At 48.1% G+C, this 141,684-nt stretch overlaps 3 protein-coding genes across 8 annotated transcripts; 1 reads left to right on the top strand and 2 right to left on the bottom strand.

The window, feature by feature from the left end:
• Window positions 1-36,393: 36,393 nt before the first annotated feature.
• On the bottom strand, window positions 36,394-42,883 carry IRF1 (interferon regulatory factor 1). Of its 2 annotated transcripts, none has more exons than XM_004586393.2 (10): window positions 42,687-42,883; window positions 41,713-41,804; window positions 40,583-40,682; window positions 39,904-40,080; window positions 39,753-39,802; window positions 39,531-39,663; window positions 39,277-39,387; window positions 38,759-38,808; window positions 37,871-38,006; window positions 36,394-37,291 (listed from the first exon to the last, which is right to left on the bottom strand). In XM_004586393.2, the coding sequence occupies exons 2-10, from the start codon at window positions 41,797-41,799 to the stop codon at window positions 37,167-37,169; spliced, it is 969 nt and encodes a 322-aa protein (XP_004586450.2). In that variant the 5' UTR covers window positions 41,800-41,804; window positions 42,687-42,883; the 3' UTR covers window positions 36,394-37,166. The 2 variants fall into 2 exon arrangements, with proteins under 2 accessions (XP_004586450.2, XP_058533463.1); XM_058677480.1 differs by having other exon boundaries at window positions 39,531-39,666; window positions 42,687-42,876.
• A 13,963-nt stretch (window positions 42,884-56,846) lies between these two features.
• Window positions 56,847-139,360, top strand: RAD50 (RAD50 double strand break repair protein). 5 transcript variants are annotated; one of them, XM_058677477.1, is made up of 26 exons: window positions 56,847-56,965; window positions 85,409-85,558; window positions 86,573-86,656; window positions 97,295-97,446; window positions 100,916-101,101; window positions 101,407-101,611; window positions 107,844-107,972; window positions 108,221-108,386; window positions 109,765-109,958; window positions 110,328-110,534; window positions 111,861-112,043; window positions 112,491-112,648; window positions 113,978-114,153; window positions 114,660-114,897; window positions 116,638-116,827; window positions 118,120-118,246; window positions 118,560-118,753; window positions 119,769-119,879; window positions 120,591-120,683; window positions 120,758-120,871; window positions 123,146-123,273; window positions 124,711-124,935; window positions 135,568-135,653; window positions 136,794-136,936; window positions 137,943-138,076; window positions 139,087-139,360. In XM_058677477.1, the coding sequence occupies exons 2-26, from the start codon at window positions 85,430-85,432 to the stop codon at window positions 139,271-139,273; spliced, it is 3,939 nt and encodes a 1,312-aa protein (XP_058533460.1). In that variant the 5' UTR covers window positions 56,847-56,965; window positions 85,409-85,429; the 3' UTR covers window positions 139,274-139,360. The 5 variants fall into 5 exon arrangements, 4 of the variants coding, with proteins under 4 accessions (XP_058533460.1, XP_058533462.1, XP_058533461.1 ...); XR_009247164.1 differs by lacking the exon at window positions 56,847-56,965 and having other exon boundaries at window positions 85,072-85,558; window positions 136,794-136,940; window positions 139,087-139,219; XM_058677476.1 differs by lacking the exon at window positions 56,847-56,965 and having other exon boundaries at window positions 85,073-85,558.
• On the bottom strand, window positions 73,124-75,079 carry IL5 (interleukin 5). Its single transcript, XM_004586617.4, has 4 exons — window positions 74,936-75,079; window positions 74,709-74,741; window positions 73,517-73,645; window positions 73,124-73,428 (listed from the first exon to the last, which is right to left on the bottom strand). The coding sequence occupies exons 1-4, from the start codon at window positions 75,077-75,079 to the stop codon at window positions 73,330-73,332; spliced, it is 405 nt and encodes a 134-aa protein (XP_004586674.4). The 3' UTR covers window positions 73,124-73,329.
• Window positions 139,361-141,684: the final 2,324 nt, after the last annotated feature.

The raw sequence follows: 141,684 nt of genomic DNA, 5'->3' as shown, positions 1-141,684 counted from the left end.
AGGGTGTGTGTAGTCCAGCCTGGCTGAATGAAGTTCCTCCCACCTGCTTGGTGACTCAAAGAGAGAAGAATTTCCCCCTTGGGAGCCAGCTAGACAAACGTCAACACCACTCTTGCCCTGGGGAACAAGGCCTGACTAGAGGGAGTCTAGTAGTTTAGGGGGAACTACTAGACCCAGTTTACCATGAGGCCAGCCAGCCAGCCAGGGTCCCCTTCCCTCCAGAGAGCTGTTACCCAGCCCCTGGCACCATGTCTGATTCAACCTAATATGAGAATATCCTCTCAGAGCTGGCTGGACACTTGGCTCCCAACGGCAATGCCTGGTGATGCTGAGTCAGGCTTCACGTGGCACGCTCAGCTGGACACACTCTCAAGATTACAGGCGGTTCTCTTCCACGCTCACCACCAAGCTTTCTCTTCACTTCTGTGGGTTGTTCCCTGCCCGTAGTTTTTGTTGTTAATGTTGTTTCTGTGTTCACTGGACTTCTTCAGATAGAGATGATTAAATACGATGCAGAAAATACTAGGCACAGATGGAAAGTATCATTTTATTTATATGAGAAAGAGTGTCAGAGTTGAGCCCTCGTCCTGTGGTTCACTCCCCCAAATGCCCCCAAAGGCAAGGGCCTAAGCTGGTACTGAAGCCGGCAGCCAGGAACTCAGTCCAGGTCTCCCACTTGTGTGGCAGGGACCCAATCACTTGAGCCTCCATCCACCACTGCCTTCCAAGGTCTGCATTAGCAGGAAGTCGTTGGATTCAGGATTCAGAGCCAGAATCACACCCAGATACCCTGCACAGGTGTCTTAACTGGCATCATAGTTGCTAAGCTGAATGCCCAGCCCAAGATTTTGTTAATAGGGTAAAAGGGCAAGTTAGCAACTGGGAGAAGATAATCTTAGTACAGTACCTGGCAGAGGACACAGGCATGCATCCACATGTAGAGAGAACTCCTGCAAGTCACTGTTAGAACAAGAAAAATGAGGCAGAACTGTCAACAGAAGCATCTTACAGCTGATATATAAACAGCCTGGAAGCAGTTTGAAATGAGTGAGATTTCAGCATACACCCACAAAAATGACTAGTTTAAAAGACTGGCAATACCAAATTCTGACATATTCTTCTACATTTCTGGTGGAAGTGTGAACTGGTGCACTTTGGAAAACTGCAGTACGATTAAAGCTAAGGTTAAACCCAAGCCACAAACCTTCCTTTGCACGTAAGAGGAATAAGAACAAATATCCACCAAAAGCCACAAAGGAGGGTATCCATGGTGTCTTTATTCACAGGAGCCCCCAAACTAGAAACAGCCGAAGTGCCCAGCAACAGTAGCATGATGTATTAATTATGTTGTATTCATGTAATAGCGTACAATACAGTAATTTTCAAGAAGTACAAACCAGCATAAATCAGCCTCACAATGTTAAGCAAAAGAAGGGAGACATAAAAAAATAACTGTTACACAATTTTCTTTACATGGAATTTAAAACCATATTAAGATGGGGCCAGCCTACTGTTATACCAAGCTAATCCTCCTCTGCCTGTGGTATGAGCATCCCGTACCAGAGTATACCCATCCCATACTGGTTGCTTCACTTCTTTTTCTTTTCTTTTTAAAATTTAATTTATTTTTTTATTGGAAAGTCAGATATACAGAATGGAGGAGAGACATAGAGGAAGATCTCCATCTGTTGATTCACTCCCAAGTGGCCGCAATGGCCACAAGGAGGGAGCTAGATGGGAAGTGTGGCTGACAGGATTAGAACCGGCGCCCATATGGGATCCCGGCACGTGCAAGGCAAGGACTTTATCACTACGCTACTGAGCTGGGACCGCTGCTTCACTTCTGATACAGCTCCCTGACTAGGACCTGGGAAAGCAACAGAGGGTGGCCCAAGCCTTGGGGCCCTGCACCCACAAGAAAGACCCAGAAGAGGCTCCCGGCTCCTAGCTTTGGATCCGCCCAACTCTGATTATGGCAGCTGTTAGGGAAGTGAACCAGCGGGTAGAAGATCTTTCTCTGTTTCTCCCTCTCAGTCTCTGTAATTATGATTATCAAGTAAAAAATAAGTAAATCTTAAAAAAAAAAAAAAAAAGTAAATGAATCTGCTGATAGAAGGCAGAGCAGAGGTTTCTTTTGGGTAGGGACTGTTAGGGAGGGATCTGGGACCTCCTGTGCTTTTGGAAATACTGTCACTGGTGCTTTCCAGCATTTCGGTTGGCAGCTGCCTCACTTCCCACTGGCTTCTGCAGGCTGGGATCCTGCCTTTTGTCTTGGAAGCCAGGTGCCAGGGCTCAGCCTGGCCATTGCCCAGGGAGCAGATCCTCAGTGGGTGTCTGGAAAGATGGCATGTGTGCGTGCAAAACGCTTGGCCTTTGCCCCGAAGGTGCTTATGGTGTGCCATGGGCGTGTGCTGGCGGGAAATCAGTCCAGGGAGGCAGTTAGCAAGTGCTCAAAGTCCAACTGTGGAACCAAAGCATGAACAGGCTCCACACAGAGGGAGAAGCAGAGGGACTCCAATTGGAGGCGGAGCCATCTTTGGGCTTTTTGAAAGAGATGATACTTAACCTGAGCTTTTGAAAGGTCATTGGTTGGGATTACAACCAGCAGAGAATGGCTAAAAGGGCAATCCAGGCTCAGGGAAAGACAGAAAGGTTCCCAAACTTTCATGCCTATCAGTAACACTGGAGGACATCTTAAAGCACAGCTTGCTGGGCCCCACCCAACAGTTCTGACTCAGCAGGTCTAGGGTGGGACCTGATCATTTGCATTGTCTTTATCATTATCCCAGATGCCCCCTTTACCTCCAGACCCAGAGTTTAAAGCCAAAGCCGGCCAGTCCGGGCAGCTGCCTCTCAACCTCAGGCAGGTGCAGTGGGTCAGACCCTGTAGGCCTTTGGCTACTGTCTGAGGAGTTCCTACCTGATTCTGGAGACTTCATTTAGTGGTTGGACATGGAATAAGGAGCTGGTTCTGCAGGAATGCCGTGCTCCAGGGTCTAGGGTATCAGGTACCCCATCCTCAACCCTGAAGTGATAGTGATATCAAATGATAAAGTCCTCCTGAGCCTGGCCTTGTAAAGACATGTCCTGCACTGCCTTACATAGCACACCTGCCAAGCAAAACAGCGCACACCTACAGGCAAAACCTTAAAGTTTTAAATATGCAACTCCAGGACTTCCCATATGCAGTGGGAATGGCCGACGGAAAAGGAGTCAGGGCTTCTGACCATTGAAGTGAAAAGTGCCAGGCTGGGCAACTGAACTGGTTCTTGTTTTCAGGTCAGAAAAGATTCAGAGGTGACAGAGAGGAGCCATAAGCAAGGTAGCCAGGTGGAATGGGTCAGGGTATCCAGCAATATAGATGGGCTCATCTGCAGACAGCATCTGACAGTGCCCAGCCATTCAGATGGGCTGGGGGGAGGGAAAGTAAAGTGCCGTGGTTTGATGAAGCGAGAACACCTGACAGGATGTCTCAGGATAGGCCTAGAGGGCTGAGCACACAAAATTCAATCTAAGGAATGGGTCCCCCCTTCTCCTGGTAGCCTTCTTCCCAAGGTTTTACTACACAAGTATTATCAGAGCGGGAGCCCTTGAAGGAAGACTGCAGGTTTTAGGACCTATTGTTGCCAGGCTGGAAACCCATGTGGTGCTGAGCAGAGAGGACTCTCCTAGCAGCTTTCCTTTAGGGGAGGGTGGAGAGCACCTGCAGCATTATCAGGGTCTGGGCAGGACGTTGTGCTATCAAACAGCGGGCTGCTTCCAAGGCTTTGGTTTCTGCGGAAGGTTTCTTTTGCCTTAGCGCCCTCACCACCCTCCACCCATGCGCATGCGTGTACACACACACACACACACACACACACACACACACAGGGGAAGAGAGAGAGGCAGAGAAGGACAGAGAGAGAAGGAGAGGCTGCTTTCTCACTTCCTACCTGGCACAAGCTCTCAATAAGGAGATCATTGGTGGCTGGTGCTTTTCTTTGTCATAGCCCAGGGCCCTCCCAGTTCCCAGGGGGCAAGGTTGTTCTGACGTGCCATCCATTTCAGTCTCTATGGAAGCACTAAGTGCAGCTGGTTTCTTCCAAATGGTCTGTCTTTGGCTAAGGAGAGGAGGCCCAGGTGCCCCATGGTCTCTGTGCTCACCTGAGGGAAAGGGCATGAGGCCCAGGAGGGCATGACCTGCTACTACCTGACACATGGCTGGGCAGAACTCATCGTGGTGGTGGTGGAGAACCAGCACCCCAAGTCCTACCTGCATGTACAGTGCGACTGCACTGACAGCTTCAACATGGTGTCCACCCGGGGCAGCCTGCGCAGGACAGTGTGCCGCCCCTGCACAGGTCCTCGTGATCCTATACCAGCTGGAAGGCAATGCTGGGTTCTCCATCACCTACCGTCTGGCACACCGGAGGCGGCCCAGGCCTTTCTAGGCCCCTGGATGGCCTGTAAGGGCACCCACAGTCCCCCACTCACACCTGAAGTGGCTGGCCTGCATGGACCCTGGCCCCTGTGACTGACACGCACTTTACGAGGGAAACCCAAAGGACGACGCTTGAATCACAAACTCAGGGCCCTGCCCAGGGAGTGCCAACTCCCGTGGGCCCCCACTCACGCCAGCACCCGCTGTCTGCCCAGCCAGGCCTCCTGGCCAGCAAGCAGAATACCTCGCAATGGGCGGCCTCTGCCAGCCCCAGGGACAGGGTCAGTGACTGTGAGCCCAGCCGGGATGTGGGGGCCCTCGCCAGGCCAGGGTGAGGCCAGGGCTCTGCCCTGGCGAGCTGCACAGTGGAAGAGCCCCCGGAGCCCAGCTCCCTGCTTCCCAACAGGTAGGGGGGATCCCTGGAGGCAGGCAGGCTGTACCTTGCGACACTATGCAATGCCTGGAGTGCACAGGATCCAAGCCATGACGGGCAGTAGGCAATGGGCCAGCCCTGCAGGTTGCTGCACACCACTGGAGCCAGTGTGGATCCTCGGCCTGGGCCCTGGCCCGGAAGGAGCCCCATTGCCGATACCCCTGGGCACAGCTGCTCCCCACTCCCTGGAAGCCCCCGTCGTCCCTCTCTGTCCCCCATGTCCCCCTCTGCAGGGTTCACACCTGTGTCCCCCTGGCGTCCTTTTGCTGTGAATATTTTTAACCCTGTAAATAAGGCCAGCTCTTGTGTCAGAGACTATTTTATTAGCCGTCCCTTGTCCTCGGTGGTTCTAGATGGTTCTCTATGGTGGTTTCTAGACTTAGGCACCAACGGACCAAATAAAAGCATTTGTGGTCAGGACACACTGGACCAAGCAGAACTGGCCCTTCCCTGGTGCCCCAGGCATGCACAATATGTGCCAGCTGTCCTGCTGCCTACTGGCCTGTTAATGCTTCCAGTGTAATCTACGCTTACCCAGTGCTAACTCCCTTCAAAGTAACTGGCTGGGTGTGGTAGAGACATGAGGATGAGTCAACTGTGGAGCTGCCTTCCAGGAAACGTGCAATTTGTCACAAACAGAAAGGACTAGAGCCATATCCGAGCGTTCCAGTCTCTTGTCACCTCCTTCTGTATCCCAGGTTTAGGTCCAGCCGCCCCCTCTCCCTCAATTCTGGTTGTTAGAGCCTGGGGGCTCCCTCCCACTTAGCCTCCACCATACACCAGATGCCACGGGATCCTGGGCTCTCCCAGGTGAGTTCTTCCTCCATAGCCAGGACAGGCCATCTCTGAACAGGTGCCCTGCTGCCACCATCCCCACTGCTGGAGCTGTAACAGGTCTAGGTTAAGGATCCACAAGTACTGTTGCTTAGCTGAGGGTGCACACTCATGAGGGTGTCCTGAAGCCCACATTTCTGTCAGTTACCCAGGTGCTTCTGGGGGCCATAGCAGCTGCAGGCTGGTGGTCTCCATGGAGCTGGGATGGGGCTCGGGGGAATGTGGTACCCTGCTGATTTCTCAGGATCCTACCTTCCCGCTGGAGTTTTATCTGCCTCACTGACCATTCCCCTTTGCAACAGTATCATCTAGAGCAGAGCCCAAACCCCAAAATTACAACTGGGATCCGACCTTGGTCTGTCACTTTCCAGTGTGGGACTTGGGCAAGGCCGCTAATCCTCTTGAGCTTCAGCCTCCTCACTTGTAGAATGGAAATAAGTACCTGGCTTATAGCCAAGTGTTGTTCAGGGGCACAGTGTTGGCACTGTGCAAAGCCGTTGTCCTCAAAGCTCCCGGAAGCCCGGGGGGGCGGGGCAGGATATCAGCCACACAGTGTGACGCTTGCTCTACCAGGCAGATAGATTTCAGGTGCAGTGTTAAGCAAGGTGGAGGCAAACTGATGTTGTTTAGCAGCAAGAGACTGCAAAGTTCCTGCCCATGTTCTGGAGTGTGGGGCACAGGCCAACCCTCTTGGGGTGTTGGGCTCTGTCTTGTGTCACAACAGACACTGTGCTGTTTTATTGAAGCTTTATTCAGTCTTCTAGACAAGACTGTGAGAGATCAGTATCCCCATCTCCATTTACAGACAAGCATACTGAGGCATGATAGGCCTCATGCCTTGGCCCAGTGTGTTTATTGAGCACCTGCCGTATGTGAGTGGTGCAGATCTCCTTGCAAACCGAAACAGACCCCAGCCCCTCCCTCATGGTGCTTCCACTCCGCAGCTGAACACCCTTGCCCAGGGTGAAGTTGGAGAGCAGAAAAGTAGGCCTGCAACCTAGGCTTCCCCCCTCTTACCCCAGAACTCACTGGCTCTGAGGACACTCTTCTCGTAGGGTCATAGGATGTCCCTGAAGACCCCCTGTGGGGAATTTGAGGATTTGGGAGCCACGGCCAAGGCTGGGCCAGCCGGAGGAGAGGGGCTGCTCTTTCTCCGGAACTCTAATTGAGCATTCCCAGGCAGCTGTGCCCCGTTCCCCAGTTGAATGCTGGACCAAGGATGCCCAACTCCCTCTGTGGTGGAGAATGGGAGGAGCTTCTTGGGGAGGGGGAATTTAAAGGGAGGATGGGGATGGACTCTGTGCTGAGGTCAGGGAAGGACAGGCTCTTCCTGGCCAGTTGGGGAATCCCCTGGGATTTCACTGGGTTTGTGGGAGGGGCCTATTGTTTTCCTGCCGCTGAGGCCCCACCTAGGACTGACTCAGCCTCTGGGGTCTGAATGGCTACTCTGTTTTGGGGCACAGCTCCCAATATCCCCGCCCTCAGCTTCCCTTCTCCCCACTGCCCCTTGCTCCAGGACCCCCATGCACTATTAACTGAACAGCTCCACTTTTTGTAGCTCAAGGAGACAGAGATTTACTGCCCTTCTCTAAAAGAACTCTCTGAGACTTATTCTTGTCACCTAAAACATTGTAAGTGTGCAGTGCTTGGGGGTTGCATAACTGAACACAATGTAATACTATGGAGCTCTTAACTTTATCTTACAAGGGGTTTGTGGGTTAAGCTGCCATCTACAGTGCCAGCATCCCATATGGGTGCTAATTCAAGTCGCTGATGCTTCATTTCAGATACAGCTCCCTGTCAGTGTGCCTGGAAAAGCAGCAGAGAATGGCCCACATGCTTGGGCCGCTGCACCCATGTGGGAGACATGGAGGAAAGCCCTGATTTTGCTCTGGCCTAGGTCCCACCCAGCCATTGTAGTTATTTGGGGAAGTGATCCAGCAGGTGGAAAATTTCGCTACCTTTCTCTGTTACTCTGCCTCTCAAAAAAACAAACAAACAAACAATTATCATATGGAAGAAAACAAACAAATTCAGAAGACCTGTAACAAGAGTTGCAGCAGATTCAGTCAGAATAGGTTATAAAACCTAATGTACAGGCCCGGCATGATAATCTAGTGACTAAATCCTCATCTTGCAACTGCTGCAATCCCATATGGCTGCCAGTTCATGTCTCAGCTGCTCCGCTTCCCATCTAGTTTCCTGCTTGTGGCCTGGGAAAGCAGTTGAGGATGTCCCAAAGCCTTTGGACCCTGCACCCACGTGGGAAACCTAGAAGAGGCTCCTGGCTCCTGGCTTTGAATCAGCTCAGCTCTGGCCATTGTGGCTACTTGAGAGTGAACAGCAGATGAAAGTTCTTTCTTTCTGTTTCTTCTTCTCTCTGTAAATCTGCCTTTCAATAAAAATAAGTAAATATATTTTAAAAAAAACCTAATGTACATGATCTTGCTGTTCTAAAATATGCCTTTAGGCACACAGAAAAATACAAGAAAACATGTATATCAAATGTGCACTGGAGTTATCTCTAGGTCATAGAAGTATGACTTTTTTCCTGTTTTATGTACTTTACAAATTCAGTGAAAGTGCATGTCTTTTCTGGTTTTGGAGGAAAGAGCTTCCCATGGTATATACTGGAGAGAGATGAGACATGGTGTGTGTATAGGGGGAGTTTCTTTTGGCCCCAGACTCAGATGGCCCTATGCCCCTGCCTTGTTCCAGAGTTTCAGAGGATAGAAGCTACGGATGGATCAGGGCTACTGCAGGAGGCCCCTTCGCCATACCAGCTGGCCACAGGAGGCCTCTCCACACTCCTTGTCCATCTTTAGCCCTGTCACAGTGTCCTTGGAGCATGCCTGGCTGCCTGCCAGCCCGTTCTGTAGGGACAGGGACTCTGCCCTTCTCCTTGCTCTGACTTCCCTGCAGGAGAAGGGAGGGGCCCACTTTCCATTTTGGCTGAGCTGAGGACTTGCTCAGCATCCCCATCCCCTGGGCATTTATTCTAAGGCTAAAGTTGCTGGTTTCTGGGGCCAAGGAGGAACAAGGCTCAGTCACAGAGAGGATGTGGCCCAGCACTGGCAGCAACAGTTGCTGTTGACAGGGGCTGTGTAAGTGCCAGGTTTATGCTTGCCATTTTATGAATGGGCAAAGTGAAGGTGGAACTGGTTCACCATGTGATCCCTGGTCCCTTTGCTGTACTCCTATTAAGAGCTTGAGTTCCTGTGTCGAACCTGCTCCAACAGGAGCTCAGCCCAGCTGATTCTGCTCTGACTAGGGTCTCGGGACTCCTCAGTGCTGAGTCAGATGCTAATACTCTGACTTCATGTTATGTGACCTGTCACAGTGATTATTCCTTCCTCCTCTTCCTTCCTCCTCCTGGTGGCCTCCTGTTGTGTTCACTAGTCCTTCCTTGAGTCCTCCACTGAGCTGGACAGGGCCCAGGCCTGGGACAGCCTCTCTGTCCACATCTGCCCCCCTGGTATTTCCAGCCTGTGTCCATGGTGGAAGGGTGGCATGCTCAGCACTTACCCTTATCCACCTGCTTATACCTGCTTACACCTGGTGCTGTGACACAGTGGGCTAAGCTGACACCTACAAAGCTGCCACCCATATCAGAGCATCGGTTCAAGTCCTGACTGCTTTATTTCCAGTCCAGCTTCCTGCTGATGTACCTGGAAAAGCAGCGAAAGGGGCACAGGTACCTGGGTCTCTACCACTCACGTGAAAGACCTGCATGGACTTCCTAGCTCTTGGTTTTGGCCTGGCTGATCCTGAGCACTGCTGCCATCTGGGGAGTGAACCAGCTGGAACATCTATTCTTCTCTCTTTCCTTTTCAAATAAACAAAATAATTCTCTAAAGATAAATAAAAGGTATGTTATACTCAACATATCCCAAACCAAGTTCTTTATCTTCACACCAAACATGCTCCATCTATTATAAGAAAAAAAAATTGCGGGTACCTATAACTGAGAAAATGGCAATTCTGTCCTCCTAGTTACTCAGGTCAAAAACCTAGGGTCCTCCTTGACTGCTTTTGTTCCTCCCACTTCCATCCACCCATGAATCCCATTGCCTCCAATTTCTAAAACCCATCTGTGCCAACTTCTCCCCATATCTTGACACTTCTGTTACCCGCAGCTATCATCATCTCTTGCCAGGGTTTCTGCAGTAGCCCAAGAGCTGGTGCTATGGTTTTCTGCCTTGTTTGTTCTCGTTCAGACTAATCCTGCTACAATGTGAGTCACACTATCACTCTTCTGTGTGTGACTCCCTCTCACAGCCAGAGACAACTTCATGCAGTGGCTTCTGTGCTTCAACGCCAGTACTCCCTGGAGCCTCTCTCCACCACCTCTCTCATCCCCGCTTTCCTCTGCTGTTCATATGGTTCTAGCCATATTGCCCTCCTCATGCATGTTTTTTTTAAGAAAGATTTATTTTATTTTGCCAAAAGGCAGAGTGTATGGGGGGTGGAGAGAGAGAGGAAGGAAGGAACAAAGGAAGGAAAGAGGGAAGGAAAGAAAGTAGAAAAGAAAGAATGAGGCAAAGAAGAAAGGAAGGAGGAAGGATGGAAGGAAGAAAAGAAAGAAAAGATGGAAGGAAAGAAGGAAGAAAGAAAAAGGAAGGAAGAAAAAAAAGAAGGAAGGAAGGAAGGGTTGGATCTTAAATCTGCTGGTTCACTCCCCAAATGGCTGCAGCAGGTGAAACTGGGCCAGGCCAGAGCCAGGATCCTGGAACTCCATCTAGGCCTTCCATATGGGTGGTAGTCACCCAAACACTGGGACCATCATCTACTGCTTTCCCAGGCTCACTAAGTGGGAGCTGGATGGGAAGTGGAGCGGCCAGAACTGGCTACTCATCAAGAATGTCAGCACTGGAGGCAGTAGCTTAATATGATGTGCCACCACAGCAGCCCCTCCTCCTCACTGGCCTTTAATGCTACAGGCAGGCTCTTACCTCCAGGCCTTTGCATTTGCTGTGAACTCTGCCTGGGAAACTTCTTCCCCATTAATTCTTCCCTTTCACCCTCCGGTTTTGTCCTCCCGCCATGACTGATCTTCTGGGGTGTCCTGCTTTCCCTGGACACACGTGAAAACTAGCAGCACTCCCCACCTCCTTCCCCAGAGTTGCTGGCCATGCTTTCCTGCTTTCTTTCCTCCATAGCACAAGCCATCTCTGACTGCTGGGTCTGTAATTTACTGGGTCTTTAGACTCAGTGTGTTAGTCTATTTTCTGTTGCTATTACAGGACACTTAAGAATAACTAATTTAGAAAGAAAGGCTTATCTAGGGTCAGCCGACTCCCAGGAGGACAAGAGATTTTGTCTGCTCTGTTTTGATGTATCCCCAGAGCCCAAGGACAATGCCTGGCCCAGAGAAGGTACTCAATGAACAGTTGATAAAAGATTGGTCGTGTCATTGGAATGAAGGAAGGGCCTTGAGCAATGGGTTTCTGCCAGCCACGGAGCATTACCAGGCTGAGTGTGAAGGGTGTCGTCCAAGTGGAGAATTGCTCTGGGTGGAGACCATGGTACCTGTTTCTGTCTTGGGTCAGCACACCACCGACTCACACCGCTCAGCTTCCAGTCAAACTTGCTTTGCTCAAAGACGCTCCGTTCCGTGCTCAGCTCCAATAGTTTCCTCTCATTTTTTCTTCCAGGTGCTAGAGATTGCAACCCACTGAGGAGACCAACATCCATGAGGTAGGAGAACAATGAGCTCGTGTTTAGTTTAAGACTTTTCCAAGCTTTGGAAAGCATTCAGTGAAGACCAGGATGCCAGGAATCTTGGCAGCTGCGTAAGAGGAGGGGCCGGGGAATGTGGGTTGACTTTCTGAGTAGCATGAGTCCTGAGGACGGTAAGGACAGCTTGGTGTCATCAGAGGTAGCTAAGAGGTCTTTAGGCGCAATGTGTTAGTTTTTTTCTGTTGCTATTACAGGACGCTTAAGAATGACTAATTTAGGAAGGGAGGCTCATATAGGGTCACGGTTCTAGAAACTGGGGCAGCCGCACATACTAGGATCTCGTACAGTGTGGTAACATGGTGGAAAGGTGGGAAGGCAGGTGAACATGTGTGTGGAAGAGAAAGCAAAAGTTGCTGGGGGGGCGATAGTCCTTCTTAGTGACCCTTCTGCAGCATCCCCATCCCCATCCCCATCCCATCATTGCCACCGTGGCCATCAAATGTGAGGAAGAGTTCAGGCAGAGACAAATGGCCTTCAAGCTACAGCTCCCAGCACTGCAGTACTTGCCCTGGGAAAGCTTGACAACTCTCCAGCCAGGCGGGACTCACCTGTCACATAGCTTTCCCTGCTCTCTCCAAACCATCCCTTCCTTCGTTATCCTCTCCTGAGGCTCTGCCTGGCCTGTGCAAGTCACAGCAAACACTGCTGGAGTAACTGTAACTTTTACTTTTGGACAGGATAGTTAATTTCTAGATTAAGAGAAATGTGCTAGGATCCTTCCAGCATAGAGTTTTCTAACCCAATGTTAAATCACAGGGCAGGTTTTACAAAATGAATTAGTTCACTAAGTTTGAGTCGTGAAAATTCCATCTTTTGGTTCATTTCCCCCAAATACTAACCGTAGCAGAGAGCTCAGCTAAGAAGCCACAAACCTAGAACTCAATCTGGGTCTCCCACTTAAGTGGACCCAAATATTTGAGCCACCTGCTGCATCCCAGAGTGTGCATTCACAAGAGAACTGAGGCTCAAATGCCCACCTCTATGCCAAGTACCCGCCTCTCTCTCTCCAGATTTTTAAGAAGTGAAAATATCCTGTAAATAATGAATGTGGGGGGATGTGCCAAGGCCAACATGTACTGCTGATGTGGTTGGAAAAAAGATGACTTTAAAAAATGTGTTGAGACTGTGCAAAGGATGTCTATAGGCATCCATATGTAGGCAGTTACATTGTTTATAACAGGAAGCAGAAATTATCTGAGAGCCCAAAACAGGTTTTCGTTATTCAAAATGTGTGCATCCATGTATAACAGCAGAATGACAGAAATGTGCATTTGTTTCTGAGAAAGGGATTCAGATATGTTGTTTTTGGAAAAGGAAACATAGAAACATCTTATTAACCTCCAGAGCAAGTAGCTTGGGACTTAGCCTAGAGAGTTGGCCTGATGTGTTTCAGCAAGAATACAACTTCCCTGAGCCTTTGCTTCCTGCCCGTGTGGTGTGGACATTACGCCCATTGGACAGAGCACCCACCACACACAGCACCTACCATTCATAGCACCCACCGTGTAGGTGATGAGCACAGCACAGCGTGTGGTGCCTAGATGACATGCAAATCAAGAACATCTTTGTGAATGGCCTGGGAATGTTCTGTAAACTCATAGGCCAGCAGTGTGTTTTCTGCTTTTCGTTTTGATTTTTCTGACTGGTAGAATCATGGATGCTTTTCAATATTTTCTTATTTTTTTGCAACAAATACTTATTGCTGCTACAATGGTGGTATGAGTTTTTTAAGAAATGGGTAGTAATTGAAACATTTTATGGAGAGGAAACTTAGTGGCATTGCCCCAGATGGGCAAATGGGTCCTTGAGTGGAGCTTTGGAACACTGCAGGGGAGGCCAGAAACAAAGGGAATGGAAGGGTAATGGGAAAGGAGGTCAGGCCTGCAGGCTGGTGCCCAGGGAGCTGCACTCAGCCCTAACACTCAAAACCCCAGGCCCCTCCTGGGGGAGCCCTGATAGGAGATGAGGTAACTTGAGACCCATTTATCTCAGCTTCAGATGGCAGTGGCTGTGTTCCACCTCCACTGGCTGCTGACATAACCCAACTGTGGCACATCTAGAGAGGGGTCCTGTCACGGCAACTCTGGGCCTGGCTCCTCACTCCACCATCAGTCAATCCAGCATTCTGTCCATCCATGTCTACTTTATGCCCACTTGTGCCTGCTTGTTGAGGCTTCCTGGGCAAGCTCTTCTGCATAAATAAATTTTCAAAAAAAGTTTATGATTAGTGTCATTACATTGCAATTTGTATTATACCCACATGTAATTGATTTATATTTTACTAAATTAATGATCACAATAATGTTTGCTTATGGTTTGAATGTCAGTAGCACTGAGAGGGTCATAAAAATCTCCCAGCATTTCCCACCTTCCTTACAACAGGAGCCTCTTTCAGCCCTGTTTCCCTACACTGTTTCTCTTGCTACTGTTCTATTGACATCTTGCAGTGAATGAGGCCCGAGTCTCCCTACAGAACCACTGCCTTCCCTCACGCGTCCTTTCTGTAGTCCTAGAGCACGGTTTGTGGTTCACTCACAGCAGACGTGGACATACTCCCGACTGCTGTGCTAAGCAGTGCCTTAAGTTCTGGAATGTTGTGTTTAATAACTTTCTCCTGTCTGTTTCACTCACTGGATGATTTGGATGTGTCTCATTTCCTTATAACTTTCCTATTTTCCATCTCTTGACCTTTTGGTCATCTTTCTTGGGATCTTCATTGATTTCATGTTACAATTTTTGTTGATTTAGAATTTTTTTTTTGCTTTCCCAGTTTTAATATTAGAATTGTTGTTCTCCAATTCATTTTTCATTATGTCCTGTTCTTGTTTTATACATATGTTTTCTCCCTCTACTCTCTACGAGGGTTTCTGTTCTTTGTCTTAATATCCTTCTCACTTTATATTCTTTCCTCCTGTCTTCTTTTTGTTTGCTTTCACTTTTTCCTGTTGGAGGCTTTCCTCCATTGGTAGAATGCCATGGCTGCCTGTCCGTATTTATGAATGGAGCAGTATGAAGCTAGGTTACACTTTGTGTGCTTGGGGAGAATTTACCAACTGGGACTTCTCTATTGGGAGGGAGCCAGAATTTTTTCATCAACAGTCCTTGAGACGTCAGCATCTCTTCCCTGGAGCCAGCTCTTTCAGTCTTGGCACTATTGACTGATTTGGGTCAGATCATTGTTTGTTCAGTGTAGAGTAGTCAGCAGTGCACCTGACCCCTACCCTCCAAATGCCAGTGGCAGCTTCCCTCCAAGAGTTGTGATAAGTGAAAACAGCTGGAAGCATCATCAAACGTCCCTTGGGTGTAGTCTCCTTACTGTGAAGTACTTGTTGGGGCTTGGCGTGGTGGCTCAATCAGCTATCCTCCTCTTGCAAGCATCAGGATCCCATATGGGCACCAGTTTGTGTCCTGGATGTTCCACTTCCCATCTAGCTCCCTGCCTATGACCTGGGAAAGCAGTAGAGGATAGCCCAAAGCCTTGGAACCCTATACCCCTGTGGGAGACCTGGAGTCAGAGAAAGCACACAGGTCCATGTCCGGGCCTAGGGTGGGATAACTGGAACAACTGGGGGTGACAGTGCTGGCTGAAGCCGCTTCCAGGATGGTCCTTCACTTGGCAGGGACAGCAGGAAGGCTCAGCCCAGCTGGGACCACTGACTCCGCATGGCCTCTTTAGTGCATGGCTGCTTTAGTATGTGGCCTGGGATTTCAGTGTGAATATTCTGGCCAGCAAGATAGAACCTGTGTGGTCTTTCCTGGCTTGGCCTGGAAAGTCATACTGTGTAGTTTCTGCTGTGGTATATACCTGTCCAGATCCAGGGAAGGCGACATGGACCCACCCTCAGGGGAGAAGTATCACAGAATTCATAGCTATGTTTTAAACTCCCTGATGCCTGCACAGGGTGATGTAAACCCAGAGTGGTGCAGGATGGAGGTGGGGCAGCATGCAGAGTCCCCCTGCTCTGTCTGCAGACCTAATCTTCACCTGTTGTGTTCACACCTGTACTCATGTGCCCTGTCTCTGGTCTGAGTCTCCCCTGATCCATGCTTTGTCTCATGCCATGTAGGGTAGGAGCAACGATGAGGTTTGGGGAAGATTACAGCCAATATTCCCAGGCCCTTACCCCTCCACCACCTAGTTCCTGTCTCTTGTCCCCATCATCCATAATACCTGGGCTTCTCAAGTCTGAGCTTCTCCAAGTTTTGGGGGTTTGCTTCCTGCCTGTGTCCCTTCCTTAGTGTCCTCCCTGCTTTGGCTGTCCTCTGCTAGCTTCCAGGAGCCTGTGCAGTGTCTCAGCCACTTGCAGTCCCTCACCATCCTCAGCCTTTAAAGGTGTATACCACATGGTTTCTATTTTTGAAAATTTATTTGTTTGAAAGTCAGAATTACACATAGAAGGAAGAGAGAGAAAGAGATCTCCCATCCACTGATTCATTCCCCAGGTGGCCACTACAGCCTGCTGGGCCAGGCCAGAGCCAGAAGCCAGAAGCTTCTTCCAGGTGTCTCACATAGATAACAGGCACCCAAGCACTTGGACCAGCCTCTACTGACTTTCCCAGCCAATAGCAAGAAAATAAATGGGAAGTGGAGTACGTGGGACTTGAACACCGTGGTACTCATGATAGGGAGTCTGGCATTGCAGGAAGTAGCATTAACTAACTACAACCAAGCCCTGAAACAGCTCCATATGGTTGTGACTGCATTTATGCTTTTGTGGATAAATTAGAGTTGTCTTTATGAACATATGCGCAAGACCCCACCAGGGACAGTGAGCAGGCTGCATCTGCAGGCTGTGTCCCTGCATGTCTGCCTCACAGCATGGCATCTGCTGAGCCAGAGTGCACAAAGGGAAGGAGCCCAAGGCCTCCTGCATGTCTACGGGCAAAGCACGCTGGGGCCTCAGCTGGGTTCTCTGGGCCCAAGGACACAGAGTGGCGTGGGCTGCGACAGGACAAGTCCAGTTGATAACGCTGTGTCACTCAAGAGCAGTCATGCCTGACAAAAGAAATTCCTCGAAGTTATAGAAGCATGTGTAGAGCAGAAGGAGAGTAAGAGTATCTCCCCACTGCAGCCGCCCGCTTTCTGCTCCTCAGAGCTGAGCCTGCAAGAGGCCCCCAGCCCCCAGGACCACCCCACCTCCCTATCTGTGAAATACCGCAGTGCCAACCCATGCCAGCCAGAGTGACACTGCCCCTTCCTGTTGTCTTCTGTAAGAAGCATTGATGAAATACTTCCTTTTCTGCTTCAGGAAATGGGTGACCAGCAGGAGTTCTTGATTTCATTTCATTTTTTCCCCTAGAGATAGGTGTGCTTTGCAGACAGACTGCCTGCGGATTAGCCAGAGTATGCTGGAGGGTATGCCATTACTAAGGAATCTTGTCATTCACCACATGGGATGGAGCAGAAAGAAAAGCCTCAGCCCCACACACTTAGGGCTGAGCCCAATGTGGTTCTCAGTGGCGTGTGGTAAGTTCCTGATCTGCACACACAGGCCAGGGCCTTTGGGTGTCATCTGGAGCCTAGAGCTGGCTGTCACCCACTAATGTACGCAACCCTAAGTCAGATCCTCTCCTTGCCCTCTGAGCTCCTCAGAGCCTCCACAGTGCCTTCTTCCTGGAAGTCCAGCTGCCACCTGTCTGTCAGAAAGGCCCGGTAGCAGCTGCACTGAGTGATGGGCTACCCCAGGATGCGGCAGGACTCTCCTTGTTCCCATTTACAAATCAAGGCAAACAGATGCAGCCAGCTTCTAGCAGACACTGCCCTGGAGGAAACGTTGTAGCAGCATGCTGAGCTGCCCTCTGCCCTGGCCAGAAACCCCACGTCTCACTCCCTGAACTGGTAGTGGCCGTTGCCAGAGCCATCTGAGGACCTTATACCAGGGCTTCCCCTCCTGGCTACACATTATAATTATCTGGCCTATTAGAAAATATTGATGTCTGGTAACTCACTCCCACCCCCACAGACTCTAACTGAATGCTCAATTTCAAATAATGCAAACTTTTTTTTTATTAGAGACAACCTCTGTTTCCATTCACTAGTTTATTCTGCAGATGTCATCTGTAGTAGCTGGGATGGGATTAGACCAGGCCAAAGCTGGGAGCCAGGAGCTCCACTCAGGTCTCATATGAGTGACAGCTACCCAGTTACTTGAGCCATTACTGCTGCTCCTTAGGGTCTGCAACACACACAAACACACACACACACAATCTTTTTTACATTTTTGTTACAGGTCACATGTAAGAGCACTTCAAAAAGTTGATGGAAAATGAAATTAAAACTGTGTTTATTTTTGTGCAAAAAATTATATCCATACATATAAGTTGTAAGTGCATGTTTCTTTTTTATAATTTTATTTTTTATATTGTTTACATAGTTGAGAGGGGTGCATGCCCACACGGGCCTCTCATTAGGGTGGGGGAAGGTGGATGGATACATGTTTCAGTTCTTTTTTTTCTTCAACTCCTGTGTCCACTCAGGGAAGGGGAAGGGACCCAGCACCTGATGATGGGGGAAGGGCCTTTGAGGATGCCTTAGAGAGCCCAGTGCGGGGGTGGAGGCGGGAGGGGGGGCGGAAATGCTCTGAGGGCCTTACTTGAGTGGGCTGACAGTTCTAAGACATTGGAAGTTCTGCTGCACTAGGGTTGGGAAAATCTTTCCAAAGACTACAGGCTGACCAAGTCCACCTTAGTGCATCCACAGGCCCAGACACTTGCTGCAAAGCTTGACCAGGAGAGTTGTCCAGCCTGTTCTGCTTTCCATCCGGATGCAGCAAGCCACATCTTTGACTGGCCTAGAAGTGCCGGCTGTCCTGTCCCCAGTGTGCATCTGGGCATGCTGCGCAATGCACAGGCATTAGCAACTGAAGAGGCCCAGTCCCAATACAGATTACTTCAAGGTCAGACCACATACTTTGTGAATTTCCCTGTGGCCAGAGTTTGAATCCAGTGAACTGGCTGGGGAGTTCCCCAAGAAACCTTGCCTGGGTGGAACCTCAGGCTTGACTCACATGTGCCGGCTAGTTCGGGGTCAAGTTTGGTCCATCACCTGCACTAGCCAATGCACATACTGGTGGATGCAACAGCCTGGTCAGTTCTGCCTTCGCCCCATCTCTCACATGAACTGATGGGTGCTGCCCAGCCTAGCCCAGGCCTCCACAGACCTGGCACTCATGCACACCAGTATATACCACACCTTAGTTGGGACAACCCTCAACAACTCCCACCAGGCCCTCCCACAGCTCTGGTCTCTGTGCATGCCAGTATGTAATGTGTGTGTTTCATAAGCTTTTTGATGACCCCTGATGTGCATATTCTTCAAAAGTCTTTCACATTTAATTTCATTTTTCCATGAACTTTTTGAGGCACTCTCATAGATGTCAAAACCAAATAAATAAAAAACAGTTGCCTGGCAGCACAGATCACACGTGTGAAGCTCCTGGCTTTTCACAAAGTCAACTCGCCCTCATTGCCAGCCTCTGCATAGAAAGTCTGAGCATTGGGCTCGGCAGCGTGGCCTAGTGGCTAAGGTCTTTGCCTTGATCCCATATGGCCGCTGGTTCTAATCCCGGCAGCTCCACTTCCTCTCTATCTCTCCTCCTCTCAGTATATCTGACTTTGTAATGAAAATAAAATAAATCTTTAAAAAAAGAAAATAAAAAAAAAAAAAAAAAAAAAAAAAGAAAGTCTGAGCATTACCTCCAGTCCTACCCTCTCCCGGAGTGCCCCCTGGTCACTGCCCAGTTCCAGAGGCCGGCTGCCATTCTGGCTTCTAACAGTAGAGGTTGGGTATAATGTAAATGAAATCACACAGTGTGTGTGCCTTTGTGCCTGGCTTCTGAATTCAATGGTATGTCTGCAGTGTGACTCGTGCCAATGGTTGTGATTTGTTCCCTCTTGCTGAGTGTCCTCCCACGTGAGTACTCCTGAACTCATCCATCCAACCTACCCTCGGTGGGTATCGTGGGTATTGCCGTTGTTGTTTCCATTCTTGGAGCTGTTATAACTGCTGCTGCTAGGGAAATCTAATTTATATCTTTTGGGGCAATATTTGCTGCCTGCATTTCTCCTGGATGTTCTTTAAAAAATAGAATTGCAATCCACTTATGGAGTATACGTATCTTCAGCCTGAATCTCTGACAAATAATTTTCCTCTTAATCTGTATTCCCTCCCAGCCAGTCATGTGTGTGAATTCTGGTTGTTCCACATCTTTGCCAACAACAACAACAAAAAGAATTTTTTAAATCCTTTTTCATGTTAGCCATCCTAGTGGATGTGAGGTGGTGTCACAATCACAGTGTGGTTTTAATTTACATTTCCTTGATGACTAATACAGCAGAGTATCCATTCATATGTTTTACTAGTTGTTCAGATCTTCTCTTTGCCAAGTGAATATTGAAGTACTCGGGCACTGAGTAATTTGTAAAAAAGAGCTCCTTAGGTAACTCAAAAGTGCAGCTGAGGTCAAAACCATTGAACTAAAAACCGCAATTTGGTGTCTGCTGCTCCCTCTCTCTGTGCTCTGCCCTTGAATTTAGAGCTCCATGGATCTGAAGGGACCTCATGGGTCAGAGGGAAAGATACACTCATGGCCCCCCACCAAACTGCACCCCCCCAGAAATAACCCAGGAGAGAGTGGAGCTTTAGGGAAGCACCACCCCATATCAGCAGGGCTAGGGATGATGTCTCTCTGATGGCCACAGCTGCAGACATTTTCTGACCACAAAAATGGCCCCCTGCTGGCCTCCCAGAGCTCTGGGAATTATGTGAAGGAAGTGGAGGGCACCATGCCAGGGACTTCCCAGTTTCTGGGCCTTCCTGAACAAGACTCAGCTCAGGCAAGTGTTGTGGTCAGGCTGGGGACAGTGGTGCATGCATTCCAAGGTTCTTGGGTACAGCCAAGGGAGGCCCTCCTGCTGCCTGTGGCCTCCATCCTTGGTGGCACTTGCTGCTTGGGGGGCTGTCCCACCTGGGTTTGGGCCTGGTAGGATGCTGAGTCCCAAGGGTTTGCATTGTGGGTCTCAATGCAAGAGCTAGGCCAAGCTGCCCTGTGGGCTCATGGTGGTTCATGTGCCAAGTTGGTAGGATACTCTGAGTCCGATCCGCAGCTGGACCATTGGGAATTGCAGGGGCCATGGGGATACTAGGATGCTGACATCTCGCCTGGAGCCCTCTGTCCTAGCACTACTCCCCTGCCTCCGTTCCCTGGAGTGCGGAGGGTCAGTTCAGCATTGTCTGTCCTTTGTGCTCCTTGAAGGTAGGATCCACCTTGTGCCAGCTGTATTCTGGCTGCCTTTATGGCCTGACATGAGGAGCAGGAACGCATGTGGACAGAGCTGACATGCAGGAGGCTGGTGGGCCCAGATCTAACTTCACGCATAGGCTGTGCCAAGTCCTGCGGCTCAGGCCTATCTCAGAGATTGCTCTGTGATGTTGATGGAGATGGTTAGAATGGAGGTTCTTGTCCTGGTGCAAAATAAAAAACTCAGCATGAGACAGACGAGTGGTAAGCAAGTCAGCAAGGGTTAATGGGGGTAGGACATCATCATATGGAATCTGAGCAGGAATATCCAGTGATTCAGGCTGAGGTAAATGAGCTTATCCACATCAATGGAGAAAATATGCCTGGCCTGTCAGCCACATATCTTCAGCTGAGCCCAGAAGACTAACCTAGGATAGGCCAGGTAGGCTCTTAGGAAATGGCTGGAAGAGCCATCTGTATTCATACTGGGGCTTCTAAACATTTTCCTACACTCTTCTGGATAAAGGGTGTGCTGGGTGTGAAATAGATAAAATTCCTCCCAGGGTTTTACTACCCACTGTTATCAGGCTGGACAGCCAACTTGGCTTAGGGCAGAGAAAAATTCTCCAAGGATACCTTCCTTGGGGTGGAGTGTTAGTGGGGTGTGGGTATAGCTGAGGCCACCTGTGAAGTTACCAGGCTCTGGGCAGGACTTCATAGTGTAAACTACTGGGCTGCTTCCTAGGCTTGCTAAGGTGTTTTCCTTGGGGCCTTTGTTTTCCTCAGGTGCCTCTTACACACTTAGGCTAATTTCCAACTTCCTGTCAAACAGACACGGAGGACTTTGGGTGTACGGGCCAGATCACAACACATGCTGGGCTTCCTGTGATTGGTCCCGGATGGGTCCATGCCAGTCAGTGACCCAGGACCCAGGCCAGATGCTCTGACTGGACCTGGGTAGATAGCAGAAAAAGCACTCCCTTCCGCAGCATGTGGGGGGTAAGGGGGCACGCATCTCTGCCAGCTGCTTGGCATTTTCTCTCTTTCACACTGGTCAGCAGCTGAGTCTCATGAAAGGACGTGTACCCATGCCCCAGCCTCCCCCATTCTTTCAGGAGACCCCCCTCCCTTGCTCTTCATCCTTGCAGACCCCTCCTGGGGCAGCAAGGTCTCTGGGAGTGGGAAAGGCAGGAGGAGTTGGTGTTTAAATGACAAAGGTTCAGCTTGGGATGAGGAGAAAACAGCCTAGAGGTGGAGGAAGCTGCTGTTGAGTTCGGTGGGCACCCTCCCTTTGTCCCAGCTTCTGTCTCTCAGCAGAAATGTGCTCATGCAAGCACATGTGTGTTCATGTGTGTCTCTTCTTGGAGACACACTTCCAGGAAGAGGCTCCTCACTTCCACCTCCTGATCATCCTTCCTGCGAGAATGGGCTCCTGCTGTAGCCAAGTAGCCTTCCTAGCTGATTGTACTTGCCCACACCTCCAAAGGGGTGTCATACCCTTCTCATTTGCCTCACACCTTAACTGCAGCAGAGGGCCTATTTGCCCCCTAGTCCATCTGCCTCCGTTGGTCCAGGCTGTACCAGGTTCAGATCCCTCCCCCAGCCTACCCCTTCCTGGACCGCATTGTTATTCTTGTTGCCCCTGCCAGACTATGCCCCCCAGACTCCAATGAGCATATCTGCCACACCCCACTGAGAAGGTTATAAAAGATGAGGAGAGGGGGGTGCCCACAGGATTGAGATATGCTGCCACAACCACCCCATCCACTTCCATGGGGGCTCTGTGGGTTCTGGGGATTGCCCTGGCCTGCTTTCACTTGGCCCAGACCCCCACATTGGGGTCCACCTGCAAAACCCTTCCCCAGCTTTGCCACCTCCTCATGCAGGGTCCAGGGTTTTTTCTGCGTGTTGTGTTAGCAGGGAGGGTAGCGGGCAGCAGCGGCCACGGATGACCAGGTGCTGAAGCTTATGTTCATGTCCCCTGGTTGGAGATGCAGAGTGACTTCACTGGCCTGCAAACCCAGACCAGACACCAGGGCCTCCTCTCCTGGTTCTGAGGCCTCCACGCCAGGGTTTGTTTAACATTGCCAGTCGTCGGGACCTTTACAACCCAGTCCCAAGATAATCTTTTTATTACAGTTTTGATTAATGATTGATCAAAAACTGATACTAGCTGCACTGAAGAGCAAATTTGCCCTGGAGATTAGGAAAGGTCTACCTCTGCTAGGCTGCCAGGAGACCCTCAAGCCCCAGCCCCCACAGCTGTCACAAGTGCACCCAGCGCCTGCAAGGAGGGGAGGCGGAAAAGGCCTCAAATCACCTTAGCATTAAACCATAAGCTGCAAAAAAACAGCTCAAGGGACAGAGCAAGAGAACCTAAAGGGTTGTAGTAGATTTTTTTCTCACTTTGCTCCTAGTAATGCCTGGTGGGAGTTAGCGAAAGAGTGGCACTTGGACTCCCTACCACCTGACGCCCCCACTATGGAGAATATCACTGTGGGAAGTGCCTGGGAGACAAGGAATGGCTCCAGGTCTTGAGGTACCTGCTTCTGTGGTCTCTGAGGTTGACAACAGGCCTCAGCCGAACCTGGGGCACATCGAAATCTGCCAAGAACTCCTGTCTTCAGCTTCGGAGGTTGCTGAGCCAGGCGTCTGCATTTGAAACCGCCTTCCCTGGGGCTGAAATCATGACAGAGCCCCACCCTGGGGGAGCTGCTTAGGAGCTGGTAGGTGGCTAGAATGGTTTTCCTGCCCCTCAGCTCCTGTGCTATACCCTGGTGACAGGAAACGGAAAGCTGGCAGCAGTGCTTCTAAACTGAAACTGGAAAACGAAACTGGAAACCCCAGCCTGGCAACCCCACGTGCCGGGGATTCTTTTCCACAGGGAGAGTCCCTCAGCACGGGGTAGGGGTGGGGAGTGTACAGGGGTTTTAAGGAGAGGGGAACATGTTCAGGGAGGCAGGGCCTCAGCACTGCCTGCCTGGCCCCCTCTCACACCCTCCTTGCTATCAACCTTGGAAAGGTTTCCTCTCTAGGAAGATCTGATGTCATACTGATGTTGAAGTCTTTGCAACAGCACTGTAGGAAGGACCCAGGCTGTTGGTTAATCTGTGCCATTTCATTTTCCTGTGGCCTGCTGGGGCTCCCCAGCCCCGACACTGAAGACTTCAGTGAGGAAAGCCAGTGAACCCATTTGTGTTTCATTGAGAATCTAAGATCATAATCCTTAGACTCCTTTCCCTTTGTGGTTCCCCCCCCACCCAAGCACATGCACATGTTCACACAGGCCACACATACACTCAGGCATGTACACACCTGCGCAGCTCAGCTGTCAGCAAAGGCACCATTAGCAGGACAGCCCTCATGGAAGCTACAGGTTTCCTGAAGAGACTGGAGTACAGGGCATGAGGGCAGTGGGAGAGGCAGAGCTGTCTGTACCTGCTGACTCTGCCTACTGCCCACTCACCTGAGATGTGCCTCCCTTAGGGAACAGATGCCCACACACACATGCACCGCTTCCCTGATCTCACATGTTCTTTCTTAGATCAAGGTCGCTGCAGCAGCAGTCTCTCACAACACCTATGTATTCAGATTCCTGCTTGGTGAGTTGCCTGATGTCCGCCTGCCTCATAGCACTAAGCTTTGTGAGGCCCAGGCGTGCCCGATGTCTGCAGCCAGTTTCTGAGAGCTGTGGACTTAGCCAGGAGAGGTGGCAGAAGCAAGAATATCTCCTGCAGTACACCCTCCACAGTGCTAACTTTGCTTCCCTACCTGTCCAGGTGGATGTTCGATAGGCTCTTCCACAGAGGCAGGGACACTTGGCTCCTTAGGTCACCAAGGAAAGAAGGGTCTGTGGGGTTGGAGGCAGGACAGCCACTGGACACCACTGGGCAGTCCTTTGGGAAGAGACATGATAGCAATCCTGGTGTCAGCCCCCACAGCATCTTTGTATCTTCTTATTATCTGCAAATGGGACTCACTTAAGGGCTTTGGAATCATCTGGGATCAAAACCCAGCTCTTACATGGGATATAGGATCTTGGTCAACTTTTGAATCTTCCCTCCTTGGCCTCATCTTTCACTTCTGTAAAACGGGAACAGTTCTGATCCGTGCTGTGGATTACTGTGTGCTCCTGACACGTGATGAGAGCTTGGCCATCAGCAGTCATTGTCACTTTATCCAAGGTCCTGGCTAAGACGGCGGAATGTGCTGACATTTCACCAGTAGCTTTCTGGAAACATTGAAGGTACAGCTGCCCTCTCACTTGAGTCTGGATGGGATACATATTGTCCTTATTCAGTGAAGATAGACCAGAAGGGAGGTGAACAGCTGAAACCACCGACCGTTTGAGTTGCAGCAAAGCAGCGTGGCCGGTGCAGCTGGTGAGGGACCCTAGTGGGCCCACTTCCTCCAAGCCTGCCACAGGGGCCTCTCCTCACACCAGCTCCTTTCCCAAGGCTGCAGGAGGTGGGGCCAGGAAGCAGGCCTCCTGGGCATGGGAGGGAAGGCCTGGCTGAGTTGGCAGCTGCCAGGTCAGGGGTGGAGGCTTTTGAGTTCCCTGATGGGCAGTTGGGGATGGGTTGGCGGGGGAGGGAGGTAGATGGTGTCGGCTCCCGCCCAGGCTCTTCCTCCTTGAGCCACTCACTGTGCACCAGGCTGGAGGGGAGGAGAGCCGAATCTCTTCTCAAAGGAAATGCAGTTGTGGTTTAGAGGCGTTCATATTTCACATCTGTGGTTGGTGTTTCCCAGGGTTCTCAGGGGTGAATACAGGGTCAGCCCATGTCACCAAGACAGATTTGCAGTGACCCTAGCAACAAGCTCTGCTGCCCATTGGCTGCCACTGCTGCTGCCTGCCTGAACGGCTCCCCAAGGCACCATGTAGGAGACTGCCAGTGCGGAGCCGAGGTCTTGCTGCCTACATCAGAAGTCATCATTCTGGCAGCCCTGGATAAGGAAGGCAACCTGGACAAAGGTGGGCTGGACAGGGACATGACTGCCTGGGTGCCCAAATTCCAGAGTCCACTTGGCCAGCACTCCACCAACCGAGTTCTCACACAGCACCAGATTGGCAGCCTTGGCTTGCATGCCAGGCCGCAACCCCCTTGCCCCACCTCCATTGCCCAAGATGGACTCCACAGGGACAGTTGCCGTTTCACAGCCCTGTCCTTTGGAATTCCAATCGTTCCTCTTTGGTACCAAACAACAAGTCCCACTCCTTCGAGATGTTCCCTCTCTTCATTCCTTCAACAGCCCTGTGAACCAGATGGTCCCATTTTATAGATGTGGAAGCCGAGGCTAAGGGAAGTCGGGTAACTGACTCAGGACAGTACTGCTCACTAGTGGCAAAACCACAAGCTTAAGCCCAGTGGACCCACAGCAAGCCTAGAATACTGAACTGTATTATTTACTCTATTACATAACAAAATTAAAAAATTAACAAGATATTTGGAGTTCAATAAATAGCTAATGTTTTCCTTGGCAAAAAAAATAAATCCAATGGAAATGGGTGCAGATCCCAGTATGTTCACTACCACACCACTCCAGCCATCGCTCCACATTTCTGGGACTCTGTGTCTATGTGTCACAACATAGCACAATCATGCGTGTACCTCACAGTGTTGGTGTGAGCACCGCCTGTGGTGACTCAGGTCCAGGAACCCAGTGCCAAGGGGTGGCTTCTCCAGCCCAGCACCCAACACCTGCAGCCCTCACCCTAGCTCGCTTGGCAGTGGCTTGCACAATACTCCCCCAATCCCCTCAGCCCAGGGCGCTGCTAAAATGCTGAGGTTTGTGGAGTAGACTTCTCTGTGGCCCTCATATTTGGTTTCCACTTCCTCTTTCTTGACCTCCTCCTTTCCCCCACCCAACTGCACTGCAGAGCTAGGGAGGTCAGGGAGGAGCCTGCTGCTGAGGGGCTGCTACCACAGGAACCTGGGCTGGCAGAGCTGAAGCGGAGGGGAGGAAGCTCTAAGGACAGAAGGTAGCAGAGTCAAAGCATGAAGGCAGGCATCCCTCCTTGCCTCCATTCCAGACAACACGATTTCCCTGAGAAAAATGTGCAGAATTCCAAAGTGTATATGTGATCTGATAATGGCAAAAAAAAAAAAAAAAAAAAAAACCCTACCCGCAATAACCCAGCAGCCCCGTTCCTCAGGATCTGCTTTAGCCATGCTCTCACCCATGTGAACTAGAAGCTCCACACAGCCCCAGAAAGAGTCCAGATGTCCAACAGCAGCACCAAGTGAGGTATCTGCAGCTCCTTCAGTGACAGCCAGTGAACCATAGGGGTGTTGGCAGTGTCGGACAAGGAAAATAAACATGGACAGCTCTTAGAAACATTGCGTTGAGCAGAACACACAAGGGGATACACCCAGTATAATGCCTTTCATAAAAGGTTGAATAGCTAAAGCCAGTGTTCAGCTGCAGGTTGCGTCACCACCTGCAAAGCCAGCATCCCATGTTGGAGTACTAGTTCTGTTCCTAGCTGCTCCACTTCCCACAGAACTCCCTGCGAGGCAACTGGAAAAAGATGCAGAAGATAGTCCAAGAGCTTGAAACCTATCCCCAAAGTGGGAGACCCAAATACAATTCTAGGATCCTGGCTTCAGCACAGCCCGACGCTGAATGTGGCAGCCATTTGAGAAGTGAACTGGTAAATGGAAGTAATCTTTCTGTTTCTCTCTTACTCTACTTTTCTGACAAATAAGTATTTTTTTAAGAAGTTGAGCAACAGGCACAAATGGACTGTATTGAAAAGGACTCAGGCAGAGGAGGTAAGACTGTGAAAAGCACAGCCGTGATGGCAAATGTGTGGTTGGTGGGAACCACTGGGGAAAGTTGGGGTTTTGATTGGCAGGAGGAGCACATGAGGAGTTGGGGGTACTGACCCTGTTTTCTGTTTAGACCCAGGTAGTGATATATAATAGAGATTAGCCTTATGACTCTTAGTTATCCCTGACTGTATGCTTTGTGTGTTTTGCTTGAAATTATTGCTTCACAGTGAAAAATATGGAATGTCTGTTTGTGACTCTGTTAGTAGACCTGAATGGAACCATAAATGGGCAGGGCAGCAGAATGAGTCTGCACGCACGCACGCATGCACACACACACACACAGAGCACACATCCTTTTGAGATAACGGTCAGAGTGCTGTGCTGCTTGCTGCACCACGACTGTTCCTGCAGATTGAGGAATCCAGGAGGGAATAGAAGATGCAGGCCATCATGGAATTTGGGCCTGGAGGACATTCTTTTCCTGGTTACCACACCCAGAGATTATGCAGATGGGCTGCAAGAAACCCTGACCAAGGCCTACCTGGACTTCAGGGGACTTAGATGTGCAGAGGGACAGATGCACGTGACCCTAGCCATACTTAGCCCCACTTGGCCTCCACAGAGTTCTCTGCCTCCATTGAGATCCCTTCTTCAGGGCTGCCTGTGTTTGCTGATTCTTTGTTAGGTGCCTGGTCCCTCCCTGCAGTGAATGAGGAAGACAGCTGAGACAGGAGCCAAGCGGATGTGCAGTAAGGATCCCAGACAGTGGGAAAAGGCTTTCCAGACTCTCCTTCTGGGGAGCTGGTGCTGTCTTGGGATACCGACAGTGTTGTACTCATCCTTACTTCCCTAACCATGGAACAAGCTATGGGCGACAACTAAGCAGTGTTTGTCAAGGCCGCAAGTATATGGAGTGTGTGCTATAGGGAGTCAGGGCTCATGAGGACCCTGCTGGAAAGGCTGCCCACCCAAGGGTCCAGCCTAATGGCAGACAGCCCTGCCAGTCGGGGCTGGCTTCCCTGGGACTGCTGCCCAGTGGACCTTACAAGACAGCCAGGCAGGTGTTAAAGCAAACCTAAACACGGCCAGTTTCCGCTGTACTTGGGCTCCTGGCTCACAAACATACTAGTCTGGAGAGGCTATTTAAGCGTCTAAATGCTGTCTGGACAGACAGACCCATGGGTACAGATGGGGAATGCACACTTGTGTGCTTTGGCAGTCAGCACGTTTGGCTTGTAGTGGTGACAGCTGCTAGGGTAGCCTCTGGTCTCGAGTGAGGGTTGAGAGTCACTGCCGAGCGCCTCTTTTCCTTTGGTGTCCTCACAGCTTTTACTAGACCCAGGTTTGGTGTCAAGCCCAATTTACAGCCTTGTCTACAGTGTCATGTTTCCCCTTGGCTATGTTGGACACCGCCACGGCAGCTGGCTTGTGGTAGGTCATCACCCATGAATGTTCATTGGTGTTATCTGTGTAATTATCCAAATGTTTCAGCATTCTTGTCATTCAGTGAGCAGGTAGCCATGTGCCAGAAGCTGCAAGGTATCAGAACGCTGCATGGGTGAGTGATTGAACCTTTCTCAGGTTGACAATCTGAGTGTGTGCTCTGATGTGCAAAGGCTATATAGTTGGGGGGGGTCCCACCTGGCACACTTGCACGTGTGCTGCTTTTGCCGTGGTCTGTGCAGCCTCTGGTGTCCTGAAATGAACCAAGGACATCTGTACTGAGTGACCCAGAGTGAATGGTCAGGGTGGGGTAGTTGTCGTCCCGCACAAGCCGCAGTGTGGCCATGGTCACTGTAGGCCAGCAGAGCAGACAGGATTTGGCCGGACTTTGTTCTTCAAGGAAGGGCAGGGCCGCGATGCCCTCCAAGGCCAGGAGGCAAGAACTTCCAGGTCTGTTCTGGAAGAAGAGAGGTGGGGAAGGGCAGAGGAGGGCATCTGTTCTCTCTAGGCACAGAGAGGCTGCTGCAGGGCGAATTGTGGAATAAGGGGTGGATGACACCACAATGAGTGTGGCAGAGGCTGGAGAGGAAGACGGTGTGGCCCCGGGGTCACAGGGCTAGGGCTGGGGCCAGGTCCCCAGCTTGCACAGAGCCCAGCCTCCAAAACTCCTCAGATTCAGGCTGTGGCCCCACACAGGGAAATCCCTGGCACATTTCATATTTTGCTCTATTATAAAAGTGATCATAAATAAATGTCTTTTAATGAAGAAAGCAACTATGATAGGTTTCTGTAGAGCATTCTTAAGCTATAAAAGTGTAAAGAACATATGTCACCTATGGACATTTTAAAAAGTTCACAGAAAAAAATAGAATTAAAAGGTAATGTGCACTTTCCATAGATGTCTTGATGACTCCATGTAATCCCCTGTCCGGCGACGACCACCATTGGTACGAAATTGTCCTCCATCTGTGTTCGGCGTTCATGAGGTCAGAGTGGTGTTGCGTGCTTCCCACTTCTACCTCCTCCCTGTAAAGTGGTGATGGCGGGTGGGTGTTTTAAGAGAAGGGGCTGTTCTCAATGAAGAAGAAACTCTAGAACACATTTTTGTTCAGAAAAAAAATGCAAAGCTACCATGGTTGGGGGACCTACCAGGTGTGTTGGGGTACAGGCCATAGCTGTGACAGTGTTCATTGTTGATGAGTCTGCACCCAGCCTTCCCCCCACTACACACACACAGGAAGCTGTGAGCATCCACCCCATCAAAGGCCGTGGCGGTGGCTGGGGGTGGGGAGGGTGATGGCTGTTGTTTGTGACAGCATCTCAGCCTGTGCAACGTACTCCCATTCTCCCCTGAATTATCTCACCCAAGACACACATGCCTTGAGGCCAGGATTACAGTGCTGCTGTACCCATTTGACAGACAAAGAAACTGAGGCTACCAGAGACCCACTGGCTTGTTGCAGGCCACACTGCCAGTAAGTGGCAGAGTGGGGACTCCATGCAGCTCTGGAATCATCCACTTCAGAGCTATTTTCCCTTCCAGTCCTAGCTTTTCCTGAGCCAAACTCGATCTCCTTAGTGAGGCCAAAGACAGGAGTGTTGGGTGCTCTCTGTGGATGTGGGAAGGGACCATGGGAGTTCACCTTGGAAGCCCCAGGCTGGGCTCCGAGAACTCTGGCTGGCCTAAGGGACCTGGCCTCAGGATCCCTCCTCCAGGCTATGTCAGAGCCGAGCCCCTCTGCTCTTCTGAGGCCTGAAGGCTGCGTTCCAGGAGGCAGCTGCTTGCTGCTGTGTGGGCAGCAGAAGCACCGTCCCTTGGGTCATCCCTCTTGATCTGCCCAAGCCACAAACGCCACTGCCCTGCCCACGGCTCCAGAGCCTTAGCTTCCATCAGCTGGAGGGGGATCTTTCACAGAAGCACAGAGGGGCTGTGGGGGCTCTGACAAAGGAGTAGGAAGTTCTGATAGCTGCATCCCACAGGTGGACTCTCCCCCTTCCCCCGCATTGGCTTCCTATTGCCATGATAGCAAATTCCCATCAACTTTGTGGCTTAAAAGCAATATAAATTCATTATCATATAGTCCTGTGGATCAGGAAACCAAAAATAGGCCTCTCTGGGCCAGACTCCAGGTGGAAGTAGGGCTACGTTTCTTTGGAGGTCCAGTCCCCAATCACTTCTGCTGCCCTTGGCCTCTGGCTATTTTCTCCGGGTTCACAGGAGTTCCCCCCTGTTGGCATCTCTCTGGGAACGCCTTTCCTGCCTCCCCTGTCCTTGTCTAAGGACTCGTGATTACACTGGGCATGTACAGATAATCCAAGGTAGCCTCTCTCTTTTTTTAATCTGTGTGTATGGTGTGTGTGTCTGTCTGTTTATCTCTGTCTCTTAATTTGAGAAGCAAATACAGAGTTCCCAGCTGTTGGTTTACTGCCCAAATGCCTGCAATGCCCAGGGTTAGGCCAGGGAGAAGCTGAGAATATGGACGTATTTTAGGTCTCTGGTGTTGGTGGAAGGGACCCAACCTGTTACAGAGCCAGGATGCAACTTAGGACACTTGAGAATGGGATGCCTGCAATTCAAGTGCAATCTTAACCTCTAGGCCAAATGTCCACCCATCTCTATTTGAAAGTGATCAGCAATCCACAGTCTGATTCCCTTTACTGTGTAACACAGCACACTCGCAGGCTGTGTGCCCTGGGATGTGGCCATCCTTATTCCACAGATAAATTTGCCTCTTTAACTCCCTTTCCTTTGGGTTTACTAAGGGCCTTGTCCTCAGTTGCCCGCTCCTCATTCAGCTCAACCCGTCCTGGATGCCTCCTCCCCCTCCTATCCCATCCTCGTCTTAAGGAAGGGAGAACTGGGCAGGAAGTTCCAGAGGGTGTGGACGTGGAGAAGGCGGAAGGCAAAAAGGGACTGTGGACAGCATTGGACAGAAGAGCCTGGACAAAGCCTTTGGCCCTAATGGAGGGTGACCAACTGACCCTGATTCACCTAGGACTTTCCCAGTTTTATGGCTGAAAGTTCCAAATCCTAGGGCAATTCCTCAGTCTTGAGCAAACAGCAGAGTTGGTCACCCTCTCTTCAAGGCCGTATGTACCTGCCCGCCTACTGTCTACCACTCCTGCAGCCTCCATTGCCCGTGGGTGCTAGGAGAAACCTGGGGGGCTGAGGAAGAGTGCCAAGCCACTGTTGGCAGAGCCTTGTCCACAGAGACCATGCCTGTGTTCATGCGGGCTGGAGCTCCCAGATCCACACACAGGGGAGTGAGGACTGTGTTTGAGCCCATGCCTCCCCAAATTGAGCAGCCTGGCTTCTTCCGGGTTTTGTGCTACCGGTGGCTTGAATAAATGTCTTTGTGTGCTCGTCTTGGATTTCTGGTGTGCAGTTTTAATAAAGAAAAAGTCACTAATAACTGAGACTCTGACTTCCAGTTATGCCAGGCGGCGCATGCTCTGTCTCACAACCTTGGCAGCAGGTTGGTCGTGGACCATCCTGAACAGGGCTCTACCACAGGGGCAGCACTAGCTACTCCTCTGTAACCCTCCTTCACTGTCCCCCTGCACCCCAGAATCCAGTTTACTTGTCTTGTCCCCCAGAAAGGAAGGACTCAGGAGTTGTATGGTCTCAGCAGAGCACACAGGGCTCTCTCAGGGACTCAGAAGCCAGAACTAGACCCACCAGAGGTCTAGGGCATGAACCAGCCATGTGGCTGGGAGTGAGGTTGAATCCTCTTGGTCCTGGCTCTTCACTGTCAGTCACCAAGGTTCAGACCTCAGAGGAACCTCAAGGTCTCCGAGGGCTCTGCCTTAGCAGCAGGGGCACCTGTGGCCTTGCTCAGGCAGAAACATTGCTGAAAAAGTCCACTTGGTTCCCCAGAGGTGAGGGACGGCCCCGCAGGCCGGAGTCCCCAGCAGCTGAGAACAGGCTTGTAAACAGGATTTGTGCTTGAGTTGCCCCCTGTGCCAAGGCCACCATGGGGCCCTACCCTGGCTGCCCTTGAAGACCAAATCAAACCCCACTCTCTCTGGGGCCCCCAAGGCCTGTAGAAGCTAAGCCCATGTAGCCTGTGGTGTCAGAAAGAATCGGGTGATGCACAGCCACAGCTTTAGCTGCCTTCCCTTGTTTCCTTGGCCCTGAGTCACTAGTGCCCCACCCCCTTGGACCCCAGACTTCCTCCCAGGCCTCAGTTTCCTCTTCTGCAGCCAGCTCATATGGTGGAACCCACCTGGGTCCTAGGCATGCAGAAATAGGCTTCTTACCCAGGAGCTGAGTCACCCTGGGCAAGCCACCTATGCGTGTTGCACATTGATTTCCTGGTTGGGGAAGGCTGCATGCCAATGCCATGGTACGTCCAGGGCACTTGATGTGGCACCCTGCACAATGTGAGCACCCCAGGGCTTACATTGTCCTTATCCAGCTGGACTTTGGGGTCTCAGCTACTGTGGACATGCCCTCCTTGGGTGAAGAATAGTGAGCTGCGCCTTCCCTTCTCCCTCATTATCCCAAAGACATTGTGTCTGGTGTCTCGTGTCTGAAATGAAGCTCTGTGAGGTCAGGCTGGCCTCACCAGTGAGCCAGCAGTGCTGCCCTGAAAAAGCAGCAGCAGTGTGTTTGGAAAGATCATACTGTGAGCCATCCATGCCCTTATGCTGCCTCAGACTTGGCCCTCAAGGGCGTCTGGGCTGATAAAGCCAAATCCTACCCATCTGAGTACATTCACCCCGGGAGAGAAGTTTCTAAGCTTCCCATTTGCCCACCTCAGTCCTCCCACCTTCGGGGCAGCTGGCAGACAAGGGGAAGTTTGTGCTGAGTTCTAATGAATTGCATACACACTCATGAAGAAGGGCGAGTTGTACCCAAATTAAGAAATAGCTGTGGCAAAGACAAAACTCCCTGTGGGGACACCATGATAGCCCTGGGTGCTCCAACAGGGCTCCCTGCAAGAGTCTACCATCCACCAGTACCAAGAGCAGATTTGGGAACCTATGCAAAATGGCACACACGAATACCAAACAGTCCCAGTGACTCCCCGACAGCCTGGATGGCAAGCCAGCCCCACCAACTTGAGGCATCACTTTGCCTGAAAAGGACTCCGCCTCTCACCAGGCCCAGGGCCAGGGTATCAGTGCTGTCCTTGGCAGGCTTCTCCACAGACATCCAAAGAGGTCCGAGAAAGGTCTTATCTCTGGAGCCACGGGGGCTGCAACACCCAGCACACAGTGCCCCAAAGAGAAGCAGAACCTTGATGCACCCACAAGGGGTGGTTCCGTATCAAGCTCAAGCAGGCACTGTTTGACTAGAGAGTCCATGTCAGCCGCCCCCACCTCTGGGCAAGCATTCAGATCTCAGCGACTTTCAGGAGAGGGCTGAGGCCCCTGTGGGATGTTGGGACAGCTCTTCCTCCTGGACAGGTTGGCTCTGTCCCACACTCCCTCTCTAGGCTCACTCCCCAGGATAACAAGTAGCCCCCTGTGACAGGAGTATGATCATGCTAGGGTCCCGTCCTGACATCCCAAGCAGTCAGTCCCCATGGCTCAGGACTCCTGGGACTGGAAGAGCTGGTTCTGAAGACTGGAGCAGACGGGGACCTCATTCCTTCCATAAACTTGGTAATTCATGATGAACTTTGCTTACTGGAACTTGAGAGACACAGTGCTGCTTGAGGTCTCACTGTGCCATTGGCCTGTGCTCCACCATAGGTCAGGCTGAAGGACAGGAACGGAACAGAAGCCAGGGCAGGCTCTGCTGCAGGTTCTGAGTTGCATCACTCGCTTCTATCTCTCCACAGGCCCTCTGCTTGTCTCCACACTACCCCAGCCATCACTAACAGAAAAAGCCACTCAGTTGGATTCTTTGGAGGAGCCAGCAAGGCCAGCTGGTCCCTCCCTCTACTCCCAGTTGAGGCCACCAGCATCCTGTACGGGCACTGGTTCCTGTCCTGGCGGCTCCACTTCTCATGCAGCTCTCTGCTAAAGCACTAGGGAAGCAGCAGGAGTTGGCCCAGGTGTTGGGCCCCTGCCATCCATTTGGGAGACCCAGATGAAGCTCCCGCCTCTGGACTCTGGCTTGACTCAGTCCTGGATGTTTTAACATGTGGGGAATTAGAAGGAAGATCTCTGCTCCTCTCTGTGTAACTCTGCCTTTCAATTAAACAAATCTTTAAAAATATGTATCTAGAAGATCCAAATGGATCTTCTAATGTGCCAGGTTTGAGATTGGGCCTATCCCAGTACCCATGCACAGGTCACCCACCCAAGCAGGCGCCCTCTTGCCTCACACAGCATTTCCAACACCAGGGATCAGTATTTTCTGAACTTGGCCCAGAACATGCCGATTTCCATTTCTCATCATTTTCTCACCCTGCCTTCTCCCCTTATCCAGGGGCCCACCCACCTTGCAGAGCAACAGCCTAGGAGAAAGTCACAGTCCATGAGGCTTCTGGGACTGGGAACAGAGACATATCCTACCCTGGGCAATACCACACCTTCCCTAGTTTGTGCTGGGGGTGCCAGCCAGCTCCCCTGGGCATTGTTTATGCACCAGACTAGGAAGGTAGACTGGATAAGTCCTTAGGCACACCTACCACCCTCGGGCATTCCTGCCCACAACGTACCTATCTTAAAGAAGTATTGTCCTATGTCTCAGTACCTAAACTGTGGTCTTGGGAAACTGTTCTGATCAGATATACCCCCTTCTGAGTCATGTGGGGTTTAAAAAAAGTGCTTCATTTAAGGTCAAGGTGTTCCTAAGGCATTTGTGCACAGTATCTTACAACAATAGGATTATTGTTGACTGCTAACACAGTAAAAGTCTCTTAATTGCCAAGTAAATAGCCCCAACCCTTTACCCCAGTGACCTCTAGCCAGCCACTTAAGCCTCTCTTCCTCAGATCTGCCCCCAACCTACAATCTACTTGCTCTGTCCAAAATGGTTGCCCCTAGCCACTTATGGATGTTTAAATCCTAATTAAAAACTCAATTTCTTCAATTGCACCGGCTTCCTCTCCAGTGCCCAGGCATCACATGTGACTGGTGCCACAGTCTACTGCGTGCATCAGTGTAAAGAACATTCCTACCACTCTAAAAATCGGACAGCAAAGAATGCCCAGCCCACTGGCCCTCAGTGGCTGGTGTCTATTCCCATCACCTTAGAATGCGTGCACTAACTTTATAAACTTTTTGGAGTAGAAAAAAGTTACCATGTTCAGTAGGACACAGAAATTATGACATTCTTCAGAAGTGAAAACCTAACACTCTGTAGGCCCAGGAGCCTAGAAATCAACTCATTAGACAAAGCTATGAAGCCAAGATCAAGGGAACAGTACCACCACCCAGCAGCTCCTGTCATTTTCTTAGTGAATATTAACAAAGGGTTTTTTTAAGAAGGAACACGTGCCTGAGTTTACCCCAGAGTCAAGCTCAGGCAGAAGGCCAACCGTGAATCCATCTGAACGCTTCCATGAAAAGTAAAATCATCTACAATTTCTGAGAAAAAAGGCCATGCCCCTCATAAACAATTAGCCTTTTATAAAAGAAAAAAAATGTACATATTTACAGATATATTCATATGCAGTCACACAAGACTTAGTGGTTAGATGGCGTTTCCAATTTGCAATGTCACACCGAGGTGCTCCCCACTTCCCTCCCAGGGCTCAAGGGGGTGTACTGGGCGCCAGACAAGGCACTATATAAATAAATGCAAAGGCCAGGAGCTTGGAGCAAACGGTAGTGTCCACCTTTGAGCAGAAACGAGGCCAGGGCCACAGAGAAAGTGCCATATTTTTTCCCAAGCCCCTCAGCCATAGCAGGGAGCAGGGCTGAGGGAGCACCATGCCACGGGTCCCTTCTTTGCTTCACATTTCACTGGCTTTGGAGCAGTCCCCAGGGCTCAGCTGGGAAGGGAGGCAGTCCTTTGGGAATAGAATTCACTTAGTGCAATCACCTCTTAGTGCAGAGCCAGCCCTGGGGGTAGGTACTATTCTGAGGTCACTTGTCTGTTTCCCCTCGGGCCAGTTTAGTGACAGCAAGACCCTCTCCAGGCAGCTGGACTCAGAGAGAGGACCTAGAGGGGTACTCCTGTCCAAGCCCTTCACACAATGCATCAGTCTCAGAACCCATCTTTCCAGGAAGCGGAGTGAGCTTGTCCCTTCGAGATGAGCCCGCCAGACCCTGAGAAGCCACCAGCCCAAAGAGGGGGGCCCCAACCCCACTCCACAGTGGGGCCACCCAGGAGTCCAGCTGCTCCACACTGCAGCCACCAAGTCCTGCTCATCCAGGGGTGTCCGCTATGGCGCACAAGGAATAGCCTGGATGGAGGGCAACCTGACTGGAGAAGACAGGCTGTCCAGCCAACTGCTGTCCATGTTCTTCAGATCCGTGAATACACGTTGTAGGCTCAGACCAATGTCCCCTAGAAGGTGAGAAGGAGACTGTGTAAGGATGGGAGAGGAGGGTATGCTGCTGTCACCTTCACCTGCCAACAGTCTACTATGCACACCACAGCAGTAAGCACATCTCTGGGCAAATCTTTTTTTTTTTTTTTTACTTTGTTTTAAAGATTTATTATTATTTTTTTTTTATTGGAAAGTCAGATCTACAAAGAGAAGAAGAGACAGAGAGAAAGGTCTTCTATCTGCTGATTCACTCCCCCAGTGGCCACAATGGCTGGAGCTGAGCTGATCTGAAAGCAGGAGCCCAGAGCTTCCTCCAGGTTTCCCAAGCGGGTGCAGGGCTCCAAGGCTTTGGGCCATCCTCCACTGCTTTCCCAGGCCACAAGCAGGGAGCTGGATGGGAAATGGAGCAGTGGGGACACAAACTGGCGTCTGAGCAAATCTCAGGGGTGGAAGCAGTGATCTACAGGCTGTATGTCCCCAGATGAATTCAGAAGGGATGTTCACTAACCCCAAACCTTCCACTTGCCTTCCCCCACTCCTACTCAAAAAAGTTCTCTCTTCTCTAAGGTGCCATAAGGGATCTAAGGGTTTCTCACCTCCAGGGCTGTCAACTTCTGGCTCCTCCTTACAGCTAAAGTCTCCATAGAAACCAGTAGCTGGGATCCCAGGCTCATTAAGCAGGTACCCCTTGCCATCCACGCTTGTCTGCTGCCACTCCGACTGTTCCAACATCTGGGGGCACAGGAGCAAGAAATCATCAGATGCTTTCCAGTGCGGAGTCACCCTGACACGCTGCCCTGGACAAGCCAACACTTCCCAGCCAGGATCACACCCTTGGCCACTTCCACACTATCAGATGGGTGCCGGCACACCATGCACACTGGCCCCAGCCCCTGATTCATTGCCCCTCTTCTGCCACAGCTACCCTCCCTCCCAACTCTGTAAGGACACACCAGCTGGGAGTGTTGCATAAAGCAAGGGTTAGCATAACATGTCAAGAAAAATAGCTAGTAAAACCAGAGATAAGGAACTATGCACATGTCTCAATTTTCTGTGCTGAGGAAGGAGTAGAAGGGCCAGGGTGCAATTACTACAAAATCTTATGTGCGCTTTTAAAGCTGAAGCAGGAAAAAAACAAAAACAACAACAAAAAACACACAGGAGGACAGTTTGCTGAAAAAAAAAAAATTACAGAGCCCCAAAGGCTGATTATTGAAACCTGATATGCATTCCCAAACCAGCAGAGCTGGGGTGTGCTGGGACGGAGGACACGGACCAGGGACCCGACACTGACAGCGGCTGACTCGGAACCATCCGAGACCTAAACCCACTGTGCACCTGCCCTCACTGCCTGTGTAGCTCTCCCACCAACAAGGAGCTCTGTGGTCACCAGCCACGAACACGAGACACTTGTTTGGACCTTGCAAGCAGCCAGGCGAGGGCGGCAGCTGCCTCAAGAGTGCCCAGCATGCAAGGACCTTTACCTTCATAATGTCCTCGGTTAACGTCCCTCCTTCATCCTCATCTGTTGCAGCTGTGAATGACAAAGACCAGAGAAGTGGGCTGGAGTCCCTGCAGTTCTAGCCTCACCAGCTCCCACCGCCCCTTCGCTCTATCTTTCTCGCTCCCTCCCTGGTCTCCCAGTGGACATATGCCTGCCCTGGAGATTCCAGAACAGGACATGGCCTGGTGACTCAGCCTCCCAAACTCTGAGACCACGCCTCTTCCCACCCCCTCACTTCCTTCCTCAACCGCCGACACTGGGCTGCAGGAGAGGCGTGAGAGGCAACCTCTGACCAAAAAGCAGGCCCAGGCCCAGGTCACATCCCTTCTTCTCACCACCCTACCACTGGCCTTCAGCCCACCCTGATCAGCCCTCCTCAAGGCCCAAGACCTTGCCTCACGCCCACAGGGGCTGGCAGTGGGCAGCTCCCTTGGCCCAGGGAAGCTGGTTCCCTGAACTTCTTCCTCACAAAGCCCTTCCCAGGTCAGGACCACTCACCTTCAGAGGTAGAGGGCATGGGAGAGACCTGGAGGTTGTACAGTTCACTGGTGCTATCTGGCATGATGTCCGCAGGGATTGGCCAGGGGTGGAAACCACACGGCGACAGTGCTGGGGATTGGCAGAAGTCACAGGGTCAAGACCAGGCAGCCTGCTCGGAAAGGCTGGAGCCGCCAGCACGATGCCTCCCACCTCCAAGGACAGGAGCCACCCACTGCCCTGCAGGGCCTCCCGCCACACCCGGCCCATCTCACCTGGAGTGAGGGCCTGCTCCACTTCCGAGTCCTGCCCCATGTAGCCTTGAGCCGTGTAGCTGCTGTGGTCATCAGGTATGGTGGAGCTGCTGAGTCCATCAGAGAAGGTGTCCGGGCTGGAATCTCCACAGGACTGCTAAGGGACAAAGCAGCAGAGGTTCTTCCACTGCTCACTGTGACCCTCCAGGGACCAAAGGCCCATCTGCTTAGCCACACACTCACCTTCCTCTTGGCCTTGCCCTTGGCGTCTCGGCTAGACTTGGACTTTCGCTCTGTGGGGCAAACAGGCTGTCAGCTTTGGCTGAAGCATACTAGCCCCAGCTGACCTGCTTCCTTCCTTCCTCCCCTCCTCAAGGCCAGAGCCCTTGGGTACCTTTCTTCTGGTTCCTGGTGAGAGGTGGCAGCATCCGGTACACCCTCACGGCCGAGCTGCCCTTGTTCCTGCTCTGGTCCTTCACTTCCTCTATGTCCGGTAGGGAGTTCATGGCACAGCGAAAGTTGGCCTTCCACGTCTTGGGATCCGGCTCCTTTTCTCCTGCCTTGTATCGGCCTAGAGAGCAGCAGAGGAAGGAGGGTCGTCAGGGCCATGTGTGGGGAGGAGGAAGTGTTCCTGAGTTGTCAGGTTGCCACAGGCCTGCCCTGGTCACACCAGCAGGGATTCCTGGGTGACACCATCTGCAGGTGCTAGGCACGAGCTTGACCCAGACACATCTGAGAGGTTTGTGTTAGAGGCCCTGCCTGGAGCACTAGAGTTCACATATCACTGAAAGTGTGTTCTCTGTGTTCCAGGCCATGCCCAGTCTTTCTTATCAGGGACCAGAGGGTTAGCAAAACCAGGAACAAGAGTGGCTAACCACATGGACATGGGGCCAGGGAGCCTGAGCCACACCAAGAGAAAGGTAGGTGGGAGTGTCCTTCACTTCCTGGGCTCCCACCTTCTTCTCACAGCTTCTTTTGGCCAGGGAGAACTTTCAGTGTAGACACAGGCTCCCCAAGTCCACCCCCTGCCCTGGGCCGCCATCAGGAGCCCCAAGGCAGCCTCATCTCTTCACCTGTGTGAATGGCCCAGCTCCGGAACAGACAGGCGTCCTTGTTGATGTCCCAGCCGTGCTTGGCCGCGTGCTTCCACGGGATCTGGAAGATCATCTCCTCCTGAAGGACACACACACGAACAAGGCCGTGTCAGCCCCCAGCAGCCCACAGCTCCCCAGGCCCGAGAAAAGACCGACTTCCTCTCCCAGCCCCCCACCCCCACACACCCGAGCTCCGACCCGCAGCACACCTGCTGCCTCCCCGCAACACTGGCTCCAAAGCTCCGACGCCCGACCCTGGCTTGGCAGCACAGCATAGAAAGAACCTACTCTGTGCACACTCCAAGGGAACCCTCCCTGAGCCAGATTCAGGGGCTGTCCACCTGTGTGACCCTGGACACTGCCTCTGCAGCTCACAGTCAGAGGAAACACATCTTAAATGAAGACTGAGGTCTCACTGTTACTACTGGGGGTTATTGGTATGGGTTTCTTTACGACTGTTCTGATTTGAGCTTTTTTTTTTTTTTAAAGTGATCACGTTAGCTGTTTGTCAATGCCTTCTCAGTTCCCTGCCCTGAAAAAGAGGTACTCATGGGATCTACCTGACAGAAACTGTTGCAAGGGTTCAGTGACACCTGAACACACTGACAGGCACACCGCTCTGACAGCAAAGACGAATGCTATTTTTGTTATTTAGATTCCTGGCTCAACTCTGCCCCCAAGTGTGCCCTCTATAGGTTTCCTGGGCCAAAGCAGCTTAGTATGAGATTAGTTTCCAGGTCTTCTGCAGAGCTAGTGCCTTCCCACCCGGATTGGAAGGGTTCTGGAGAGGGCTGGCTATGCATTTTTGTAGGAATCCCCCCCGGCCAGGGGAGGAGAGGATGTCAGAGCCGGAGCACCCCAGAGGCTAGAGGAGTCTTGCTGCTGGTGCCTTCAGGTGGGTCCCCCACTTTCCCACCCAGGAAGGGAGAAAGGCAAGAGTGAGCCAAGTGGGGCGGCTCAGATGGACCTCACATGGCAGGACCCAATGGGAAACACATCTGCCTGCCCCCTTGTCACTTCCCCTTTTGGAACTTCATTGCCGCTAATGCTCTGCTAAAGAATACGGTGGCAGGAGAAAAGAAAAAAAAAAAAACACAAGTAGCACTCACTTTATTAATCCAGATCAGTCCGGGGATCTGGTTGGAATTAATCTGCATCTCTAGCCATGGTCTCATGCGCATCCGAGGGATGGGCATGTTGCCTGCAAAGAGAAGACGGGAAGCTCCTGCTTGGAGTCCGTTGAGCAGTCCCTGGGCACTGCCCCACCCCTCCTCCCCTGCCCACCCACACTCAGTCAGGCACCAAGTTCCCCAGCGTGGGGGAAAGGGCCTGAGGGGCCAACAAGACTGCCGCCAGCCCTTCTTGACCGTCTGGCCTCTTTCCCCACCCCTCCAGCCAGTCTTGGGAGGAGACAGGTTTCAGGATTCATGTTCAAAAGTTTTCTTTCAAAAATCCCAATCTTTTGGGAAGGGAATGGCTTCTTTCGTTGGGTGTCAATACTAATTCCTCAGACCTGGGCTGTGGCCAGCAGTTGTGTACCTTCCCTAACGGGTGGCCTGTGAGGCCACCGTGCCCACCACTCTTGAGTTGGGGACAGAACCCTTCCGGACCGGTCTCCCCTCCTGCAGAGAAGAAGCCCAAGGAACACCTGTGGCTCTTCCTCCCGCAGCGACCCCTACCCTCCGCAGGTCGCAACGCCCTCGGGCTGTCCGTCTGGGGCAGCCAGACAGCCCCTGGCACCAACTAGGTGAGCCCAAACCCCGGGACCCTGGACACGCAGCCGGGGTCGCCACTTGCGTCCCCGGCAAGGCGCGCGTGGATGCACGCGGCAGGAGGATCGGACCACCCAGAGGCCCCGGCGGGCCCGCGCACTCGGATCTGCGAAAGCGGCCGCTGGGCGGTCCACGCCGCGCGGCCCGCCCTCCCACCCGCCCGCGCCACTGTTTGCAGCTCCTCGGGCGCCCTCCCGCGCCCGCGGCTGCAACCGCGCCGCTCGGGGTCGGAGGGTTTCGGCCCGGGCTTCCTGGTTGCTCCGCGCCCGTGGGCTTCGCGCCACGGTTCCCCGCCGCGAAGGCGTGCTCACCTCTGCAGCGGGAGCAGTCGGCCCGGAGGGGTGGCTGTGAGAAGTTCGCAGGACGCGAGTGCGGGAGCCGCGGAGAGAAGGCGGAGGATGCCCGAGTCCCGGAGCCGCTGGGCACGGCTGGTCTCGCTCGGCTGAGCTCAGACACACGTCCTGCCTGGACGAAGGAGTGGCGCGTTCTGCCAGGGAAGCGGCGCCGCAGAGCAATCTAAACACTTAGCGGGATTCCCCAAGCCCAGGCCGGGCCCCGCCTCCCTCCCGGGCCGCGCGGACGCCCATTGGCCGACGCCGCTTCATCATTTCGGGGAAATCAGGCTGTTGTAAAGCTAGTGGCGAAGGGGAAGTACAGGGCGGCTGCTCCTCCCCACCCCTCCGGCCGGGCGCCGCGCCCCGCAGCGACCGCTGGCCCGCCCCACGCCTCCCACCCCGCCCCTGGCCAGGCAGCGAAGGGAGGCCGGACGCCTCTTCCCCGCCCCCGCCCGAGGCACTCACCCCCTCCTGCACCCTCCCGACCTGCCAACTGCTGAAGCCACCTTTTCACCTCTGCTTTCGGGGAGTGGGGAGTGGAGTGCTGACACCCGCCCAGGGGAGGGTGACTCAGGTGTAGACCTACCTTGCCGGCCTCCGCCAGGTAGTCCCCAAGAACTACCTGGCTCATGGGATATCGAGAAGAGAGGGTTTCGCACCTACACCTACACCTACCCATACCCCCTACACACACCGCCTGCTCTGGGAAAGTTAAGAACGCGGGAAAAGGAAAGCCCACCCTCCCGTGCAGCATGACTTGGGTCGCTGGTGTGCAGGGACGCGGGAGATGTGATACTTGTAACGCCACCTGTCTTGCTCGAGCCACAGGCGCTGCCTGACTGTCAAGGGCTCTGCTGGTCCTAACAGTGACCAGGTGCTTCTCCCCGCGCCGGGGGTCAGGTGGGGAGTGCGTGGCAGAAAGAGCTCTGAGAGGCTAGGGCGCTGGGGTGGGCGGGGCGGAGTGGGGGCGAGTGGCTTCCCGGGTGCTTCTGAGCCACTTGTTGGAATGACCGATAAGGAGCTGGCTTGGGATAGATGGAGGGATGGATCTAGGTCCAGGCCACAACTTCAGCACTTGAAGCTTAGACCTTGCTCTCCTCCACAACCCCCGCCCCCCCCCCCACCTGACTCCACCTTGTCCTCCCAGAGACTGGGCCAGGCCAGCATTTTCCATCCAGAACTCTGGCCCAGCAGGCAACTTCCTCCACCTGCTGACTCAGAAGGTAAAGCTAGTGTTCTTCCAGGTGTGTCGCTCCCCTCACCCCCCCCCCTCCCCTGTGAGGCCACCATGCTGTTTAAAAATAGACCCTTTGATACTGCATTCCATCCGTCAGCTACTCTACTAACCTCCCTGCCACAGAGGACAGAGGTGGGTTCATCCGGTTCCGTACCCCAGAATCAGATTGTTGGTTCCCAGGAGGCTAGAACTGTAGGTACAGACGGTATTATGTCAGGAGCTACAGGGAGCCAGAGGGGCCCAGTCGAGTGCTAAGCTAAATGGAAGGCACTGAGACCCTAAAAGGGACAAGGGGAGTTAGGGGTGCCTCACATAACCAGTAGGAATGAGAATCTGACAAAAGCCAAGTTCTCCTGAGCCAAAAGAATAGAAAACAAGCAACTTCTTGACTCACGGAATTCACGTCCCGTCCCATTGCCGAGAACCTGATGGTTGCTGAAAAATTCAGAGTGAGATTAGGGAGAGGAAGTTAGCGTCTCTGGTGGCCTGTGAAAATGACAACAGTGGCCCTGTGAAGGTAGCAGGAGACTGCACACAATGCATAAAACGCAAACTTTCATTCAAAGCCACACGTGTTCAGACATGACGAGGGACAAGGCAGCTGTCCAGGTCAAGAAATGCATGCCTGCAGTATTATTTATCATGGGCACATATTATTCTATCATTAACAATAAATGAAAATTTACCCAATTAATCCCCTGTTGCAGGACATTTAGGTTATTTCCAATTTTTCATAATACAGACACCACTGCTAGTTAAATGTCCAGGCACACCAATAACTTTTTGGCTCAGGAGAAATTCCCCAATGTTAGGATGAAACTATTCTTTACGTCTTGGAAAGTGTTCTTTGGCTTTTCTTGCTCTCTTTTAGCCTTAGGGATTCGTAAGAAAGTCTATGGAAATCTGCCTATCATGATGTGGGTTGCTCTACCCAAGCAGTGAAAATAAAGTGAAAACCCTGGTCAAGTATCTAAGGGTTTTACTTGGTGACTCCTGCCTCAACCTCAGGCACACTGCCTGCAATGCTGAGCTAGCACACCTGGCTCTACTCATTGCTCTCTGACACAAAGTATTCATTTTCTCCACCTCCAGCCATGCCCTCCTTCCTGGCAGGTGTCTTCCAGAACCAAGCTCCCATGGCCTGTCAGGCATCTTCCCACAGCCCCATTCACAGAGTCTCTCACTCTCTTTTTCTCTCTGCCTAGCTGCCCAGGACCCCTCTGTCCCCCCAACTTTCCCTTTTCTAATCCTGGCTTCCTGCCTGGCCAAGTCTTTTGCATCCTCCGCCTCCTCTTCCCTGTAGCTCTGCCTTCCCTGCTTTAAGCTCCCATTTTACATCCCAGGACCACAGGGTGGCTGCTATGGCAGCCTCCCCCTCCGTCAGACCTCCCCAGGGAGGCCGGGCTGGCAGGGCTTGTGCAACAGACACCAGTGTTCTCCCTAAGGTGAGGTCTACCCAGGAGCCTTCTGCATGCCCCTGCACACACTGCATCCTGGCCTCGGGCCCTGTTCACTCCTCTATCTCACAGACAGTTCTTCTACTCTTGGGGGTTAACTAGATGGGCATGGAAAGAGAACCCAGTTTGAAGTCAGAAAGCCTGGCTTTGTGCTGTGCTTTTATCTCTTGCTATGTAATCCTAGGTGAGTTACCATCCACTCCTGGGCTCCATTTCTCATCAGAGAAATAATGTCTGCCTAAGTCCACTGTCATGAAGAATGTCAAACAAAATCACAGGCGGCCATCGTTCTGTGCTGAGCTCCCATCCATGGGCCCCAACAGAACAGACTTCACCAAAATGGAGTCCCTCATGCTAAATAGTCCATAATCAAGTCAAAACGTTAAGGAAGCAAACAGATACCACCTGAGTCTGTATAGTCAGGTAGTCCCCTCTGCTTTGGAATATTCTGATGCTAACCAATTAGGGATTTTTAAAAATTTCCCTCATTATTTTGTGTGTTTCCTGCCCCCACCACCATGTTAACAAAACCCACAGGTAATTCTCACTCGTATTTTGTAGAATGGAAGCTGTTCAGTTCATGACTCACAGACAGCAGCCCATTCTGCCTACAACCATGTTTGTGACTCTGTCCTCTCACAAGCCCAAGCTGGGTAAACTACCCAACTCCTTCAGACAGCAAACAGTGTCCAAAGGCAGCGGCAGCGGCAGTGCAGGCTGGCCCCTACCTTTCCGCTCCCTGCGCTCACCTGCCTCCTCCTCCCTGTCTCCCAGCATTCTTACTGACACACACTTCTTTCTCTCCTGATCCCACTTCCTGTCCCCGGCTTCTGCACACACGTCCACGTCGTCTGTCTCCTCTGCAGGGCCCACAGCAAACGCCTCATCTCCACCAAGCGCCCAGCGGGCCATTCCCCTCCCTGAGCCTGTCACTGGCCCCTGCTGTTGTCTCCCTTATCACCTGCTGGGGAGCAAAGTCTGCATTTTCTGTGAGAGGCCCGTGCAGGTTCCTCACCCCGGGCGGCACCCCCACCGTCCGGTCTCACTCTGGTCCAGGTCCCACTCTCAGTACGCCTCCCATCCACAGCTTGGCTCTGGGTGATCAGCCCATTGCTGTGTGTCCGCCATAGGCCCAACTCTTGGGACCAACTGGCAGGTAAGGCCTGCTGGGAGGTAACTTCAGCAGTGAGGATGCTGGGGGCAAGATCATCTCTCTGCCTCTCTGTCTTACACACACACACACACACACACACACACACACACCATGCACACACACAGACCACTCTAAAGTGATGGTACAGTGCAGGCTCTCCCAGACAGGGCAGCTAGCACCCAGGGAGACACTCAGGAAATCCTTGTCAAATGTATGTCGGGAGTTTGATGCTCTTTCTTTCCCAGGATTCTCACTTGTCTCCCACACAGACACTTGTGGCCAAATTCCCTGCTGACAGACGTGGGCATGGCATAGGAAATGTGCTCAGGAATGAGGGTGGGTGCGGGCAGCACCATGGCATAGCAGGCTACTGGCATCTCATATGGGTTCCACCACTTCCCATCCAGCTGCATGCTATTATCTGGGAAAGTAGCAGAGGATGACCCAAAGCCTTAAGGCTCTGAACCCCCATGGAAGACCCAGAAGAAATGCCAGGCTTCTGGCTTCAGAGCATCCCAGTTTTAGCCATTTTTGCCATTTGGTGAGCGCACTAGGTAGGTGGTAGAAGACAGCACCCACCCACCCCATCACCCACCACCAACTCTCTGTCTTTCCCTCTCTCCCCACAACTTTTTTTTTAAAGGTTTATATATTTTTATTAGGAAGGGAGATAAACAGAGAGAAGGCAATATAGAAAGATCTTCTGTCCACTGGTTCACTCCCTAAATGGCCACAATGGCCAGAGCTGAGCTGATCCGAAGCCAGGAGCTTCTTTCAGTTCCCCCACTCAGGTGCAGGGTCCCAAGGCTTTGGGCCATGCTTGACTGCTTTTCCAGGCCACAAGCAGGGAGCTGGATGGGAAGTGGAACAGCCAGGACACGAACCAGCACCCATATGGCATCCCAGTGCCTGCAAGGTGATGAATCAGCCACTAGGCCATTGAGTCAGGTCCTCTCTGTGTAACTCTTTCAAGTAAAATAAACCTTTAAAAAAGAAGGAAATCAGAGTGGGGCGGGGCATTTAATTTAGTGATGAAGTCATTGACCTCTGCCTACCTTGGAGTGTCTGGCATTGTTGGCCAAGGCAGATTCGAGGAGGTAATGGTGGTGGTTCAAGTTCTTGGGTCCCTGTCAGCCACGTGGGAGCCTGAGTTAAACTTGCAGCTCCTATTCTGGTCTGGCCTAACCCTGGCCATTGTGGGCGTTTGGGAAGTGGACCGGCTGATGAGGACTCTCTTTCTGGGTCTTCCTCTTAAACTTTTTAAGACAGAGGTTGGGGTGGAGTCGGGAAGGGGTTAGGGGGGAAACAGCTAACAAAAATTACACAACTTATAGAAGTTAGGGGAAACCCGGGGTTGGGGGGGCGGGGTCCAGGAGAGCTGGAGTGAGATTTGTTTTGTGACTGGGAGATCTGCTACCCAGAGTCAGGCACTGTGCGGGCAGCGGGTGGGCAGCAACCCCCGCAGGTAGCCCAATGGGGCTGTCCCGGGTCACCAACTTTCCACTTTCACGGCAAATCTGGGAAGGAGACAAGTGAGTCCCAAACTGTGACATGCGGAGAAGACATCTCAGGCACAAAGTCACCCAAAAACCAGAGGATGAAATCCAGGCGTCCCCAGCCTACCCGTGAGGGGCCGGGCCGGGGGCAGGACAGTCTTTCTAACAAGGCGTTCAGCACGCCCGTGGGAGTCATGCCACGGCTCCAAGTCAATTCGGGGTTGCGCTGGGGTGGAAGACCTGCCCTCCGCCCCGCGCTGAGAGCCTCGGTGAAAACCCACTGTGACGCAGCACAAGGCCTGACGCGCGCAGAGGCAGGAGCGCCCGGGGTCCCGAGGCATCTCGGGGGCTCAGAAGCTCCTCCCGCGTCCGCTGCTCCGGAACTCCCCGCCGGAGGCGGGGTGAACGCGTGGGCTGAGCCGGTGCCCGGGCGGGGTTTCATTTCTTATAAACACAGCGTTGGGAGGAAAGCGGCCTCCGGAGCCGATTCACCCCCTGGGGCCGGCAGGGCCTCAGCAAGGCCGCCGCCGTGGGCGGTGGCAGCCCTCTTTACACACACACAACCTCGCGCCCTGCTTGGGAGCCCCTCCTCCAGATGGTTCCCCGCACTTCGCGCGGTTGTGGCCCCGAGAGTGGAGGGGGCGCAGGCCCTTGGAGTCAACTGCCACTCTTGGCCTGGCCAGTACTTGGAGGAGGGGAGGCAGTCGAGGTGAACGGCTGCTCCGGGGTGGCTGGCTTCCTGGAAAGGGCGGGGAAACTGCCAAGTCTTCTGCAGCGCCGCGCAGGTGGCTGCCAGGGACCGTCCCTGCCCTCCCTACCCCGAGCTAGGTTGGCTGCCGCGCCTGGGCCAGGTGGTGCACCTGCCCGCGGTCTAGGCACTTCCTTCTGCGTCCCCGCCCGGCTGGTCTTTGCAACCAGCTTAGACGAGATTGTGTGGCCTCGGACGAGTTGCTCAACGTCTCTGGGCATTCCCGCGTCCCCCACCGTGGGATGGAAATAGCGACGCGCGGGGGAACGGGGGCCAAGCTCTTTGCTAACACCGAGTGCTTCCCTCCTCGTCCTCCTCCCCTCGTTCAGGGTTTGGCAGCACACAGTAGAGGCGCAGAGGGGCACCCTGTATTCAACAGCCTTCGCCCGGGCGCAGCGATCCTCGACCCGAGCAGAAACTTGCCGCGCTCCCGCTGTGCGAGGCGCGGTGCGAGCGGTTGACGAGCACCCAGGCCCTGGGCCCCGCACCCAGCCCCGCGTGGCCGCGCCGGAGGGGGCGGAGCGTGGGTTTCGATTTCTTGCAATCGCTGAGGCCTCAGGGAAATCGAGGAGTTTCCGGGAACTGCGCCGGGAGCGCTGAGGGCTGCGCAGCCCGAGACGGCGGGGTATGGGCGTGCGTCCAGGGCAACGGGCAGCAGCTCCCCTGGAAGTTCCAGCGGGAACGGGGGGAAAACCGGCCCCGGAAAAGCCCCCGCGTGAAGGCACCTGCCCCGGGGGCCCTCCCGGGAAGGATGTTTGCACGCGGGGTGGGAATTGAACACGTGGGCATTTGGGGGTATATATAGAGAAAGTGGGTGCTAGGAGCAGGTACACACAGGATGTGAGGAATGTCCCCAGCTGTGCTGTCCACTGTCGCATCCCGTCACGTTGTCCTCGCGTGATGCATAAACGTGCTTCTCTTTGGAATGGTCTCCTTTGGGTACTTTTTTGCTTACATATGAGGGGAGTTTCCCCACGCAACTGGGGGCACCCATCTGGTCCACCTGCTGAGTCCCGTGGTCCCAAAGCAAGGGCTACAGGACTGGCTGAGTCAGTGAGTGAAGGAATGGCACCAATCACAGACTTCTCTGGGGGCTGCAAGGACACCCTGCTGCATCCCTGGGAGACCCCCATCTGTGGGAGAGGCCCCAGGGCCTCTGGGGGTGGGTTCTCCTGTAGATTCCTGATAACTGTCAGATGGGATGGTTGGACAGCAAGTAGCCTGTGGTCATCACAAAGGAATGTTGGCCCAAGGGTTGGCCACTTCTTTCCCTTCCCTGGTCTGGGGCCTGGGGAGGGGAATAGAAAAGGGGGACTGTGGGCTAAACCTGGATGGGAGCCAGGGTAGCCTTGAATTCGGGGTTGAGGTTGCAGTCCAGTACTGTCCCTGGCATTTAGGACCTGAGGTCAAGGTGGACAGTGGTAGCCCTGGACATTACTCACCCTACCCCAAGCTCTTGCAGGGACATCAGTCAAGTACAGTTGAGCTCCCTCAGTTCCGTTGAGGAGCTGGGGGCTTGTGGCAGGACAGGCAGACAGTCCAGCCCACGTCCCTGGGACAAAGCTGCCCTGGCATCCAGCAGCCTAGGCTCAGGGGGCCTGGGAGGGGGCCAGGGAAACTCCAGATGCTGCAAGAGCAGAGCTGGTGCTGTGAGCACAGCTCCTGTGTCTCTGGTGACTCAGCATGGGAATCCCGCCTCCAGGGATTAAGGCTCAGAGCAGTGGGGCGCCCTTATGGGGAGGACCCCTGCAAACACAGCTAACAGGTCATTGTCTGTCCCTTCCTTCTCTTGTGACCCAGGGCTGTGATGCAGGCTGTCTGTCCCATCCAAGTGGTACTCTTGGATTCCAGAGTTCAAACCAGGACCGCAGCCCATACAGTTTACTTGAGTGTGGCAGGGGTGGACAGACAGATGATGGAGTCTGCTGGCCTCAGCAGCTTGTGGTCTTAGCCGTAAGGCAGTTTGCACCGAACCCCATGGATGCCCCTTCTTTCCCCCATTGGGAAGGCTTCCCTGAGCAGCATTGTGGTTGTTCCTGGGGTGGGGTGAGGGAGATCTCTGCTGCCTTCACACCCTGTCCTGTTTCCAGGTGTGGCCCCTTAGAGCCCACAGAGAGACTGGGAATTCAGAGGGAACAGAGCCAGGGCAGGGGAATGGAGGGCACTCTCCTTGGCTCCTGGAAAGGAAGTCAGCAAAGGAACTCGATCTAAAGAGGACAACATGATGGCTGTAAGCCCCTTCTCTGCCTGAGGAAATCCCTAGGAAGGCCGCTGTTGAGACCGAGTCGCCGTGGGGCGGAGGGCCAGCAGAGCCCCAACTGCCTGCATGTTCTGGGAGAGAAAGTGGACTCACTGCCATCTGGCCTGATGGGTGACAGGCCGGGCAAGCATGAAGGGCAGCCCTGGGGGTGGTTCAGAAGACAGGATCTGTGATGGGACAGGGCCAGGAACACAGCAGCCCAGGGTACACAGGGAGAAGGGGCTTTGGGCAGGAGGGTCCAGGAAACCACAACCTTCCTTGCCTCCATGAGAGCCCCCAAAATACTGGGAAGAGTTCCCCACAGCTTGGTGTCCTGGTGCTGGGGTACTTTTGTCTTCAGTGAAACAGAACTGCAGAAGGCAGCCTTGGGGCGTCTGCTGGCCGTGGGATGCTGCCCAGCCCCGGGCCTGTGAGGGCCCTGCAAGGGACTGAGAAACAAATGCCCTGACCCGTGCCAGGAACCTGATGGGAGCTGCCCTTGGGCAGAACAACCTGTCCCCAGCACCTAGCACTTGGTAAGTGTGCTCTGATGGCTGAGTGACAGCTATGTGTCAGAGCCGCTGGAGTAAGAAACCAAGGGACAGTGATACGGCAGTGTGGGGACAGACGTGCAGATGGCTGTATCGAGGAGTGAAAGTTCAGGGATGATCAAAGTTTAGTAGGCCAAGAGGAAGAGAGACCGTACTGGGATGCCAGAGGCTGGCGAGTTTAGCAGTGCAGGGTATGTCTTGCTCTGAACAGGGGGCTGCAGTGACCAGCCCAGGAGCGACTGCTGGACTGGTCAGTGGGGCCTTTGCTTCCAAAACCCAGAGTGCTGTAGTCCGGAGTCTGTACTTAATTGTTATTGTTGCTAACAATGCATTTATTTTTTTTTTTTAAACATATATATATATATATATATATATATATATATGTTTATTTTTTTTTTAAATATTCATTTATTCATTAATTACATTGCATTACATGACACAATTTCATAGGTACTGGGATTCCCCCCCCTTCACCCCAAACCCTTCCCCCATCATGAATTCCTTCACCTTGATGCATAACCACAGCTCAAGTTCCGTTGAGATTCCCTAATTAAAAGTTTACACCATACAGAGTCCAGCATCCCACTTGTCCAGTTCAAGTTCAACCGCCTCTTAGGGAGGCCCTCTCAGGTTTGTAGGCAGAGCCAGCAGAGCGTCACCTCGATCAATTAGAAGCACCAAATGCATTTATTTTTGAAAATAAAATTTTGAAAATCAGAGCCACAAAGAGGGAAAAAGACAGATCTTCCATCTGCTGGTTCACTCCCCAGATGGCTGCAGTGGCCAGTGCTGGACCAGGCAGGAGCCAGGAGCCAGGAGCTTCCTCCACATCCCTCATGTGGGTGACAAGCATCCAAGCACCTGGGCCATCCTTCATTGCTTTGCTTTTTCCTAGAAGCATTCGCAGGGAGCTGAATTGGAAGTGGAACAGCCAGGACTTGAACTAGCACCCATGGGGGATGCCTGCTGGCAGCAGTTTTGCCTGCTACAGAACAATGCTGGCCTCTGGACTTGGTTCTGGTCAGGGCAGTTCTGAGGATCACTGTGTTTCCAGGTGCAGGGGCTGTCCTCAGATGTTTACTGAACTGCATTCTGGGGTGGGTCCCCCTGAGGGTCCCTGTGGACCTGACCTTTGCCCTACAAGACTTCCTGTGGCAGCCACAGCTGATGATGCGTGCTACACACTGAGGTGGGACCAGGGTGAGGCAGGTGCAGTTCCCCACCACCATGCACTGAAGGAAGCTCTCACTGCGCAGGACCAAACCCATCTTGTAAGAACCCTGACACTGAACTTCTACTCAGGGTCTGTCCATGGGTCCTTTGCATTGCCTCACCCTAATCCAGGACGCTGCTGCACGCTGCAGGCAGGGTGCCAGGAAACTGACCAGGGGGCTCAGGGGAGTTAGGGCCATGGCCATAGGGAATGCCGAGAGGCAGACTTCTTGAGAGCAGAGTAAGAGGACAGAATCTGGAAATGGTCAGGATGTGGAATGGCCAGGATTCCCTTTCTGGGCCAAGTTTAGGGAGAACTCCCGCTCTGCCCACAGCCAGGGCCAAGACAAGCCCTTGAGCCTTGGCTCTTGTCCCAGGCTTGTGTCTAGTGAGTCAAGGATGACGGGCTAACTAGAGTAGGGCAAGAGAGGTAAAGGTCACAGCCTGTCCCAAGAATGCCCATGTCACTCATGACCATAACTGTTTCTTGAAAGATACCCCGTACGTGCCTGGCCTTGTCTGTCTGTTAAACCTTGGGGGTGAGGACGCAGCAGGTGGGAAAGGGGGGAGTGTGCCTGTCAGCCCCATCTGCCTGCTGCTTTCCTGCAAGACCAGGGCATTCACAGCTTGCCCCCCACCCCCTATGCCCCTTAGGCCCTGGACAGCTAAACCCAATGGCAACAGCACCCCCTCCTGATCAATATAGAGAACTGCCCCTAACCCCTCCTCTGGGAGGTGGAGGCTTGGAAATCTTGGGGTGGGAGGGCCCTGCAGGGACCATGTTATAGGAAAGGGTGGGGCAGGGATTGAAGATGGACTTTGCCTAGGGCAGGTAAACAGGTGCCACCCGATAAACAGAGCACCCTGTTTCCTGGTTAGTTGCCTCTGAATAGAGGCCAGGAAGGGTTCTCTGAGGTGATGGCTGAGGGAAGTAAATTCTCCTGAACCTGCTGCCCTCCCCTGGCATTGCCATGCCCACGGCAGGGGTGGGGACTGTGCCCGTTGCTCCAGTGCTCCTGAACAAGCCTACAGGGCCCACAAAGGCCTGGGCCCGAGACTGAGGGCTGAGGGCTAGACATGCAGGGGCTGAATCCCAGGTGTGCTAACAGACGGCCATGGCTGGGAGCAGGGAGACCCCGGGCCTAAGGCTTTGCCGCCTTGTTCTCCAAACGTGGACCTGGCCAAGTCCACTCCACCCAGAGCTCCCGGCCAATACCAGTGCCTTAAGGCATGAAAGTCTCTGTGGTATGCTGGCTAGATGAGGGCCCTCTCTCTCCCCCCACCTCCCCATCCCACCCCATGTAGCCAGGAGCCGGCAAGTCCTCATAGGCACGGCCACAAGCAAGGCCATACCCTGAGCAGCCACTTCCCAGCCTCTGCCCTGCTGTACAGTTGAGAGAATGGCCTATCCACACTGAGTCCTGACCATCAGAAGCTGTGGACATCGTGGTCAGAGTGAAGCTGAAGGCCTCGTCGGGCTCCGGGGAGCACGAGCAAGAGTCTGGATCTCCAGGCTGAGACAATGAACACTAGCACTTTGCAGGGGGGGATGAGGGGGACAGTGGCTCCTTCCCAGGGAGTTGGGGGTATGGGCCCAGGGCATTGTCAGCCCCTCACAGTCGCTCTGACCACACACCTGCTCAGGGAGAGGGGTGTGCTCTAGGAGAGTCCAAGAAAAGGAAAAATGGTGAGCAGGGAGGCCTCTGCTCTCCCGTGTGAGTACCAATTTGTTTCCTATCCAGCTCCCTGCTAATGTGCCTGGGGAAGCAGCTGAGGCTGGTCCAGGTGTTTGGGTCCATGCCTGTGGGAGATCTGGAAGAAGCTCCTGGCTCCTGGTTTCAGGTTGGCCCAGTCCTGGCTGGTGCAGCCATTTGGGGGAGTGAATCAGTGGGTAGAAGTCGTTGTCTCTCTCTGACTCTCGTTCTTTCTCTCTGTAACTCTGTGTTTCAAATAAATAAACTTTTTTTTTTAAGAGAGAAAGAGAAAGCGGGCACTACCCGAGTGCCCTCCCCCCATGGTGCTATGCCCAGCCAGTGGGCCTGGCCACCCAGCCTGAGGCAGGAGCCAGGACAATGGCGAGCTGCCATCTGTGCGTGGGAGGCTGACTTACCTTGCTCAGGCTGTGGAACAGGAAAATCAACCTGCAGGCACCAGGAGATGCCAGAGCAGAAGAAGCAACGGCTGAGGCCAAAGGGTCCAGTTTCCTTGAACAGACAGGCCTGGTGAAGGCCTTGGACCATACTGCCAGCTGTACCATGGTGAATTCTCTGGAGCCTGGCCCTTCCTGGAGCGGCCAGCACCAGGACTGTGACAAAGCTCTTCTCCTGCAGTCTCTACACACCCTCTCTCTCCTGTCCTTTTCCTGGATGTACATCTGGTCTCTCCTTATGGCTCATGTTTACTGAGCATGAGTGCCACAGAGCTGGATTCCCTGACAAATCCAGGCAGCAAATGCTTGTTGTTGCCAGGTGCAGAAGAAGGTGCTGTGGGCACAGGCGCTGGCCAGTGCATTGAAGCCTGCATTGTGTGCTGGACATAGAAATGACCCTGCTTTCAGGAAACTCACATTCCTGGGGAGGCAGGCAGTGAGCCAGTCAGTAAGGTCATGGTCACACTGTGATCTCTCTTCTGCAGAGAACTGGAACAGTACAGTGTCATTCAAGAGCCCAGAGGCAGCTCACACAATATCCAAGGAGGCGACATCTTAGTTCCCTCAGTGGCAAAAGGGGAAGCAAGGAGCAGAATATACGGAACAGCATTCCAGGCAGAGAGAACAGCCAGTGCAACGCCGTGGGGAAGGGAGCAGCTTGGCCTGTGACAGGGAGATGGCCCATGAGACTGCCGCAGAAATGGCTGGAGCAGAATAGCAGAAGGTGGGGCTGCAGGTGTTTGGGGTCAGGGTTGGCAGCCGGGCTCCATGCCAGTAAAATGGAGACTAGGAGGATGTTGGGTAGGGAACGGAGAGGTGCAATGTGCATAAAGAACTCACTGGCTGGGACTGACACTTGGCATGGAAGAACCTGCTCGGGACACCTGCACTCCATATTGCAGCTCCTAGATTGGAATTCCAGCTCTGCTCCCAATTCCAGCTTTCTGTTAGGGAGCACCTTGGGAGACAGCAGGTGATGGCTCAAATAAGTGGGGGCCCTGCTGTCCACATGTGCCTGGCCTGGCCCAGTACCAGCTTTTGGGGATGTGTAGGAAGAGAACCAGTGAGTGGAAGCTGTCTCTCTGTGTTTCAAAAATGAACTTCATGGCAGCTGTTTGCAGGCCTGACTGCAGGGGGGCAGTGTGGAGGCCAGGAGAACCCCTGCAGAGGCCAGAGGAGGAGGAACCACTGGTGGGAGTCAGGAGTGCCTGGCGGCCACAAGGTGAAACACAGCATTTGCAAAGCAGATATAACTATTAACATCCATAGCACAGAACCAACAGTCGTGACTCAATCACAAGACCACCCCCCCTTTTTTTCCCTAAGAGACAGATTTGAATAGATTTTCCAACCACCAGAAATGTACAAAACAAACAAACAAAACCACAGGAAAACAAGCCTCATACCTTTAGTTCCTAGAGACAGGTGTGTCACCAACACAATGAAAGACGGCCACACCACACTCCCATCATGCCGACTCTGCCCTGATGGGGAGCTGCTGGCGGGAATGTGAATGAATGTGACAGCAGGGACAGTTTGGCCATTTCCTAGAAGGCCAGACACATACTTAGCATCCAGCCTGTTCATTCAGTGCTTTGGGAGCTTTCCAAAATAAGTGTGTGTCCACAAAGGTTCTTAGCAGTATCAACCAAAGAATAGTTACTAATTCACAGTGTATGACAGTACTTAAAGGAGTTCATGGGCAAGAATGGAATTAAGAGGTACGTTTGTTTTGATGCTAACACAAATTGAAATTCATGCATAGCTTTTTTCATAATATGCATTTTTGGTAAGCTTTTTGAAGATCTCTAATATACATGAGTTTCAGAATTCTTGTGGCAAAGTAGCAAATCTTTATTCTATTTTCTATTAACTTTTCTTTAAATCTATTTAGTGGCTTCCCCTGGGTTCCGGATTTCGGTAAAGTGGCGTGAACACTGCATCCTGTCTCTCCTGCGAGATGAAATCTGACAGCCCGCGTGCACAGAGGACACTGAAAGTCAGAAGCAGCTGGTGAGTGAAGGGAGAACCCAGTGGGTGAGGGGTCACTGAATGGCAGGAGTTGGCCATCTTTGCCCTCCACTGCCCTCTGGGCTGGCCCCAGAGCACAGCCAGAGCCTGGGAAACCCCCGAGTCCCCCCCGCCCCCCGATCTAGTCCAGATCTGAAAAGTGGCAAGGAAGTGTCAAGGCTCCCATCTCATCCTGCTGCCTCAGAGGCCCACACAGAGGTGTCCCATCTAGGAGGAACCCCAAGACGCTGACATACACCTCCTCCCTCGCCATCCCCCATCTGTCCTCTCTCCCCATCCCTCCCTCTTTCTCTCCATTTGCTGGGCTGGCTCTGGATGAGAGCACAAGGGATGCAGGAAGCTTGTAACCTGCTAAGGTAGCTGTGGTCCCAGCTTGATGGCCAGAGGGGGCTTAAAGAGCCGGAAAGGGACAAAGTCAGGAAGGTGACCCTGCAAAGCTGTGGGCTCACCTAGGGTGAGCGTGCCTGGGGATGCTGAGGTGGGAGCAGCTACCCTGAGAGACTGCGCACACGGGACAGTCCTGAGCAGTACAGCAACGGCTGCAAAGATGCAACCCACAGAGAACCTGGGAGCCATGGAGGGAGGCTGGTGGGAGCCCGGGACCCTCTGAATGCCCACCAGAGCACAAATAGCCACAGCCCCTGTGGTTGACCAACAGTACCCGCAGCCCTGTGAATTTCTGAGTGACCAGGACACAAAGTGGCAGTCCTGCTGGCATGTAAGGAAGCATCCAGGGAAACCTCCACCAGCAAGAAGAAAGACCACCAGAGACACCCGAGAGGGGGAGGAGTGTGGACCAAGTAACAAAGGTGTTTGTGAAAACACCCCACTCACATGAGCGGAGATACAGGAAGGCTCAACGAGAGACCAGGAGATACAAAGAACTTTAAAAAAAAAAATTAGGAAGATTTGAATTTTGAGATATAAAAACCCAAACTTCTATACCCACTGGACAAAAGCAGAATGGAAATGACAGATGGAAGGGTTAAGTACTCTGAAGATAGGCCAGTAAATGATCCGAAGGATTAACTTTTGTTTAAAGGAACTGGGGTGACATGATCAAAACATTTATGTCACTAGGGTTCCAGGAGAGGAGAGAGAATGAGGTCAACACCATAGTGTTGGATGAAATCCCATTTAAATGATCTACTTATTGAGGCTGGCATTGTGACGTAACAGGTAAAGCCGCTCCCTGCACTGCCGGCAGCCCATATGAGCACTGGTTTGGGTCCCATCTGTTCTGCTTCCCATCCACCTCCCTGATGTTGGCCTGGGAAAGCAGAGGACGATGGCCCAAGTCCTTGGGCCCCTGTACCCACATGGAAGACCTGGAAATAGCTCCTGCCTCCTAGCTTTGGCCTGGTCCAGCCCCAGCTTCAGTCTTTATATTGCAAAGACAGATAAACTGGGAAATCTTCCCCAAACTCCTGCAACAGCCAGGGCGGAGCCAGGTCAAAGCCTGTAGCCAGGAGTTCCAACCTGATCCACAGCAGGGGTGGAAGGAACCCAAGCAGGGAGTCACTGCTTGGGAGTCTCTGTAGCAGCACAGCGTGGTGTTTCCCACTTAGGGTCCCATGCCCTGTACCCCAGTGTGGAGACAGCCTTGAAGACTGCAGTCTGCGTCCCTGGTCAAGGCTCTCAGACAGAATGGGCAGACCAGAATGGACAGGAGTCTTCCGGGGGACCTCACTTTCATACTTTTCTGAGTGTGTGTAAGTAGATGGATGAACACATGAGGTGGATGGGTGATGTATGTGAGACACATCATACTTTGGATCCTGAAGCCGGCAAGGGTCGGGGGTGGGGAAGCGCAACACTTGGCCAGTAAACATTGTAGGAGCCACAAACATCTTCCAGTCCCCGGGATTACTCGACAAATGCCAGCAACAGCTAAGCCTGGGCCAGGTGCAAAAATCAGGAGCCAGGAACTTCTCCTGGGTCTCCCAGGTCCGTCTCCTATGTGGGTGGCAGGGACCCCAGTGTCTAAGGCAGCACCTGCCAAGAGGGTACATTAACAGATGGTGTTGAAGCAGAGAAGGGGGGAGCCCAAACAGTCTCCTGAGTGTGGGCCTGGGGTTCCAGGCCAGAGGAGAGCCAAAATTAGGGGCCAGAAATGAAGTTGCAGGGTGGGGGAGTATGAGAAAGCTGGTGACTCAGGTGCTAGGTACTGGCCAATGCCCACCGAGCTAGAACCCAAGCACGCAGGACCTGCCTTCGCACAAGTCCCACTCTGTCCATGAATCTGGCCCAGACTAAACCCATCATCTCTGTGTCCTGTGCCCCTCTGGGGACCAAAGCTCAGGACGAAGAACCAGAAGCTGCGGGAGTGTCGTGACCCTGAGAAGGACACGAGGCCCGACACCGGAGCGCCCCAGCTCCTCTGTGCCTTCGCAGGGCAGATCCCCTTCTGCCTGGCTGGGTCCCTTTCCTGGCGGTCTGAGGGTTCATGCTTGGTTCCCACTATGATCTGTATGCCTGTGGCTGGGCCGTAGGGGGCAGTTGGAAGGTGGGGACTAAAAGAGGTGGGGACTTTGCCGCCCCCAGCCCAGGCCTTGGCGCCAGCCGGACCTCGTTCGTTTTTCAAACTTGTCTTAAGTACCTTAAACCCTTGGAACCTGTGTGTGCAGGTACGAGAGTAGACAGTTCGGGAAACCTCGTTAGTGGGGAAATTAAGACTGGGAATTCCTTAGCAGGCCACTAGGGGGAGGCAGAGAACTGAGATCCTGGGTTACTGGCCAAGAGGAGGAAGAGGTGGAGGAGGAGGAGCATGGTGGTGCGAGGGTTGGCCAGGCTTGTCTGAGAGCCCGAGGCCCACAGGCAGGGGTAACTGCAGGACACCCCAGGAGATCCGGGAGAGCTGGCAGCCCACGTGGTGTGTTCGGGGTGGGGGGAAGCACCTGCAGGGCTCCCCAAGGCGCAGTCCCCGGAGCCTGGAGCTGCACAAGGGGCTCCAAAGCCACGAGGTAGCAGACCCCCCCAGGTGAAACCAGGGATCCCACCCCCTGCCCCCGCTCAACAACGTGCAGAGAACCAGAGAATGTGGGTGAGCCCGGGTAACCGAAGGTCTTTCATCCCAAAGAGGGGTTCAGGTCTGGATCTCCAGGACGGAGCGTCTGTACCCCATTAGAAGGTCCTTGGTCGGGGCATCCTGCCTGGTTGTCCAACCCACCACCTCACACCTCCAAGGCAGAACAAGGCCGTCCTCGTGGTTCTTCACCTCCTCTGCTTCCACACAAAAGCCACAGAGCTTTATTTTAAGCAGATGTATTTATTTGAAAGGGAAAGGGGAAGACAAGAAAAGAGATTTTGCGGCTGCTGGTTCACCAACAGCCAGGAGGTCTCTCCAGTGAGTGGCGCGGGCGGAGCCCTGGGGCCTCCTCCACTGTCTTCCCAGGTGCGCTAAGCAGGCAGCTCCATCAGAAATGGAGCAGTGGGCCCAGCGGCGTGGCCTAGCGGCTAAAGTCCTCGCCTTGAATGCCCTGCTGGGATCCCATATGGGCGCCGGTTCTAATCCCGGCAGCTCCACTTCCCATCCAGCTTCCTGCTTGTGGCCTGGGAAAGCAGTCGAGGACGGCCCAATGCATTGGGACACTGCACCCACATCGCAGACCTGGAAGAGGTTCCTGGTTCCCGGCTTCGGATCGGCACGCACCAGCCCATTGCGGCTCACTTGGGGAGTGAATCATCGGACGGAAGATCTTCCTCTCTGTCTCTCCTCCTCCTCTCTGTATATCTGTCTTTGTAATAAAAATAATAAATCTTAAAAAAAAAAAAAAAAAGAAAGAAATGGAGCAGCCAGGACTCAAGCCCGGGCTCCAATTTGGGGTACCTGTGTTGCAAAATGGTGGCTTAGCCCACCATGCCGCAGAGCCAGCCACAAAGCTGGAGATCTTTGGGGAGCAGAGAACAGGCACTTCCCAGCCTCTGCCTAGCCATCAGGGACTACCCGTTCCTGGAGTGAGTGTGTGTTCAGGGCCTTCTCTTTAGCTGGTTCCTCTCTGAGGCCACCCCAGGCTGGCATTTGACTCCCCTAACCAAGCCCCCTCTCTCCCTCATCTCCTGTTTTTACACCTGTCCCTGGCCCTCATGGCTGTGTGTCCTGTGACACTTTGTCTGTGTCCCCTTATGTGGCTTAAGCACCTCTGGGGGCAGGGTCTTCCTGTCATCTCAGCACTTGGGACTAACAGCAGTCCAGACCCAGTTTCCACAAGAGCAAAACTCTCATTGAATCCTCTCAGTTTGCTTGTCACCTCCGGCTCACAGGGGGTAACCCTAACTCTGCACAAGGCTCCGCAACACGCCTGGGACATGGACTACAGAGGCCTGGCCTGAGAGCGGCACCCTGGTGCTGTGTTGTTTGTCTCAATGGTTGTGGTTCTTGCCCTTGACAGCGCTTTCAAGGCACAGCTGCTGCATCTGCTTACCCAACCCCGTGCTGTGTCCAGTGACCCAGAGCAAGACGGTGTCCTGCTCCCTGCTTTGCCCCCAGGGCTCACCTCACGGTGCCTGGACCCCAGCAGCACTTGGGCAGGGGACCTGCTGGGAGGCAGCCACTGTGAGGATCTAGCCACTGAGCCATTGATTTGAGTCCTATGGTTTTACCTCATACAAGTATAAAAAGTCCCCAAATCATGTATTATTTCATTGTACCTGTTTTTGTCATTTTTGTGAATGGAATAACTCAATTTCAATGGCTAAATTTCTACCTTGCAAGTGCCAGGATCCCATTTGGGCACCAGCTCATGTCCCAGCAGCCCCACTTCCCATCCAACTCCCTGCTTGTGGCCTGGGAAAGCAGTTGAGGATGGCCCAAAGCCTTGAGACCTTGCACCCATGTGGGAGACCTGGAAGAAGCTCCTGGCTCCTGGCTTCAGACCAGCTTGGCTCTGGTCTTTGTGGTTGCTTGGGTTAGGGTTAACCGTTGTGGTTATTTGGGGAGTGAACCAGAATATGGAAAATCTTTCTCTCTCTTCTCCATAAATCTGATCTGCCTTTTCAATAAAAATAAATAAATCTTTTTTAAAAAATGTATTTTTTTATTGGAAAGTCTGATATACAGAGAAGAGGAAAGACAGAGAGGAAGATCTTCCATCTGCTGATTCACTCCCCAAGTGGCTGCAACAGCCAGAACTGAATTAATCCAAAGCCAGGAGTCAGGAGCTTCTTCGGGGTCTCCCAAGCGGATGCAGGTCCCAAGGCTTTGGGCCATCCTCGACTGTTTTCCCAGGCACAAGCAGGGAGCTGGATGGGAAGCAGAGTTTCTGGGATTAGAACTGGTGCCCATATGGGATCCCGGCAGTGTGTGCAAGATGAGGACGTTAGTTACCAGACTACCCTGCCAGGGCCGTAAATCTTTTTTTTCCCCCTAAAGACTTGCTCTAACAGATCAATAAAATATAGGCATAAGTGTGATTCTTTAAGTTAATGTATTTCTGTAAAAAAAAAAAAAAAAAAAAGACATTAGCTACATTAAGGTCTCAGAATTGAGGCACCATGATGATGTAAGATGTCAAGAATGCAGGAAATGGGGTATGGAGTCCATGGGGGAACCACTTGCATGAATTTTTTTCTGTTAATGTAAAATTAAAATTTTATTTTAAAAAACAATGCTACAATGAATATATTTATTTGTATTTCCTAATGTTCTTGGCTAAGGATTCGCCAGAATATACACTAGATCGAAATTCAGGCTCCGATGGTATGCATGCCTTCAATTGTAGTAGGAACTGCATTTCAAAAGTACCGTTTACTCTGCTGACAGTGCTTAAAAATTTCTTTTGAGCTCAGCATTGTGGCCCAAAGAAGGTTAAGTCACCGCCTGCAGTGTGGGAATCCCGTGTGGGGCCAGTTTGAGTCTTGGTTGCTATTTCCCATCCAGCTCTCTGCTAATGGCAAGGGAAAGTGTAGGAAGATGGCTCAAGTACTCGGGTCCCTGCGTCGATATTGGAGACCTAGAACAAGCTCCTGGCTTGGGGCTTTTGCCCAGCACAGTCCCATCCCCCTGCACTTGCACCGTTTGGAGAGGGAACCAGCAGATGGAAGATTTTGCTATCTCGCCCTCTCTCTTCCTATAACTTTGCCTTTCATATAAATGAAATATATCTTAATAATGATAATAATAAGGAATTCTTATTATTTCACATTCTGGGCAAAACCAAAAATGTCTGACTGTTCAAATTTCTGCGAGTCAAGTGGGCTTGAAATGTTATCTCACTGCGGTTTTATTTTGCATTTCCCTGATTACTAACAGCATGTATCTCTTTATGTGTTTATTGGCCATTTGTGTTTCCTGTTCTAAGAAATGCTTATTCATGCCATTTACATTTTTTTTTCTTTTCAGTGGTCTATCTTTTTCTTATTAATTGAGAAAACTTCAGCGTGTATCCTAAAAATAAATTCTTTGTCACTAATATTTGATGCAAGTATTTGTACTGGCTTATCTCTTGGCTCCCCGTGTGTTAAGTTTAATGAACATTGAATGAGTGATCTTGGCCTGGAAGACCTGCTCCTTGGGGATTTTCTTTGATGAAAATTCTCTCCCCCGTCCTGTCCCTGCTCCACTGTCCCCTTCTCCCTGTGTCCTGGGGACATTGAGCTCCCAAAGCTGTACCAATGAAGTTGTCCATTGAGTTTGGCCAGGGGAGCCTGGGCCACAGGGAAGGCCTGCGAGCAGGAGGCCCCTCAGCTTGCTCCTAGCACAGCTGCCCCAGGCTGGATGAGTCCATTGGTGGGTCTTGACACCTCCCAGGGGGTCCTTGCTCAGTCTTTGAAATTCAGGACACTGACTATCTCTACAGCTCCCAGAGGGCTTTTACACCCCACACCCTCTTCTTACTTTTGTAACAGTCCCTTTGATAAAGAAAAGCTCCTCAAGCTACCGAAGATGAGAGTTCCATCCTTTTCCCTCCAGCTCTGCCCACACTACGTGACATTGCATTTCCTTTTTCTTCATTATTACTTTCTCACTGGTCTTTCTACCTCCAGAATTTCTCAGCCTTGGCATTTGTGTGTCGGGTGGCTAGGGGTTCTGCTCTGTGTGTTGTAAACAAAATGTTCGTGAGCTTTGGGATGGTCGTTTTCTTTCCTTACACTTTTCTCTGATCTTGGCATGGTGGAAGGTTAGCTTGACAAAATGCAGTGGGATATATTCCATTTTGTTTGTTTTCTAGAAGGTTGTAGGTGTTTGGAATCTCATCTGCTGAGCATTTGGGAGGACTCACCTGGAAAACCATCTGGATTTTGTGTGCTCCCTGAGCAAGCATCGGGAAGCATGGATTCTGTTTCTCTCAAGGTTCTAGATTTGTTCAGAGTCTGCATCTTCTTGTTTGCACTGGACACGTGTTTGTGGCCTACTTAGATCTCCTGCACTGATTGCCTTCTGTCTGTACTGCCCGTACTCACTCCCCACCTACACCACATCACCCCGATGAAATGATCCACCTGGGCCTAGGACGGCGCCCAGGTTGCTGTCCATGGCCCACGGTGAAGTTCGCAAGCATGGGGAAGCAAATCCGGATGGAGGGAGCCGTGGCCACTGTGGGGTCAGGGAGGAGGGCAGCCTGGCAAGTGCGCCCCCTCCTCTCTGATCCTCTCTCTGCACTGTGGCAAAGTCTGCTCTGCTGTTTCAACCCTTCTGGAAGAATTTCATGGGCTGAGCAGACAGCCCTGCTGAGGGACATGCCAGTCCCTTCATGCATCATGTGGAGCTCTGACCAGCGGGGCCCTGTGTCAACCATGTTATCTCACGTCTTTCCTTACCTCCTTTACTTTTGTTCTTCAGTCTCCCGACCTGGGCTGGGACTCCCAAAGCACAAGAATCCTGGCTGTTGGCTCAGCTCTCTGAAGAGGCCTGGGCATGCCAGCTGCTGTCATGCCAACTGTGGATAAAAATGCCATGGAATTGAAACTTGGATGGTTCGACTCTCTCACGTGGTAGGAATCGGCTTGTGAGAATAAGTTGGGAGTGCGATCTGCAGAACAATAATGTTTTTCCATTCTTAGCTTTTACCTCTGTTTAATTTGGATGAAGGGAAAAGGGAGAGTAAGTTAGTAGAAAATGGGAAGTGAGTGACTGGGAGATACAGGGACCGTGTTCAGCACAAGGACTGCAGGACATGATGGCTCCTCACACAGTGCTGGAGACCTTGCCAGAGAGAATGAGACAGGCTCAGCGCAATGTGATTCCAGTTTCATGTGTGCTCTGAATGCTACAGGGACTTTCAGGGAGACCTTTCATGTCTTACAGCCACAGAGTGATGAATTGAATCTAGGCTCAAAGTCCTACCCTTTGTAGGTCTTTGTATAGTTTCAAAGGAGAAGAGTTGTGCAGTTTCTATTTTATGTATTTATTTGTTTTAAAGGCAGAGTGACAGAAAAGATAAAGCTCTGTCTGCTGGTTCGCTCCCCAAATGGCCCCAATAGCTGGGCAGGACTAGGTTGACACCAGGAGCCAAGAGCTCCATCTAGGTCTCTCACAGCTATGGCAGGTATTGGGCTATGGTCTGTTGCTGTCCCAGGTACACTAGCAGGGAGCTGGATCACAATCAGAGCAGCTGGAATTCAAATGAGCATCCAAATGGGGCTTGGCATTTGAAGTAGGAACTTAGCTCACTGCATCACAGTGCTGGTCCCTGGCACTCTGCTATGTCAGAGTCGGAGCCCTTATCGGGAAAAGGTGGGATGTGAGACCTGGGACAGCAAGAGTTCAGGGGACAAACCTGAGACTCCTGTGCTCTTGAAGTCCTGAGCGCTTTCATTGGGCAGAAGCTGCCTATTTCCCAGCATGCTTTGCCTGAGTTGGCATTACAGCTTCATTTGCAGCAAGTGCTTTTTAAGATGGTGTGTCGTCCTCCACAAGCCTTGCTCAGTACTCCTTATAGCTCCCAGACCATTGAGCAGAGCCAGGAGACGGAAACCACACAGGTTACTCTTGCAGAGGGGAACTGAACGTAAAGAAGTATTGACCTGGGCAATATAAGCACCAGGATCCTTTATGGGCACCAGTTCCTGTCCAGGCTGCTCCACTTCCCATCCAGTCCCCTACTGGTGGCCTGGGAAGCAGTAGAGGATAGCCCAAAGTCTTGGGACTCTGCACCTGTGTGGTAGATCCGGGAGAGGCTCCTGAGCTCCTGGCTTTTGAGAGTGGACCAACAGATAGAAGATCTTCTCTGTAAATCTGCCTTTCCAATTAAAATAATAAATCTTACAAAAAAATGCTGACCCATAGGACTAGACAACTGTGCAGGTGGAAAGGAGCAGTAAGGCTTAAGGGGGTGAGCACTGTGGGAGCAAAGGGAGAGGTTGGGGTTGGTGGAGAAGGAGCTTGGGGTCTGACACTCACTTGTCTGTGAAGGAGGTGAAGGGAATCCTGAGCTCAGAGCAGGAGTCCTGCAGGAAACCAGGCCTTGCTGCGAGTGGCAAGAGGAGAGTGGTGCTGTTGGCTCATGTTGTGTCTCAGACATGACAGACGTTGTTAAGATTGGTTCTGTGGAGTAGTGGACAAACAGCAAACGGTGGGTGGCCATTGCTACTGGATGATCAGACTGGGCCTAAGACCAGGAGTACAGAAGGACACGAACAGAAAACAAAAACAAGGGCTGGGAAGCAGAGAGGCTAGAACCCATACTGCCTTCTTCCTGCAGCCTCCTACTGACAGATCCCAACGGGGATTCTGCTGGATCCAAGGAGAACCTGAGCTGGAGAAAGACAACCCAGAGGAGCTGCTTTGTAGAAAGCTTGCTCCAGTAGTGTAGAGGATAGGTCTGAAGCTGAGAGACTGCAGCCGAACGTGCTCACCCATCCAGTCTTAGTTCACAAGCACGTGCCCCAAGGGTCCGGGGGACTGTGAGTCCCAGGCCGTTCCTCCAGGGGGAGTGGACTGAGTTCATCAGCAGAGGGCCCTGACTCTAACTCAGGACTCAATGTGTTCCCAAGAACATTTACTGGAGTTGGAACCAGCTGGGATGCTTCCTTGATGCTGCGCAGGAGGCCAGAGCATGGCATATGAATGGAGGTGACAGAGCTTCTGTGTGTAGTATTGAATAGGTCAGACAGCTCAGGGAGGGGTGAATACTCATGTGCATGAGTTGAATATGAGCTGAGAGCTCAGGATCGGGCTTTGTTTTGGCCGGTGCCGAGCGCACTCCTGTTAGTAACACAGCCAGGGCCGGGCTGGCGGGGAGAAGCCAGCATTATGGTGGGGTGCATGGAACCCCAGGCTGGGATTAGAGGCAAGGTAGACAAAAACACCGCAGTGGCAATAGGGGTGCTTCAAATTGGACCTTCAGGTGGCTCACAGTTTGGGTGCTCCTAGAGACAAGGGAGAGGGATCATCTATCAGTATATATGTATAGGTAGAGAGGATCAGGAGCTTGCGGGCAGAAGGCTGACATCATAGGGCCGACGCATTGGTTCAGCTGGCTAATCCTCTAACCTCAAGTACTGGCATCCCATATGGAGACCAGTTCATGTCCCAGCTGCTCCTGTTCCCATCCAGCTCCTTGCTTGTGATCTGGGAAAGGGTGGAACATGGCCCAGGTCTTGGGACCTTACATCCATGTGGGAGACCTGAAAGAAGTTCTAGGATCTTGACTTTGGATCAGCTCAGCTCTGGCTGTTGCAGCCATTTGAAGAGTGAACCAACAGATCAAAGATCTTTCTGTCTTTCCTTTTCTCTGTAAATCTGCCTTTCCAATAAAAGTGAATAAATCTTTAAACAACAACAACAATAAAAGGCTGATATCAGCCACAGTCCCCTGCTCTATCCCTAGGCCAAGACTGCTTGTAAACCCGGTGTTTGCCAGTGAGTGGGAGCTGCTTTCCTCCACCACCGAGGTCTGCATCGGGCAGCCAGGCCCTGGAAAAGGAAAAAACGCGGGAACAGAGAACAAAAACAAGGACTAGGAAGAATTATATGTATAAAAAATATATGTGAGTATATATACACACACACACACACACACACATATATATATGGATTATTTGTTAGATTGGTCTCACCAACACAGACACCAACAAACCCCAACTGCCCCCCTCATTCTCTGGTTAGAATGGGACCTGCACAGGACCTGTGAGAAATGTAGCTTTGGCATGAGGCTTTCCTTATACCCCATGACGATTTTCTGGGTTGTTTCCTGTGTAAATCGGATGAATGTTCCCAACACTTGTGAGGAACTGTGTGTTGGTTGCCTGGGCTGGGAAGAAAGGGGCTTGAAGCTTTCCCTGCCCAGACTGAAACGGTAAATGGAGGGTGCAGCTGGCCTCCTGGATGCATTGCAAGAGTTAATGCTGACTGCCTGGAAAACCGGGAAGCATGCAGGAGCAGGGGGTTGTCACTGACCTTCTGGCTTCCACAGAAACCAGGACGGCTGCAACTCGGGTCGACTGCCTTGCAACAGGTCAGCCGCCGGGCTGAGAACAACGAAGTCAAGTTGTTCAATTCGTTTTTAAAAATCTGTGTGTGTGACAGAATCAGGATCAGGCCTTAAAGAACAGGAAGGCCGAGTAGCGAGTCTGAGATGTAGCCTAGCTTTTCTGTTTCGAGGCGTTTGCCGATCAGTCATCAGTGGTGTGAGGTCGGCAAGCTGCACGGTCGAGAAACGGAAAGCAGCACTGTGGTGAAGGGATTCTGAAGCTGGGCTGTCGTGCGGGCTCATGAGACTCACAGGACAGTAGCTGGAACTTGGTGCCCACCCGGAGAAGGGTATCTGTAGACACTCCCAGACTTTCCACTGGGACTGCCTAAGGATCACAGCCCAAGAACTAAGAGCCACCCCTACATAGATCAGCACTTTAAAAATTAAAACCCAGTTTCCAATCAGCCATATCTCAGACTAAATGAAGATGAGGCACTTACTTACCACTTACTACAAGTTGGCTAAATTCTGGAGTGTGATAACATCATTCTGTACAAAACATCAACTGTATGCTTGAAAAAAACTTTTTTTTTAAAAGATTTATTTCTTTTTATAGGAAAGGCAGATATATAGAGGAGGAGAGACAGAGAGGAAGATCTTCTGTCCCATGGTTCATTCCCCAAGCAGCTGCAACCAATCTGAAGCCAGGAGCTAGGATAATCCTCCGGGTCTCCCATGTGGGTGCAGGGTCCCAAGGCTTTGGACCGTCCTGGATTGCTTTCCCTGGCCACCATCAGGGAGCTGGATGGGAAGCGGGCCCGCCAGGATTAGAACTGCTTATATGGCCTTTCCGCGCTCCCGGCGAGGGCTCCATACGGCGTTGTCTTTGATTCCCGGCGTAACTTTACAGGGAAGCTGTCACAATGTCCGGAGCCCTTGACGTCCTGCAGATGAAGGAGGAAGATGTCCTCAAGTTCCTGGCTGCAGGAACCCACCTGGGAGGCACCAACCTCGACTTCCAGATGGAGCAGTACATCTACAAACGGAAAATAAACACCAGTTTCTAAAGAAAAAAAAAAAAAAAAAAAAAAAAAAAAAAGAACTGCTTATATGGGATCCCGGTGCATTGAAGGTGAGGACTTTAGCCAATAGGCTATTGTGCTGGGCCCTGCATACTTAAAATTTTTTAAAGATATTTATTAATTTCTTGATCTGAAAGGCAGAGTAGTGACATTTCCCTCCTGGGTTGGATTTGGGGGAATCTTCTGGAAAGCCTTGCAGGAAGTTTAGTGGTGAAGGATGAGGGACAGCGAGCTCTTCCCCACGTGGAAGCCAGATACCGCATGCCAGTGCCTGCACAGCTCTCAGAGGGTCCTGAGCCATTGCTTCCTACGCTGGTTGCTAAGTCTCTGGGGGCATGGATGAGGGGTCAGGTCCCACGGGTTTGCCTTGATCAGGAGCAAAGCTTGCCTTGCACCGAAAGGAAAGATGTGCGGCCGTCTCAGGCTGGGAGCACTGATTGCCCTGTCAGAGGCAGCCAGGCCCATGGAACTGTCTGGCTTCTGTACTTGGTATGCCAGAAACACCTGCCCAGGTTGCTTGCATGTCTGTGGTGCATCATGCGTTTGCTGGCTTGCTTGCTTGGGATGGCTGAGATCTGCGGGTTGACACAAGAGTGGTGCAGCTCACTGGCGACAGATTGTCACCACGCCAGCCAGAGCCCTGATCATTTTCACATTGAAGGCATCCATGACACCGACTTGCACCCACTCTTCTCATACAGGCCAAGTTCTCTGGGCCTCAGCTAAACAACCACAGCACCAGCACAGAGCAGTGCAGATGCAGGCGCAATAATGTGGATAAACTGAGTCAAGTCCCTCTTTCTTCAGCGCTGGTTTGATGGACCTGGATTGAACTCTTGCGACTCAAGGGCTCAAGAGAGCAGGTTGCAAGAAAACAGACAACATGATCTAATGAACTGACAGCCGAGGTCAACATATACCTCTGCCAACCCAACGGCAGGATGAGAAAAGAAGCAACAAAGGTAGGCCCCTATGGGCGCAGCAGTCTGCCTGCCTCTACCATGGCTCTTCCTGCTGCTCCGCCTGGCAAACACTCAGAGCACCATGGAAAGGACTGAGGGCCACATGCCAGTGGATGCCACGTGGATGCTGAACTCCAAAGGCCAAGGGAGGATGACGTCCTGAGGAATCATGGAAGGTTTGCAAGGAGACAATACAGAGTCTGGATTGCAGCTGTATCAAACATGGGTTGCGTATCGTCAGCCAGCTGAACTCTCTGGGTCTTTGATGCCCTGTCATAGGCACTGGCCCTCCCCGGCTTGTGGTGAGAAGTAACTGGCATGGTGCTAGAAAGGATCCAGAAGAATCCTGCACCTCACTGCAGGGTCCAGATTAGGTGGTAGTTTGCTCTCCTTGCCCTCTTCGGAAGGAGCCGGAACAGTGTGAGTATTCCTTGAAGGTTGATTGAGGTAGGGGTTGGTGCCCTCTGCTCTCTGTGGACACATGAAAGAATGGCGCATCCTTTACCCTCAAAACTACTCTTAGCAGTGTGATTTGGGCTGAGAGCCAGGCCAAGTGAGACACCTTACGGAAAAGGGATAGAGGCCCAAGAGAGCCAGAGCTTCTGCAGAACGACCCTGGCTGTCAGTGGCCTTGGCAGGAGTGTTCCCATGGAAGGTTCTTCCATGTCCCTCCACAGTTTAGCTTCGTGGTCCACACTGGCTCTTCTCACAGAGCAGCATCCATGGCTTCACTGGGATAAAGCAAAAACAGACAATCTACTATTAGGGTAAGCTTTGCATGTAGAAGCAGGACCCAGGTAAGTGCCCTTATGTAACTCAGGGCCTTCAGGTTGGCCTGGGTTCAGGGGACAGCTGATGTGATTCACAGGAAAACCGTTTCCTCCGGCCAGGTGCACCTCAACATGCCTTTGTTTCTGCAGGAAAAGGAGAACCAGGTGAAGAATCCCAGTTTTTTCCTTTAAAAACCTTGACACATCCAACAAGTTCCGTTTCTGTAACTTACAAGAGTCTCAATGGCTTTTGGCTTCTCCAGTACCGGGAGGTTGGGGAGTGTTCATTTGTGGGGCTTTAGAAATGATATTTCAGTTTTAAATTTGCATAGCTGACATAAAACCCTAATCAAGAAGTGTGTGAGGGAGAGGAGAAAGTAAGGCTTTTGGGAAAAACAGATTATTCCCAAGTCAGGGAATGCGGTGTGTTTCCTGCACTGATGGGCGGGAGGCCTGAAACTTGCTGGAGCTCAGTAACTGTTTGCTGAGTTGAATCAGCTCAAGATTCAGCCTTTTTTGCAAGTGGGGTTCCTGTTTCCTGTCGGTGTCTACAGTGCCAGTGTGGTGGCGTGTGCCATTTGTCTTCTTGTTTCTTTGCTAGCTCAGCTCCCACCCTCCTGGAGCTTGGCAAGGTGCAACTGGGTCTGCGGCTGTGTTGCGCCGTTGCAGAGTCCTGAGCACCATGCATGTCCTGCCTGGGAGGAAAATACCATTTTGTCCTCAGAAGGACTGGCTTTCTCCAGCCTGGGAAAATCTGTGTGTGTTTGCGGTAGCCCTACTCCCATGCCTGGAAGCATGGAAGTCATTGCTTCACCATAGCAACGCAGCCCAGCACTGCTGCCAGGCCTGAGGGCTAGGCTCTTCTGCAGCCCCAGCCCAAGACCTCTAGTGCAGGTGCATGCATGCCTCTTGCCTGACTCAGGGCCTGCAATTGAAACCCAAGTGTTGACTGAAAGAGAAAAGACTGGATTTTTCACCAGGTTCTTCCTCAAGGTCTATTTCCTAAGCAAGGCATATTTTGGAGAGGAACCTGCAGAGACACTCCTGGTGGTCATCAGCGGGCAGATGGAAGTGTGGCTGCAGCGGAAGCTTGTGGGCTGCCTTGGTTATGGTGACCTGCCGTGACTGGTGAGGAGGACATCTCCCTCTCCCTGTCCTAGGCCTAGGTGCTCTGGCTTTCCCCTGAGCTGGCAAGTTTGGTTGGTCTGTCATTTCTTCTCATGGCTGGGAAGAAAATGGGTGAAGGAGCCCTTCTCCTGCCCCCTTCCCAGGACAAGCCTTCAAACTCAGGCAGGTGAGTGTGGCAGCGAAGTCTCTACTTGGGATACAATATCCCACATCCACGTGCCTGGCTGTTCTGTTTCTGATCAAGTTCCCTACTTGTGCGCACCCTGGAAGGCAGCCCATGATGGCTCACATACTTGAGTCCCCACCACCTATGTGTGAGTTCTGGGCTCCTGACTGTTGAGGGTATTTGGGGTGTGAAGCAGCAGGGAGGTGGGAGACTTCAACCTGCCAGCAGTCAGGCGCTCCCTCCAAAGACAGCTGTGCTCTTGTGGGTGGTGCAGACACTTGCAATAAGACAGACAGACGCCAGCAGTAAATTAAAGCTGAGTTGCTTAGTTTCGTTTTATTGGAGCATAGCATAGTATGAAATAAATATTAATTTACCAAGATTTTTAATCACTTCATAAATAAGTTAACAGACATTTCACAGAATGTCACATTAAATAAAAGTGTATCCTATATCTGTTTTACCTGGGGTAAACTCTAGGAAAATGCTTTAATGATTCTAATGTCTGGAATCTGAGAGTACTTCAAATTTGTGGAAAAAGTATATTTTGGTGCCAAAAAAAAAAGTCCGTGTATATGTGGATTAAAAAAACCACTGTACACAGATTTCTCTCTCTTGGTCTCTTTGTCTCTCTCTCTCTCTCTCTTTTTTTTGCACCATAGTTAGTTCTTCCAATTTCTTATTTTCCACAAAAATGCCACTATCTATCTCAGAGCATGCTTCCTGCTTTTTTTTGACAGGGTAGCACTGTGTTGAAAACATTCAATTTGCCTATGAAGCTTAATGACACTGAGAAGTAAGGCCCCACCCTTGACTGGCTCTTGTTACAACAAAATGCCCTTCTGCCCCTCCAAAAGCTTTGGCTATACTAAGCCAGTGTAATCTCAACTTTCTGTCATCCATTCCGTGTTTATCACGCCAAGAAACTCCCGCAGGTGGTCTAGGAATTGCTTCACCCGCCGTCTCTCTTCGCCACACTTCTTCTGTGGAAAGAACAGACAGTCAGTCTCGTTGGAAACTGTCCCACCACAGCCAGACCAGCGTAGCTGCTGCCGAGTGTCTGCAACTTACTTTTTGTTGGTCGATGATTTTTTTTATTTGATGCAAGTTTTGGAATAGTTTGTCCACGGCCTCGCCCTGCACAGTCTGATTCTTCAGCGTGTCGATGGCCTGGAAGGTTTCCTCGATGCACAGGTGATGCTGAAGGAAGAGGGTTTTCAAAGGGAAACAATTAAAATGAGGAAATGATAGTTCAGCACTTCCGACATGCCCAAAACACACACATTACAAAACACCGTGTGGCACACAATGAACGCACACAAGGGTCCAAACAAAGCTTTAGAGAAAAGAGAATTAAAGGATAGATTTATGCTGGTGGAAAAAAGCCCTTTGAAATTCATTAGTTTTTTATAATATGCATTTAAATTTTTGGAAGATTCTGTTTATGCATGGATTTACAAGATTTTTTTTTTGCACCAAAATAAACTTATTTTTTACTTCTGTTTTCTACAATTTTTTCCTCTTAAAAATGTAGGGAGAAATTTAATCCAAAAAGTGAGGCTTTATTTGATTTTGTTTGTGTGTGAGTTTAAAGTTTCTCTATCCAAGGAGTGCTATAAAGGTTCCTTTGCCGGGTGGCAATTACCTTATACTAAGATACAATTTTCAGAAGGTTGATGAATTTTCATGCTGAGGGGTGCAACAAATGATGCTAAGTCATGATTTAGGCAGAAGTCAAGTGTTCAGCAAGTATAATGCAACTGCATTTCTGAGTGAACTCACCCCAGTGTTTTCTTAGACAGTTCTAGCTGGCAATTTTATTCCACTAGACAAATGAAAGCATGTATTTTATGTTTTAGCATGACTGTGACCCAATTCAAACATGCATAATACCAACTGCAAAGTCACAATCATTAAAGATGTAGAAATCATGAACACAGGCATGTACTGTGTATCTTAATGTGTGCTTATCATGATTCTGGAATGTAACCCTACGTTAATAGCACTTTCAGAAAGGTGTCAGCCTGAGGAAGGCAGGTGCCTGTCCCTCAGTGTGGAATTCTCAGGAAGAGACCCCCTGACACAAGACTCCATGGGCTGGAGAACTGACAAGTGTTTTGGGAGTCTAATTGCTTAAATGCCATTCCTCAGATAGATGCAAGCACTTACATTCACATCTGCACGCATGAAATCAAAATAAAGAAAATCAAATGGTTGTGATGATAGCAGTTTAGGATTTAGAATATGAACTACTATAACTTACATTTTTATGGGCAGGAACAGGAATCATTAGGGTCTGAAAAGGAAAGAAAATACAGTCATTTGCAGAGCACGCGTAACTTGGAGTGTAACGCTTGCGAGCTGTTCTCTCTGCATTACAGCATACTCACAATGTCACTGTCTGTGATGTATCTCCAGGCAGAGTCAGTGGACCACTATGAAAGTTATTTATGCATTTTAAAGATTATAGAAATGTTTTAAGAAGATTACCTCGTTGCCTGTCAGCAGCATCTGATGTGTGGAGAGCAAGGACAAGGTCTCTCTCACCAGCATATTCATGGGGATCTCCAAGGTCATGGCGCCAACACAGACAGCTCCAAGGGCCAGCAGGATCCAGCACACAGGACTTCTCATTGCTCAGAACTGTGCAGTGTTTGCCTTCGACAAAGAAAGTGTATCATACAAGATTGTATCCTCTACCAATTTATTGTCTGTCTTTGAGGAAATGAATAATTTCTAGCAATCAGATAGAAGATGTTAATAACATTTCAGTGAAACTAATGTTTTCCAATGGTTTACAACCTCCAAGAATAATTTTGCTTTAATGTTTTAATACAAACAAAAAAATCCTACTTCATCGCCTCCTTTAAAACCATTTTCTATCGTAAGAGAAAATCTATGAGTTGCTGCGTTTGCCTTGATAAGCATCAGAAGGTTGAATTTCCTCTTAAAGGATGTGCGTAAGAAGGAAAAGTCGAGTGTGAAACATTAAACAGGGTTTTAGGCTAAAATCCATAAATATTGGGAATGTTCCCTTAGGTTGAGTAAATTCTGCCACTGTGGTGGTACGATTGACCTGTCTTAAAAAAAATTTGGGGGCCAGCACCAGGATCCCGTATGGGCACCTGTTCCTGTCCTGGTTGCTCCATTTCTGAACCAGCTCCCTACTTGTGGCCTGCGAAAAACAGCAGATGACCCAAAGACTTCCATGTAGGACATCTGGAGCAGACTTTGAATTGGCTCATCTCCAGCCGTTGTGGCCATTTGGGGAGTGAAACAGAAGGTGGAGGATCTTTCTCTCTGTTCCTCTTCTCTGTAAATCTCCCTTTCAAATAATAATAATAATAATAATTTAAAAAAAAACACCTTACAATAACTTTGAAATCCTGGTGAGAAGAGTGATTGAAGAAAGCAGAGGCCATCTGCTTCCATCTTCCCACTGGTCACAATACTGGCCGACCGGTTTCCCACATAAGTGGCAGGGACCCAGGTATGTGAATCATTATTGGCTGCCTTCACTTCAGCAACTGCATTAGGAGCGAGGTAGAGATCACCAGGGGCCTGGACCAAGGGGCCTATAGCAAGATGCTCTCTCCCAGCCAAGGCTGCACTCCCCAAAGGCTGAGAAAGGGTTCCTTCTGGCTCCTTTTGACACCTTTGGGCTGCGCCAAGCAAGTGTGGGCTTCCAGAGAGGCTTCCAAGGAATCCTCCAACCGCTGATTGTTCTATCACCTTCAGCTGGCCAAGTTCTGGGTGTTTGTGCCTGCCTCGGGTTTTCCCAGGTCCCCCAAGTGGTGGTGTATTGAGGTTGTACGGTACCAGCCTTCAGAAAACAAGCAAAGACTCATACCACTTATTGTTCTTAGGACAGTGATGCTGTTGGCTCTGCAAAGGACAGCACTGTTCACCGCTACACTACAGCGTGCAGCAGGTACTGTGCTGCTCCCCTGAGCTTCGCCAGGGGATGCATTGGACTTGCACTGCTGGATCACCCCGTCTTTCAGAGCTGGCTGAAATCCTGCTCGCTGTGTATACTCTCCCAGTGTTTTAATGTTGATGACTGAGTAGCGTGACTTTTTTTTTTTTTTAAAGATTTATTTATTTTATTACAAAGTCAGATATACAGAGAGAGGAGAGAGAGAGAGGAAGATCTTCCATCCGATGTTACTCCCCAAGTGAGCCACAACGGCCAGTGCTGCGCAAATCCGAAGCTGGGAACCTGGAACCTCCTCGGGTGCAGGGTCCCAAGACCTTGGGCCGTCCTCAACTGCTTTCCCAGGCCACAAGCAGGGAGCTGGATGGGAAGTGGAGCTGCCAGGATTAGAACCGGCGCCCATATGGGATCCTAGGGCGTTCAAGGCGAGGACTTTAGCCGATAGGCCATGCCGCCGGGCCCAAGTAGCGTGCAAACTCTGGTTTACAGCATAACTGTGGGTTCCTATCGAAGATCTGATTACAAAAATTCCTACCGAAATTAGTGCTTGACATTTTAAAAGTGTTGCTGAAATACATATGCCAATGTCTACCAACTTTACTTGAACAATTGGCAGTGTTAAGTATAGTCATAATGTAATTCAATACCTTTTCAGAACTATTTGTGTCCCAAAACTGAAATTCTGTGATTACAAAGCAATGCACAGTACTTTCAGTCTTTCTCACAATGCCATACGGCACATAATCACACAACAACCATCTTTTTATGACTGGCTTAATTCATTTTGCATAATAATGTCTGTCGTTTAAGTTCATCTAGATGGCATAGCAGGTCAAAATTTCCTTCTTTCCTCTTCCAAGTTAAATTGATATTCCACTGTTGTGTAATCCATGAGCCAGTGATGAATTAGACAAGAGAAAAGAAATTATTTGGAATAACAAAACTGAAATAAAAAACATAAAAGCACATGGGATATAGCCAAATAAACAAAAAGTAGTATGGATCGGATTATTGAAGTTACACTTTCTCTGCTGGTTTGCTTATATAAGAGAGAACATATGGTATTTGTTCTTTTGTGATTGACTCATTTCACTGAGCATAGTGGTCTCTAGTTGGGACCACCCAGTTGTAAATAGTATAATTTCATTCTTCTTAATAGCTGAATAATATTCCATGGAGTAGATGTACCACAGTTTCTTTAACCACTCTTCTTTGGATGCACATCTGGATTGTTTCCATGTCTTTGTTATTGTGGATTGTGCTGCTGCAAATATAGGATTGCAGATCCCCCTCTCATATGCAGATTTCACTTCTATTGGGTATACTCCTAGAAGCAGGATAGCTGGGTCATATGGCAGGCACTCTCCATACTGATTTCCACAGTGGTTGTACTAGCCTACACTCCCACCAGCAGTGAAGGAGGGTGCCTTTCTCCCCACATCCACGCCAGCAGGTGTTGTTACTTGAGTTCTGAGTGTAGGCCAGTCTCACTGGAGTTAGGTGGTACCTCAACGTGGTTTTCATTCGTATCTCTCTGATGGCTAGGGAGCCTGAGCATCTTTTCATATGTCTGTTAGCCATTTGAATCTGTTCTTTTGAAAAATGTCTGTTCATTTCCTTTGCCCATTTTATTACAGGGTTGTTGTTTTTTGTTTGTTTGTTTGTTTGTTTGTTCTGTCCCTGGGTTTCTGAAGCTCTTTGTAAATCCTGGATATTAGTACCCTATCACTTATGCAGTGTGCAAAAATTTTCTCCCATTCTGTTGGTTGCTTCTTCACTTTGTTAATTGTTTCCTTTGCTGAACAGAAGCTTTTTAGTTTGATGTAGTCAGGAAACAATATCTTTGAAAGAGTTCTATGAAGGCAAAATTTTAAACAAAAGTCAGTAACTTGTCTCAGGTACAGAATGTCTCAATAATTCAGGCTGATACTTCACTATGAGGAATGGAGATAAGTGCATAGAATGAGTTCATTTTAAAGGGAATGCTACACAACAAGGGAAGAAGAGCCAGCAGCTTGGCAGTGGAGAAATCAGATAAACACTTCAGCCAGGCCACATTAGCCCTGACAGTGACAAGTCGTGGTAATAGCATGCACCTTCAATGTGATAAATATGACACACTGTCTCCATGGTCTTCCTCTCCAAAGCCTACAATCTCTATCTAAGCGCAATAAGAACACGAAACATATCCATACTTAAGGACAGAACAGGTGACCCAGAACATCTTAAAGCCATCACATCAGTCCATTTTCCATGACCAGAATGAAATACTTGAGGCTGGGTGCTTTATCTAAGAATGAAGTTTATTAGCTCAGGGTTTTGAAAGGCCAAAAGAGCATGGTGCCAACTTTCTGGCAATGTCACAGCATGGTGGATGGTGTATTGTGAGTATGTGTGCCAGACGGGTAAGAACATGGCGGGAGACAGGAAGCCAGAGGTCAAGAAGGGGCTGCTCTTGGACGTCTATAGCAAGTCGTTCTTGCAGGAACTAGCTCAGATCCTAAGAGGATCACATTCGTCTCCTCTGAGGGTGATGTGCCTGGTGACCTCACCCCCTTGCGCCTGGCTTAAAGGCCCCAGCAGCTCCTGGGTCGCCACACTAGGGACTGAGATTCCTGCACACAAACCCTTAAGGAATGCATGCTAAACAAATGCAAACCCCAGCAGCTATCAAAAACCTGCAAGGTCTGAAGAACTTGAGTGTAAGAGATGTGGTAACTGAAAGAAATGTGGTATCCCATAAGAGGCCAGAACAAAGTGAGGCCGGTAAAACTAAAGAGACAGGAAAAAACGGTCAAGTTTAATGATGTTCTTGATTTCTTGCTTGTAATGAATATACCCCAGTAGTGATAACAGTAGTGCAGGGGACCAGCTTCTGTGTAAATCAAAAATTGCTTTGGAACATCATTAAAAATATGTAAGGACATGTCAAAAAGTTCATGGAAGTGGGACTAGAAGACCATTTTATTTTGGCGCAAAATTTTTGAAATCAGTACATGGCTCTTTTTTTTTTTTTTTTAAAGATTTATTTATTTTACTGGAAAGGTAGACGTACAGAAAGGAGGAGAGACAGAGAGGAAGATCTTCTGTCTGATGATTCACTCCCCAAGTGACTGCAACGGCTGGTGCTGTGCCGATCCGAAGCCAGGAGCCAGGAACTTCTTTCCAGGTCTTCCACGTGAGTGTAGGGTCCCAAGGCTTTGGGCCGGCCTTGACTGCCTTCCCAGGCCACAAGCAGGGAGCTGGATGGGAAGTGGAGCTGCTGGGATTAGAACTGGCGCCCATATGGGATCCCGGCGCATTCAAGGCAAGGACCTTAATCATTACACTATCGCGCCGGGCCTGGCTCCTTTTTTTAATAACACATTTTTCCATTTACTTTTTATTTTATCTTTATTAGAAAGACAGGCAGAGAGAAAGCTCTTCCATTCACTCTCCAAGTGGCCACAACAGCCAGAGCTGAGCTAATCCGAAACCAGGAACCAGAAGTCAGTAGCGTCCTCCAGATCTCCCATGCGGGTGCAGGGTCCCGAGGCTTTGGGCCATCCTTGACTGCTTTCCCAGGCCATAAGCAGGGAGCTGGATGGGAAGTAGAGCAGCCGGGATTAGAACCAGAGCTCATATAGGATGTCGACACTTAGAAGGGGAGCATTAACCAATTGAACCATCATGCTGGATCCTCCATTTACTGTTTGAAGATTGCTCACTACACTGCAACCTGAATAGTTAATGACTATATTTACTGTAATTATTAAATCCTCACTCTCTCATGTGCGTAGGAATGCCAGGCACCTGGGACCTTTTTACTTCATCACTGGACTGAGTTCCTTGAGAATGGACTTGGAGTTTGCCTGACCCCTCAACCCCAAAGACTATCCTATTTTAGGCACTCAATAGGTGTCCTTTGAATAAATAGCTGAAGCAAGCACCTGGTTGAATTCTTTGAATAAGTTAACATGAATGTGGTGCAAACTCAAGTCTGTTTCCTGGAGTTGGGACCTAACATAATGCAAAGAGGTTTGCCAGGACTCCTGGAGGAAAAGATAGAGCAAGGGCCTAAGCTATACACCCTCCCAATCCCCTCAAAACCCCCACATTATCTTAAGGGGAAAAGAAAGAAATTTGAAGTCAGCATTCTGGATTTTAAAGAATCATTGGTAGTCATGTAACTTAGGACAAAGACTTTGAGAGTAATGTTAAAAAAGATTATCTTGATGGGTAACATCCATCCTTTCACCCTAACCTTTATCTCTGCTAGTGACTTATAACTGACAACATGTTTCTAAAAACTGATAGCTGTGGTTTTTACTAACTGGGTAATAAGGTCAAATAACTTTTCCATGAAATGATTCTAATCAATCAATGGAGAATAATACACCGAATTTTTCAAGCTGACTACATGTGACCCGATAGCATCTCTTTCTTTCCATGAGTATTCTAACCTCTATCTTCTTCATCCTCAAGCATATCTTTAATATAGTTGGTTATTAAAGAAAGAAAATGATAAAAAAAAAAACACACTGAATTTCTTCTTCTTGTCATGGCAACTATTGGTTTGATAACATCTGGAAGTCTTCACAATGGGTTGGCAATTTTATAGATGCATCGAATCACTGCAGTGGTATTTAGCTTCTTTGGTTATTAATATTTCTATTTAACACTTTTATACAGTTTTCTATGTACACTGACTGTTACTTAGTGCTAGTAGGTGAAACTGATATACCACAGCTAACTTCATTTTGAGATTGGTTCTAGCAGTTTTCATTATTTAAAAATTTATTTATTTTTATTTGAAAGGCAGATTTACAGACAGGAGAGACAGATGGAAAGATTTTTCATCCACTGGTTCATTCCCCGAATAGCTGCAACAGCTGGAGCCGAGCTCATCAGAAGCCAGGAGACAGGAGTTTCCTTCAGGTCTCCCGTGCAGGTGCAGGGTCTCCAGGACTTGGGCCGTCCTCAACTACTTTCCCAAGCCATAAACAGGAAGCTGGATGGGAAATGGAACAGCCAGGACATGAAACGGCATTCATATGGGATCCCATGCTCATAAAGCAAAGGTTTAGCCGTTGTGCAAGGCCCCTGATTTTTTTTTTTTTTAAGAATTATTTATTTGGGGTCCGGCGGCGTGGCCTAGCGGCTAAAGTCCTTGCCTTGAACGCCCTGGGATCCCATATGGGCGCCGGTTCTAATCCCGGCAGCTCCACCTCCCATCCAGCTCCCTGCTTGTGGCCTGGGAAAGCAGTTGAGGACGGCCCAAAGCTTTGGGACCCTGCACCCGCGTGGGAGACCCGGAGGAGGTTCCAGGTTTCTGGCTTCGGATCGGCGTGCACCGGCCGTTGCAGTCACTTGGGGAGTGAATCATCAAACGGAGGATCTTCCTCTCTGTCTCTCCTCCTCTCTGTATATCTGACGTTGTAATAACATAAAATAAATAAATAAATCTTAAAAAAAAAAGAATTATTTATTTGACTTGAAGGTCAGAGTTAGAGAGAGAAAGAGAGAGACAGAGAGAGAGAATCTTCCATCCTCTGATTTATTTCCCAAAGGGCTGCCATGGCCAGAGCTGGGCCTGTCTGAAGGTGGGAGCCAGGAGCTCCTGGGTATTCTTGGTCACAGGGGCCTAAGTACTTTGACCTTCCTCCTGTGCTTTCCCAGGATGTCAGCAGAGAGCAGATCAAAAGTGGAGAGCTGTGACATGAGCTAGTGCTTATATGGGATGCCAGTGCCACATGTGGAAGATTAATGTACTGTGCCACCACACTGACCCCTAATTTTAAATGCTTCTAGAAACCTCTTGTGGAAGTTTTTGAAAATGTTATCTTTAAATTTTTTTTTTTTGTTTTCATTCATTCGAAAGGTAGAGAACATGAGAGAGGGTAAGAGAAAATTTCCACCTGTCGGTACATTCCCCAGGTAGCTTCTAAAGCCAGAGCTGGGCCAAGCCAACTCCATTTGGGGTTCCTAGGTGGGTGCAGGGGCCCAAATACTTGGAGCATCTTCTGCTGCGTTCCCAGGCACATTAGCAGGGAGCTGGGTCAGAACTTGAACTGGCACCCATATATGATGCTAGTACTGCAGGTGGCACCTTAATTCATTGCACCACAATGCCAGTGTGAATAGTTTTATTTTTAATTTGATTTTTTTGGTACAGATGAAACAAAACACTTTTATTTATTTATTTATTTATTTATTTATTTTTCTAATGTCATGTATGCATCTTATTTGTGTGTCAATATTGGTTTCATCAATTGTAAAAACTACCACAGTAATGAGTGGGATATGCTAGTAAAAGAAATATAGGAGAAAAGAATGGATACATGAGAAACCTCTCTGGGGAATTCTGTTAAATCTAAAGAAATCTTTTAATCGACATTTTTTAGAACTAGTTAGCTTACCAAGTAGAGACTTCTTTTAATGCTCTGTTTATGTTAGCAATTCATTATTTGATTGCAAATCTTTCATTCCAATCCTACACCTATCATCTATTATCTTAGTTTTATTATCAGTCTGTTGTTTCTTTTAAAAATTTTATTTTAAAAATATAGAGTATGACACTGTATCACGAATTCTTCCATATACATCTCAAAAATACTTTCATCCATAACAAAATAGTAACACATCTACACAAACAAATGAATAGTCATTCTTTTCATAACATCTGGTTCTATCTGCAAATTTCTCTATGTATTCTCCATTTTTTCCCAAATATACTATTGATCTATTTGAAAGACAGAGCACAAAGAGAGGAGAAGGAGACATATTCCTGCTGCTGGTTCACTTCCCTGATTGTCTCAATGGTTGACACTGGGCCACGCTGAATCCAGGAGCCAGGAAGCCCATCCTGGTTGCCTCCACGGGTGACAGGGACACAAGACCTTTGGACATTGTGCCCTGTTTCCCAGGCGCATTAGCAGGAAGCTGGATCAGAAGCAGAGAGTCAAACTGGTCCCCAGATGGGATGCTGTGCCACAATGCCAGCCTCCATTTCCACTTACATACTGCATGCAACTGAATTTCATAGTAAAAAGAAAAAGAAAGTAAATCTATACCTTATTTTACTTACTACTTTAATATCAGGGTGGATGGAAATCCAGGTATTCCTGAAGGCAATAAAGCCTAGAATGTAATCATCTCCCACTTATAAAGAAATGAACAATAACTGACATAATACATTGTATTCTTCTAGCCTCAGTATGAATATCCAAAGCCATATCCTACGCAGTTTTGCTAAAAACAGAAACCAAACCAACTTGGATAGGAAGTGGAGCTTCTGGGACTTGAACCAGCACCCATATGGGATGCTGGTGCCTTGGGCAAAAGCTTAGCTTGCTAAGCTATGCTGCTGGCTCCTGTTCTGGTTTTAATTTGCACTTTTAGTTTTGTACTTTCTGTAAACTTTCCTTTAGGTCCCTACGTGTGATATTCTTCCATTAAATTTGTTTCCAGGGCACAGCGGCGTGGCCTAGTGGCTAAAGTCCTTGCCTTGAACGCCCTGGGATCCCATATGGGCGCCGGTTCTAATCCCGGCAGCTCTACTTCCCATCCAGCTCCCTGCTTGTGGCCTGGGAAGGCAGTGGAGGACGGCCCAAGGACTTGGGACCCTGCACCCGCGTAGGAGACCTGGAGGAGGTTCCAGGTTTCCGGCTTCGGATCGGCGTGCACCAGCCGTTGCGGCTCACTTGCGGAGTGAAACATCTGATGGAAGATCTTCCTCTCTGTCTCTCCTCCCCTCTGTATATCTGACTGTAATAAAGTGGATAAATCTTTAAAAAAAATTTTGTTTCCAAGAAAGCAATATTCTCAACTACTTTAGAGACAGGTCATTTCTTTCCTTACTCATTTTTCATTTTTTTATTTAAAGGCAGAGTTATAGACATAGAGCGATAGAGGAAGGCCTTTCATTCATTGATTCACTCCCCAGATGGCCATAGAGGTTGGGGCTGGGCCAGGCCAAAGCAAGGAGTTTTTTGCGGCTCCCAAAGAACTTTGGGCCATCCTCCACTGCTTTCCAGGCATATTACGAGGAAGCTGGATTGGAAACGAAGCAGCAGGTACTCAACTGGCTGCTCACGTGGGACATCAGCTTCACGCACTGAGCCAAGGCACGGGTCCTTCTCCTTATTTTAAATTTGTTCCTTGCCCTGTGGTGCTGCTGATTTCAGTGGATTTACAGTCTTCCTATTTCCAGACCAGAACACTCAATTTTTATAATTATTATTTTCATTTTTCAATTTATCTGAGAGGGAAAGAAAGAGTTCCTACCAACTGGTTCACATGCTGGTCTCCTAGCTACCTGGGCCACCTCTGTTACCTTCCAGGGTCTGCTGTGGCAGGAAGCTAAAATCAGAAGCCAGGGCAGGAGCAGAATTTGTAATGTGACTCCTGTGTCTTCGCCTCTAACTTGTTGTTCCCAAGAAACACGTTACTCTCAAACTTTTATTACAATAACGTCCTCAGTGTGTAACAGGGAGCGTGACGAGAGAAACGCCAGGTGTTACAACTCTTGACGTTCCCGTAGTTTGCGTTTCTTCCTGCTACCCAGCCCCAGGAAGGAACCGGGAAGCCTGCAGGCACCTGCAAACGCACCTGACACCAATACTTGGCCGCCGGCGGAGCGGCCCTGCGCGCGCGCCGCACGAGCCCCGACTTCCCGGCGTGCCCCGCGCGTGCGCCGGCGCGAACCGTAGGCTACGGCTGCTTGCGTCACCGCGGCGCAGCCGACGCGGGAAGCTGCGAGCTGTGGCGGTCGCGGGTCGCTCGGCCTGTAGTGCTCGTCCGCCGCGGGCTCCCCTGCCAGGTCTCCGCCCGTGCCTTAGCCCCTGCAGGCCCGGAAGGAATCCGGCGTGGGTCGGGGAGGGCTTCCGCCAAGGCCGCCGCCCGCCCGGCAGCTCCCGCTCCGGCTGCGGCGTCCCGGCCGCGTCTCCCAGACGCTGAGGGTCGCTGGTCCTGGCGTCGCGCCTCGACCGCGTTCCTGCGGCTTCCCGGTTAAAGCTGGGGTGAGGACCCAGAGGCTTTTCTCTGTGTAGGTTAAAGAGACGTTTGCAAACATGTCCCGCATCGAAAAGATGAGCATTCTGGGCGTGCGGAGTTTTGGAATAGAGGATAAAGATAAGCAAATTATCAGTTTCTTCACCCCGCTCACGATTTTGGTTGGCCCCAATGGGGCGGGGAAGACGGTAAGTCCTGAGTAAAGCCATCTGCAGTTTAGGGGGTCGCCCTTGGGGGTCCCCCGGACGGCGTGTCCGGGGAGTAGGAAGAGGAGAGGCATCCCATGGCTCCGCGCGCGGAGGGCCCGGAAGGAGCCCCTGACTGGCAGTGGTTTTTTCAGCCACAGCGGCCCTGGGCGTTCGGACCTGTCCGGGGACCCCCCCCCACCTCCGGCTCCGCTAGCTCGCAGCTCTCCCAGGTACCCTGGCTTCTTTGCTGCCAAAGTGTATCGCCCCCCTTCCTGGCACTTGTCCGCACTCGGGAATCCCACTTAAAAGTTACAAAATGTAGTAAACGCAAGACTCAGATTGTGTGACTGCCCAAGCACCAGTAAGTGGCTTCTTCACTGGACATTGAAGCCTGCGCATTGGGGAAGGGGGTTGGAAAACTGCGGCTGGCTTGGGGTCTGCCCTCCGCACCTGTCGGCTGTGGGCTCCAGTAGCCCTCTGCCTGTGTGGGGGTTGCAGGATAGCCTGGAGCAGGCTCGTCGGGTTTCCGTTCACGTGGGAAGTTGCTGAATCCTGGTTATGCACTGAACCCTACTGGAAGGGATGCTAGAATACCCCGATCCTTACCTCCTCCACTGTTAGCCATGTGACCCAGCTACCCTAAGCCGTGGGAGCTTCATTTATGAAAGGGTAGCCTGTGGTTAATGTGAGAATTCAGTCACTTACGGTAGTATGGGACTTAACACACAGAAAGCTTTATCTGTTTGCTGTTGCGAAGTTTATGGTTCCTAATTGGAAATATTGTTTTTTTTTCCACCAAAATTTTATTTTAGGACTTCTTTTTACAGCACCAAAGTATACTTGTGTAGCTTTTCTGTAAACTTGCAGTAATCCTTTTAAAAACCTTATTTCATCTTTATTACAGGACTATGATGTTTTATCTTCTTGTATAATCGTATTGCCAAAATGTTTAGTAATTTTGATACATGCCTGCAGTTCTCGTATAATTAAACACTACCATTTCTATTCCCTTAGACTATCATTGAATGTCTGAAATATATTTGTACTGGAGACTTCCCTCCTGGAACCAAAGGAAATACGTTTGTTCATGATCCCAAGGTAATGGTGCTAGTAAAATTTTGTATGTTTTAAAATAAAACTTTTATAATTATAAAATGATATAATAATTACAGAAAACCTGGCAATGAAAAACTGTAAACAGATGAAGGTGCTGGTGCCGTGGTGTAGCTCGCTAATCTTCCTACACCAGTAGCAGCCCATGTGCCCCCCCAACTTTCCTACTCAAGTAAAATGAATAAATCTTAAAAATAAGTGCAGTGTGGATGGCTCATTGGCTAAAATCCTCCGCTTCCAAGCTCTGGGATCTCCTGTGGGTGCTGATTCTTGCCCCAGCTGCTCCACTTCCCATCCAGCTCCCTGTTTGTGGCCTGGGAAGGTAGATACACCTGTTTAATTGCTAATTGTTTACTTCATCTGTTGATCATTTAAGTAGCATCCACTTTTTTTTTTTTTTTTAAGATTTACTTATTTTTGTAAATACTTTAATTGGAAAAGCATATTTACAGAGAGAAAGGAGAGACAGAAAGATCTTCCATCCATTGGTTCACTCCCCAAATGGACAAAACAGCTGGAGCCTACCTGGTCCGAAAGCAAGAGCTTCGTCTGGGTCTCCTACAGAGGTGCAGAATCCCATTGACTTGGGCCGTCCTCCACTGCTTTCCACAAGCAAGCAGCTGAATGGGAAGTGGAATAGCCAAGACATGAACTGGTGCCCATGTGGGATGCTGGTGCTTGGAGGTGGAAGATTAACTAGTTGAGCCATTATCATGGCCCCAGTAGTATCTACTTTGATGTGACTAAAGAATACTTTGTGATTTAAAGTATTTATGAATGTTCCTCTTAGAGGTGGCACTACTGTTGCTGACTTCGGAGTCTTTTCTACAATAATTGTTTATTCCTCTTTCCTTAAACCTACAGTTTACTCTTAATGATCTTGCCTTGTACTTCATTGAGAAATCAGAGGAATCAATTGTAGATCCCTTCATTTTATAGTTGTAAAACTACCAAACTACCCTACATATGTGAGCAAATTGTTCTCTGCCGAGTGGAGAATTGTTGCTCTCTTTACTGAACAGCAGCCCAACTGCAGGCTGGTTCCCGTTGCTCCCTCGTGTTAGAGAGGATGTTGGCTCTTTGTTCTGCGTCAGCAATTCGTCCCTCTTACAGAGGGGTATAAACATGCTCTGGCAATTCCAGTCTTCAAATAAAATACCCTCCCTTACGGCAGGTGTTGTGGCGACTCCAGCGTACATGACAGTGCCAGTTCGAGTCCCAGCTGCTCCACTTCTGATCCAGTTCCCTACCAAGGTACCTGGGAAAGCAGCAGAGGACAGCCCCAGTGCTTGGGCTCCTGCCACGCACGTGGCTGACCTGGATGGTGCTCCAAACTCTTGGCTTCTGCATCGTGCAGCCTCAGTCACTGTGGCCATCTGGGAGTGAACCAGTGCATGGAAGATGTCCTTTCAGTCTTTCAAATATAAGTTCCCAAAAAACCAAACCGCTTCTCCCTTTATTTCAAATCACATGTAGCTATTACTGTATCTTCTAATTTTAGCAGAATTGACTCTTATTTTCTCCTCATTCTGCTCTGTTGGGATTTTTTTTCTTGCCATTTAAACTGATCTTAGAGGGTCACCGGTAATCATACTGATACCGGATAGAGTGGTCAGTTTCTAATTTGCATTGATTTCTCAGTAGATTTGGTGTAACTGGTTGTTTCTTTTTAAAGAAAATGCTTCCGTTGTGGGTTCTGTAAACACATCATAGTCTCAGGATTTTCTCCAGGTCGTGTGGAACCATCTTGGTTTTTGCTGGTTCCATTTTGGCTTCATTTCTAACTGTGGGTATGCTGCAAGGTGCAGGCCTCTGTGCACCTCTCTGTTCTCTTATCTCCCCTCTTCTTGGGTGGTCTCTTCCAGTCAGGATTTTAAGCACTGGTAGTGTTCTTGTGACTCCCAAAGGTGTGTATGTTTTCCTGATCCTTCCTCAGCTCTGAAAACGTGTGTCTAGCTGTTTTGGAGGATATTTAAAAGGTATCTCAAAGGCAGATCAGATTTCTGGAGAAAAGGAGAGACAGAAAAATCTTCCGTCTGCTGGGTTACTCCCCAGGTAGCTGCAATGGCTGGAACTGAGCTGATCTGGATCCAGGAGCTTCTTCCGGGTCTTGCACATGCGTGCAGAGCTCCAAGGCTTTGAAAAGTCGTCCTTTACTGCTTTCCCAGGGAAAAATCAGGGACAGTTGGAAGTAGAGCAACCCAGATACAGATTGGCACCCATAGGGATCCTGGTGCTTGCAAGGTGAGGATTTAGCCATTGAGCCATCATGCTGAGCTCAAAACAGATACTTCATTTTCTGTGCTGCCATCCTTCCCACATTAAGTGTACTACCAGCCTCAGAACTCTTAGAATGTAGTACATGATGCAATCATTTGCTCTGGGCAAAAAAAAAAAACTTGTGTGCCAGCCTTCATTTATTTGTTCCTTCTAGCCTGTTTCCAGTTCATAAGCAATTCTGAGCTACCCTTCTAAAGGTATATCCACTATTTGTCCTTTTCATGCTTTTGTCACTTGTCCAAACCACTGTCATCTTTGCTTGGAACTATTATGGGAGTCTTCCAGCTTGTTTTCCTGCCATCATTATTTATTTATTTATTTTTAAACTGGAAAGTCAGATATACAGAGAGAAGGAAAGAGAGAGAGGAAGATCTTCTGTCTCTTGATTCACTCAAGTGACTGCAGTGGCCGGAGTTGAGCTGATCCAAAGCCAGGAGCCAGGAACTTCCTCCAGGTCTCCCACATGGGTGCAGGGTCCTAAGTCTTTAGGCCATCCTCAACTGCTTTCCCAGGCCACAGGCAGGGAGCTGGATGGGAAGCAGGGTGCTGGGACTCAGACTGGTTCCAGTATGTGCAACGTGAGGACTTTAGCTGCTAGGCGACCGTACCGGGCTCTGCCATCATTCTTGAAGCTCTCTTTTGCATAGCAGAGTTACCTTTTATGTGCTCATTCAGAGTGAGTGAGTTGTCCAAAAATATGGGGAAAGACTCACAGTCAGTGTTAATGCTGAATGCCAGTGTTAATCCTATGAGGAGGGAGCGTGTGCTGTGTTTGAGGAATCAGCAGGAGAAACAAAATGATGAAGGAAAGAGTTGTAGAGAATTAAGTCAAAAAGATGGAAAGGACTGCATTATCTTATGCATTGAATTCTATTCTGATTTAAATAGGAGTCTTGGAAGGTTTGGGGTGGGGAAAAGATGTGACATGATTTGTATTTTAAAATCAGCAAGGCCTAGTGCAGTAGACCAGTGGCTAAATCTTCACCTTACATGCTCTGGGATGCCATGTGGACACCAGTTCATGTCCTAGCTGCTGCAGTTCTCATCCAGCTCCCTGCTTGTCCCCTGGGACAGCAGTCAAGGACAGCCTTGGGACCCTGCACCTATGTGGGAGACCCGGAACAAGCTCCTGGGTCCTAGCTTCTGATTGGCCCAGCCTCAGCCATTGTGGCCACTTGGGGATTGAACCAGTGGACAGAAGATATTTGTCTCTCCTCCTCTCTATCTGATTTTCCAATAAAATTTTTTTTTTTTTTTTAAATAATAGTGGATCAGCCTGACTGAGATGGTGGTGTACCAGTGGTAAGCAGTAGAAGGGCAGAGAATTAAGGGGAATTGTGATGATCCAACAGCTTGATTAAGATGGTAACAGTATTGCAGGAAACCTGGTGGGATGAGTGTGGGTTGGTATCTTGGTGTGGCTGGCAATTTCCAAGTTGTATTTCAGAAAAAAAGAAGCTGCCCACAGTGGGGAGGGGCTGCTGGGAAGGACCAAGCTGTTAAGGCCCTGCAGAGGATTATTTCTATGTCTTTATTTATTTATTTATTTAAAAGATTTACCTATTTTTATTTGAAAGTAAGATTTACAGAGAGAAGGAGAGACAGAGGAAGATCCCCTACCTGCTGGTTCACTTCCCTAGGGGCTGCGACGGCCAGCCGGAAAAGAGCTGATCCGGAGCCAGGAGCTTCTTCCAGGTCTCTTGCATGGGTGTGGAATCCCAAGGCTTTGGGCCGTGCTCGACTGCTTTCCCAGGCCACAGGCGGGGAGCTGGATGGGAAGTGGAGCAGACAGGACATGAGCCGGCTTCCATATGGAATTCTGGCATGTGCAAGGCAAGGATTTATCCACTAGGCCACTGCACCCGACTCAGTATTTGCATGTTTTTAACATGTCCTCTCCAAAGAGCAAATGTAGTAGTTATACATTAGCTGCAGTGAATGGGGCAGTCGTCATTTGTTTTTGTGGATATTGAAATCTTGTCGGCAAATGTTTGTTACAAGAGAGCTTCCATCCTTTTCTGCTCAGGGTGGGCCTGCTGGGAATGAGCTGTGGAATGACTTTAGTCGGGCCTGCTTTTGGTGCTGGGTTTCTGCAGTAGTAGTGGTGAGAAATGCTTGGATTTGGGATGCGTTTTAACAGCAGAACTAGCAGATCAGCTAACGGTGTATGAGAAATGCATCAAGCCACGGTTTGTTGCTTGAACAAATGAGTAAAATAGTTTGTCATTTATTGTGATAGGAACTCGTATTTGGCCGGGTCTGGTTTAACATGTAAATTTAGGATATATATACCTGTTAAATTTCCAAAGGAGATGTGTTGTTGACAGTTTGGAATCCTTCTTGGGGTGAAGTTTGGCTAATAAGAGGAAATTAGGAATTGCTATATGTGCAGTTCTAATGTTAATTTTAAGCGTGATAAGGTCAGATGGGGAGTGAGCGGAGAGAAGAGAGTGTTACCGACTGGTGGGCAGAGTCTTGAGAAGGACGGACAAGCTGTCCTTCCATGGCTTCTTACTTCAGTGAACAAAAGTGAGATCCTTGAGGAAGGCTGGACTGAGACTAGAGAAGATGTGAAGCATTTTTTATCTCAGGGAGTAAATTGGGGAAATGTTAGAGGGTGGCATGACAGCATCAGAGAGCCACTTGAGATTTACATGTGGAAGTTTAAAGGGAAATCAGTCATGCATTTGTGTGTTTCTTTATTCTTGAACTGTTTGATGAAAAACACTGAGTAGAGAAGTTGGAGTAAACACAGGTGAGAATATTCCTGGTGAACGCAGTGAAGGGAATAAACAGCACAGAACTGACTTGCTTAATGTATTTCCTTTTTTGTTCAACTACCTGTTTATAATGACTCTTCCCACCACTGTGCAGGGCACTGGACCTTGTCATGGGCTGACTCCCCTGCCTGTTCCAACCTTTTTCACCTTGTTAGACCAGCTGGTCCTGGTCCCTCCTTGATTCTTTCCCCTCTGCTTGTGGGCTGATACCCTAGGCTGGATCACTTGCTCATCCTCCAGTACACTCCTGCCAGTGACATTTTTTATGTTAAAAATTTGTTTTGAAAGACAGAGGGCACAGCTAAACTGAATTTCTATGAAGGAACTTTAAGGACAATAAAATTGAATTTTTAAATTGAATTTTTAAAAATTCCATACATTTCAGTATAGTTCACTCATGAAATATGTATTTCAGAATAATAATAATAAAAAAGAGGGATGAGGTGAGAGATAGAGATATCTACCATTTGTAGGTTCAGTCCCCAAATAGCTGGGCCCAGTCAGATCCTGGCGCTTCCAACTCCGTGCAAATCTTCCACATGGGTGACGGTGCATAAGTGTGGGGACCGTCTTCTGTTGTCTTCCCAGGAACATTAACGGAACTGGATTGGGAGAGGAACAGCTGGGTCTTGAAGCAACACCCATATGTGATGCTGACATTGTAGGCTGGAGCTTAAAGCTATGTCACAACACCAGCACCAACCCCTCCTCCCTGTTTTATGTTTATTTTTAGTGATTTACTTGTTTGAAAGTCAGTTATAAGAGATTGATCTTCCATTTGCTTATTCATTCCCCACGTGGCCACAGTGATTATAGCTGGGCCAATCCAAAGCCCGGAGCCCAGATTCCATTTGGGTAGCCCACGTGTGGCAGAGGCCCAAATACTTGGGCATAGTCCGCTGCTTTCCCAGTCACAGTAACATGGAGCTAGATCTGAAGTGGAGCAGCCAGAACTAAGTGAAGCATGTGAGCAGGGCACACATGTGATGCTAGTGTTGCTGGCAGGGGTTTAGCTTGCTGAGATACAACGCTAACCCCTCTTTATTTTTGATTTTCAAGATTTATTTATTTGAAAGAGTAATGAAAAAGATATCTTCTGTCCAGTGGTTCACTCCCTAAATGACCACAACAGGCAGCTCTGGGTCAGACTGAAGCTAGGAGCCTGGATCTCCATGTAGGTGGCAGGGACCCAAGCACTTGGGCCTCCTCCTGCTGCCTTCCCAGGTACGTTAGTAAGAAACTGGATTGCAAGTGGAGTAGCCACGACTTGGACTGGCACTCTCACAGCTGACCTCTTAATGGACACTGTGCTCTCTGATCTGAATTCCACACTGTCCCCTCCAGGGGGAGTGCTGCCCTCCTGGATGCCCTGTTCAGAACTGCTGCCCTGCTTCCCATACTCTGGGGCTCTTGAAGCCCTGGGCCACGCCCAGGCTGCACAGTCTCCTCAGCTTGCTCAGGCTCAGGGGCCCAGTCTAGGCTGAGCTGTCTCCCCACGTCCAGGAAGCACGGACACCTTCAGTCTTCTGCCCTGTTGGTCCTGGGACTAGATAGTTTGGAAAGAAAGGTGTGATGTGTTTTGTTTGTTTGTTTCTCATTATTCTTAATTTGGTTAGAAATAGTTCTGAAATATAATAAAATTTATTTGCCTTAGCAGATCAGCTCAATCTAAATAACTTTTTTTGAAAAAAAAAAAAAGCGGTTCTTTTTAGGTGATACTTTCTCAATAAAATGGCAGCTACAGTATTGTGGTAAAATGCTGCATGATACCCTTTGAATTCCGTGAACTAATTTGTTATTTGCCAAATGTTTAATCCTTCTAGAATAGTGAATGCTTTTCGCATGAATATATGTGTATTTGGTCTGTTAGGACTTCATAAGCATTTTAGTAAACTTTTCTGCTGCATAGACAACCTAGTTTAATTACATGGCTCTTTAGTTTAATTACTGTTGGTTAATGTGCTAGGAATTAATACTTAAATTTGTGCATCTAGCAAAAATATCCTTCAGAAATGGAAGATGAGGACCCAGTGTGGTAGCCTGGTAGCTAAAGGCTTTGACTTGCATGCGCCAGGATCCCATATGAGCGCCAGTTACTATCCCGGGTGCTTCACTTCCCATCTGACTCCCTGCTTGTGGCCTGGGGGAGCAGCAGAGGAAGGCCCAAAGCCTTGAGACTCTGCACCCGTGCATGGGAGACCCAAAGGAAGCTCTTCGTTCCTGGCTTCGGATTGGCTCAGCTCCAGGTTTTGTGGCCACTTGAGGAGTGAATCATTGGACAGAAGATCTTTCTCTGCTTCTCTTTGTAAATCTGACTTTCTAATAAAAATAAATTTTAAAAATTGAAGATGAAATGGAGAGCTTTTTCAGATAAATATTTTATCATGAGGAACTGGTACTGTGGTCTTTGCAGTTCCATCATCCCATATGGGCACCAGTTCATGTCCCAGTTCATGCCCTAGCTGCTCCACTTCCAATTCAGCTCCCTGCTTATAGCCTGGGAAAACAAAGAAGTTGGCTCAAGACCTTGGGATGATCTTTTTCTCTCTGTGTGTGGAAAAGCAGGTTAGATTTATAGAGAGGAGAGACAAAAGATGTTCCATCCTCTGGCTCACTCCTCAACTGGCTGCAATGGCTGGAGCTGGAGCTGAGTCCATCCAAAACCAGGAACTTCTTCCGGGTCTCCTATACAAATGCAGGATCCCAAGGCTTTGGGCCATCCTTTACAGCTTTCCCAGGCCTCAAGCAGGGAGCTGGGTAAGAGGAGGAGCTGCTGGAACCCCATAGGGGATCCTGGCACTTGCAAGGTTGAGTATTTAGCCATTGTGCCAGGCCCCTAATAAATAAGTCTTTATTTTTTTCTTTTTTTTTTTAAACAAATGTATGCTTCAGTACTCACTAAAGAAAGTCTTTGTGACTGGAAGTGACACTGGAGTATATTGCTGTAGACCCTTCCCTAACAAACCTTAAATGTAAAACCTCAGAAATTGTCTGTTGCTCATGAAGCACAATAGCATACCAGAATGAAGTTCAGCATTCCTTAAGGGAATAAAAACTTTCACAGTGATTTGAAACTCTAGTAAGAAGTTAACCAGAATGCAGAGAAGTGTGAAAATAAGGCCTGTAATCAGAAAAATCAAGCATATCAACATATCCAAAAGTGGAAGGTAATAGAATTGGTATACAAAAAGCTTGAAATATCAGTATAAATCTTGCAAATATATTCCTAGATACAAAGGAAAATGTGAAGAGGGAAATGGAAGAGTGTAACAAAAGAAATAAAAGGAATAACTTTTATCTTTTAAAGATTTGTGTGTTGTTTAAAAGTTAGGAAAGAGAGGATTCTTCCATCCACTGGTTTCCTCCCCCAGATGGCAACTGTCAGGGTTAATGCCAGCTGAAGCCAGGAGTTCCTTCTGGGTCTGCCCTGCGGGTAGCGGAGGCCCTAGCACTGGGCCATCTTCTGCTGTCTTGACAAGAAGCTGGGATATGACCTGGTGCTTTTGGGATGCTGGCATCTGTGACACAATGCTGGCCCCAGTGTTTTTGGATATAATGATACAGATAGAGTGAAAGTAAAAGGATAGGGAAAAATGTACTGTGTCAGCTAAGAAAAAAGAAAGCTGGAGCTTCATGTGGGTGCTGTGGGGCAGTGGTCCAAGCTGAGACTTGGGCTTCTGCAAGGCAATTTGGAGTGTGTACGTTGAAGTGCTTCTCTGTGCAGTCCGCTTTCCTGCTTAAGAAAGAAACCATGAGTTCCTACTGATGTGACACAATGAAGGAAAAGAAAACAGGGAAAGGCCAAAGCCCTGTCTTAAAGGAAAATCCTGGCCAGTAAGCATAGAAGGAATATTGAAACAAGAAAATTATCTGGCGGTTATAATTCAGCAGTAATTGATAAAACAAGCACAGATAAGTATGATGAAGTGTGGGCTGTTCACATGGTCTCAGTGTATCTCTTCCCCCCAAAACTTCCAGTTTTTGAAGCAAAAAATAATTACTGGTAAAGAACCTGGCAGATAAACATTTATCAAGGGGTTGTCAAGCTGCTACCTCGAGTGATGAGATAAATTGAAAATTGGATCCACTCCACTGAAATGGAAAGGAGAAACTCATTTCATTGCATGCAGTTTTAGTAGACTAGGCATGAGGAAATACCAAAACCAAATTTTAGAAGATATACTTCAGACTAATGGTTTGTAATTTTCAAAATTATTAAACATGAAAATGAAGCAGAATTGAGCAATTGTTGTAAATTGAAAAAAAAAAAAACCTTCTAGAGAGCTGACCACCAAATGTAGTGTATAATCCTGAACTGGATTCTTTTGACCTAGTGAAACAGTTGGATTCTTTTGCTTTAAAGGACCTAGTGGAACAGTTCCAAATTAGCATGGATTCTGGACCCTGTAGTAATACTATTATATCGGTTTCAATTTTCTGGTTTTTATGGTTCATGGTGCTTTTGTTTTATAGGAAATATTGGTGATAGGAGGGATATCAGATCAGCAACTTTGAGGTAGTTCCGGTGTTGGTGGGGATTTAGGTTTACTGCAGTGTTTGTTTCTCTAAACCTGTGATGCTTGCTTGCTTTTTTTTTTTTTTTTTTTTTAAAGATTTATTTGTTTTTATTGGAAAGGCAGATTTACAGAGAGAAGGAAATACGGAGAGAAAGGTCTTTTATCTGCTGGTTCATTCCCCAAATGGCTGCAGTGGCAAGAGCTGAACCGTCTGAAGCCAGGAGCTTCTTCCAGGTCTCCCAGTGCAGGTGCAGGGTCCGAAGGCTTTGGGCCTTCCTCTACTGCATTTCCAGGCCACAGTCAGGGAATTGGATGGGAAGTGGAGCAGCCTAGACAGAAACTGGCACCCATGTGGGATGCCAGCTCTTGCAGGTGGAGGATTAGCCATTTAAGCAGTAATGCCAGGCTCCCTGTGCCCCTGTGATTATTTCTTTAAACTTAAACAAAAAACAGCAACAAAAACTGGGGGCTGGCATGGTAGCCTAGTGGCTAAAGTCCTGCCACGTGTCGGGATCCCATATGGGCATTGATTCTAATCCTGGTGGCTCCACTTGCTGTCTAGCTCCCTGCTTGTGACCTGGGAATGCAGTGGAGGATGGCCAATAGCCTTCAGACCTTTGAACTACATGGGAGACCTGAAAGATGTTCCTGGCTTCGGATTGGCTCAGCTCCGGCCGGTGCGGCTCACTTGGGGAGTGAATCAGCGGACGGAAGATCTTCCCCTCTGTCTGTCCTCCTCACTGTATATCTGCCTTTTCAATAAAAACAAATATATCTTAAAGAAAATGGTACTTAATTTATTGGAAAAAAAATCTGTGTACGTAGTTTAATGATGTTTAGTAAAGAGGTAGAAAATATATTATTTTAGTAACTCTACTTTCCTCCCATATTTTGAATATTAAGCAAAAATGTCACTGGTTTTGAATGTAATTGTTTTGTTTTATTTCCTTCTTTTGGATGAGTAAGATTGTTTATGCTTTTTCCTTTGGAACCATAATTCTTGTTGTTATTAAGGTAGTGTAGTTGCTTTCTGTTTATCCTCAAAGGTTGCTCAAGAAACAGATGTGAGAGCCCAAATCCGCCTGCAGTTTCGGGATGTCAACGGAGAGCTTGTTGCTGTGCAGAGATCCATGGTGTGTTCTCAAAAGAGCAAGAAGACGGAGTTCAAAACCCTGGAAGGAGTCATTACCAGGACCAAGTAGGTGTATTACACTTGAGTAGTTCTTCCTCTGTTAGTCTTTCTTTTAGGCTTGTGATGCCACAGGTTTTCCTATTGCTTTTAAATTTATTGTAGGGAGAGCAAATTATTTTTTAAGTAAACTATGTTGCTTTAGAATAGGTTTTGTTTGTTTTCCTTAAGATTTATTTATTTTATTTGAAAGGCAGCTTTTACAGAGAAATAGGAAGGAAGAAAGATCTTACATCCTCTGGTTCACTCCCCAAGTAGCTGCAATACCCAGAGCTAAATCAATCCGAAGCCAGGAGCTTTTTCCAGGTCTCCCACACAAGTGCAGGGTCCCAAGGCTTTGGGCCATCCTCTGCTGATGTACCAGGCCACAGGCAAGGAGCTGGATGGGAAGTGGAGCAGCCTGGACACAAACCGGCTCCCATATGGAATGTAGGTGCTTGCAGGTAGAGCATTAGCCAATTGAGCCATTGTGCCAGCTCCATCATTATTGTTTCGTTAGAGCCCAAGTATGGTCTTCTAAAAGTGGCTTTGGCCTTGAGAATTAGTTTTGCTTGGATCCCGTTAATCTTGTTGAGCAAATTAACTCCTTACCACTCTTCCATTTATTATGATTAATTAATCATTACTGCTTAACATTATATGCAAAAGGTTCTATATGGGCTACCAGCTTCTGAAGTTCTTTTCAGTGGCTTTGAACACCCTTGGATCCCTCTCATACCTCCAGATTTCTTTACATTGCAGTAACTGCCGTTTCCCCTAATCCCCTGTGTAGCCATTTTGCAGAAGTAGTTGTTCCCTGTCTGCATTTCTGAATCTCATCTTCTGGAAGCGGCTGCAGCGAAGGTTGCTAATAACTAATGATTGGGGTAATGATGCCCCTCTATGAAGTAGGTCTACCAGTGAGCCAGACTGGTTCATAAAATAGGGCTTTGTTATTTCTGGATGTTTCTTGGAGAACTGGTGTAAAGATTGAATTAATGTATATAAAGTGCTTAATATGTAGTAAGCCCATTTCTTGGTATTGTATGCTGTGGAAGCCGCCAAGGTTGTGGCATACAGCTAAGCATTACTTTGCAGTTATGTAGTCTAGCAGCCTAGATTGGGTCCTGCTGGGCTCGGTGCAGAGCGCTGAGTGGCTGTGATCTCTGGGAGGCTTAGACGCCATCTGCTTCCTGGCTCTTTCTATCTTTTAGCAGCTACTCATCTTCCTTGACCTATGGCCTTGTTTCTCCATCTAAAAAGTTAACCACGAGTATCAGAGTGCCCTTTTCTTTTTCTGTTTAAGGTTTGCTTTATTTGGAAGACTTGCTGAGGAGAGACAGGTCTTTTGTCTGCTGGTTCAGTCACCAAATGGCTGCTATGGCCAGAGGTGGGACAGTCTGAAACCTGGGGCTTCTGGATCCTCCACCTGAGTGCAGGGGCCCAAGGAATTGAGACATCCTCTGCTGCTTTCCCAGTCCATTAACAGTGAGCTGGATCAGAAGTAGAGCAGCTGGGTCTCAAACCGGTTTCTGTAGATGATGCTGGTGGTACAGGTGGAGGCTTAGCCTACCACACCATGGCTGTAGCCCCAAGCAGGTTTCTTTACGTGCTGAGTGACTGATTTCTTCTCTTGCCTCCCTCTGTCACATGTAAGTCTGTGATTATATTGATCCTGCACAAGTACTCCTGGATGTCATCTCTGACTTTGGAGTGAGATGGTGAGCAATGTGAGTTTTCTCTAATTTTGATTCTGCCTTTCCATGTAACCTGACATTCACGGATTCCAGGAAATAGAATGTGAACATCATTAAAGTCACTGTTCTAGGTACCACAGCTAAGTTAATGATAGTAGTTAACGAATTCTTTCATGACATAGCATTGTTGGCCCTCTTTGTCAAAGTAGTCACATCCTACTTCATTCACTCGTATCCTCGTGCTTCATTCACTCCGCTGGCAAAAGCTGGAATTCCGTAGGCTCAATCTTTTTTTTTTTAAAGATTTATTTATTTTATTACAAAATCAGATATACATAGAGAGGAGGAGAAACAGAGAGGAAGATCTTCCGTCCGATGATTCACTCCCCAAGTGAGCCGCAGCGTGCCGGTGCGCCAATCCGAAGCTGGGAACCTGGAACCTCTTCCGGGTCTCCCACGCAGGTGCAGGGTCCCAATACACTGGGCCGTCCTCAACTGCTTTCCCAGGCCACAAGCAGGGAGCTGGATGGAAAGTGGAGCTGCCAGGATTAGAACCGGCGCCCATATGGGATCCCGGGGCGTTCAAGGCGAGGACTTTATCTGCTAGGCCACGCCGCTGGGCCCCGTAGGCTCAATCTTGTATCTTCTGAATGTGCTTCATATATTCTTCCGAGGTAATCTTACTGATTTTCATTGCTTAAGTTACTTTGTGCTCATAATTGAGTCATAAATTTAATTCTGATAAACCAGACCGCTATATCCAGGCCCATCCACCTAACTTTCTTTGTCATTTTCTACTGATTATTTCAAAGACACCCTAGAATCAGCGTATTCAAAACTAAACCCCCCTGACCTCTTGATTATCCATAAAACACCCTCCAAAGCCAGGAGCCAGGAGCTTCTTCCAGGTCTCCCACACAAGTGCAGGGTCCCAAGGCTTGAGCCCATCCACTGCTCACTTAGGCCACGAACAGGGAGCTGGATGGCAAGTACAGCGGCCAGGACATGAACCGGCATCCATATGGAATCCTGGCACTTGCAAGGTGAGGATTTAGCCGCTTAACCATGGCATTGGACCCTAATTTTTTTTAAGCTTGGAGAAAGGAAGATAGTTTATTTTCCTCTGCATTATCTGTAAATAGAATATTTGTAAATAAATATCTGTAAATAAATATCTGTAAATAAATATTCTATTTACAGATAATACAGGTAGTGTTTTAAACTTCAAAATATGTTTTTTTTAAAAATTGTGGCATCTTTTCCATATACTCTTGTTGTACGCACCTTCTTACAAATGAGCTGCTTTTGTATGAGTAAATTTTTGTAGCAAAGGATAGTTGGAGAGACATCGAAGTAGTACATTATGAAGGATTGATGAAGTGATAGAAAAAAAAGCTTGATTGGTGAAATGATAGAAAAGAAAACTGAAGGGTCCAGCGTGATGGCTTAGTAGCTAAATCCTTGCCTTGGATGCTCTAGGGTCCCATATGGAAACCTGTTTGTGTCTCAGTTGCTGTATTTTTCATCTAACTCCCTGCTGTGGCTTGGGAAAGCAGCTGAAGATGGGCCGGATCCTGGGGCTCTGTACCTGGCTCCTGACTCCTGGCTTTGGATTGGCTCAGCTCCAGCTGTTGTGGCCATTTAGGGGGTGAATCTGTGGACAGAAGGTCTTTTTGTCTCTCCTTTTTCCTGTAAATCTGACTTTCCAATTAGAGAGCTAGATAGATAATAAATAATGTTTTTTTCATCAGGAATTTAAAAAGAAAAAGATAACTGAAGATTTCTCTGCCTGTTTTCTCTAGGCATGGTGAGAAGGTGAGTCTGAGCTCTAAGTGTGCAGAGATCGATCGAGAAATGATAAGTTCTCTTGGCGTTTCCAAGTCTGTGTTGAACAATGTCATTTTCTGTCATCAAGAAGACTCTAATTGGCCCTTAAGTGAAGGAAAGGCTCTCAAGCAAAAATTCGATGAGATTTTTTCTGCAACAAGGTTTGTATCCTTTAGTAAACTTTATAGTTCAGAAGTTTTAGTACATCATGGTTCTAGTTTGAATGTTTTTTCCATCAGAAAGATCATCAAGTATATTTAGCTTAGAAGCAGACATTGAATGTATTTCCTGTTTTCTTACTGATTGACAGTTTTCGTTTAATCATTATGTCATACATGTTCGCAAAGTTGTTAAGAAGTTTTGGTAAATGTAATCCTAATGACTGTGTACTATTCGACTGTATTAATATATACTTGTAACCAAGTTTGGTAGAAACTCTATATATTTTTGTTTCATATTTTCAAAGATACATTAAAGCCTTAGAAACGCTTCGTCAGGTTCGTCAGACACAAGGTCAGAAAGTGAAGGAATGTCAAACTGAACTAAAATACCTGAAGCAAAATAAGGAAAAAGCCTGTGAAATCCGTGATCAGATTACTACTAAGGAAGCCCAGCTGACATCTTCAAAGGAAATTGTCAAATCCTATGAGAATGAACTGGAACCACTGAAGGTCATTATTTTTTTTTAATTGACAAATTATGATTATATGTATATATGGCATACAGAATGTTTGATAGAAGTGTATGTTGTGGGACGACTAAATAAGATCAGTAGATGTGTAACCTCCCATACCATGTTTTTTTGTGATGAGAATAGTCATTTTGAAGTGTTATACTACATTATTATTAATGGGGATTACTTTGGAGTATAATAGTTGATCTCTTCAGTGCTAAGGAGAAAGTCTTACATATTTTAACATGGTAGTGTTCTCCTTTTAAACACATTATTCCCTTTTAATTAATTATTTGAGAAACAAATAATGAGGATGCAGTCCCATCTGCTGATTCACTTCCCAAGTGCCTGCCACAGTGGGGCTGGACCAGGCTGAGGCCAAAGTCGGGAGCTGGAAATTCAGTGCAGGTCTGCCCCATGAGTGGCAGGAGCTCAGTTGCTTGAGTCATCGCCACTGCCTCCCAGGGGGGTCATGGGGACATTTGCAAGAACCTGGAATTGGGAGTCCACGCTGAGAGTCCAACCCATGTACTCTGGTGTGGGCTGCTCCATTTCTGTTACAGCTCGTGCTGCAGCAGCCATCTGGGGAATGAACTAGAGGATGGAAGGGCTCTGTCTCTCCCTCCCTCTCCCCAAGCCTCTCTATGTAAACTTTGCCTTTTAAATAAATCATCTTTTAAAAGAACAGACCGTTTCCTAAGTTCAGGAAGAAGATATTTCAAAAATGAGAACATTAACGTATTTAATTTTTTAAATTACCTGACAGTATTGGTATAGATTTTTGAATTGTAAAGTATGTAATTTTTTTTTCATGATAGTGGTCTTAGAGATATATCACAGGGGCTTTAGTCAGGACGAAGCTGGTCTTCAAAGAAAGGGGAAGAAATTGATAAAATAAGGTATTTATGTATATTCAATTTTTTTCTCTTAAAGGTAGTGTTTGCAATGAAAAAGTTACAGGATATTAAATAAAAATAAGAGACCTTCCTGCTCCTCATCTCTTATCTCCAGAGCATATGCTATTGATTTTCTTTTCTTCTTTTTTTTTTTTAAAGATTTATTTTATTTTTATTGAAAGTTAGATATATGGAGAGGAAAAGAGAGAGAGGAAGATCTTCTGTCCACTGTTGCACTCCCCAAGCAGCTGCAATGGCCAAAGCTGAACCCATCCAAAGCCAGGAGCCAGGAGGTTCTTCAGGTCTCCCTGTGGGTTCAGGGTCCCAGGGCCTTGGGCTGTCCTTGACTGCTTTCCCAGGCCACAAGCAGGGAGCTGGATGGGAAGCGGGGCCGCCAGGATTAGAACCCGGCGCCCATATGGGATCCCAGCGTGTGGAAGGTGAGGAATTTAGCTACTAGGTTACCATGCCAGGCTCAGTTTTCTCTTTTTTAATTGACAAGGAATCATGCAGAGAGAGGTGCTGTCTACTGGTTCACTTCCAAAATGCCTGCAACAGTTGGTGCTGAGCTGCGCCAGGCTAATGCTAGGAGTAGGAACTCAGTTCAGGTTCCCAACGTGGATAACAAGAACCAATTACATGAGGCATCATTGCCTTTCAGAGTGTGCACTAGCTGGCAGCTGGAATGAGCAGGATGCAGGAGCTGAAGGAAGGAATTGAACCCAAAAATCAAACCCAGGCATTCCAACGTGGGGTGTTAGCACTTTAACCTCTGGGCAAAAGTGCTTGACCACCACTTTTTTGCATATATACTGTATCCTTGTATGTGTAAATGTTTTTGTGTTTACATGAATGTACTCATGCATACTGATTTATTAGTGCAAGAATATATGAGAGAGAGCTAGGGTAAGTAAATCAGTATAAAGGGAGTGAGAAGAATTGGGTCAGAGTGGCTTAGACCACAAGAGAATATATTGTATTTCAGAGTACATTGTCCTGATAACTGTGTATATGCACTATAATTACCCAGATAATGGAACATATTTTTATTTCTAGAAAGTGCCTTGTTGGAGAGATGACAAGCACCATGATAAGAAAAAAAAAGTCCAAGAAATAAAGGGCAGTTGAAAGAGGAAGGAAGAGAATTTCTGTCTGAGGTGGCCAGAGAGGATTTTATTTATTTATTTTTCAAGATGTATTTATTTTTATTGGAAAGGCAGATTTACAGAGAGGAGGAGAGACAAAGATCTTCTGTCTGCTGGTTCACATCCCAAGTGGCCGCAGTGGTTGGAGCTGAGCCAATCCAACCAAGAGGATTTTATAGGTTGAATGTGGGATGTTGCTTCTTTGATCCAAAGTGAGTAATTCTTAGAGAAGCTGTTAAATTGCAAGCTGTCTTTGAATACTATCAAGGAAATCTGAAATGGGGAGTTTCATGGAAAATAAGATCAAAGTGGAGACGAGTAGTGAAGTCCAGTATTTATTGAGTGGTGCTGGTAGTCTCACCAGAGGCTGTATCAAAGGCACAGGTGTTGGCTTTTGGGGTTTGCTTGAGACCAACTCACCATGGATTTAGTCTCATTCTCTGTATTCGTAGGGCCTAGCTCAGTGCCTGGCACATAGCAAGTGGTTCAGTGAATTTTTATTGAGTGATTTCCAAAGTACTTTCCTAGCTACTGTGTCAAAGATTCCTTCCTTCATAAAACACAACATTTAGGCCGAGTGACATTCCCAGCTGCTGTCCAGAGAAGCCTGTTTTGTCTCTGAGAGGCAGTGCATACTCACCTGTTTCTGCAGATTGCCTCCACTCACAGGAACTCTCTGGGTAACTTTTGTCCGTTCATGCCATTGCATCTTGTCATTTTTACTCCCTTAGGCCTGTTGTCTTTTCCTTCTGTAAAGAATTGCTTGATAGGTCAGTTTGTTTCTTTTCCTACACAGATTCTTGGTTCTAAAGTGCCTGGTAACCTTACTCTTCTTGTCATGTTATGTAACACTAGTACTTGCAAGTGGTCTGGTATAGTTTGTCGTAGTAAGTTGTGTACCCTGGGGACAGGGCCAAAACACATTGTCAAAGAAGAGATGATCAACTCTGATGGACAGCTAGATTTACTGAACACCCAAGCCTAGATGACTTGGTGCTATGTCACCTTCTGGTGGTATAAGCATGGATGGAGAAAAGCTGAGAAGTTTGTGGACTACCCTGGCTGAGGGGTCATTATTCCACGTTCTTGAGGATCAGTTCTGTTCTCTGTTCTTCTCTGCCCAAAAGATATTTCCTGAAGACACTGTTTTTGTTTTCCACAAACGGCATGAACACACCCTTTCCCTGGAAGCCGCCTACTACGTACTGCTATACAGTCTCTCAGAGACTGCCTCTCTGTATGTCTCCCCTTCTGCTTCAGTCCCTGACACCACTGACCCTTCTGTATGATATTTAAATGGAATTATACAGTATAAGGATTTGTGTATCAAGGTTCCTTCCTTAGCAAAATGCTCTATATTTGTTTATTCCTATGTAAATAGTTCATTCTGTTTTATTACTGAGGAATATCAGATTGTGTGGATATGTTAATTTTATTCATCCATTCTGATTGGTGGATGGTAATTTTTTTCCGTATTTGACCCTTACAGATATACCTGTGAAAAGCTTTTGTGTATTGTCTTTGTATATATGAGTTCATGTATCTAACGGAACCCCCTAGGAATGAGACTACTGTGTTGTTTTGTGTTAGTACCAGCACTGTTCAGGAGAGCAGTGGCTTTGTGTCCACAACTGCCGTTACTGTTGTCAGTTTTGTTCTTATTGCCGTCATCATAGGATGGGGTATTATCTCATTGAAGTGTGTTTTTTTAGGGGGGAGGTGGGCTGTTTGGTGGTTTTAATTTACACTTTTCCAGTGACTGTTAACCTTGAATGTCTTTTCATATAACTTATATACCATCTGAATATCTTTTGTGGTAAAGTTTACAATCTTTTTCTTTTTTAAGATTTGTTTCTATTGCAAAGTCAGATGTATATATATATATATATAGAGAGAGAGAGAGAGAGACAGAGAGGAGGAGAGACAGAGAGGAAGGTCTTCCATCCAGTGATTCACTCCCCCAGTGGCCACAAAGGTTACAGCAGTCCAAAGCCAGAAGCCACGAGCTTCTTTCAGGTCTTCCATGTGGTTGCAAGGTCTCAAGGCTATGGGCCGTCCTCTACTGCTTTCCAGGAGCACAAGCAGGGAGATGGACGGGAAGTGGAGCAGCTGGGAAGAAGCTGGCTCCCATATGGGGTGCCAGTGCTTGCATTTAGAGGATTAGGCAATTTAGTCATTGTGCCAGTTCCCTCAAATACGTGTTTTGAAATTATTTTCCTCGCTGCTTGCCAAAGGATAGGAATGTTAAATTTTGATGAGGAGCATTTTAGTGATTTTTTTTTTCCTCTTACAGTTTATGCTTTTTATTTTCTATCTAGGAAATCTGCCTGACTCAATGTCATAAAATTTTTTTTAATGTTTTCTTCCAGAAGTCTTACATTTGAGTTCTAATATTTAAATATATATTTCTGTTTCAGTTTAATTTCTGAATGTGGTTTGAGAGCCAGCTGCACCTGGAAGTGGTCTCAAAAGCAAGCCACTGGAATTCTTTGTCACGCATTGCTCAGAGTTCTCTGTGCTTGAGCAACCATTGGAACTGCTTCTGCCGTTGTTCTGAAGGACCTATCCATTACAATAAGTCAGGAGAAAGAAGCGTACGGCTTGGGGCTGGGTTCTGGTTCCACCAGTTAAGCCACTGCCTGGAGCACCAGCTTCTTACTTGGATGCTGCTTCAAGTCCCAGCTGTTCCGCTTCCCATCCATATCCTGCTGACGCACCTAGGAAGGCAGCAGGAGATGAACCATGTACTTGGCCCTGGCCACCCATATGGGAGACCTAGATGGAGCTCCTGACTCTCCGCTTCACCTGACCCAGCCCTGGCTGTTGTGGCAGTTTGGGGAATGAACTAGTGTTGTTTGTCTGGTTTATCTCTGAGACTTCCTTTCAAATATTTTCAGAGGAAGAAAGTATAGTATTCTGTACAAGCTTGCCTATGAAATCAGAGTGCACAAATAAACTGGACAACTCATAAGTTTCTATCCCACTAAGTAATTCTGATTTCTTGAAAAATAATGAGAGATGAGTGTTTGCTTGGCTTAGTGGTTAAGATGGCTGATTGGGAGGCCTACATCATGCAAGTTCTTGGGTTTGAATCCCAGCTTCATTCCTGATTCCAGCTTCCTGCTGATGTGCGTGCTGGGGCCGCCACAGGATGGCTCAGGAGCTGGGTTCCTGATAACTACATGGGAGACCTAGGTTGAGTTCCCACCTCTTGCTTTTAGCTTTGCCCTGTGAGTGAACCAGGAGTTGGTAGAGCTCTGTCTTTCTGTTTTTGTCTTCCAAATAAATAAATAAAAAATAATGAAATACACTTTTAGAGATCAACTTTTTAAAGAATACTTTTATTTGAAAGATAGTTACAGAGAGAGGAGAGACAGAAAAATCTTACATCTATTAGTTCACTCTCTAAATGGCTGAAAAGCTGGAGCTGGGCTGTTCCAAAGCCAGGAACAACTTCTAGGTCTCCCATGTGGGTGCAGGGGCCCAAGCACTTGGGCCACCCTCTGCTGCTTTCTTAATTAGCAGGAACTTGGATTGGAGGTGGAACAGCTGGGACTCAATGCCCATATGGGATGCCAGCACCTTAGGTAGAGGCTTAATGTGCAGTATTGGCCCTGAGATTAACTTTTTAAAAAGATTTTTAAAAATTTATTTTAAATGCATTGTGACAGAGAAAGCAAGAGATCTCCCTGTTGCTGGTTCATTCCCAAATGGTTATAACGTGTCTGGGCCAAGCCATAGCCAGGAACCAGGAGTTTCTTCCTGATCTCTGTGGTTGTATTGGCCCATAATGTACTGCCTTCCCGGGTATGTTGGCAAGATTGGAAGCAAAGTAGCTGGGACTTGCATTGGCACTCCAGTATAGGTTATGGTGTTGTAGGTGGCAGCTTACACCATCACACCACTGTGCCAACACTAGGATTACTTTCATAGGGTAGCTCTAACTGTGGATGAATGAATGACTCTTACTTGAGATGGAATTTAATTACTTGTCTCTTTTGAGAGGACTCAACAGTTTCATTAATATCGCTCATCAGTTTTCTTTGCCCGATTAACAGTGCTATTATAGCAGTAAATGAGATCACTTTCCATAAATGCTTTGCCTGGATACATCTTACTTCTCTTCATCAGTGGTGTAAATGAAAGTAGATTTCATTTAGGTAGAGTGTTTCCGTTTCTTTATTTTCAGAACCGTCTGAAAGAAATTGAAAACAATCTCTCCAAAATAATGAGACTTGACAATGAAATTAAAGCCTTGGAGAGCCGAAAGAAGCAAATGCAGAAGGATAACAGTGAACTGGAACAGAAAATGGAAAAGGTTTGTGATAGCAGAATTCTGTTCCAAATTTTTGAAATATTGTAATGAACCTCATTTTAATCAGTCTTGCCACCCACATTTTGAGAAAAAAACCTACAAATCTTAATATTTTTGCAACTTTTATGAATGTGTTACAAAAACTGTATATAGTGTATAAATTGATTATAAGCCTCAATTGAATATTTGATCCTCAAGATTACACTTTTTTATGTTTATACATTAAAGCTTTTTATTTTGGTTTCATGCAGGTTTTTCAAGGGACTGATGACCAGCTAAATGACTTGTATCACAATCACCAGAGAACAGTTAGAGAAAAAGAAAGGAGATTAGTAGATTGTCAGCGTGAACTAGAGAAATTAAATAAAGAGTCTAGACTTCTCAATCAAGAAAAATCAGAACTCCTTGTTGAACAGGGTAGGAAAAAATGTTTGCTTGGTTTATTTTCCTATAGTGTTACATGTTTTCTGCATGATCAGAGAGTCTCTAGAGAATTACACTGAGTGAAAAAGCACCAGTTTAAAAATGTTGAATATAGTGTGTTAGTTTATATTAAAATTTTAGGAATGATGGAGTAGTGGTTGCCAGGACAGAGGCAGAGTAAACTCTCCAAATGTTTGTTTGCTCCCATATGCCTAAAGCAGCCAGGGCCAAAGTCAGGAGCCAGGAGCTAAATTTGGATCTACTGTGAGTTACCACCACCTTCTTAGGGTTTGCATTAACTGGGAATGGGACCAGGATTTGAACCCAGGTCCTCTGATTTGGTACATGGATATCTGTTTTGTTATTGTTGTTTTTAAAATTTATTTACTTTTAGTTAAAAGAGTTACAGAGGTTTATTTCCCAAATGCCACAGAGGCCAGAATGGAGCCAATCTGAAGCCAGTAGCCAAGAGCTTCTTGCTTGTCTTCCATGTAGGTGCAGGATCCCAAGGCTCTGGGCTCTCCTCTACTGCTTTCTCAGGCCATAAGCAGAGAGCTAGGCTGAAAGTGGAAGAGCCAGACTTGAACGAGCACCCATATGGGATGCTGGTGCTGAAGGTGAATGCTTAATTTACTATGCCACAACCCCAGCTCCATTGCATGGTTGTCTTGGCCATTGTGCCAAATCCCCATCATGTGTCTTTTCTTTTTCTTTGAAAAAAAAAAATTGTGAGGCAAAGAGACAAAATTGATCCCCTGTCCACAGGTTCATTCCCCAAAGGCCCACAGTGGCTGGAACTGGGCTAGCGTGGAAGGCGTGAGCTCACTCCAGTGGCACCTAGTTCCCACATGGGTGGCAAGCATCAGTCACTTGAGCTATCAGTGCTGCCCCCAGGAACCGCTGGAGGAGGAGGTTGGGGTCGGGGCTGCAGCTGGATGTGAGCTCCAGGGTTTCCTCTATGAGATGGTCACCACTACACCACCCTTCCCCCAAGAGGATTCTCTCTGAGTGGGAACAATTTCATATCTTGACTGTCACTGTGGGTCTATGAATCTGCACAGATAATAAGATTACATAGAACTTAATACACACAACACAAATGGACGCAAGTAATATTGAGGAAATTTTCGTCATACTGATTTGTTTTATTGGGGTAAGTATCCTATTTGTAACATTATACTTGAATTTTTGCAGAATGTTTTTGGGGCAATTGAGCAATATATACAAGATATCACACTGTACTTTTTTATTTTACGTATTTGAATTTTTGATGGTACACACTGTACTTTTTAAAACAGCATTTTATTCTGTGGTGATTTCAGGTCTTACAGAACCTGATTTAGAGACTTAGTAGGTTGATATGTTTCTGTAGGTCGTCTTCAGCTACAGGCAGATCGCCATCAGGAACAGATCCGAGCTAGAGACTCATTACTTCAGTCCTTGGCAGCACAGCTGGAATTGGATGGCTTTGAACGTGGACCCTTCAATGAAAGACAAATTAAAAATTTTCACAAACTTGTGAGAGAGAGACAAGAAAAGGAAGCAGAGACTGCCAACCAGCTGATGGTAAATACCTTGAAAATACAGTGTTTTCTTTTGGTTCTGTCAGATCTGCATTTGAATTCTTATAATTGTTGGGTGAACTTTATTTTGGCATATTTTCAGAGTAGTGTTAAGACACTGCTACAAGGTAGGGTTAACTTTTACGGAAGTAAATTTTTATGGTTTTATAAAGATAGAAAAGGTAGAACTACATTTCTTATTTGGTCTTAGGATTTTTCTAATGTAAAGAAAAGTTTGCTCACAATACTGGTTCTGATTGCTTTTACATTTTTGAGAATACTGTCCTGAGTTTTTTCAGTGTACGTTTTATTTTTAAAAGAAGCCTGTGTTTTTACTGAAAAAATTAACACTCCTTCTTCACAATGTATTTAGAATGACTTTGCAGAAAAAGAGACTCTGAAACAGAAACAAATAGATGAGATAAGAGATAAAAAAACTGGATTGGGAAGAATAATTGAACTAAAATCAGAAATCCTAAATAAGAAGCAGAGTGAACTGAAGAATGTGAAGTTTGAATTACAGCAGTTGGAAGGATCTTCAGACAGGATTCTTGAACTGGAACAGGAGCTCAAAAAAGCTGTAAGATATTTGAGTAATAATTTTAAGGTGTAAGACCTTTAAATTTTTGTGTTCTGAAATATTTTATTTGTTGCTAATTTTGTATTACAACTTTTAATAAACTGTCAGCTGTGACTGTTGGTGTCATGTAAAACAAATTCAATATCTTAATGTAACTCATTGGGAATTTGATGGGTTGAAAATTGAGTCACTTGTGTGCTTAGAAGTTAAAACTTGACTTTCTAAATCAAAATATCTGAGAATGTGTGTAGAGATAAGTGTCCAAAACTAAACAAGAATGTAATTTTTACGAAAACAAAAAAATGTGGTTAAGAACTAATTATATAGAGCCCAGTATGGTAGCCTAGTGGCTAAAGTCCTTGCCTTGCATGCAACAAGGGTCCCCACATGGGTGCTGTTGTATATCCCCACTGTTCCAGTTCCTCCCAGATCCTTGCTTGTGGCCTGGGAAAGCTGTAGAGGATGGCCCAAAGCCTTGGGACCTTGCAGCCTGCATGGGAGACCTGGGAGAAGCTCCTGGCTCCTGGCTTGGGATCAGCTCTGCTGTGACCATTGTGGCTACTTGGAGTGAGCCAGCAGATTGAAGATATTTCTGTCTCTCATTCTGTCTGTAAATCTGACTTTCAAATAAAAGTAAATAAATCTTTTAAAAAAAGAAACTAATTACATTTTTTTTTTAAAAGTATGCTTATTTTTAAGTTCCAAACTATATACATGTTACATTTCCAAACAAAAGATAACATACGTAGTTGTACCATGGTAACATTTTTTTCTTCGGTATAAAATTTCTTAGCTGATCTCTTCTCAGGAATTTCCAAATTCCATTCTTTGCTCCACTTCCTTGACATTTTCATCACCTATGCAGACATCGTAAAGAACAGTAAATCCTCTAATTCAAGGGAACATTTTTGCTCCCTAACTCATACATTTTTGTCGGTTTAGCATTAGGTTATAGTGTTGTCTTTGAGGAGACATTGGACAAGAACCACATCACACTGCTTTTATAGTGTGGCATGCTAGGTAATAACAGTGAAGTCACGCACAAGCCTAATAATTTTTGACTGAGAAGCCACTATTTATGTATAGATAAAGTTCTCCTAATTTTGCACAAACTCTCTTCCATCCTATTTGATGCTTCTGGGTTTATTTACTAATTATCTACCATTGTAACATAAAGTAATTTTAATAGATTTTCCTGAAGTACACTTAGAACTTCATGGGGTTTCCTCTTTTGGCCATGCTGAGGAATAGTTAATATCCAATATATTTTGCCATGATTTTAATTCTTGCATATAAACCTACACATTTGTTTGAATTATTGTCTAGGAACGTGAATTAAGCAAGGCTGAGAAAAACAGTAATGTTGAAACCCTAAAAACAGAGGTAATAAGTCTTCAAAATGAGAAAACAGACCTAGACAGGAACCTGCGTAAACTGGACCAGGAAATGGAGCAGTTAAATCATCATACGACCACACGTACCCAAATGGAGATGCTGAACAAAGACAAAGTATGAGTTTTCTTGTTCTCATTAAACTGTCTGGAAGTAGTTTATCTTGTTCATAATAGATAGACTATGAAATATTGAGTTGTTAATCGCTTTGTCTTTAGATGCTAAGTAAACTTATTACCCAAGACTTTAAACGTCCTATTTTAGTTACCAAAAACAAACAAAAAAACAACAAAACCCCAAACACAGAAGTACACACAGACATTCCTGTTACCTTTTAATAAAGACATTTTATATTATAACTCTGTTATGGCTTAAAAGATCTTTCTGCAAGACTTTAAGAAATTTTGTATTTTCTGCCTGCATAGTTATATTTTTTTAAGCCTAAAACTTCAATTAATATGCAGTTTTATTTCTGATGTAATATATATATATATATATATACACACACACACCAAGCTTTGTTTTCAAGATACTTTGTTTTTGTTTTTGTTGTTGAACTTACAGGTTGACAAAGATGAACAAATTAGAAAAATAAAATCTAGGCATAGTGATGAATTAATTTCACTGTTGGGGTATTTTCCCAACAAAAAACAGCTTGAGGACTGGCTTCATAGTAAATCAAAAGAAATTAATCAGACCAGAGACAGACTTGCCAAATTGAAGTAAGTAGATGCAATATTTTGAGATATAATAGACATTTCTTGTGATTTCATTTTTAATTTTTGAAAGATCATTTTATGGTAGTGATGTGTGATGGAGATTTACTTCCATTCTTAATTTTACAAGGTTAGTAATAAAGGATAGTGACTTGGGCCTGTTGTTCCTTGAAAATCTGTAGGTTTCTAAGAGATTCTAAAGTTCTCTTAATTTCTGTGAGTGATCATGAAAAACAAAAATGATTTTTCTCAGATGTTACTCTGGGTGGCAGTTGGACAAGAAGGTCAATTTAAAAAGATAGTGGATTTGGTCTGGGTCATGTTAAATTTGTATTTCTTATGGAAGTGTCTGCAAGAGAATAGAATATTGGAGTTTGAAATTCAGGAGATTGGGATAATGAAAAGCTGATTGAAGTCATCATCAAAGACCATGTTGTCTTGAGAGAATTCTAAGAGGAGGATTTAGACTCCAAGTGAACACCAGTATTTTCAAAGAAGAACAGGTGAAGTGCGGTGGGGCATGTCCGGGGAGCCCAGGTGAGAAGAGCAGAGAAGTGGCACATGGGTTGCCTTGGGAAGATGGCCCCTCAAGGAGCTGGTTGATAGTATTCAGTGCTCCTTTAGAGAGAGTGAAGACTTCACTTGACACTTAAGGCTTTGCAATTCTTGATGAGAAGTAGTCTGTGTAGGATAAACTGCTAAAGTTAAGTTTCCCAAATTTTGTTGTTATTCACTGGAGGTAGGATAATGAAATGTATGCCTGCTCAGCATCTGTCTGAAACAAAATGTGTGTAGTTCAGATTGAACTAATTACAGGACTTCATAGTGTAACATAACCTGTGCACCAAAAAAACTCTGCTAAGTGTGAGCCTAGAGGTTGGGCTAGGATGAATTTCAGGAGTTGGGGTAGAGATAAATTGAACCAGTAAGCAAATCTTTTAAGAAGTAGCCAGTAGAAGAGAAGCAGATGACAGCAAAAGGAGGGAAGAAAAGAAAGGGTTTTTTTTGTTTGTTTTGTTTTTACAGGTAAGTTGGTATTGTGACAGAGACTAAAGAGACTTAGGAGAATGTTCTACTCTGTTCCTTTCCTCTAACATGCCCAGCAGGCATCTTCTTGTTATGTCTCTTTAACATGGACTGTAAGACTAGGAATCCCCAGAAAGCAGGCAGTTCTGCCATGCCCCTCTTTCTAGCACTAGGCCCAGGATTGGTGTCCCAGACTGTGGTCATGACATTGGAACCTTGTAATCATTTCTTGGTAGAATTTGTCTTGTATATGTTAGCTCAGACCTTTCCTCTGATGCTTTCAATTTATGTTCTGTATCCTTACTTTAGCAAGGAGCTAGCTTCGGCTGAGCAAAATAAAAATCATATCAACAATGAGCTAAAAAGAAAGGAAGAGCAACTGTCAAGTTATGAAGACAAGCTTTTTGATGTTTGTGGAAGCCAAGATTTTGAGAGTGATTTAGATAGGCTTAAAGAGGACATTGAAAAATCCTCAAAACAGCGAGGTGAGTAACCTCCTTTATATTATGGCACTTTGATGGTTTTGGATTTGTTCACAGGTGACTTCTAAGGATGGGACATGTTAAAGCTAGTTTGTGGAGCCAGGTGACCTGAGTTTTGTCTTGGTTATAAACTTGCTCAGATTGTGAGTTTGGACAATATGTGGGAACCTTCTTAGGTGTCACAGTCATCGCCTGTGAGATAAGGACACAGCTGTTGCCTGCACTTTTCAGGAGTAAATAAGATGGATTGTGAAACTCTGAGTACTAGCCAGCACACAGAAAATGTTCAGGAAGGTTATACTTACTGTATATTGGCTGAAAATGATTTAGGCAAATCTGAATGTCTCATGCCTTTTGGGAAAAAAAATTTTATCAGATGATTTTTATTTGTGTTAGTAGCATTGCTTATGAAGCAAGAATTAATGTATTATAGAAAAAGACATAACCATGTTGACAAAATGATATTTCATATTTTTCTCATCAGAAATGTGTTTATTTTCCTAAAATAGCTATGCTTGCTGGGGCCACAGCTGTTTACTCCCAGTTCATTACTCAGCTGACAGATGACAACCAGTCGTGTTGTCCCGTCTGTCAGAGAGTTTTTCAGACAGAGGCTGAATTACAAGAAGTCATCAGTGATTTGCAATCCAAACTGCGGCTTGCTCCAGATAAACTCAAGTCAACAGAATCAGAGCTAAAGAAGAAAGAAAAGCGGCGAGATGAAATGCTGGGACTTGTGCCCATGAGGTGAGAAGACCGTTTACTATTACTCTGCAGGTGGCAGCGACACTGCAGAAGGTGTTGTCCAGTGCCTGGCATGTGGAAGGCACTCAGAGAGGAGTTGTTGGGTGAACAGAAAGTAAAGAGAATAGGGCAGGTGTTGTGTTGTAGATAAAGCTGATAGCTGTGGTGCGTCCAGCATCCCATTTGGGTGCTGACATCTCACGGTGAGTGTGAAAGTACGTTTTTCAGGAATTGGCCTCCAATGTCTTAGCCCTGGATGACTGCTTGACTGTGGCTTACCAAGAGACCTCAAGACAGAGGCATTTTCCTGCCCATTTGTCTGAGACAACTGAGTGCTCCTGTTGCAAAGCTGCCAATTTTGAGGGCATTTTGTTGGGTAGCAACAGATAACTAATGCAGGCATTAAGGGTGAAAACCAGGTTATTCGGGCCATAGAGTTGGTGAGACAGAAGCCATAGTTTGAGCATGAAAAAAGCAGTAGAGAAATAAGATAGCACCTTAAAAAGAAAAAGACAAATAAAACTTGAAGTTGGTAGAATGCACATGTGGGGGAGATGTGTCTTTAGTTCTATGTTGCACAGATCTATCGCAAATGGCAGAAGTTAACATTAGGTTATACTAGGATCCTTTTTGTCACAGCGCCGCTCCCCAGAGTAAGGACCCTGCACAGTTTGTCATGTTTAACTTTGATAACTGAAGGCGTGAATGACAGCTCTTTATCTGTTCCAGTTAGTAAATGCTGTGTTAATGAACCTCCTCAAAATTTAGTGCCTCACAACAGTGACTTACAGTGTTTATGGTTCTGTGAGATGACGTGGCTCAAATAGGGAATCAGATGTGATTGCAGAAAGATTGCAAGATTAGTACAGAATATTTAGGAATATCTTCACCCAGCTTGTCCTGATGTGAACACATGCATTTATCAACATTAGGAACTTAGTGTTGATACAGTACTACTGAATTATAAGCCAAGTTTACATTGTAGCAGTTTTCCTTTAATACTGTGTCAGGACACTGTCCTCTTTTCTCTTTAGCCTCCTGAGTGCAACAGCTCACCAGTTTTTGTGTTTCATACCCTTGACATGTGTTACTTTTTTACTTATTTGAAAACCAGAGCAACAGAGAGATATTGATCTTTAATCATCGGGTTCACTTTCCACGTGCCTGTAGTAGCCAGGGTTGGGTCAAATTAAGCTGGGAGGCCATAACTCTATCCATGTCTCCAATGTGTGTAGCAGATCTGTAGGTACTTGGACTATCTCCTGCTGCCTCCAAGGGCACACGTTAGCCGGAAGCTGTATGGAAAATAGAGCCAGGAATTGAAGTATAGGATGCAGGCATACCTAGTGTCTTACCCTGCTGATGGACCTTGATATTTTACATGAGTTGATCTGTAGAGTATCTCCCAGCTTAACCAGCACCAAAACACTAGTTATTACAGGAAAGATCTACCAAGGTCTACTAAACTCAACGGCAGAAGTTTGAGGAAAAGCAGTGTAATTACACAGTGTCAGTGTATAATTCAAACAAGAAAAATAGGAACTTAGCAGTGGAGAAAACTGAGTACACCACCTTCCCCAGTTGAATTTGTAGTAAGGTGTATTGATGCCAGGTTAGCTAGTGATGTGATGATCAGGAAAGGATACAGTGTCACTTCTATGATATTCCTGCCAAAAATTACATAACTTTAGTCTAATTATGAGAGAACATCAGATTATTTTTAATTCTGTGTTTTCTGTTAAGGCAAAGCATAGTAGATTTGAAGGAGAAGGAAATACCAGAATTAAGAAATAAACTACAGAATGTCAATAGAGATATACAACGCCTAAAGAATGACATAGAAGAACAGGAAACTCTCTTGGGTACAATAATGCCTGAAGAAGAAAGTGCTAAAGTATGTCTGACAGATGTTACAATTATGGAGAGACTCCAGGTGAGTTTACTGAGTTTGAATCAGAGTAAAACTTCATGGTGACTTGAATATGAAAGGTGGCTGAAGTATTAAAAATAGTAGATGCTGTTTAGAACCAGTTGTGTTCAGAATTTCCCATCGTGAGGTTAGCTCTGTGGTGCAGCAGCTGCACCAGAGTCCCATATGTGTGCAGGTTCGAGTCCCAGATTCTTCATTTCCTCCTAATGCACTTGGGAAAGCAGGGAAAGATGGCTGAAATCTTGGATCCCCATTACCCATGTGGGAGATTGGATGGAATTTTAGGCACCTATCTTCCACCTCACGAGTCCTGGCTGTTACAGTAACTTGGGGAGTGAAACAGCAGATGGGAGATTTCTCTCTATAACTGCCTTTCAAGTAAATAAGTTTTTAAAACAACTATTTGAAAGAGATACGGGAAGAGATGGGGTGATATCTTTCATCCCTGGTTCACTCCCCTCATGGCCATGATGGCTGGGGTTGGTCCAGGCAGAAGCTGCAACCACAAAACTGCATGCAGGTTCTGCACGTAAGTGCAAAAGGCCCAAGGATTTGGGCCGTCTTCCACTGCCTGCCCAGGCGTATGAGCAGAGAGGTGGATAGGAAGTTCAGCAACTGGAACTTGAGCCTGTGCTTGCATGAGATATTAGTGTTGTACATGGGAGCTTAAACCACTATGCTACAATTCTAGCTCCATGGCCCGGTGTGGTAGCCTAGTGACTAAAGTCCTCGACTTGGCATGCACCAGGATCTCATTTAGATGCCGGTTCATGTCCCAGCTGCTCTGCTTCCCTCTCAGCTCCCTCTGTGGCCTGGGGAGGCAGTAGAAGATGGCCCAAAGCCTTAGGACCCTGCATCTGCATGGGAGACCCAGAAGAAGCTCCTGGCTCCTGGCTTCAGATCAGCCCAGTTCTGACTGTTGCGACCACTTGGGGAATGAACCAGTAGATGGAAGATCTTTGTCTCTCCTCCTCTCAAATAAAAATAAATAAAGCTTGGGGGGAAAAGTTACCTTAAAAAGATTCAAGCCCCATAAAAAAATTACTGAAAAGGAAATTTCTCCATTATAAACATCATGTAGCCTCAATGAACAACTTAGTTCACCTTTCTGGGTTTAATTTTTAAATTCATAAGTTATGGAAATTAAAATGTAATTCTGCTGTTTTTCATTTTTAGCTTACTGTCATGTCATTTGTATTACTAAAAATTAATTCTGTTTGTTTTTCCAATTTTGCTAAAAAATTTTTGAATAGTGATTATGCAGCAAGTTTCTTAAACTTTCTTGTTTTCTTCAGATGGAACTTAAAGATGTTGAAAGAAAAATCGCACAGCAAGCAGCTAAGCTACATGGAATAGACTTAGATCGAACTGTTCAGCAGGTGAACCAGGAAAAACAAGAGAAACAGCACAAATTAGATACAGGTAACGCAATTTTTCCTCATGTGCCCATAAATACTTTGGCATTACCAGCTCATGTTGTTCCTTCTAGCTCAGTGTATTCATTCTTTTCTGACAAGCTTCTCTATGCTTCCTTGCTTTTGCATTTTGAGTAGTAGGCGAGTATCATGAGCTGTGCTTTTCCAGTCCTGCATGTCCTGTGAGTGGCCACGAGGGGCTGAAGATGTTCTCGCCACGCTTTGATTGCAGTTGGTGAGGCCTGCCGAAGGCCTTGATGGATTCCTGAGACCCTCCTGTTTCCTTGTGTTAATCAGTGTGTCAATGTGCTTTCATGCAGTGACCAGTAAGATTGAATTGAATCGGAAGCTCATTCAGGACCAGCAAGAACAGATACAACACCTAAAAAGTATAACAAATGAGCTTAAATCAGAGAAACTTCAGATATCCACTAATCTGCAGCGTCGTCAGCAGCTGGAAGAGCAGACTGTGGAATTGTCCAGTGAAGTTCAGTCTTTGTTCAGAGAGATAAAGGCAAGAACCTTCCTGCGTGTTTGTTCTTTACATTAGACATTGATCATGTTGATAGTGCCCGGAGCTAGGGTCAAATGAAAATGAGATCATTCTTGGTATGATTCTTGAGTAACCAAATATATGCCCATAAATCAAGATTTCTGAAAGAAGATTGACCATGGTATATGCAAGAACTAGTTGCTTGATAACGTATTGAACTTTGTGTTCCTGGAGTAGGGAAGTTTGTAGGATAGCTCTGTGTAGTAATTCCTGCTTGTCTGGGAAATTTGTCTTACAAGTGCTGTATCTGTGACAGACACTTGTCAGTCATAGTATTCTCTGTCCAATTCCAGATGTAGTGAGCAGGCACTAAGCTGGATTTGTCCTGGAATGCACTTCATACAACTCATACAACTCATACAAACTCATACAACTCTGCCTGAGGATACTTAATGCTGTACAGATGCATACATTCTAGACCAAGAGTCAAGTCAGTGACTGGGGCAGCGTCAGACTGCTTATCAGAGTGAACTCATGGGCCCCACGTTGTTGCACAGTGAGTTGAGCTGCTCCCCAGGACACTGGTATCTCACATTGGAATACCAGTTTGAGTCCTTGCTGCTCCACTTCTGAGCTACCCATATAACTGATGTTCCCTGCTCCTGGGTTCAGATGGCACTGCCCCAGACCTTGTGGCCATTTAAGGAAGATCTCTATGCCTCTTCCCTTTCTGTATCACTCTTTCAAGTACATGTTGTTTTTTAGGACAGGAGTGAACTCTGGGACTGGGTTAGTAAATTGGCTGCTCCCTTGGCTCCTCAGTGCCCTGGGCACGTCACTATGTGCCTGTGGACTAATCTGAAATCTGAGGGTGAAAATAGTGCTGCTTTCCTCCTAGGACCATTGGAAGAAGAAAATGAGGCTTTACAGCATGGGATGTAGGAAGTGGTTTTATTAAGAGAGTGCAAAGAATACTATCTATAATATGATAAAGAAATGTTTTGTGATTTCCCGTTTTGTTTGTTTGTTTTTTTAGGATGCTAAGGAGCAGGTAAACCCTTTGGAAACAACATTGGAGAAATTCCAGCAGGAAAAAGAAGAATTAGTTAGCAAAAAACACACAAGCAACAAAATAGCACAGGATAAAGTAAGATTTCATTTATTATTTATCAAACCATATTAACTTAGTTTGTACCATGTTAGACACTGTTACTTCACAGGAAGTTAAAAAACAGTATAATTTTTTTTTCAAGATTTATTTTATTACAAAGCCAGATATACAGAGAGGAGGAGAGACAGAGAGGAAGATCTCTGTTTGATGATTGACTCCCTAGTGGCCGCTATGGCCAGTGCTGTGCTGATCCGAAGCCGGGAACCAAGAACTTCCTTGAGGTCTCCCACATGGGTGCAGGATCCCAAGGCAGGATCCCAAGGCAGTGTGTAGAACACTGCTTCCCAGGCCACAAGCAGGGAGCTGGATGGGAAGTGGAGCTGCCGGGATTAGAATCAGCGCCCATATGGGATCCCAGCACGATCAAGACGACTTTAGCTGCTAGGCCACACTGCTGAGCCCAAACAACAGTATAATTAATAAATGGTGTTTTCAGATTCATGATAGAATTTTAACATGAGAAGGTCTTGTTAGAAAAAAGATTAAACAAATTACTTTGTTGGTCAAAAATAGAACTGAGATTATTTAATCCATTGCCATAAATGATAGACTAGTCAGAGGTCATGGAGGTTGTCAGTGGTAGCCATTGGAACCCGGGATTCCTCTCCCCAAGTCTGTGTTTCACTGCGCTCTGCTCTTCGGTGCCAGGAGACCTAGCCAATGAGAGTGTACAATTTTTTTCCACAGCTGAATGACATCAAAGAGAAGGTTAAGAATATTCATGGTTATATGAAAGACATTGAGAATTACATTCAGGACGGGAAAGATGACTATAAGAAGGTAATTTAAACCTTAAAATTATATACTAGGTTATATTTTTATTTTATGTACTTAAAGAATTTTATTTTTTATAGCAAAAAGAAGCTGAACTTAATAAGGTTATAGATCAACTAAGTGAATGTGAGAAACACAAAGAAAAGATAAATAAAGACATGGGAATTATGAGACAAGATATTGACACACAGAAGGTAAGTCTTGGGCTTATTCTGCCTCGTACACTCACTACGTTACCTTCTATGTTTGGCTTGTTTTCCATAGATGCTCCAGTAGATGCAAACAGTAGAGAAAACAATTCCCATGACATGCTTTGTTTTTCATGCTTACTTTCATATGAGGTTAGTGTGACAAAAGTTGAAACATAAAGGCTAAAATTAAGTTTTCTTTCTTAAATCTGCCTCACTGAGATGTCATTACTGCTAATTTCTTATTTGTTCCTACAGTCATTTTCAGTTCATACACTAGAAGGTGCCGAGACACGAACTGGCACCCATATGGGATCCCTGCACCTGCATGGCTAGGATTTAGCCATTGAGCCATTGTGCTATGCCCAGTTACTTTTTTTTTTTAATTTATTAATTACATTGTATTATGTGACACAGTTTTATAGGTCACTGTTACTTCTTGATTGGAGTAGATAAATACAAAAGTTGGGATCTGACAATGATGCAAGCAAGTGACACAGCTTTTCACATAGCGGAGGAAGTCATTATGGAGGTAGAGATTGTGAATGAATCCAGAACGGGCAGGAGTAGGATAATACGGTGGACATGTATATTATTGTGTGTCTCCCTGACTTATACTGGAGCCTTTGTCAGGGTATGGGAGCTTCCACATGAGCCTCAGAAAGCCAAAGCAGCAGTCAGTCGAAAGGGCTTAGCCAGGAACACCGTTACTGAGGCTAATCAAAGCAGGCATTAGATCATGACTTAGAGGTTGGACTAGAAACTGTACAGTCAGGAAAACCTGCTGAGCCTGTAGTAGCCTCAGTATGAACAAGAGCAACAAGAACAAGACGAGAACCTACCAGGATGCAAAGTAGAAACTGTGCCTGCGCTTAGTTGCTCTGACTCATTCCCTCACTGGGTGATGATAGTGATGGAATTAGTGTGGCTTCAAGTTCAGGCTTCAGAGCCAGAAGCTATGCAGGTGCAGGGACTGGGGTCTTTCTCTGATGCTTTCCCAGGCCTCAAGCAGGGAGCTGGATCAGGAAGTGGAGCAGTCAGGGCTAGAACTGGTGCCCACGTGGGATACTGACATTGGCTGACAGAAGGATTAGCCTGTTAGGCCATTGAGCTGGCCCCTTTTCTTTCCTATTTTTCAGGGTACAAATTACTCCATTTTTGTATATGTACCATTCCTTTATTGCGGAATATATGCAAAATGTCTGGTCTTACACATTCTAACATTTTTGTAGGATAAATTCACAAAGGGGTGAAAGTCTGATCTTGAAAAAATTTTTTTAGCTATTTGAGTGTTTGAATCACTTGGCTGTAGGTGGTGGTTAAAATCTCTTGAAAGATCAGCCTGATCAGCTTCCTGCTGGGTCTTTGGCTGTGACACCAGGAACTTCAAATATATGAAATACCAGTCAGAAGGAAATGCATCTGTGCCTGACCCAAGACATGCTGAAGAACTGAACAGCCTTAGGATGTGTGTAGAACAGAGTCTAGTTTTAAGTCGCTTATAAGTAGATTTTCCATAGTGCTAGCTGTCTGTGTATGTGTGAAAGATGGCCATGTTTAAGGTGGTGGTCTATAATTTTGTAAATCAATGTTATTAATTTATTGGGTAACTTCCCTTGTTTCAGAAATTATTTGTCAAGTTACATGCAGTAGAGCGATGTCAAATACATTTTAAATTAATGGGAAAATGAGGCAAAATAGAAATAAGAAAAAGAATGTAATGAAACTAGTGGAGGAGGGAGGGGCCAGGTATGTAAAACATGTGCCATGAGGTCTGATATGCTGCCTCAGGCCATAGATGTCAGATGAATGAAGGTCATGGCTAAGAGGAGGGGAAGGGCAGGTGAAGCCGCCATCACCTGGGACTGCTGCTCTCTGCTGACGCACCTGGAAAAGCAGCAGCAGATGGCCCCAAGGTTTGGGCCGCTTCACCCATGTGGGAAAATCTGGCCCCCAGCCTCCACCTGCCCAGCCCCCCCTTTGTGACCATTTGGGGAGTGAACCAGCAAATGGAAATCTCTCTCTCTCTCTCTCTCTCTCTCTCTCTCTCTCTCTCTCTCTCTCTCTCTCTCTCTGTAATGCTGTTGTGAACCCAGAGAAGTCTATCCCCAGTCACAGGAAGGAGCACAGTGCATGGATGAGCAGGAGTGCCCCTCAGCTTTCACGCTGACTGCTGAACGTGGTTCTGAGCAGGGCAGGATTGGCACTGGCCACAGTTGTTTGGTCTCAGCCTGGTAACTTGTTGATTTTTATTAACAATGACTTGATGATTGTATTTAGATACAGGAACGTTGGCTACAGGACAATCTTACTTTAAGAAAAAGAAACGAGGAACTAAAAGAAGTTGAAGAAGAAAGAAAGCAACATCTGAAGGAAATGGGACAAATGCAGGTTTTACAAATGAAGAAGTAAGCTTTTGACAATGATCTTTAATTCAAGATCTTTTTTATTGTAATGTGAGGAAATATTTCTTTCACAAAAGAATATAAGATTGAACTTAGTGTTCCTTAAGAATTATCATAGAGCAGTGTTTTTATATAAATATGATCTCCACAGCTTTGAGAATTGAATCACAGAGTGATATGGAAGTAACTTCACCCTGTGGCAGTGGGGAGTAGTGACTGTTCAACCTTCTGCTAGCCAATTGCAAAGAACAGTGGTACCAAGCATAAAGACTAGGCAGCTGTGGGCCCTCCCTGCATCAGTGCGGTGGATTGCTACAGGGCTTGGTCAGTGGAGACTCAGTCTAGATGATCCCAATCGTAGTTTTGTACACACCAGAACAAATTTATTTATTTATTTTTATTTATTTATTTTTAAAGATTTATTCATTTTATTACAAAGTCAGATATACAGAGAGGAGAAGAGACAGAGAGGAAGATCTTCCATCCGATGATTCACTCCCCAAGTGAGCTGCAACAGGCCGGTGCTGCACCGATCCGAAGCCGGGAACCAGGAACCTCTTCCAGGTCTCCTACGCGGGTGCAGAGTCCCAAAGCTTTGGGCCGTCCTCGACTGCTTTCCCAGGCCACAAGCAGGAAGCTGGATGGGAAGTGGAGCTGCCGGGATTAGAACCGGCGCCCATATGGGATCCCGGGGCGTTCAAGGCGAGGACTTTAGCCGCTAGGCCATGCTGCCGGGCCCAAGAACAAATCTATTTAGTGAACAGGCTGATTCTTCCCTCGTTTATTGACTTCAGTTCCTACCTTCCTGAAGCAGTAGGAGAGATGCCGCTCCTGCCCTGTATGCCTTAGACATTCTCAAGACAGGACAGTGGCCTAGAAGGTTGGACCAGAGGCAGGCATTTGGCCAGTTAAGATGCTGCTTTGGACACCCATGTCCCATATCAGAGTGCCCTGGTTCGAGTCCCAGCTTCCTGCTGGTGTGCACCCTGAGAGGCAGCAGGGTTCACATTGGATCCCTGCCACCAGGAGGGATTCCCAGCCCAGTACCAGCTCTAATGGCATTTAAGGAGTCAACTGGGCTCATCAGAGCTTTCCTTGTCCCTTTGCCTCAGTAAAAAAGAAGCCAAATACATAGATTTTGAACCAGCTCAATTAATTAATTCAGATTTCTTGCTCACTTAACCTTACTTATAGATTTGTCTGCTTGGGTTTAGAGTTCTCTTTTTGACGTATTAAAATGAGCCATTGAGAAACATGGAGGCTGTATATTAGGAAGGAAGGGAATTGACTCATGCAGCCTTCAATGAAAAGCAAGGACAGAGCCTTACCATCTTTGAGTACTCAAAAAATGACACCCATCTTAAGAAATCTATAACTTCGTCACTTTAGGTTGTTAAAAGCTAAAAAGAGGTCCTTGTTTGTTATTTTTCCCTTTAACAGTGAGCATCAGAAGTTGGAGGAGAATATAGAAAACATAAAAAGAAATCACAGCCTGGCAATAGGGCGGCAGAAGGGTTATGAGGAAGAAATTATTCATTTTAAGAAAGAACTTCGAGAACCTCAATTTCGAGATGCAGAGGAAAAATATAGAGAGATGATGATTGTTATGAGAACAACGGAGCTTGTGAACAAGGATCTGGACATTTATTATAAGACTCTGGACCAGTAAGTAGTGGATTGACATGTGCTTCCAGTGCAGTGAATACCATTTAGCATGTTTCGGTCGTATTTTCCAACTTTTCTGATTAAATAGAATATTTTATTTATACTATAGAATGTATCTACAGACCCATATGCGTAAGTTATGAAGATAATTTATAAAGCAAAACAATATTTATAAAACAAAGCAATCTTGAAATCAAGTCATGTTGCTGCTCTCAGCAGTCCCAGAACTCTGCTATTCCATGCATTGGTGTCTGCTGGGTGTGCTTCCCTTCCCTCGTCCCCCCATGATCTCCACATTATCTCCCCATCATCCCCCCATCCCTCCTCCCCAGGGCCATGCCAAGGATGTTTGCTTTCTTAAAAAATGGTGTTATGTGTTTATTTTTTCTTGGTGGGCTTTTAAAATTGGTGTCGTATTTGGAGTCATCTCAGGTTTGCTGTTTCATCTGCCCATGGTGCTTACAGCTGTCGTTCATTCATCCTGACTCTGCAGAGTTCTGTGGCACTCTATCTCCTGCTGTAGATGCACCCTGGCGTTTACCCCGGGCCTTCACTAATATAAATCTCACTCCCAGGAACACTGTCCCTGGATCTTCTGGACCAGTGGCATCAGAATAGTTATAAATCAGGAATAGGTTCAGGGTACATGCAGTTTTCTAAAGCAATGTTAAATTGTTTTCCAAAATGGCTTTACTAATCTGCATCACTAGCAGTAGGCAGGCACTTTCTTTGCTGCCCCGGCTGGCACTGGTTTTGTGGATGTCTTTGTGTGTGTGGCCCACTGGTGGCCTTTCAGTCCCTCATTCTATTGGTATTGGTACTGTCACTTGAATGAGTGATGACACTGTGTCTTGTGAAATGCTTATCTTTTGCCCATTCTTGGGTATATTATTTTTTTTTTTATTTATTACAAAGTCAGATATACAGAGAGGGGGAGAGACAGAGAGGAAGATCTTCCGTCCGATGTTTCACTCCCCAAGTGAGCCGCAACGGCCAGTGCTGCGCAGATCTGAAGCCGGGAACCAGGAACCTCTTCCGGGTCTCCCACGCGGGTGCAGGGTCCCAAAGCATTGGGCTGTTCTCGACTGCTTTCCCAGGCCACAAGCAGGGAGCTGGATGGGAGGTGGAGCTGCCGGGATTAGAACCGGCGCCCATATGGGCGAGGACTTTAGCCACTAGGCCATGCTGCCGGGCTCATTCTTGGGTATATTATTGATCTCACTGATTAATAGGTATTCTTTATCTTTTCTGTGACTTTTAAAAGTGATGTATTTATTTATTTATTTGAAAATTACAGAGGGGCCAACTATCTAATTCTCCACTGCAAATGCCAGCATCCCATACGGGTGCCGGTTTGTGTCCTGTCTGCTCTACCTCCCATCTTGCTCCCTGTTTATGGCCTGAGAAAGCAGTAGATTGACCTTGGGACCTTACACCTATGTGGGAGACTCAGAAGAAGCTCCTGGCTTCAGATTGGCTCTCTGAGAGAGCAAGAGAGATCAGCCATCCACTGGCTCACTCCCGCAATGGCCACAACAGCCAAGTCTTGGCCAGGCCAAAGCCAGGAGCTCCATCCTGGACTCTCAGCCTTGGGTGCAGGGACCTCACACTTGAGCCATCTTAGCAGGAAGGTGGATGGGAAAGCAGAGCAGCCAGAAACTTAATCAACACTCTGATTATGGGGTGCCAGTGTTACAGTGGATCAATCCACTGTACCCCACCACCTGTTCCTGCTCTATTCTCTGGTGTCAGACTTCCGGATGATGGCAGTGTATCACTGTCCCTCCAAGCTGCTGACTAACTGGTGGGAAGGCCTGGGTAGGTTTTCCATAGTCTGTTGAATTGGGTCTTTAACAAGGAAGGACATTTCACTGGGGAAAGTGTCCTGGTCATGGCGTCAGACTGAGCATGGTGAGGACACAGACACTTGTTGAGGGGGCAGCCATGGGCAAAAAAGGTTGTGGAGGGACAAGGTGCTTTCCAGCCACTGAGGCTGGCCTTGGAGACACAGCGAGGCTGTTTACGGAATTCTCTGATCTGGTAATTGGATGGACTCTTCTAAATGAGAAGGAAAGTGGAGCAAAATTTCCCCCAAAGTTGCATCATTGTGGGCTTGTGCTTGCAAGCAGTGGCCTTATGTGAACCCTAAGTTTGTCTTCTCACCAGAAGGTCCAGAAATTTCCCTCAATGTTTCACCTCTTAGAATAAAGTATGCAGTTAGTGTGATTGTTGCATTCTGCTGTCTATTTAAGGCAACACAGGAAATTAACAGTGCATTTTCAAGAAAAGCTGATTACCATCTGTTATTAGTAATCTAAAAACATCACTAGGTATAAGCTTCGGCAGTGGTCAGAGGCATGTTGGAAGGGAAAAGCATGCATCACTTAGTGTTGTTACTCCAAACTAACAGGATCGATGTAAGTGATGTCACAGTGTGTTACTAATGTGTTACTCTGGGCCCGCTGCTCTCTCATTTTTTCCCAGACATTGAACTCGCCCAGTGGGTCATGCTTAGTGTGATTGAGTGGAAATACGTAGCTCTTGCAATTTTGCATATGAGGCAGCCAGCTAGCTGTCAGGCCCGTTCTGGGCTCTGGGCCCTACATTCAGGGAGTTTTGGCTGAGCACTGTTAGGGGCCTGAGAGTACAGCCTAGCTCCACAGCCAGGGTTCCTGCAGTGTCCGAGGGCACGTTAGAACCAGGAGGTGTGAGAGTAAGTGTTTTCTGTTGCTACAGTGGTTAGCCATTGCCTGAGTTTTAAAAGTTGTGGTCTGAGAGTCTGGCTAGGGAAAATTAGTTTAGTGGTGTTAGAGGCTTTAGGACGTTTATTTAATATGAAGGGTCTTCAGAAAGCCCATGGAAAAAACATGTATTACGAAGAAACTGCATGAATGTAAAAAAAAATTTTGTTCTGAAATAAATGTAACTTTTCTCCCACATTTGTCTACAAACTATAAATTGCCCTCATGGCTCCAAGGGCTTTATCTAGAAAAATAGTTCACTTTTGAAAAGCATTTTTTAATTTATATTTCCTTTGTGTGAAAAGCAGAGACAGACAGATGTTCTATCCACTGGTTTTTTCCCCCCCTTGCTTCTGGTAGCCAGAGCAGTGCCATACTGAAGCTGGGAATCTGGAACTCAATTTGAATTTTCATGTGAGTGGCAGGGAACCCCCATCCCTGAGCTGTCACCTTCTGCCCCCTGGGGTGCATATTAGGAAGGAACCAGATTGGGAACAGAATATGTGGGCTTTAAACCAGGCACACTTATGAAGGACTATACCACTATAGTAAAATGGGGAAAATCTATCGGGGGGGTGGAGTTTTGGGGGAAATCCTAGTCTATACAGAATTGTACCACATAATTCAGAAATTCAAAAAATATATATATATAAACAAATAAATAAATAAATAAATAAACCAGGCACACCCGATGTGGCATGGGGTTGGCATCCCCAGTGGTGTCTCCTGCAGGAAGGGCCTCCATGGGGAAAACTGTGACAATTAGGGGCATGGAGCTTTGCTCAGTGACAACCACTGTTGGTGGCAACAGGTGTTAGCCACAACCCCCCCCCCCCAAAAAAGCAGATGCCATCACACAGGAGATCTTTATTTCAGTGAAGAAGGTATCTGTGGGGAGGAGAGATAGAGTCTGACGCACTGCTCCCTGATGGGAGGCATCCTGGGACCACTTGACATGGCAGGGTGACCCATGTGAGGGAAAGGGCCACCTGGGGTGTACAGCACTGGGGTTTTATACATTTTAGGTGTGGGGAGAGGCAGCAACTCCTCAGTTTGTGCATGCTTGTGACTGTGACGTGTTGTCATAGCAGGTGTTGATCTTGTGTGCAGACTCCACATTGGAAACATTTCTAGATGGGAGTATCTGCTTGACTTCAGCATTGAGGCTAGTGAAACTTTGTTGTTTTTTGTGGCCTGAGGGAGGCAGGAAGGAGAGCGAGCACAGGGACTCGGTGCACTCAGCTCCTTCAGGAGTCGCTTCTGCCAGGTCTTCCCCAGGTCTCCATGGTGCTAGGTGCCAGGGCAGGAGGATGGGTACCCAATGTCGTGATGGTAATATGGCCACTCACGGTGGTCACGGCCTGTTTTCAACAACGTACCTGTCATTATTCAATACCACTGGCATTTCTCGTAGGAAGAGCATGAGAATGCTTGTCCAATATTGGGAAAATATTTTTCCCAACATGTTTAGTTTTCGTTAATTGTTTTTATGAACCAATGTTTATTAGGTAAAAATTACATATAGCTATTTGGCCATTCCCCCTAGTGTTTTATCCAGTGAAATAGTTGGGGTTTGGGGAAGTCTCAATTCAGAGTCACCCTCTTGTGAGCACTTTTAAGTACAGATTTTCATGTGATGGTAAGAAAAACAAGAGCTGAAGTCTTTTAGAAAGGGAGGGTTTGATCTGTGTGAGCGGTATTTTCTCAGCCCCTCAGATACATGCTGATGGCTGCATTGCAAGCATGTAGTTCCCATGGGAGTGGCCAACTCCCAAGATGGGCTAGAAAAGTGGCCCTCAGAGTGGCAGCAGGAGCCCAAGTTATTATGGGGAGGCCTGTGGTGTTGCTTCTGTAGTGACATCACGTTAGAAGCCAGGCATGCTAGGCAGAGGGTAGCACAAAGGTTCACAGGTTTTCTTTATTTTAATATTTTAAAGATTCGTTTTACGGAGCCACCCACAATGCTGGCATCCCATTATGGGTGCTACTTTAAGTCGCAACTGTTTCACTTCTGATTAGGCTCCCTGGAAAAGCAGCAGAGGATGGCCCAGAGTATTAAGACCCCTAAATAAATCTTTGAGCAGATGTCCAATGACCTGCAGTGTTACAATGCCATGTAGATGGTTTCAGTGGTACCAGTCTTTGTCTTTCTGGTCTTGCAGGTCTTTTTCGTCAGGAAATATGTTAGATCCTTGTCGTCAGTGAGACTCATGTCCATAGTCTTCCGTGGTGCACACCAGAGTTAGCCATGGAAGTCATAATTTATCTTCTTGAATAAAATAGAGTGTTACCACAGATTTTTTAGATTTTGTTTGTTTATTTGAGAGAGAAAGACAGAGATCTCCTATTATGTTGGTTCACTCCCTGGCTGCCAGTGTGGCTAGGACTGGCCTGGCCAAGCACAGGAACTGAGAACTCAGGTTCTCACACACAGTAGTAAGGATGCAGATGTATGATCCGTCATTTCCTATGACCCAGGGTGCTGTATGTTAGTAGGAAACTGGGATTGGGAGCAGAACCAGACTTCAGCCCAGATCCCGCTAAAGGATACAGGTGTCCCAGCTGGCATCTCTGCTGCCAGATCAAATGGCTGCCCTTGCTACTGAAATTCTAAGGGAATCTTTCAAACTCTGAGTAGTTAAATATAAACTAATTTGTAGGCCCGATTTTCTTAAAATTTTGAGGTTCTTTTATGAGCAGAAGCAGTTTTCACAAAGAAAGCAAAGCTTCCCAGCGCTGCTCTGTGTGTGTAACAACCCGCTCATTGCAGCAGGTTGTGGGCTGATGCTGTAGCCAGGCTCTGTTTGCCCTCACTAGATTCCACTCAGGGAGGACCTGCTCCTGCGTTATTGCTGCTACTCTGCTGTTTTATTTGAAAGGCAGCCCAGCAGACTATAGGTTCACTCCCAGCATGTCTGCAACAGCCAAGGCTAACCCAGGCCAGAGCCGGGAATCGGCAGCTCAGTGCATGCTGGAGTGTTACTACATTCAGTGTGTGCATGAAGGAAGCTAGAGAAGGGAGTGCAGGTGGTGGCCTCTGTTGGCCCTCTTCCCTTCTGATTTTAGAAACAGTGTCCATCTTTGTTTTCCCTCATTTCATCTCTTGCTCTAAGTGAATTGAACAGTTTTGCTCCCTTAAGACATATTTTCCTATTTTCTCCTTGCAGTGTCACATTGAAGAATTTCTTCCCAGATGTATTTTTCCTTCCATTATACTGCATAATAATTTGTACCATTTAGCTCACTCAACCTTGTATTACACATAATTCATGCTTCCCCATGTTTCATGATTGTTAGCTCACTGCAGGTGGCTTCAGTTCATCCATGGCAGCACCCAGCAGGTACTGTGCACTTGGTACTCCATCAGTGGCATGTTTTCCTGTCCTGCCAGGTGCCTGTACATGCAGTGCACGCAGAGCTCTCTGCTTTCATGCGAATGGGACCACCTCATAGGGATTTTTCTTTTTCTTTTCCCCTCAACACGTGCTGAAACTTTCATGTTAACATGTAAGCCTTTCTATATTATCAGTACCTGCATAATCTGTGACATGAGTTTTCCTACTTTATTAGCCATGGCTGACACAGTAGGAAGCATTCACAGGCTTGCTTGTAAGCTTATGCTGCAGTGTGTGTCTGCACACTTGTGCAGATGCACCATAAAGGTAGCAGCTTAGAGAGCTCCTGGGTCAGAAGGGGATGTGTGTTTTTAACTGATTCATGCCATAGTGCCATCCACAGCTGATGCTGTGGTGTATCGGGTAAAACTGCTGCTCCAGTTGTAATCCAGCCCTCTGCTGATGCACCTGGGAAAGTAGGGTATTTGGTCCAAGGGCTTGGGTCCCTGGGTGAAGCTCCTGGCTTTTACCTTTGACGCCATTGGGGATGCAAGTGTATGCTCACGTGTGTTTTCTCTCCTCTGTATTGCTACCTTTCAGATAAATATTTAAAACAAAAATAGAAAATTGGTTTGCACCAGTAGTAGTGTATAGAGATATACATTTTGGCCCTGTGTTGTGCGAGACTGCTCCCTCTGTAATGCTGTAATGTATCCCTCCCAGTTTACTAACGAGTTGGTGCATCTGTTGGCTGTATTTCTTCTCAGAATTGCCTGTTCATTTCTGACTGCCACTTTTTCCACTAACTTGTCTTGGTGGTATGTGCTGATTTCTTACAGATTCTAGATAATAATCCTTTTCAAGCATATTACAACTACCCACTCCCAGTGTGTCATTTGTCCTTTTGGTGTCATTTGTCATTTGGTGTCATTTTCATATTTTGTCAGTCTTTGGTATTTTTATTTATAGTTTTTTTTCTATTCCTTAACTCTAAACTGAAAATGTTCCCTTGTGATTTACATACTTTCCTTATGTTCAACTTTGAATCCTCTTCATTCATTTGGAATTTTATAAAGAATAGTGACAGTTAATTGTTCTCTCCTTTCCAACCCATTGGAAATCTTTCCATTTGGTTTCAAGTGTAACAGGCAGGTACAGAGTTCTGTATTTTGTGTTCACTAAGTTTTTAATTTATTCATGTCCAAAACTGTTATATAAAGTGTTACAACTTAATAGTTTTTGTAATCTAAAGTTTCTGTTGAGTAGAATCATTTTTTCTGTTGTGCTTCCCATTGGAGTTTGCTACTAGAAAATGTGTATGTAATTTGAAAAACTTTACTTTGCGTTTTCTCAGTGTGGAGCTTCATCCCCTGCAGCCCTGGCAGGCTTGTAGAACAGCTGGCAGAGGCGGCACCTGTGTGGCCCTGTCCCTCCCCGTAGGAGAGGTGCTGCCTGCTGCTGTGTGTGTGTAGGACTCAGACACGGGCCCGGCGGCATGGCCTAGCGGCTAAAAGTCCTCGCCTTGAACGCCCCGGGATCCCATATGGGCGCCGGTTCTAATCCCGGCAGCTCCACTTCCCATCCAGCTCCCTGCTTGTGGCCTGGGAAAGCAGTCGAGGACGGCCCAGAGCATTGGGACCCTGCACCTGTGTGGGAGACCTGGAAGAAGTTCCTGGTTCCTGGCTCCGGATCGGCGCGCACCAGCCGTTGCAGCTCACTTGGGGAGTGAATCATCGGATGGAAGATCTTCCTCTCTGTCTCTCCTCTCTGTATATCTGGCTTTCCAACAAAAATGAAATCTTTAAAAAAAAAAAAAAAGTCAGACAGACACATTAAGGACACTTCCTTCTGCTTTCACTAACCGAAGAGGTGTTTTGTGTTTTTTTTTTTTTTGTTTTCAGAACTGTTAAAAATTATTGAACATTTGTTTTTGCTTTTTGAGATAATTTATTGCATTAATGTTTTGAAGGAAAAGTTACTGATTTTCTCTGATGCATAATTTTTGTTTATTGAGATAAACATTTTGTTATGTATTTTTTGATATCCTTACTATGACATTTGTTTTGATTTAGAATGTGTCAGTATTCATAAGCAAAACAGGCCTGTACTTTCCCCTCTTTAGTTCTGTTTTTCTGTGCCATATAACACTTGATACACTTGGAAAAGTAGTATATCTTGAAGAGTTGCCATTTCTGGTGACTTTAAAAGAGGGGATTTTGATTGCTTGTTTAGTTGAACTATCATTTCAAGAACTGACAATAGCTTAGCCACTTGTCTCTAAGTTACTAGTTTCATCAGATCTCACTTTTGTTAATGGTAAGTGGAGATAACATCTTAACTCCCATTGACAGGACTGCGATCACGTAGACTAGTTAGCATATTGTGTTTTACACCAGGTAAGCACTCATTGGCAGCCACTGTCTGTGACCGCCCTTCCCCTGGGACTGTTGTGAGTTCCATGAGCTGGGGGCTGGCAGTCCAGCCATCATCGGAGGCCAGTGTGGCAGCCGCTGTGTGTGTGTCTCAGGCACCTCTGCCCTCCCTGGAGCCCGCCAACCATGGTGGCCGTGTTTTATTTATTTGAAAGCTTTGCAAAGGAGAATGAGAGCAATTATCCATCCTCTAGGTCATTCACCAAAGGCTGCAACGTAACTGGACTAGGCCAGGTCAGTCCAGGAGCTTGGAGCTTTATCAGGGTGTCCCGCGTGGGTGAAGGGGCCCATGACTTTCTGGGTGCATTAGCAGGGAGCTAAATTGGAAGTCAAGCATCCAGGACTTGCACAAATGCCTGGCCTGGGATGCCACTAGCAGCAGCTTAACCTGCCTCAGCCCTGGACCCTGTTCCTGATCTTTGATACGACTTTGAAAAAAAATAACTTGGGTCTGGCACTGTGCCACCACAGGGTAAGCTGGCATCTCCTATGGGTTAATGGGTCAAGGCCAAGCTGTTCTACTTTCCTCGTGCTGGTTCTGATGTGTCTGGGAAAAGAATAGATGGGGCCCAGGCATTTGAACTCTTGTCACTCCAACTGAATGGAGTTCCGGGCCCCTGGATTCCCCCTGACCCAATTCTGGCAGTTCTGACTACTGGGAGTGACCAGTGGATGGAAGATGTGTGTCTGTCTCCCTCTCTGCATTTCAGATAAGTAGATGTTACCCCCTCCCCCCACAAATCTGGATCAAGGTGCATGAGCTATGGAAAGGCAGGCTTCACAGAACTCACTCCTAAGAGCATGAGCGAGTGGTTTTTCTTCAGACAGAAATGTTTGCGGGGGCGGAGGGGAAGGTGTGAAGTGTTAGCCTGAGATGCATGGAGCTAGTAGAAAATGGAGACTTGTTGAATTCTCATCCAGCAGCAGACCATGTGCTTTTTGTCTTTATTACTTCGCAGACCTTCATCTGATACTGAAAATATATTTATGGTGAGTCATTTCTCTTTTGCTGGTGAACCAGAAGATCATGAAATGATTCTGCAGAGGCAGTTGTAGCATTACATTCAGTTTCTTTTTTTGTGTGAATCAGATAAGAGGCCTGCGCTGGAAGTGCGTGCGTCCACCTCACATCCTCTGGTGGTGAAGGGGGTGGGGGTGCGTTCTTATCACAGCTGCCCCATCCACTGGCTCACAAGCTCGATTCCAGAGAACCCGAGTAAGTGCATTTTGAAGAAAAGTGACAGACTATTTTTGTTTTCACAAATATTTCTTTTCTGCTTTTTAGTGTTTAGAAACTACCTTAAGAAAGACCAAACAGGAGTTACTACACATGTTTAGATGTAGGATTGTGAATGTTAGGAAGGCAGAAGAAAACAGTGAGGTTCAGCCTGACCTCAGACCAAAGTCACCCCCTGAACCAGCACTCCAAATACAGGACCTGAATGGTAACAGAAGAGGAATAACAAGGTAGCAATTTCCAGAAATCCCTCCCCTGGCTGATGCTCCCTTCCCTTTAATCCACTACACCCATCTACTAAATAGTTGTTTTATGAAGTTCCCATTGGGGTATTTTTAAAATTTTTTTATTGGAAAGTCAGATACACAGAGACGAGGAGAGACAGGAAGATCTTCCGTCTGATGATTGACTTCGCAACCAAGCGCAACGGCCGGTGCTGCGCCAATCTGGAGCCAGGAGCCAGGAACTTCCTCCAGGTCTCTCACACGGGTGAGGGTCCCAATGCATTGGGCCGTCCTCGACTGCTTTCCCAGGCCACAGGCAGGGAGCTGGATGGGAAGTGAAGCTGCTGGGATTAAACCGGCACCCATATGGGATCCCGGCACATTCAAGGTGAGGACTTTAGCCGCTAGGCCACGCTGCCGGGCCCCCATTGTTTTTAATAATTTGACAGGGAAGGCCTGGGACCCTGGAGAACTAAAGTATCCAGTGATCTCCAGTAATAGGTGCAGCATGAATTTTTTTGGTTCTTGCTGTTTATATACTCAACTTTGAGAGTTGAAAATCCTGGGAAAGTCGCTGTATTACTTACATAGAGCAATGTGTATTCTAGTAAGTACTACTTCATGTTATTTTTCCATTAAAGTATAAATGGCTTCCTTTTCTAGAGCAATAATGAAATTTCACAGTATGAAAATGGAGGAGATCAATAAGATTATTCGTGATCTTTGGCGAAGCACCTACCGCGGACAAGGTAATGAACAGGTCTAGCCCCAATACTGTTTTAAGAGATTTCTTCTGTTTTTCGCTTTACTCTCCAAATGGCCACAAAAGCCAGCACTGGGCCCAGCCTCAGCCACGAGCTTCCTGCCGGTCTCCATGTGGGTGCAGGGGCCCCAACACTTGGGCTGTCTTCCATTCTTTCCCCGGTAGCTGGATGGGAAGTGGAACAGGTGGGGCTAGAACTGGTGCACATATGGGATGCCAGCACCACAGGCTGAGACTTAATGATACACCACCATGCACATCCCAAATGCCCTTTCCTTTTTTTAAGATTTTATTACAAAGTCAGATATACAGAGAGGAAGATCTTCCGTCTGATGATTCACTCCCCAAGTGAGCCGCAACGGCTGGTGCTGCGCCAATCCGAAGCTGGGAACCAGGAACCCCTTCCGGGTCTCCCACACGGGTGCAGAGTCCCAAAGCTTAAGGCCTTCCTCGACTGCTTTCCCAGGCCACAAGCAGGGAGCTGGATGGGAAGAGGTTTTAAGAAAGGGCTGCTGAAGGGCCCGGTGGCGTGGCCTAGTGGCTAAAGTCCTCGCCTTGAACGCGCCGGGATCCCATATGGGCGCCGGTTCTAATCCCGGCAGCTCCACTTCCCATCCATCTCCCTGCTTGTGGCCTGGGAAAGCAGTCGAGGATGGCCCAATGCATTGGGACCTTGCACCCACGTGGGAGACCTGGAAGAGGTTCCAGGTTCCCAGCTTCGGATCGGCGTGCACCGGCATGCACTGGCTGTTGCGGCTCACTTGGGGAGTGAATCATTGGACAGAGAATCTTCCGCTCTGTCTCTCTTTGTATATCTGACTTTGTAATCAAATAAATAAATCTCTAAAAAGAAAGAAAATATTTTCTGTTCTTGTTACCCTGTGGTAGACCTGAGCCTGAACTACACTGTGTAGTGCTGACAGGGATGCGCCCTCCCCCCCCCTCCACCCCGCGCAGGAAGAGGAGGCCCTGCCAGGGGAACTAGGACAGCCCTAGTGAGGCTTGCTGGGGGCATCTTGGTCACTTCTGGCCAGGTCCCCAAGGCCTCCCAGGCATGGAAATGGGCACCCCCTAAATGAAGAAATCTCAGCCTGTCAGTTCTTCTGAAATCATCTTTCTGTGTCAGATATTGAATATATAGAAATTCGGTCTGATGCTGATGAAAACGTCTCAGCTTCGGATAAAAGGCGGAATTACAATTACCGTGTGGTGATGCTGAAGGGGGACACGGCCTTGGACATGCGTGGACGATGCAGTGCTGGGCAGAAGGCAGGTACCCTGGGAGCTGCCTCGCCTGGAGAACAGTGTGCCAGCTGCTCGGCCCGGGGCGCTGTAGCACAGGGTGGGGGGACGAGGAGGCCCATCTCAGGGCCAAGGCAGTGGTCCCCATATCCCGGAGAGCATGCAGGGTCCTGCTGACCACACTGGGGGGCACCCTGCGACACTAAGCACCATTACCTCTAGGATGGGGGACTTGCATTACCTGTGTGGTCTCAGTTTCCAGTTTCTGCTTATGTGGTCAGCGCAGACAAGCTTTAAGGCATCTGCAGATTACTATCTAAATCCAAACCTGTAAAAATGACAAATTTGTGACCTGTAATCAATACCACTGCTTGCTTTGGCAGTAATAATGAGAACACAGTTTTAGCATGGTATCTTGGAATTCCAAGTACTTCCTGAGCCAAAGTAGGCTTCTGCAGCTATTAAGGGAAGGAAATGAGCAGGGATCGCCTCGTTGGGGTCGTGGGACAGGGGAGCTCCCATTCCGCTGCACCCTAGAGGCCAGCGGGGCCCACAGGCTTAGCAAGGATCTTAGCACTGAGGCCCTTTCATTCTGGAAGGGGGGGCTCTCCCACACTCCAGTCAGCAGGGAGCAGGACTGTACTCCCCAAATTATGCACGGCCTGTGCCTCCCGGGTCTTCCTCAGTGACTATCTGTCAGGACATTAGCCCTAGCTTTGTTACTCATGCAAGTGCCCCTCGCGTGCCCTGTCCCTCAGTTAGCTGCAGCTGAGCAGGCAGCAGAGCGCACTGCCGGCCACTCCAACCTAGGACCCGCTATTGCTGAGCTCTTACCTTGTCTGCCAGTGCACTCAAGCATGCTGTTGAGGCCTAGTGGGGGCGCCTCTCTAGAGGGGCCACAGGGTAGGGTGCCCCCAAATGCCAGTGGCGCCCATCAGTGCCCCCCGCATCTCTGTCCACCCCTCTGGTCCGCATGCTGCCTGCAGGGGGGAGGAGGTGACCTGGATATCCAGCTCATGTAGTGCTTTTTCAGGTCTTAGCCTCACTCATCATTCGCCTGGCCCTGGCTGAAACCTTCTGCCTTAACTGCGGCATTCTTGCTTTGGATGAGCCCACGACAAATCTGGACCGAGAGAACATCGAGTCTCTGGCACATGCACTGGTGGAGTAAGTGTCCTGCCCCGCAGGGTGGTCGGGGCTAGGCCCTGGGCTTCACCTTGAGACAGCAAAGGAATGAGATGCTAGCCAGCAGACACAGATAGGTCCCGTGGTTCCCAACTGCTTGCAGTCAAAGTCATGGCTAAGAGGCACCTGGCTCTGGTTTACCTGAAAAACCAACAGTGGAACCACATGGCCATGAAGACAGTAGCGTGCCCTCCGAGGCATCCGTAGTGGGTCGGGGTGGGGCTGTTTCGCCCCCTGTTCACGTGAAAGCTGGGAGGACAGAACTCCCACTCAGCAGCAGGTTGGAGCAGGTGACTTTGCACACTCCCTGCTGCTGGGCACTGTGTTTCTTGGCTGTACTGGCACAAGAAAGGCCTTTCCCTGGAATGAGGAGCCATGTGGCAGCTCCTGGCTCCCAGAATGCACAGGGCAGTGGTTCCCATCTCCCAGCACACGGCCACTATCCACCAGGGTGAGCCGCCAAGCCTGGGTGGCTTCAGTGCAGCCAGCTCCAGGCCAGATGGCAACAAGGAGTTAAGTTTTTCGGGTTCCCCTAGCAGCTAGCTAGCTGCTGAGCAGAAATGCACCCCCTCCACCCACTTGGGGCCCCTAGGTGTCACAGCAGTGACACCAGCTCCGAGGAAGGCGGCGGTATTCCCCCGACCTGGACTATCTGTTATTGGAAGAGTTTTCTTCTGCAGAAAACTAGTAACAGGTCAGGAAAACCCCTGCTGAGGGACTGGTCAGCTCCTCAGGCTGCGCAGTGTAGATGTCAAGGAAATGGAGTGAGAACCTCCGAGCTTGTGGAGTGGAGAGTGTGTTGTCAGCTGTGCGAAGCCAGGCGCAGGCCACCGCCCCCCGCCCACTTCCTGCAGGGTGGCCAGGCGGACAGGAAAAACCAGGTTGTCTGTCCCACACATAGACACATGTACTGGCAGGGTTTGCAGTGGCCTGTGCAAAAGAAAGGATTATGTTCTTGGATAATAAAATATTCTAAATACACCTTTTTTCAGAATAATAAAAAGTCGTTCACAGCAGCGAAACTTCCAGCTTCTGGTTATCACTCATGATGAAGACTTCGTGGAGCTTCTAGGACGTTCTGAATATGTGGAGAAATTCTACAGGATCAAGAAGAACATTGATCAGTGCTCAGAGATTGTCAAGTGCAGCGTGAACTCCCTGGGGTCTTACGTTCATTAAAATCACTCGGCATGTAACTGCCAAAGAGCTGGGTCAGCAATAAAACACACGATGTAAAAGGCGCTTGTGTCTAGGATTATAGGTGTTTGAGAAGTTGTGAAATCATAAAAGGCAGTTGACTGTCCCCCCTCCCCTCAGGCTACTGCAGCCCCCACCCCCCCAGAGCCCCTGGAGGAAGGCACTTCTCCCTGCTGTGCAGCTTTGACTTCCATGTAACAGCACATCATCTCCTTGCACAATTTCCACAATAGCCCTGAAGAGGGCTAGAAGCCAGGCCCCTGTGGAGTCTTACTGAGCTGAGCCCTGGGCTTCACTCTCCCTAACATCTGACCTCCTGGAGAGGGAGCTCGAGATTGACAGACCTGCCCTGCAGTTTGGGGCAGGGGGCTTCAGGCTAATTATGGTTCGCCCTGCCATGGTGGTGGCAGGCACTCAGAGCCTGGTAGCCCCATGGCAGTCTCATTGCCAAGTTGGTGATTCTGTACAGGCCCAGGACTGGCGTGAATTTCCAGACAGCCCTTGGCCAAACAAGGCTTCCCTCCCCAGTAGGCCTCCCACACCTGGACAGGCCTCCCACCTGGGCGCTGAGTGCCTCGCCTTCCAGAAGTCGGCCAGAGCAGGCCCCACAGTGCATTCTTACCTGCCCGTCCCAAGCACGGATTCCTCCCCAAGGGCTGTCAGGGTGGAAGGCAAGCCAGGCTCCTACGGGGCCAGCCAACCACAGAAGCAGCATGCCCGGCATGTCCGCTGCAGGTCCAGGGCAAGCCTGGCCACACTTCCCCTGGAACCTAAGACAACAGCGGTTACACACTGCCCCCAGAATCGGGAGCAAAGCTGCTTCTGTCACTGAGTGCTTTGTGGTCACAGGAAGCAGCCTGTCTGAGAAGGGTTAGTTTGAACTCCACACAGCTTCGAGAGGCCCCTGTGCCCACGCCAGGGCCCACCTCCTGACAACCTTTGGTCCTACTAACCTGTGAGAAACAAGTGACCAAACAGAACCTGGCAAAAGAATCCCAAGGAAACCAGCAGCTCAGCTCCCGAGCACTGGCCATGGGCTTCTGAGCTAAGCTAGGCAGGTCCCTCCTAGCCATAAGTGACAGTGAAGCTGCGGGGGTGCCTCCCCAGCCTTGGGGTCACCATGCAGCAGCTGCCCCAGCACCTGGTAAACACCAGTCTATCCCACCCTCAGCTCAGTGGGCACAAAGAGGGAACAGTGTCCTTGGTACTCCTCACTGATGCTTCTAGATCCTTCTCCCCCATATCACTTGGGCAGACAGGTCTCACAGGGTCTGCACCTCACCTGTTTTTTTTTAAGATTCATTTATTTTTATTACAAAGTCAGATATACAGAGACGGAGAAATAGAAAGATCTTCCGTCCGATGATTCACTCCCCAAGTGAGTGCAAAAGCCAGTGCTGTGCCAGTCCAGAGCCAGGACCCTGGAACTTCCTCCAGGTCTCCCACGCGGGTGCAGGGTCCCAAAACACTGGGCCGTCCTTGACTGCTTTCCCAGGCCGCAAGCAGGGAGCTGGATGGGAAGTGAAGCTGCCCATACGGGTTCCCGGCGCACTCAAGATGAGGACTTTAGCCGCTAGGCTACTGCGCCAGACCCTGCACCTCAACTGTTGACATATGCCTTGTGAGAGTTATAAGCCGATTTAGACTATCCTAAAATCTGCCAAGTTCAGCAAAATTTAACACTATAAACTGCTAAATACTAAAATGAAAATAGACACGACACAGCTGAATATTACCCTATTGCCATTTTAAGGTGTATAGAAGCCGGTTGTGTATAAACTAAAATTGAAATGTCAATAAGTAGTCACAGGATATGGTTAAGAACTTGCATTTTTTAACATTGGTTACTCAATACCATGTCAAATAATTCCATAATGTTGTAAATTGTTGATGTTATGTTGTAGTTTTTAATTGATCAGGATGATATTCTGTCAGTTCTGCCAGAGATGGTCTCCCCAAGAAACCGATGAACTTACCTGGACAATAAGATGCCGGACTTTATGCTTGGTAGATGCTTGCAATGAAAGAATCTTGACTGAATTTGAACTGTAATACTACAACAAGGTGGAGGAATCCACCATGAGGGGAGGATACGAGGAGGGGTTAGGGGAATCCCAGAGCCTAGGAAACTGTCACATCAGTGGCCCCTCCATGCTGTGCCAGGCGCTAGCCATCAACAAGAGTTTCGACCAGCGGGACCTGGCTCGGGACGAGGCCCGTGGCTGGAGGCAGTACCCTCGGGCCTGGAGTGCCCGCTGTGGTGGCAGCAGCCCAGGTGGGCCTTGGCCAGGCAGGAGAGTGGGCCCAGAAGCCCCTGCGCTTCTACATTCAGGGCAGCCCCTGGGTCAGTGTGGTGGACAGAATGGCTGAGCAAAGGGCCTGCTCACACAAGT

Source organism: Ochotona princeps, chromosome 19 (genome assembly GCF_030435755.1).
Source record: "Ochotona princeps isolate mOchPri1 chromosome 19, mOchPri1.hap1, whole genome shotgun sequence".
NCBI lineage: Eukaryota > Metazoa > Chordata > Mammalia > Lagomorpha > Ochotonidae > Ochotona > Ochotona princeps.
This window is presented reverse-complemented; position numbering and strand designations above follow the sequence as displayed.

Coding starts and splice junctions, on each gene's coding strand:
- IRF1 (XM_058677480.1), bottom strand. CDS start 41,799: ATGCCCATCCCTCGGATGCGCATGAGACCATGGCTAGAGATGCAGATT. Junction 40,683..41,712: donor GACTGATCTGGATTAATAAA/GTGAGTGCTACT, acceptor TGTGTCCTTCAG/GAGGAGATGATCTTCCAGAT. Junction 38,809..39,276: donor CATGCCCTCTACCTCTGAAG/GTGAGTGGTCCT, acceptor TGTCATTCACAG/CTGCAACAGATGAGGATGAA.
- IL5 (XM_004586617.4), bottom strand. CDS start 75,079: ATGAGAAGTCCTGTGTGCTGGATCCTGCTGGCCCTTGGAGCTGTCTGT. Junction 74,742..74,935: donor TGCTGCTGACAGGCAACGAG/GTAATCTTCTTA, acceptor TTTCCTTTTCAG/ACCCTAATGATTCCTGTTCC. Junction 73,429..73,516: donor AAATCATCGACCAACAAAAA/GTAAGTTGCAGA, acceptor TTCTTTCCACAG/AAGAAGTGTGGCGAAGAGAG.
- RAD50 (XM_058677477.1), top strand. CDS start 85,430: ATGTCCCGCATCGAAAAGATGAGCATTCTGGGCGTGCGGAGTTTTGGA. Junction 97,447..100,915: donor GGAGTCATTACCAGGACCAA/GTAGGTGTATTA, acceptor TGTTTTCTCTAG/GCATGGTGAGAAGGTGAGTC. Junction 118,754..119,768: donor CTTTGTTCAGAGAGATAAAG/GCAAGAACCTTC, acceptor TTGTTTTTTTAG/GATGCTAAGGAGCAGGTAAA.